Raw genomic sequence first — 144,179 nt, 5'->3', positions numbered from 1 at the left:
TCACACCTGTGGGACAGGTACAGGATGGCAACAACAACTGCCCGAGTTACATGTCTGTGGAACTTGTTCAGTTTATGTCTCAGTTGTTGAATCTTATTATGTTCATACAAATATTTACACATGTTAAGTTTGTTGAAAATTAACGCAGTTGACAGTGAGAGGACGTTTCTTTTTTTGCTGAGTTTATATATACACACATACATATACACTGAGTGTGCAAACCATTATGAAGACCTGCTCTTTCCATGACATAGACTGACCAGGTGAATCCAGGTGAAAGCTATGATCCCTTATTGATGTCACTTGTTCAATCCACTTCAGTCAGTGTAGATGAAGGGGGGAGACAGATTAAAGAAGGATTTGTAAGCCTTGAGACAACGATTGTGTATGTGTGCCATTCAGAGGGTGAATGGGCAAGACAACATTTTTCAGTGCCTTTTAACGGGGTATGGTAGTAGGTGCTGGGTTCACCAGTTTGCAGTGGTGGAAAGAGTACCCAATTGTCATACTTGAGTAAAGGTAAAGATACCTTAAACCTCTCTGGGCTATGTGGGACGATTTCGTCCCACCTACGTAACAGCCACTTCAATCCAGTGGCGCGATTTTTGAATCGTTAGAAATGCTATAACTTCAATTTCTCAAACATATGACTATTTCACAGCTATTTAAAGACAAGAATCTCGTTAATCTAACCCCACTGTCCGATTTCAAAAAGGCTTTACAACAAAAGCAAAACATTAGATTATGTCAGCAGAGTACCCAGCCAGAAATAATCACACAGCCATTTTTCAAGCTAGCATATCATGTCACATAAACCCAAACCATATCTAAATGCAGCACTAACCTTTGATGATCTTCATCAGATGACACACCTAGGACATTGTGTTATACAATACATGCATGTCTGTTCAATCAAGTTCATATTTATATCAAAAACCAGCTTTTTACATTAGCATGTGACGTTCAGAACTAGCATTCCCACCGAACACTTCCGGTGATTTTACTAAATTACTCACGATAAACGTTCACAAAAAGCATAACAATTATTTTAAGAATTATAGATACATTACCCCTCTATGCACTCGATATGTCCGATTTTAAAATAGCTTTTCGGATGAAGCACATTTTGCAATAATCTAAGTACATAGCCCGGCATTACAGGGCTAGCTATTTAGATACCCACCCAGTTCAGCCTCCACCAAAATCACATTTCCTATAAGAAAAATGTTCTTACCTTGCTTGTTCTTCATCAGAATACACTGCCAGGACTTCTACTTCAATAACAAATGTTGGTTTGGTCCCAAATAATCCATCGTTATGTTCCAACAGCGACGTTTTGTTCGTGAGTTCTAGAATGCTTCTTCGCGGTGTCGCGCATGGCGCATTGGCGTGTCAAAAATGTCTAAATATTCCATTACCGTACTTCGAAGCATGTCAACCGCTGTTTAAAACCAATTTTTATGCCATTTATGTCGTAGAGAAGTGTTAATATTCCGACCGGGAGTATGCATTGAGCCTAAACAGCCGAATAAAATTTCTCCTCAGAAGCGACTCATGCACGCGCATCATTGAAAGGTCCTCCGAGCATCCACTTACAAAAGGCGATAATATATTTCAACCTGAGGTTCCCTCGTAAACCTTCAGTTATTTCGCGGGCTCTGAGAGCCTATTGGAGCCCTGGGAATTGTCACGTTACAGCTAAGATCCTTACTTTTCAATAAAAAGAGGTAAGACGCACGACTCCTTGTCAGACAGGGTACTTCCTGCTTGAAGCCTTGTCAGGTTTTTGCCTGCCATAGGAGTTCTGTTATACTCACAGACACCATTCAAACAGTTTTAGAAAATTCAGAGTGTTTTCTATCCAAACCTGAACAATAATATGCATATTCTAGCTTCTGAGTTGGTGTAGGAGGCAGTTAAAAATGGGAACATATTTTTTCCAAAATTCTCAATACTGCCCCCTATACCAAACAGGTTAATAGAAAATTACTAATTTAAAAGAGAGTCACCCATTAAAATGCTACTTGAGTAAAAGTCTAAAAGTATTTGGTTTTAAATATACAGAATTTATCGAAAGTAAATGTATAAATCATTTCAAATTCTCTATATTAACAAAACCAGACGGCGCCATTTCCTTGTTTTTTATTGTCGGAGAGCCAGGAGCACACTCCAAAGCTCAGACATAATTTACAAACGAAGCATTTGTGTTTAGTGAGTCCACCAGATCAGATAAGGATGACCAGAGATGTTCTCTTGAGAACATGTGTGAATTGGACCATTTTCCTGTCCTGATAGCCATTCAAAATGGAACGAGTACTTTTGGGTGCAGGGGAAATGTTTTTGTGTCAAGAACTGGTTTGTTTCCACCAACCAGCCAACTTGACACAAGCATGGGAAGCATTGGAATCAAAAATGGGACAGCATCCCTGTGGAACGCATTCGACACCTTGCCCATGACCCGACGAATTGAGGTTGTTCTGATCACTGTGATCTGCAGAACACAGATCACAGTGAATAACACTGTACTGACAGGGAGGACCTGATCTTAGATCAGCACTCATACTTTGAAACCTTTTATAAATACAGGTCCTGGTTTCTGTGGTAAATCTTGAATCAACAGGACCCCGAACAGCTTCTACCCACAAACCATAAGATTGTTAAATAGTTAACCAAATAGCTACCCAGAATAGCTGCATTGACCCTTTTTGCACTAACTATTTTGACTTATCACATACTGTACGCTGCTGCTGCTGCTGTTTATTATCTATCCTGTTGCCTATAGTCACTTTATCCCTACCTACAATATATGTACTGTACAAATCTAACTCAATTATTTACATTTACATTTAAGTCATTTAGCAGACGCTCTTATCCAGAGCGACTTACAAATGGATGCATTCACCTTATGATATCCAGTGGAACAACCACTTTACAATAGTGCATCTAAATCTTTTAAGGGGGGGGGGGTTAGAAGGATTACTTTATCCTATCCCAGGTATTCCTTAAAGAGGTGGGGTTTCAGGTGTCTCCGGAAGGTGGTGATTGACTCCGCTGTCCTGGCGTCGTGAGGGAGCTTGTTCCACCATTGGGGTGCCAGAGCAGCGAACAGTTTTGACTGGGCTGAGCGGGAACTGTGCTTCCTCAGAGGTAGGGAGGCGAGCAGGCCAGAGGTGGATGAACGCAGTGCCCTTGTTTGGGTGAAGGGCCTGATCAGAGCCTGAAGGTACGGAGGTGCCGTTCCCCTCACAGCTCTGTAGGCAAGCACCATGGTCTTGTAGCGGCCCTGCACATAGACCCAGTACTGGTACCCCGTGTATATAGCCATGTTATCGTTACTCACTATGTATTTATTCCTTGTTATTATTTTATATATTTTTTTATTTTAGCAAAAAATGTCTCTCTGCATTGTTGGGAAGGGCCCATAAGTTAGCCTTTCACTGTTAGTCCAAACCTCTTATTTACAAGCATGTCGCAAATAACATTAGATTTTCTTTGAAAGTCAAACACCCTGTAACTGTTTCAACATTTTCTTTTCTCTCCTCGTGTGAAGGAAGTTGTTTGCATGCTTGAAGGACGTGGTTAAAAGACTGTTCTGATTTCATAGATGGCTAATGGTCTCTACGATTTCATTCTATTTACTTGTGCTCAACTGTGATTTCATGGGTAATGGTTCTTTGTTGAATTTTCTCTTACTTATGTTCTACTGTTATTTCAAGTAGGCCAGATTTGTATGAATGTCAGACATTCTGATCAGAATTTTAAAAGGAAATGAGCCCAGCATGCAATGTTTGTGTGCATGTGTTTGTGTGCATGTGTGCATGTGTGTGCATGCATACGTGTGCTTCCTTGTGCATGTGCGTTCTCCCTTGTGTATGTGTGTGCTTTCCTGAGTGTGTGTATCTATGTTTACGTCTGTGTGTGTGTGTCATCAAGAGTGTGTTTACAGCCGTACGTAGCCTAAGTGTGCGTGTGTATAGCTGACTGCCAAAGGAGCAACAGTCCGGATGGCCTAAAATAATGCTAAGATGCCGAGGAGAGATTGTCATCGTTCTGACATTTGATCACAGCACTATAATGTGATTACATTCATGTGAGCGGACCATCTATATTATTATTGAATTATAGGCTCAATGAGTCTCTTGTTGTCATCCTACCTTATTAGCTTTTAAATGCCCGTCTGCACATTCTTGAGCCAGTCCATGATAAGATACAGACCTATGATAATACATATAATGGAAGACTGTACTGTCTGCTGTGGCTCTTTCTTACATACTGTACTTCCTCCTTTAAGACGTAATATTTCAACCTGACTTTTTAGAGTTATTAGAGACAAATTGATCCAATTTGTTTGGCTCACTATGAGACAGAATGACGCTGCCTTTGCCTCTGCCCTTGCTGTGAACTCTTCCTTTATAAGCCTGGATATTGTACAGAAATACATAAGTTAGTTGGTGAGTTTCATATGGCACCCCATTCAACCGGGGCCCATAAGGGCTCTGGTCAAAAGTAGTGCACTATGTAGGGCATAAGGTGCCACTTGGGATCCACCAGGTTTGTGGCAACCCTCAGTGAGTGGTTGCAAATCCCAAGCATAGTTCTGATTAATTTCACTTGCTCCCCAGTGATGCACAAGTAAATGAATATATTTGAATGCAGCTGGTATAAGTATATACATGACCAGCTACCTGATAGTATCACGGTACAACTCAAGTGAAATGATAGGAGACAATCAATCTCTCTACATTGTACTGTTTCATGTGTGCTTGTTGTAAGCCTCTTGGGAAAATCAAAAACACATTATAGTTCACTGTGAGTAGAATCTGAACTTTTGAAAAGCACACAACTTTTTTTGCAAAGATAAACATAAGTGACGCTTGATTTCATCTCCGGTGCATTTCAGTTCAAACTAAAATCTATTTAACTAAAAATAGCCTTTTGCTCTTTTGCTATCCCGATGGTAAATAATAGAATGGTTTCATACTTGCTGTAGATTCAAATAATGAAGAAATTCCAAAATAAACTCAGCAAAAAAAGAAACGTCCTCTCACTATCAACTGCGTTTATTTTCAGCAAACTTAACATGTGTAAATATTTGTATGAACATAAGATTCAACAACTGAGACATAAACTGAACAAGTTCCACATGTGACTAACAGAAATGGAATAATGTGTCCCTGAACAAATGGGGGGTCAAAATCAAAAGTGACAGTCAGTATTTGGTGTGGCCACCAGCTGCATTAAGTACTGCAGTGCATCTCCTCCTCATGGACTGCACCAGATTTGCCAGTTCTTGCTGTGAGATGTTACCCCACTCTTCCACCAAGGCACCTGCAAGTTTCCAGAAATTTCTGGGGGGAATGGCCCTGGCCCTCACCTTCCGATCCAACAGGTCCCAGACGTGCTCAATGGGATTGAGATCCGGACTCTCCGCTGGCCATGGCAGAACACTGTCAGGATGAGCCTGCAGGAAGAGTACCACATGAGGGAGGAGGATGACTTCCCTGTAACGCACAGAGTTGAGATTGCCTGTAATGACAACAAGCTCAGTCCGATGATGCTGTGACACACCGCCCCAGACCATGACGGACCCTCCATCTCAAAATCGATCCCGCTCCAGAGTACAGGCCTCGGTGTAATGATCATTCCTTCGACGATAAACGCAAATCCGACCATCACCCCTGGTGAGACAAAACCGTGACTCGCCAGTGATGAGCACTTTTTGCTAGTCCTGTCTGGTCCAGCGACAGTGGGTTTGTGCCCATAGGCGACGTTGTTGCCGGTGATGTCTGGTGACGATCTGCCTTACAACAGGCCTACAAGCCCTCAGTCCAACCTCTCTCAGCCTATTGCAGACAGTCTGAGCACTGATGGAGGGATTATGCGTTCCTGGTGTAACTCGGACAGTTGTTGTTGCCATCCTATACCTGTCCTGAGTTTTCATAACTGTGACCTTAATTGCCTACCATCTGTAAGCTGTTGGTGTCTTAACGACCGTTCCCCAGGTGCATGTTCATTAATTGTTTATGGTTCAATGAAGATCTGTGAAGATTTTTGGATTTTTACAAATTATCTTTGAAAGACAGAGTCCTGAAAAAGGGACGTTTCTTTTTTTGCTGCGTTTATTTGTCAAAACATTACTTACTTTGCTGCATTGAGGTCATAAACATAGAGAAGGAAATACATTTGGATTTGTTTTATTTCAGGCATCACAATAAAGGATGATCTATTTAATTTCAAGTTATGTTCAATGACTTGAATTTCAAATTTTCTGCTTTAGTTTTTGATATTGCTTTGGAATCACAAGATATATGTTTTGACCCCTGGGTCACAGAAAATTTATGTAGATGTTTAAACATCATTTATCACATGATGTTTTCATCAATGTCTCAGGATATAATAGACGATGGTTTTGGCTTGAATGAGTGCAAGATATTTAACAATCTTTTCCCACCATTTTAACAATTTATTTTGAATGTAGATTTTGGTTTTGGATGTAGATGTTTTGCATTGAAAACTGAATATGTTTGGAAACAACGTTGATGTTGAGCTTTATCATGACATTTTATTTTCAGTAACAGAGTTCATTATAATGAGTTTCCATTGGGTCCCATCTATCAAAACAGCCACCCATTTCATGTCTGTAAACGTGCTTAGTCGGGCTTGGCATGAGTCTGCAGGTTCAACCGGTCTCTCAGTCTCACAGTTATAATGCAAATAGGCAACTTTTTTAAACTTTTTTTTTCTGGAGTTCTTCAATTAGAATAGAAAAAACTCAAGCCTTAGAACTCAAGCCTATTGCATTTTTATTAGCCTATTTGATTTGATTTTGTATGGATCGTTTGGCTCACAAAACCCATGACTCGTAAACAGAGTCCTTTTGGAACTATCAAAACAATAACAAAAGAGGTGTGGAGGAAGCTTAATGTTGCTGTGTTCTTGAATTAGAGCACTGTGTGCTGGCCATGGGCACTAATTCCCCCTTGTTGCATGGAAAAGGGTATATTTAGCCAAGTGGTCTCTGGCCTTGTTCAGTAAACAGAAAAATAAAAGTCCTTGGCAGCAGAACAATTGTGGGAATTCACGGTTCTTGAAGTCAGAGGCCTGCCCTTGGTTCAAGTGTTTAGTACACCGAATAAAGGCTGTGTCCCAAATGTCCCCCTATTGTCTATATAGTCCCCCTTTGGGCCGTGGTCAAAGGTAGTGCACTACATAGGGAATAGGGTGCCAACTGGGGCAGGCAAGTTATCTCAAAGGCTACTGGTTGAAATGCCCCATTTAGAACTGCTATAAGTCTTTGTATGTGTGACAACCACTGCTCTAGGCTAGGGCAATATTCAGCCCAAACGTTATGGTTAGAAACAAGATTTATGCTTGGCTTGGTCAAATGTGCAGTACTGAGACCCTCACTTGACACTGGAATGTTTCTCATAGGCTACTAACATCTGGAAGAGAAATTAGAGTGTACTGTAGTAATCCCCCAGGGTGTCTCTCGCTCTCACGCTCTCTCTCATTTTCCCTCTCTCCCTTTCTCTCTCTTGTGCTCAGTCTCTCTTTTTCTCTCATGCTTGCACACTGTAGACATGTCCTCACAAATCCCTTTTCCCTCCTCCCATTTCAACCTCTCCCTCTCAAACTCTGCCACTCCCTCCCTCTCTCCTTCCACACCCTTTCCCTCTTGCATGGATCAAACACAAGGTTGGTTTGCTTCCTCGGTCAAGTGGAACCCCACAGTGATGCTGCATGTGAACGTCAATAGGAAGCAACCCACCACTTGCTGTGATCAAATCTATGATTTTGCTCAAATCTCAATTGAGGACGACCCTTAACTGGGCTGCTGTTTGTCTGATCGGCCATGACCTAGAAAATTCCTCTTCCACTTTGATATCTTTTTCACGAACAATGGTTTCAAACATTGAAGCTCTTGGGAATGACGCGGGCCTGCCCTGAGCACTTAGTTCTGTGAGGAGTTCCAGTGATCATATGGGTGGCTGCTGTTTTTGTTGAAAATATTGGTGGCTGTTTTTTTAGGACATTGAGTTGAGGACAGGAAGTTTGTGAGGACACTAATAATATATATTTTTTTACATTTGTAAAGTGCTTTTCATTTTAAAAGAATAATCTCAAAGTGCATAAAATAAAAGATAAACAAGAAAATGTGTTTAATATACAGCCAAATATATTAGCACCCTTGCACTTTTCTTAAATAATTCCCTATTTCTCTTGTTATTGGATTTTCAACATTGCAGAACCAATTGTTATTGGCGAAACTTAAAAACAAAATTATTGGCAACACAGAGCTAGTACTTAGTACAATCTAAGGTCAAGATTGCTGCAGACAAATGCTTCTTCAAATCAAATTGTATTGGTCACATACACATGGTTAGCAGATGTTAATGCGAGTGTAGAGAAATGCTTGTGCTTCTAGTTCCGACTATGCAGTATCTAACAAGTAATCTAACAAATTCACAACAACTACCTTATACACACAAATACACACAAATGTAAAGGGATGAACAGAATATGTACATATAAATATATGGATGAGCGATGGCATGCAGAATAGGCAAGATGCAGTAGATGGTATAGAATACAGTACATACAGTCGTGGCCAAAAGTTTTGAGAATTACACAAATATTAATTTTCACAAAGTCTGCTGCCTCAGTGTCTTTAGATATTTTTTTCAGATGTTACTATGGAATACTGAAGTATAATTACAAGCATTTCAGAAGTGTCAAAGGCTTTTATTGACAATTACATGAAGTTGATGCAGAGTCAATATTTTCAGTGTTGACTCTTCTTTTTCAAGACTTGTGCAATCCGCCCTGGCATGCTGTCAATTAACTTCTGGGCCACATCCTGACTGATGGCAGCCCATTCTTGCATTATCAATGATTGGAGTTTGTCATAATTTGTGGGTTTTTGTTTGTCCACCCGCCTCTTGAGGATTGACCACAAGTTCTCAATGGGATTAAGGTCTGGGGAGTTTCCTGGCCATGGACCCAAAATATCGATGTTTTGTTCCCCGAGCCACTTAGGTATCACTTTTCCTTATGGCAAGGTGCTCCATCATGCTGGAAAAGGCATTGTTCGTCACCAAACTGTTCCTGGATGGTTGGGAGAAGTTGCACTCGGAGGACGTGTTGGGATTATTCTTTATTCATGGCTGTATTCTTAGGCAAAATTGTGAGTGAGCCCACTCCCTTGGCTGAGAAGCAACCGCACACATGAATGGCCTCAGGATGCTTTACTGTTGGCATGACACAGGACTGATGGAGGCGCTCACCTTGTCTTCTTCGGACAAGCTTTTTTCCGGAGAGATGATTTTCCTGGAGAGATGTGGCTTCTTTGCTGCCCTTCTTGACACCAGGCCATCCTCCAAAAGTCTTCGCCTCACTGTGCGTGCAGATGCACTCACACCTGCCTGCTGCCATTCCTGAGCAAGCTCTGTACTGGTGGTGCCCCGATCCTGCAGCTGAATCAACTTTAGGAGACGGTCCTGGCGCTTGCTGGACTTTCTTGGGCGCCCTGAAGCCTTCTTCACAACAATTGAACTGCTCTCCTTGAAGTTCTTGATGATCCGATAAATGGTTGATTTAGGTGTAATCTTACTGGCAGCAATATCCTTGCCTGTGAAGCCCTTTTTGTGCAAAGCAATGATGACGGCACGTGTTTCCTTGCAGGTAACCGCGGTTGACAGAAGAAGAACAATGCTTCCAAGCACCACCCTCATTTTGAAGCTTCCAGTCTGATAATTTAACTCAATCAGCATGACAGAGTGATCTCCAGCCTTGTCCTCATCAACACTCACACCTGTGTTAACGAGAGAGTCACTGACATGATGTCAACTGGTCCTTTTGTGGCAGGGCTGAAATGCAATGGAAATGTTTTTGGGGGATTCAGTTCATTGCATGACAAAGAGGGACTTTGCAATTAATTACAATTCATCTGATCACTCTTCATAACATTCTGGAGTATATGCAAATTGCCATCATACAAACTGAGGCAGCAGACTTTGTGAAAATGAATATTTGTGTCATTCTCAAAACCTTTGGCCACGACTGTACATATGAGATGAGTAATGTAGGATATGTAAACATTATTAAAGTGGAGTTATTTAAAGTGACTAGTGATACCTTTATTAAGTCCATTTATTTAAGTGGCCAGAGATTTGAGTCTGTATGTTGGCAGCAGCCTCTCTATGTTAGTGATGGCTGGTTAACAGTCTCATGGCCTTGAGATAGAAGCTGTAGCCATCAATGGGCATACTACACCTTTCTACTGGCAAGTTGGCCCACTCTTCAGCTGCAAACTGCTCCAATTCTTCAATGTTTGAGGGGTGCCTTTGTCCAACTGCTATTTTCAAATCTTGCCATAGGTTTTTGATGGGATTCAGATCTGTACATTGCTGGCCACTCCAGAACAGCCAGCATCTCTTCTTGAACCATTCCTGGGTGTTTTTTATGTGTGTTTGGAGTCGTTGTCCTTCTGCTGAAGAGTGGGCCAAGTTGCTAGTAAAACGGTGCAGCAAGCCTAGTGATGGCTACAGAAATAATTTGTCTGAAGTTATATTGGCCTAAGGCTGTTCAAGCAAGTAAAAGACTATCATAAACAACAACAAGCAAAGTCTAGGAGAAAAAGTAGCTCAGCTGATAGAGAAGTCTTAATGCCTGCAATAAAAGACCCAACAGTTTGAGCTGCCCTGAGATTGTCAGGAAGGGAGTTCCAAAGGTTCGGTGCGTGGCTAAGTTGAAGATAAAATGCTAAGACAAGACGATTATAATATCCCATAACTCGTTGCATAAGTAAGGAGGAATTCTAAACAAAGGGACCAGCTATGCTACTAAGCAACGGAGCTGGTCCCATGAATCTGTTTATTTTCAAAAGCTTGCACATGGAATTATTTGGTTGTCCTGACCTGGGTATCTTCAACCTAGGTGGGTGGGAGGAAAAGACCTCACCACACTTCCAGCCTGGCTGTAGGTTTTGCATTGTTGTGTAGATTGCATTCTAATTGACACCTGATGGACACAGTTAGCTAGAGAACTCTACAAGTTATTTAGGTCATAGATTGTTTCTTGCTTACCATATACCAATTTACAGACAATTCCAAAGTTGACCTTTTCCACCTAGTCATATTTTCACCATGCTTCTATATAAACATATGACGGTACACTGGTCAATGTTATGGGCAGATATGAGCTTGGATATTTCTTTGCAAAAAGTGACAGTACACTAGTCTATGTTATTGACAGCTATCAGCTGCAAGGTCCATTATCTTTGACCTGATTTCCACACACAGACACCAGTTTTCGTGGAGATACAGATCTAATCTAACCCCCATGGGGTTTATCTGCTTTAAGAGAGATTGGCACGGCACCACTGCATTATTAAAAGAGGGGGTTATGTCCATCTCTATCCTGTAACCCCTGCAAGCCAAATTACTGTCTTCCCTCACATCAAGAGCACCCTCTCCCAATCTGTTGCCCCTCTATCCACTAAGAAGATTTTAACATGTCAGAAAACGCAAACCCCTCAGATCAACCGCACCGAACCACACTCTCTGAATATTCTAGACTTATTAAGGCCAAACTAAAAAACTAGGTTCTGAGTAGCGGTAATTATGTGAAAGAAATATAATGAAGAATTCCCACAAGGGAATACAATTATAAGCAGATCCATTCTTGATAAAGATCTGTGGCTAAAAGGAAGAATCGTGTAAAGGAGGGGATTTGCAATGTAATAACAAAGATGATTATTCAAACTCTTAATTGAGCTGAAAATGTTACACTCAACTTACTCTTGAAGCACTGTGACAAAGTAAATAACCACACAATGTGGTTCATCACAAAATACACATCCCTGGTCCCAAGTGTCCCGCTATAGGGAATAGTGCTGATCCCACATAAGAGTTCTCTGTTGTGTATGTGGTCTTTATGAACTCTTAACTTTACACACTACAAGCCTTTTGTGTACTTAACGTTACACACTCACACTTTTAGCCAGTGTGTAGACTCTGGGCTCTAACTTTCCAGACTACACACTTGTGTAGGCTACTGTAACTTTAGAACACACCTCAACTCTAATGTGGGATATGGTAATTCTGATATCACGGGATGATAAATCTGTATAATTACATGCAACAAGATGTAAAATATGTGCTGTCCATAACAAGACAATGGTACTGGTAGAGTATATAAAAAATTAACACTATGCATTTTATAACCTTACTGAATCAGTCGTAACATTAATATGCTTTATGCTTGCTTGTGTAAATTGTGTTAAAGTCTTCCCATTTTTATGGTTTAATAAAGTTTAAGTCTCCTAACAGTTTTGAATGTGTTTGTTAATCTCTCCCACCCAGGGCGCTTAATTGCCATTTTTTTTACATCTGTTATAATGTAATTATTACTGCACTAACTGGCAAGCTGATGGTTTGGAGGCAAATGTACGCTATGCTGCTTCTTTTCTTCTCATTACAAATTTTACAGCTGCACCAATCAGGAGAAAAATAGTCTGAAAATGCTTATGTTTCCATATGTTAGATATAGGGTTACAGTAAGTTTATAAATCTGTTTAGCTGGATATCATTGCAAATTAAATGATTTGTGGGATTAACAGAAAATTGCGGATTTTGTATTGCTGCATGGTGCATTTTGCGACTGTAATCAAAGTGAAAAACAAAATCGTGGTGTATTACTCAGACATCTCCAGCTCAGAGCAGATTGGATACTCAGCAGGATTTATTCCTAATACATCTGTGACATCAATATGCCTAAATTCAGCGTGGCAGGTAGCCTAGTGGTTAGAGCGTTGGACTAGTAACCGAAAGGTTGCTAGATTGAATCCCCGAGCTGACAAGGTCAAAATCTGTTGTTTCTGCCCCTGAACAAGGCAGTTAACCTACTGTTCCTAGGCTGTCATTGAAAATAAGAATTTGTTCTTAACTGACTTACCTAGTTAAATAAAGGTTAAAAAATAAATAAATTCTAAAGTTAGAGAGTAGGAATCTTACCCTCTAAAAGTCCTCAAAGATAAAAAAGAAATACCAACAAATCATATATTTTACAGCCTTGTATCAGTGTAGAAATAGAGCGGTTTGATCAGTTAGGATCAGATGGTGTGGGACCAACAAATTACTTCAGATGAAACCTAATTTCAACGTTTTCCCTTAACAAAAAAAAGTATAAAGTCAGATGCCAGTTCAATATGTAACCCGGGGTTTCCCAAACTTCATCCTGAGCACTCTCACTACATAGCTGACAGGATAAGTTAATGGTACATGTTCTATGATATATTACAATACATGGATGGAACTGCATTTACCTTGAGTTGATGGGAGACTTAAGTCTTAAAAGATGTGGAGTATTGAAGGATGGGATGGGATGGGATGGAGAATGTCAAGGGAGAGGACAGAATAAGAGAGAGAATGAAAATGACATTCTCGGAGGGCCTTCCACACCGGTGTGTGTGACTGTGTGTGTGTGTGATTATTTTGACTTGCTTCCCCAGATGGCATAGTGTCAAAATTGACCACGAAGTGTAAATAGGATAATTTTGGTCAGTCTCGTCTAAAACAGAGTTTGGAACATCCTTGCGTCGCAATGGGTAATTGAAGGTTGGGTTTTGATGATGTCCATTTGCCCACTATCCAATTACATAGACAGTGAAACAGACCTGCCCAGCAGCTCCAACTTTGTTCACTCAAAACACATTTGCTTACACAAGACAACTCAATGCACATTTTCCTACTTGAGAAATACTGCACCAAACACCAAACACCATCATCCCAGAAACCCTAGACCCACTCCAATTTGCATACCACCCCAACAGATCCACAGATGATGCAGTTTCTATTGTAATAACAATAGTGGGGCTATATACAGGTGGCACCGGTACAGAGTCAATGTGCGGGGGCACCAGTTAGTTGAGGTAGTATGTACATGTAGGTAGAGTTTAATAAAGTGACTATGCATAGATGACAACAGAGAGTGACAGTGGTGTGGGGGGGGCAGCAATGTGAATAGTCTGGGTAGCCATTTGACTAGATGTTCAGGACTCTTATGGTACGGTACCGCTTGCCGTATGGTAGCAGAGAGAACAGTAGCATTCTCACACAGGTGTTCCTGTTGTCCAGGTGGGAAAGGGCAGTGTGGAGTGCAATAGAGATTGCATCATCTGTGGATCTGTTTGGGCGGTATGCAAATTGAAGTGGGTCTAGGGTTTCTGGGATAATGGTGTTGACAGGGACATGTTGAAAATGTCAGTGACGACACCTGCCAGTTGGTCAGCACATGCCCGGAGCACACATCCTGGTAATCTGTCTGGCCCCGCAGCCTTGTGTATGTTGACCTGTTTAAAGTTCTTACACGTCGGCTACGGGGAGCATGATCACACAGTCGTCCGGAACAGCTGATGCTCTCATGCATGCCTCAGTGTTGCTTGCCTCGAAGAAAACATAGAAGTGATTTAGCTCGTCTGGTAGGCTCGTGTCACTGGGCAGCTTGCGGCTGTGCTTCCCTTTGTAGTCTGTAATAGTTTGCAAGCCCTGCCACAGAAGACGAGCATCGGAGCCGATGTAGTACGATTCAATCTTAGCCCTGTATTGACGCTTTGCCTGTTTGATGGTTCGTCTCAGGGCATAGCAGGATTTCTTGTAAGCTTCCGGGTTAGAGTCCCACACCTTGAAAGTGGCAGCTCTACCCTTTAGCTCAGTGCGAATGTTGCCTTTAATCCATGGCTTCTGGTTGGGGTATTACGTACAGTCACTGTGGGGACAACGTCCTCGATGCACTTATTGATAAAGCCAGTGACTGATGTGGTGCACTCCTCAATGCCATCGGAAGAATCCTGGAACATATTCCAGTCTGTTATAGCAAAACAGTCCTGTAGTTTAGCATCTGCTTCATCTGACCACTTTTTTATAGACCGAGTCACTGATGCTTCCTGCTTTCATTTTTGCTTGTAAGCAGGAATCAGGAGGATAGAGTTGTGGTCGGATTTACCAAATGGAGGGCGAGGGAGAGCTTTGTACGCGTCTGTGTGTGGAGTACAGGTGATCTAGAATTTTTGTTCCCTCTGGTTGCACATTTAACATGTTGATGGAAATTTGGTAAAACTGATTTAAGTTTCCCTGCATTGAAGTCTCCGGCCACTAGGAGCACTACCTCTGGGTGACTGGTTTCCTGTTTGCTTATTTCCTTATACAGCTGACTGAGTGCGGTCTTAGTGCCAGCATCTGTCTGTGGTGGTAAGTAAACAGCCACGAAAAGTATAGCTGAAAACTCTCTAGACAAGTAGTGTGGCCTGCAATTTATCGCAATATACTCTGCTTCAGGCGAGCAAAATCTAGAGACTTCCTTAGATTTCGTGCACCAGTTGTTGTTTACAAATATGCACAGACCGCCCCCCCTCGTCTTACCGGAGTGTGCTGTTCTATCTTGCCGGTGCAGCGTGTATCCCGCTAGCGGAATATCCATGTCGTCATTCAGCCACGATTCCGTGAAACATAGAATATTACAGTTTTTGATGTCCTGTTGGTAGGATATTTGTGATCGTACCTTGTCTAGTTTATTGTCCAATGATTGCACATTGGCGAGTAGTACTGGCGGTAACGGCAGCTTTCCCACTCGCCTTTTCCGGGTCCTGACCAGGCATTCGGCTCTTAGCCACTTGTCACATGATCCTCACAAGGCACCCCGATCTCTTTCCGCAAAATCTCTGTTTCTTTCTCCAGTGAATGATGGGGATGAGGGCCTGTTTGTGTGTTTGGGGTATATCCTTTCTGTCCAATTCATTAAAGAAAAAATATTTGTCCAATTCGAGGTGAGTAATCACTGTTCTGATGAAGCTCTTTTTGGTCATAAGAGACAGTAGCAGCAACATTATGTACAAAATAAGTTACAAACTGTCATGTCCTGACCAGGTAAAGAGGTCATTTGCCATAGTAAAATGGTCAGGGCGTGGCAGGGGGTTGTTTTGTGTGGGTATTTGGGTTTTTTGTTTCTATGTGGGAGTGTTCTAGTTTTCTATTTCTATGTGTTGTTTTTCCATGTTTGGCCGGGTATGGTTTCCAATCAGAGGCAGCTGTCTTTCGTTGTCTCTGATTGGAAGCCATACTTAGGCAACCTGTTTTCCTTTGGGGTTTGTGGGTAGTTGTTTCCGTTTAGTCGAGTGGACCTGACTGGACAGTTATCGGTCATTTGTTGTTTTTTGTCAAAGTGTATTCATTAAAGGAAAAGAATGAGCACTACACACGCTGCACCTTGGTCTCCTTTCAATGACCCCTGTGACACAAACAAAATATCATGGTTGGTTAAGAGATAATAAATCGGCAGCCATTCCCTCCGGCGCCATCTTCAGAAGAATACTCTGATATTCTATATTAAGAGTAATCTATTCAAATATGCATCTTGTACATAAAACATCAAATATATATACATCTAAAATATTGTTGCAACAATAGATTCTCTGGACAAACTTATAATGAATGATCAAGGAAAACATAATCTTTATGCAAATATATAAGTTATTATTTGATTATAAACTGGGTGTTTCGAGCCCTGAATGCTGATTGTCTGATAGCCGTGATATATCGGACGTATACCACGAGTATGTCAAAACATTTATTTTTACTGCTCTAATTACGTTCGTAACCAGTTTATAAGTTCATTAAGGCACCTTTGGGGCTTGTGATATATGGACAATATACCACAGCTAAGGGCTGTGTCCAGGCACTCCGTGTTGCGTTGTGCATAAGAACAGCTCTTAGCTGTGGTATATTGTCCATATACCACACCCCCTCAGGCCTTATTGATTAATTATACCATGGAATTGTTGAATACTCGTTTCTGATTGGCTTGAAGGGCATTCTAGAGCATACATTATTTTCCTATAACGCATGGTATATCAGCACGACAGAATTCAATAGCTATACTTAATTCTTACATGTTCTATGTTTGAGCTGCTTTTGAAAGCAAAAGTCGAATTGAAAACAGTGGCATTATTGAATTTGATTTTCACAACAGCAAGCTAGGACTGATTGTTTGGTTAGCTAAACAAGCAAATTCTTAACTTAAAAAAGGGGTGGGTGCACAAAAGCATGGCTTAAAATCTAAACCTGACTAGTCAGAAACTTCTCAAAATAGATCTGTGGTGACGAGAGGGGTAAATTGTTCCTTGTTCATAAGGAATGTATCTATTATTTTTTAAACTTATTATCAATTTTATGAATTGACTGACCATTGAACAGCAGGAAATCTTAGACTGTGCTTAAAAAAAACGAAATTGTGGGTACACTGTAGTAAGTCTCATTTTCAGTAACTTGAACATATGATTTCAGTGGTCATACAATTTATTTTATTGTTCGTGTTCAATACACCTCAGAATTTACAAGATGTCCTGTTACAGGGTTTGGTTTTTCCATTTATGTTTTGAGGGTGGACTTTAGCTCGTTAGCATGTGGGGGCGCACAGATTGGTGTCCCCTCGTTAATCAGTATGTGTTACACCTGTGCTGGTTGCCGTCTCTTTAGTGGAAAGGTGTTTCACCTGTGCTGGCCCAATAGCTTTTTAAGAGTGGCTGGCCCAGTGCTCCAGTTTTTTTTTGAGAGATCTGGCGGGTTAACGTCTTTAGTTGATGCTCCCTATTTTGAGTTCTAGACAAACAATCCTTTATTTGATTTTCCCTGTTTTTGCTTCGCTCTGCCTTTTCGGTTTGCTTCCTGTCTAAGTTTGGTGTTGGTTTTTCTTGTGTTTTCTTTTCTTGAGCAAAGTTGCTCATCAACTTTTAGTGGACACCCCCATGACTGTCTTTCAGAATCCATCCTTAAACCCCACCTGTTTTGGTTGTTGTTAGTGACTCTTTGTTAGTTCCACCTTCTGTTTGAGCGACATTATTTGGTTTTCTTGCTGGAGACCATAACAAAACTGGGGCTCGTCTGGGATATTGTTTCCCATGCGTATGGTAGTCGCTCTAGTCATCTACTCTGAAGCTTTGTTGTGCCCAGATATAAATACACGTTTCAGTAGTTTGTCACTGACATCCACCTTGAGGGGTTATAAGATTGGTGGAATCGTTTTGAAAGTTGTATATGCACACAGGCTAATAAAATAAAGCCATGTACTTGTTGGAAGCATTTGTGGAAAACCCTACATGGGAGATGTTGTATAAATGTAGAAAGGCGAATCTGCTCGTCATTTCAAAGCATTATGACATCAAGGTGACATCTGGTGATGCAAAAGCAGTAGTCAGAGTTCATCGGTACTGCTTTGGTGGAGGAGGAAATCCTTCCCGGAGTGGGAGGTTGGTGAAAAGGGTGATACGGGTAGTAGAGTACATCTCGTAAACGTGCAACTAAGGGCAAAGTTGGAGCAACAAAAATGTGTGCTAGAACAACAGAAATTAGGGCTCAAGCACAAGGAAAGAGATCGTGAGGAGAGATGCGGGCAACATAAATTAGAGTTGGAGCACAGGGAAAGATAACATGAGCGTGCAGCCAAACAACAAGAACTTGCGCATGCCATTCAATAAAAAAATATGGAGCTGGAAGCGCTACAAAGGGAGATCTTTAAGCACTCCGAATCCAGTCAGGGCATCCTGCACACTGGATCTTGGTCGAAGCTGACTTGTACCGCCTTTCAACGAAAAGGAGGTGGATGTATATTTTACTCTGTTTGAGCGGATTGCCACATCCCTAAAATGGCCGCGAGATACTTTTGGTCATGTAGTGTATGTGGACACCTGCTCATCGAATATCTCACTCCAAAATCATGAGCATTAATATGGAGTTGGTTCCCCCTTAGCTGCTGTAAAAGCCTCAACTCTTCTGAGAAGGCTTTCTGCTAGATGTTGGAACATTGCTGCAGGGACTTGCATCCTTTCAGCCACGAGCATTTCGGTAGTGAGTGTTGCAACCGAGGACAGACGATTTTAGCGAGCTACGTGCTTCAGCACTTGGAGGTCCCTTTTTGTGAGCTTGTGTGGCCTACCACTTCGTGGCTGAGCCGTTGCTGCTTCCTAGACATTTCCACTTCACAATAACAGCACTTACAGTTGACTGGGACAGCTCTAGCAGAGCAGAAATTTGACAAACTGACTTGTTGGAAAGGTGGCATCCTATGATGGTGCCACATTGAAAGCTCTTCAGTTTATTTATTTTAATTTTTTTATTTTACCTTTATTTAACTAGGCAAGTCAGTTAAGAACAAATTCTTATTTCAATGATGGCCTAGATTTTTACCTTGTGGATTAACTGCCTTGTTCAGGGGCAGAACGACTGATTTTTACCTTGTCAGCTCAGGGATTCAATCTTACAACCTTTCGGTTACTAGTCCAATGCTCTAACCACTAGGCTACCTGCCACCCCAGTACAGGCCATTCTACTGCCAATGTTTGTCTATGGAGATTGCATGCCTGTGTACTCGATTTTATGTTGCTGAAATAGCAGAATCCACTAATTTGAAGGGATGTCCACATACTTTTGACCAAATTACTGTATTTGGTCAGTGTTCCTCCAAAGTGTTATTGTGGGAAACGCTCATAAAGTGTGCACCACTTTCGCTTGACCAGAGTTCAGATTATGATACTCTTAAGCTTCTATCCTTCAGGCTTATGAGTTGTTTCCAGAGGCATACAGACAACAGTTCCTTAAATTACAAAAGACCGAATCACAAAGCCATGTTGAGTTCGTAAGAGAACAAGCACCCAGTAGTTATCCCTATGCAAAAAACAATCCAGAGAAATCACCACCTCCTGCATAATTTCAGTCAATTTCTAAAGTGCCCAAAGAGATCTGCAGAAAACTGTTTTTTCATATCTGCCAGATTATCATTACTGCTGTGAGAAAGGACACGTTATCTCTGTGTCCTAAGTTGAAACAAAAAAATGAGAGATCGGTTTCTTCTTGTGGGAGCACTCCAGCCTGTCAAGTCTCCGGTTGAGATTGGGGTATTTCCTAAACAAGATTTTGGATCAGATGTGTATGAACCCTTTGTGTCAGACGGATTAATGTCTCTGCAGAGTGGCGATGTTGTTAAGCAGCCGGTGAACATACTGCGAGACACTGGGGCAGCCCAGTCCTTCATTTTGGAGGATTTATTTTGTCTGACACTTCAGCAACTGGTTACAGTGTGTCCGAACAAGGCATGGAGATGGGTGCATGGAAGTTCCTTTGCATAATGTGGAACTAGAGTCTGATCTTATTTCTGGTACCGTTGTTGTTGGAGTGAGGCCAAGTCTACAGGTAAAGGGGGTCTCATTCATTTTGGGAAAAAATTTGGCTAGGAACCCAGAGTAGAGGAACCTGATGGGTCATCAGAAAAGTACCCTAGAACGTTCCCAGTGTGTGCCGTTACACGTGCTATGTCTAAGAAAGTCGCTGGGAGCAAGTCTTGTGTTGAGGAGGATGAGAGTGATCCCACCATGGTCGATCTGTCCGAGATGTTTGTGGGCGATCCTGATTTCGCTAAACCTCCTGAGATGACCTCTCCTTTGAAAACCCCAAAGGTGAGCGATGTCTAGGAAGCAGCTAATTGCTGAAAAGTGTAAAGATGTTTCCCCCTCCCCTCTTTTTGCTGATATACATCCAGAGGAGTTTATGAAGTTTGTGTGGGTTTTATAAGAGATAGTGTTCTAATGAGGAAATGGTGTTCTCGCTCCCTTCTGGGAAAAACTATTGGTCCAGTGTATCTCAAATTGTCATTCCAGTTACACTTCGAAAAGAGATACTGAGGTTGGCTCACAATGGTTGTATGGCAGGCAATCTTGGAGTCAACAAAACGTATGACCGTATTTTGCGTAACTTCTTCTGGCCTGGTCTGAAACAGGATGATGTGGCTTACTGTAAATCCTGTCGCGTTTGCCATTGAAAGTGAATCAAGCTGTATCGGTTGCACCTTTGCAGCATATTCCTGCTTTTGACAAACCTTTCAGCAGGGTTCTGGTGGACTGTGTTTGTCCAAAGCCAAGAGTGGTAACCAGTTTCTCTTAACCATCATGTGTGTTGCCATTTGTTTCCCTGAGGCCATTCCACGGAGGAAAATCACAGCTCCGACTATTGTTAAGGCCCTGGTGAAATTATTTTCAACGTTTGGACTTCCGCAGGTGCAGTCAGTATAACCCATTGCCCCTCTAGCATCAACCACCCAGTGTCTCAAGGTGCCTTGAGAGATTTCATCAGACTTTGAAGTCTATGTTGAGAGCTTACTGCTTTGAGTTTGAGAAAAACTGGGATGAAGGGGTCCCTCTTGTGCTGTATGCAGCACGGACGGTTGTTCAGAAATCTCTCACTTTTAGTCCAAATGAACTTGTGTTTGGACATCATGTCAGAGGTCCTTTGAGGTTGCTGCATGGCGATATCTTAAAAGCAGGACCAAGTCTGTTGAAGCACGTTAGTCTTTTTCGATACACATTACCCCATGCCTGTGCGTTTGCCAGAGAGAATCTGGAGAGGGTGCAAACGAAAATGAAAGTTTGGTACGATAGGAAGGCCCAAAACTGCACTGGGGTCACCGTTACACTGGGGTCACCGTTGCACTGGGGTCACCGTTGCACTGGGGTCACTGTTGCACTGGGGTCACCGTTCAGGACCTTACATCATAATGAAAAAAAAATGGTAATCTGGATTATATCATCGCCAGACCGGAGCGCAGGGGAAAAAAACCTGGCTATATCATGTCAACATGTTGAAATCATACTTCACCTGCTAGGATCGGGTGCGACGAAATCAGTGGAAACCGGTAGTGATGTTGTGCTTGTGGCCACTGCTGTCTCTGCTGACTATAGTCTTCCTCAAGAGTACGAGGAAAGCCCAATACACCCTGTGCTGGTTAGACGTTTGAGTAACTCCGAGATTCTAGAAAACCTTGATGTCTTTTTGGCACACTTGTCTCTGTAGGAAAAAAGCGAGATTATTGCATTGCTTTTAGAATATCAGAGCTTCTTCTCAGATGTGCCAACTTAGACAAATGTACTAGAGCATGACATTGATGTTGGGGACTCATGAGAGGAAAGTTACTATGTATATTGCAAGAGTTTCCTCTTGAAATCTGACATGTCTGTGGTAAGGACAACTTGGTTGCTCATTGTCTCTCGGGTGGGCAATCAATACCTTTTGTTTTGCATTTAGCCAGTGTGTTGCTCTGACTTAATGTTTTTCCGTATTGGTGATGAGTTTTGTTTTGTTTGCGCTCATTCCAAGGGGACAAGAGTTTTTCGAAACTTGTGAGTTTTTTGGCAACTATAGAAAAAAAGTTTGTATATTGTCTTATATTTAATTGTTGACAGCCAATAGACGCCATGTTTATATTGGAGAAGGCGACACATAAGTAGCGACACATTTAAGTTGATTAAGTTGTAAAATTCAAGTTTTCTGTTGCAGGTGAGCAAACTTGTCCATCAAAAATATAAGATATTGTTGTCTTAAGGGGGAAGGTGTGACAGGCTTTGGTTTTTCTATTTATGTTTTGAGGTTGGACTTTAGCACGTATAGCTCATTAGCATGTTGTGCACACTGATTGGTGTCACCCTGTTAGTCAATTTGTGTTACACCTGTGCTGGTTGCCATCTCATTAGTGGGAAGGTGTTTCACATGTGCTGGCCCAGGTGTTATTTTAGAGTGGCTGGCCCATTACTCCAGTTGTCATCAAATCAAATGTGATTTGTCACATGCAATGAATACAACAGATGTAGACCAAACCGTGAAATGCTTACTTACAAGCCCTTCACCAACATGCAGTTTTAATAAAAATATTTACTAAATCAACTAAAGTAAACAATAAAATAACAATAACAAGGCTATATATGGGGGCACCGGTACCGAGTCAATGTGCAGGGGTACAGGTTAGTCAAGGTAATTGAGGTAATATGTAGGTAGGGGTAAAGTGACTATGCATAGATAAAACAGTGAGTAGCAGCAGCATAAAAAAAGGGGGGGGGTCAATGCAAATAGTCCGGGTAGCCATTTGATGAGCTGTTCAGCAGTCTTATGGCTTGGGGGTAGAAGCTGTTAAGAAGCCTTTTGGACATAGACTTGGCGCTCCGCTTGCCATGCGGTAGCATAGAGAACAGTCTATGACTAGGGTGGCGGGAGTGTCTGGTATAGAGGTCCTGGATGGCAGGAAGCTTGGCCCCAGTGATGTACTGGGCTGTACTCACTACCATCTGTAGCTGTCCAGGATCCAGTTGCAGAGGGAGGTGTTAAGTCCCAGGGTCCTTAGCTCAATCATCATGTTTGCAGACGACACAACGGTAGTGGGCATGATTACCAACAACAACGAGACAGCCTACAGGGAGGAGGTGAGGGCACTCTGAGTGTGGTGTCAGGAAAACAAAGGAGATGATTGTGGACTTCAGGAAACAGCAGAGGGAGCACCCCCCATCCACATTGATGGGACAGTAGTGGAGAAGGTGGAAAGTTTGAAGTTCCTCGGCATACACATCACAGACAAACTGAAATGGTCCACCCACACAGACAGTCTAGTGAAAAAGGTGCAACAGCGCCTTTTCAACCTCAGGAGGCTGAAGAAATTTGGCTTGTCACCTAAAACCCTCACAAACTTTTACAGATGCACCATTGAGAGCATCCTGTCGGCTGTATCATCGCCTGGTACGGCAACTCCACCGCCCTCAAACACAAGGCTCTCCAGAGGGTGGTGCGGTCTGCACAACGCATCACCGGGGGCAAACTACCTGCCCTCCAGGACACCTACACCACCCGATGTCACAGGAAGTCCAAAAAGATCATCAAGGACAACAACCACCCGAGCCACTGCCTGTTCACCCCGCTACCATCCAGAAGGTGAGGTCAGTACAGGTGCATCAAAGCCGGGTCCAAGAGACTGAAAAACAGCTTCTATCTCAATGCCGTCAGACTGTTAAACAGCCATCACTAACACAGTGAGGCTGCTGCCTATATACAGACTCAAATCATTGGCCACTTTAATAAATGGTTCACTAGTCACTTTAAATAATGCCACTTAGTAATGTTTACATATCTTACTTTACTCATCTCATATGTATATAATATATTTTATATCATTTGTTGCATCTTGCTTATGCCGCTCGGCCATCACTCATCCATATATTTATATTTACATTTTCCTATTCCTTCCCTTTACATTTGTGTGTAAGGTAGTTGTTGTGGAACTGTTAGATTGCTTGTTAGATATTACTGCACTGTCGGAACTAGAAGCAAAATCATTTTGCTACTCTCGCATTAACATCTGCTAACGATGTGTATGTGACCAATAAAATGTGATTTGATTTGAGCTTGGAAAGCCCTATGGTGTTGAACGCTGAGCTGTAGTCAATGAACAGCATTCTCAACTAGATGCTCTTTTTGTCCAGGTGGGAAAGGGCAGTGTTGAGTGCAATAGAGATAGTCATCTGTGGATCTGTTGGGGCGGAATGCAAATTGGATTAGGTCTAGGGTTTCTGGGATGATGTTGATGTGAGCCATGACCAGCCTTTCAAAGCACTTCATGGCTACAGATGTGAGTGCTATGGGTCAGTAGTCATTTAGGCAGGTTGACTTGCTGTTGTTGGGCACAGGTGGTCTCCTTGAAACATGTAGGTTTTACAGACTTGGCCAGGGAAAGGTTGAAAAGGTAATTGAAGACACTCGCCAGTTGGTCAGCACATGCTCGGAGTACACGTCCTGCTAATCCATGTGGAGGGTTAACACCTTTAGTTAGCTCTCCCTATTTTGATTTCCAGACAAACAGTTCTTTATCTAATCTTCCCTGTTTTGTTTTGCTCCACCTTTTTGGTTTTCTTCCTGTCTTTAAGTTTTGTGTGGGTTTTACTTTTGTTTGCCTCTTCTTGGGCAAATTTAGTTGGTGCTCATGGTGGGTGTTTTTTATGTTCCAGTTGTTGTTGGTAGTCAACTTTCAGTGGGCACCCCCATGACGGTCTTTCAGAACCCCTCCTAAAACCCCACCTATTTTGGTTCTTTTCGGTGACTCGTTGTTAGTTACCCCTTCTGTTTGAGCAACATTATTTGGTTCTCTTGCTGGGGAATGTAACAGTCCGCAGATAATTCCTTAAATTATCATCCACAGGGACCCTCTCATCTCGGCCAGATCACCAATCAGACACCAAGTAGTCAAAGGTGTTTACTGATATTCCACTGATTGACGTTTATAGCTTCTTCATGACTATTAACAGCCATTTGTATGTGCGGCCAAGACCAAAAGAGTGTGGAGGCAAAGAGAAGGAGGGTGGACTGGACAACATTCAGCTATCTCCCTTGACACTGCAGTGCATAGATCTTACGACTATGTCTTTGCATACGGTACATACATTAGCTCAGTATCTTTCCTGAAATTACAGTTCTACAGGAAAATACAATACTATTTGACTAAAGTAAATTACTTAAGTAAAAATACCCCAAAAAACTACTTAAAAGTATCTGTACTTTACTTTACTATTTTTATTTTTGACAACTTGTATTTTTACTCCACTACATTCCTGAAGAAAATAATCTACTTTTTACTCTTTACATTTTCCCTGACGAACAAAAGTACTCATTACATTTAGAATGCTTAAGCAGGACAGAATTATGGCACCTATCAATATAACCCTTTGTCATCCCTAATGCCTCTGATCTGGCGGACTCACAAAACACAACTACTGTGTTTGTAAATTATGTCTGAGTATTGGCGTGTGCCCCCTTTCTGTCCGTAATTAATAATAATACTTGAGTAAAGTATGACAATTTAGTACTTTTTCTACCACTGTACTTAAGTACATTTAAAACCAGATACTTTTAGACTTTTTCTTAAGTTGTATTTTACTGGGTAACTTTCACTTTTACTTGAGTCATTTTCTGTTAAGGTATCTTTACTTGACAATTGAGTACTTTTAACCTGTTTTATGTATATTAATTGTTGATGTATGCATGTATGCATTGTGCAGCAATAAGCCACCCAAGTGGGAATCTACAGTCAAGGAAGGAAACTGGGAAATGTATATGAGCGTTGTGCTCATGTTAGATAGATAAGCAGTCTGGTATATACAGTACAGTAAGAGCTGCATGCAGATTTGAGAGAGGGTGGGAGAAATGTAATCTAAATTTGTATAAAGAGTATCCGCCACTTCTAACAATTCGTCACTCTCATCTGTCTAAATACATTTTTCCCTCATCAATCTACACACAATAACCCACAATGACAAAGCAAAAACAGGTTTTTAGATTTGTTTTGCTAATTTATGAAAAAAAATAATAATTAAATAACACATTTACATAAGTATCCAGACCCTTTACTCAGTACTTTGTTGAAGCACCTTTCGCAGCGATTACAGCATCGAGTCTTCTTGGGTATGACACTTCAAGCTTGGCACACCTGTATTGGAAAGTTTCTCCCATTCTTCTCTGCAGATCCTCTCAAGTTCTGTCAGGTTAGATGGGCAGTGTTGCTGCACAGCTATTTTCAGGTCTGTTGTTCGATCGGTTTCAAGTCCGGGCTCTAGCTGGGCCAATCAAGGACATTCAGAGACTTGTCCTGGAGCCACTCCTGCGTTGTCTTGGCTGTGTGCTTAGGGTTGTTGTCCTGTTGGAAGGTGAAGCTTCACCCCAGTCTGAGATCCTGAGCGCTCTGGATCAGGTTTTCATCAAGAATCTCTCTGTACTTTGCTCCGTTCATCTTTCCCTTGATCCTGACTAGTCTCCCAGTCCCTGCCGCTGAAAAACATCCCCACAGCATGATGCTGCCACCCATGCTTCAATTTAGGGATGGTGTCAGGTTTCCTCCAGATATGACGTTTGGCATTCAGGCCAAAGAGTTCAATCTTGGTTTCATCAGACCAGAGAATCTTGTTTCTCATGGTCTGTGTCCTTTAGGTGGCTTTTGGCAAACTCCAAGCAGGCTGTCATGTGCCCTTTACTGAGGAGTGCCTTCCGTCTGGCCACTCTACCATAAAGGCCTGATTGGTGGAGTGCTGCAGATATGGTTGGCCTTTTGGAAGGTTCTCCCATCTCCACAGAGGAGCTCTGTCAGAGTGACCATTGGGTACTTGGTCACCTCCCTAACCAAGGTCCTTCTTCCCCGATTGCTCAGTTTGGCCGGGCGTCCAGCTCTAGAAAGAGTCTTGGTGGTTCCAAACTTCTTCCATTAAAGAATGATGGAGGTCACTGTGTTCTTGGCGATCTTCAATGCTGCAGAAATGTTTTAGTACCGTTCTCCAGATCTGTGCCTTGACACAATCTTGTCCCGGAACTCTATGGACAACTCCTTTGACCTCATGGCTTGGTTTTTGCTCTGACATGCACTTTCAACTGTGGGACCTTATATAGACAAGTTTGTGTTTTTCCAAATCATGTCCAATCAATTGAATTTATCACAGTTGGACTCCAAGTTGTAGAAACATCTCAAGGATGATCAATGGAAACAGGATGCACCTGAGCTCAATTTAGAGTCTGAATACTTATGTAAATAAGGTATTTCAGTTTTTTTTTTAGTTTTTTTGCAAAAATGTATAAAGACCTGTTTTCGCTTTGTCATTATTGTGTGTAGATTCCTGAGAAAAAAATAATGTTTAATACATTTTAGAGTAAGGCTGCAATGTAAAACAAAATATGGTTAAAGGCAAGGGGTCTGAATACTTTCTGAAAGCACTGTATAAAGCATGCAAGATCTGTCTCATTGGACCTTGTACCTCTAAAAATCAATAAAGATATGAAAGAAGGTAATTTGGTTCTCTGTTAACTTCACTAGGGTATGGGGCACTATTTTCACCTCCGGATGAAAAGCACGCCCAAAGTAAACTGCCTGCTACTCAGGCCCAGAAGCTAGGATATGCATTTACTAGATAGGTAGATTTGGATAGAAAACACTCCAAAGTTTCCAAAACTGTTAAAATAATGTCTGAGCATAACAGAACTGATATGGCAGATTTTTTTATGTTTCTAGTTTTCTATTGAATGCCATTACAGTATCCATTGACTTAGGACTCAAATTGCACTTCCTATGGCTTCCACTAGATGTCAACAGTCTTTAGAAATTGTTTCAGGCTTGTATTCTGAAAAATTAGGGAGTAAGACCACTCTGAATGAGTGGACACTGCAGTGTCCCAGAGGTTTTCCATGCGCACGACCGAGAGTGCGCCTTTCTTGTTTTCCTTTTATATTGACAAAGCTTTTGCCCGGTTGAAATGGCATTGATTATTATGACTAAAACAAACCTGAGGATTGATTATAAACATCATTTGACATGTTTCTATGAAATTTACTGATACTTTTCAGATTTTTTGTCTGCCTGTTGTGACTGCCTTTGAGCCTGTGGATTACTGAACAAATCGCGCAAACAAAACAGAGGTTTTTGGATATAAAGAGGGACTTTATCAAACAAAATGAACATTTATTGAGTAAATGGGAGTCTTGTGAGTGCAACCGTATGAAGATCATCAAAGGTAAGTGATTAATTTTATTGCTATTTCTGACTTTTGTAACTCCTTTACCTGGCTGGTAACTGTTTGTAATGATTTGTCTGCTGGGCACTGTTCTCAGATAATTGCATGGTATGCTTTTACCGTAAAGCCTTTTTGAAATCTGACGCCGTGGTTGGATTAACAAGAAGTTAATCTATAAACCGATGTGTAACACTTGTATGTTTTATGAATTTTTATAATGAGTATTTCTGTTTTTGAATTTGGCGCTCTGCAATTTCACTGAATGTTGGCCAAGTGGGAAGCTACCGTCCCACACCCCTTAGAGAGGATAAGATAAAGTATGAAGAGTGCACATTTTTACAAGGAGAAGCTGTTAAAACTGTAGCACTTATCACATGCTACAAGTTGATGTGGAATTATTTGTAACTATGATTCAATTTCAGAATTCAAGGTTGCGTTAGATTAACTGTCCAGTGAATATCTCACTTTTAAAAGACTATATTCTGTTAAATCATAAACAAATAATGTTATTGACTCATTCTATATACTGTAGTATTTGTTTCTAAAAGATTCATTGGAGAAAAAAACACTTAAAATCCCACCTCAAACTTGTATCTGAAACAGACCATTTAAAAAATGCTTGCTATTTCCTCAGAGGATGATGAGATGGCCAATCAGCTGTCTACTCGCATTCATATTTTTTTTATGACTGGTATACGCCCACACCTTTCTGTTGTTGGGGTACACCCACACCATTCCAACACAGAAAAGCTGCTTTTTAACATACTTAATTATCCTTTTTGGGAAATAACTGTTTCACTGGTATTGTAATTAATTATAGGTCATCTGTCATAGAAATCTGGAAACACTGGACAGTTACTTTTTAAATAACATCACATGAAGATTGATTCAAATTAGTTCCGCAAATGCATTTATCAGCACATCCTTATTTTTCCCTTTTCCACAGATTAAAAAAATAAATAACATCCCCATGCATGGCTCTTCCTCTCTGAAGTGGGTCTTGTGGGACTCCGCTGTCCTTGTGTGTCTCTTTTTACCCACAGTGTTCTGTGTTACAAAAATAAATACAAATCGAGAAACTCATCTTTTAATAATCTTTAATGAGCTCAACAGAATCTGCAATTAATTATGAATGCCTATAAAAATGGGCTGCAAGCAGACCCCTCATTTAGGGATTAATGAAAGTGATTCCTGCAGGTTATCTCGATTGGCCTGGATGACAAGTGGATACGTTCGGATTCCCTGCACCAAGCAAAAAATATAAACAAATCTGGTTAAGCTTAACCAAAAAAGTATTTAAAGAACCACTGAAAATGCCGATTGGCACGTTTGTTTTTCTGTTGCTCATTAAAAAAAACTAGATTTTAGTCTTGGAGGTGTGTTTCCTGACCAAATCCGCATTTGGTTAATGATGTTTGCCCCTCATGAGACACTGTAGCCTATTTCACGAGATAACTCAAGAAATTTGAAAATAATTTTGACCTTTTTGCTGAGGATGTTTTAGTTGTGCAATTTTACATTTAACGAAGATGTTTGGTACATACTTCTCAAATAAATAAATATGCGACGTGTTGTCTTATGTAAACAAATTCGGGCTGCTGGGCAGGTCTGTCTCACTGTCTATGCTATTGGATAGAGAGCAATCACAGCAGCTTTGTACATCGTTAAATCAAAACCCAACCTTCATTTACCTGTTGTGATGCATGGATTTTCCAAAATCTCTTTTAGAGTTTTTTTTTCACACATGGCCCGAGATATCATTTTGTAACGGTTGAAGAGTTGTTTACACCCATAGGTTTTAGGCCTGCAGTAGGTTATACAAATCCATGCCTTCTGGGAATGTTTAGAGGAGAAAGATTTAATGACTAAATTATCCTATTTACACTTTGTAGTCAATTTTGACACTAGAATAACTGTTCCTGACTCATATCGATGCCACAGGCTGTTTTCAAAGGGATTCGGTGCTTTTTAAAGGCAGTTGCTCTTTAAGGACCAACAAATTGAGAGCTGTGCCATATAGATTGCAAACTAGTTGGGAAGAGATTTTTGATGTACCGATTCCATGGCACATGGTTTATGAATTGACACGCAATTTTACCGTTCCTCCTGAAAGCCCTAATATTAAAAACAGTTAAATGCATTCTCTACGTCACCCACACATTTTAAACATTTGGATAATAAAGCATTTAAAAGCTGACATTGGTTGATTTTAATACTTCTGACAGAACTTTTGGACTTTTAAACATTCCCAGAAGGCATGGATTTTTATAACCTACTTTTTTTGCCTCCATCTAATCCTTGTTTAGTGTTACTGAATCACGCGCTGTCTGTCAGATGTATAATTTTGTGTTTTTTTTTGTAATAGAAACACTCAAATTAATTAAGATACATTTCTTAAAAACAGTCAAACGCTTCTCAAATATGTGACTCACCACCTAGATTCGGTCTTATGTAGCAAAATTAGAAATTGTGTTTTTTTACATTAGATAAAAGTAGAGAGCTACAAAATGGTATATCATACACTGCATTTGAGGAACAATGAGAAAGTAATTCTGCTTTGAAAGTTGATCAACTTGTAAACTCACTTTTGCGCACACTTGACGCACTCTTGCTGATGATTTGTTTACCTCTGGATAACATGAAAACAACCTAACCAGTTCTGATGGCAACAATTTCATTACGCTTTTTTGCAGACGTTTACTGACACACGTCACGTAACGTTAGCTAACGAGCCAGAGAGCCAACGTTATCTAGTTAAACAACAATGCCACAGTGCTGGGAGCTAACCAACCATGTTCAATGTTAGCTAGCTTACATTAGGCTCTAAGTAGAACAGCATACGGCTCTGGGAAACAAATAATAAAGTCTGCATGGGAGCCAGCCAGCTAACTTTAGCTAGCTAGCTAGCTAGCTAACAGTACACTTTAGCTTAAGACATATAGCTAGCTAGGTAAACAATGTACCTAGCTAGTATAAGAATATTTTGAAGATAAATACACAATGTAGAGTATGAGAGGACGAGACTACTAAAAACTAAATAGAGTACGAATGGTCAATAGGGAATTGTCAATGTAAATAGAAGTTGGTTTTCAGTTCAACAGCTGTTTAGAATCTGTGGAAAATCAGTCCTGAACTACGTGTGCTACTTTCTGTACATTGAGTCTGGAGCAGGATACTTCTTATTTGGCCATTGGCCCAGTTGTACTGCAAGGACTTCTGATTGGTCAACCCCAGGCTAGGGTGGGGTGGGGGGGTTATAAATGACATCCTGTTCCTTTATTCTGTGGAGAAAAGCTGAGGACAGGGGAGACTGAACATCTACCTCCCAGCTTAACACCTATGATTTGTCATTTTCAAATAAATACATTTTTCTCCCCCTGATTTGCATTGGGGTTTGTGTTATTAAAGATTAACATCAACTACTAACACCGTGATTGCATATAGGAGTTCTGTATCTATAATTCTTAAAATAATTATTATGTATTTTGTGAACGTTAATCGTGAGTAATTTAGTAAATTCACCGGAAGTTTGCGGTGGGTATGCTAGTTCTGATCACATGCTAATGTAAAAAGCTGTTTTTTGATATAAATATGAACTTGATTGAACAAGACATGCATGTATTGTATAACATAATGTCCTAGGAGTGTCATCTGATGAAGATCATCAAAGGTTAGTGCTGCATTTAGCTGTGGTTTTGGTTTTTGTGACATATATGCTTGCTTTGAAAATGGCTGTGTGATTATTTTTGGCAGGGTACTCTCCTGACATAATCTAATGTTTTGCTTTCGCTGTTAAGCCTTTTTGAAATCGGACAATGTGGTTAGATTAACGAGAGCCTTGTCTTTAAAATGGTGTAAAATAGTCATATGTTTGAGAAACTTAAGTTATAGCATTTTTGAGGTATTTGTATTTCGCGCCACGCAATTCCACTGGCTGTTGACTAGGGTGGGACGCAAGCGTCACTATTCCCATGCTTGTTCAATGATTAATGAACATGCACCTGTGGAACAGTCGTTAAGACACTAACAGCTTACAGAAGGTAGGCAATTAAGGTCACAGTTGTGAAAACTCAGGACCCTAAAGAGGCCTTTCCACTGACTCTGAAAAACATCAAAAGAACGATGCCCAGGGTCCCTGCTCATCTGTGTGAACGTGCCTTAGGCATGCTGCAAGGAGGCATGAGGACTGAAGATGAGGCAAGGGCAATAAATTGCAATGTCCGTACTGTGAGACCTAAGACAGCGCTACAGGGAGACAGGACGGACAGCTGATCGTCCTCGCAGTGGCAGACCACGTGTAACAACACCTGCACAGGATCGGTACATCCGAGCATCACACCTGCGGGACAGGTACAGCATGGCAACAACAACTGCCCGAGTTACACCAGGAACGCATAATCCCTCCATCAGTGCTCAGACTGTCTGCAATAGGCTGAGAGAGGCTGGACTGAGGGCTTGTAGGCCTGTTGTAAGGCAGGTCCTCACCAGACATCACCGGCAACAACGTCGCCTATGGGCACAAACACACTGTCACTGGACCAGACAGGACTAGCAAATAGAGCTCTTTACTGATGAGTCGCGGTTTTGTCTCACCAGGGGTGATGGTCGGATTCGCGTTTATCATCAACGGAATGAGCGTTACACTGAGGCCTGTACTCTGGAGCGGGATCGATTTGGAGGGTCCGTCATGGTCTGGGGTGGTGTGTCACAGCATCATCGGACTGAGCTTGTTGTCATTGCAGGCAATCTCAGTGCTGTGTGTTACAGGGAAGACATCCTCCTTCCTCATGTGGTACTCTTCCTGCAGGATCATCCTGACATGACCCTCCAGCATGACAATGCCACCACCCATACTGCTCGTTCTGTTTGTGATTTCCTGCAAGACAGGAATATCAGTGTTCTGCCATGGCCAGCGAAGTGCCCGGATCTCCATCCCATTGAGCATGTCTGGGACCTGTTGGATCGGAGTTTGAGGGCTAGGGCCATTCCCCCCAGAAATGTCCGGGAACTTGCAGGTGCCTTGGTGGAAGAGTGGGGTAACATCTCACAGCAAGAACTGCCAAATCTGGTGCAGTCCATGAGGAGGAGATGCACTGCAGTACTTAATGCAGCTGGTGGCCACACCAGATACTGACTTTTACTTTTGATTTTGACCCCGCTTTTGTTCAGGGAAACATTATTACATTTCTTTAAGTCACATGTCTGTGGAACTTGTTCAGTTTATGTCTCAGTTGTTGAATCTTATGTTCATACAAATATTTACACATGTTAAGTTTGCTGAAAATAAACTCAGTTGACATTGAGAGGATGTTTATTTCTTGGCTGAGTTAAATAAATATACAACTTTTGACGTTAATGTAATGTCATTGTTAAGTGAGAAAACCACTCTGGAAAAGGGCGGAACAGCTTTTCCGGATGTGAGAATGAAAGAGATTTTAAATGCACTGTTTATTGATATAAAGAATCACTTCAAAGTAGAGGAGGAGACACAGGTGAAAAAGTCAGACATGACCTCCACCTCTCTGTTCCCTCTATCTATCCTCACACTGAATTGTGAAAGGCAGATCAGGTTTCAAGCATCTGATCAGTACTGCCTGGCCTTGAGTCAACAGATTCTGACAGCAGTCACAAACATGTCTTAAAAGATAAACATGTCTTAAAAGATAAACTTCTAGTGACAGTAATCACACAAATCAGCATCTCCAAAACAGTTGGATGAATGATCAAAAACTTTTAAGCATCCACGAGACGTGGGTATCAGAGTTGAGCAGGTTCTGAGTGAAACCAACAACATTATTCATTCATCAAAAAAGAAACCATGTGTATGTCATTATTGCGGGATTTCTGGTCATTGGCAACGAGAATGTCGGAAAAGAAAACGTATTTAATGAGAAGTGGCCAGGAGAAGCAGGGTCCGTCTAAGGGGAAATGGAATCAAGACGACAGCCCCAACGACACAATGCTGATGCAGAAATTTAAGAAGCTCTCTCCGGCTCAGCCTCAGAGTTTGCTGGATGCTGTGGAGGTAAACTAAAAGACGCACCAAAGTACGTTCATCTCTAGGAGACAGAACGCGTCTCCTTCTTGAGTGGTATGACAGCTGTGTGGTCCCATGGTGTTTATACTTGCGTACTATTGTTTGTACAGATGAACGTGGTACCTTCAGGCATTTGGAAATTGCTCCCAAGGATGAAGCAGACTTGTGGAGGTCTACAATTTTTTTCTGAAGGCTTGGCTGATTTCTTTTGATTTTCCTATGATGTCAAGCAAAGAGGCACTGAGTTTGAAGGTAGGCCTTGAAATACATCCACATGTACACCTCCAATTGACTCAAATGATGTCAATTAGCCTATCAGAAGCTTCTAAAGCCATGATATCATTTTCTGTAATTTTCCAAGCTGTTTAAAGGCACAGTCAACTGTGCCTTTAAACTTCTGACCCACTGGAATTGTGATACAGTGAATTATAAGTGAAATAATCTGTCTGTAAACAATTACCTGTGTCATGCACAAAGTAGATGTCCTATCCGATTGTCAAAACTATAGTTTGTTAGCATTACATTTGTGGAGTGGTTGAAAAACAAGTTTTAATGACTCTAACCTAAGTGTATGTAAACTTCCGACTTCAACTGTAGGTGAAATGTACACCTTTTTACTGAAAATTGGGAGATGCTTACTTAGGGAAATCTATGTGAAATATCAATATCTCTTGAAACCAGGACATGTTACTTTCAATTGTTTGTTTCCTTCGTTACAGGTTATGAGAATCTATCGTCTGAGGTTGCAGCAATATCCCTTGACTGTACCTGAAACGAGACAAGATCACCGGTGAAGTGCAACCAGTGGAACAGAAGAAGAATTCCTCAATAACGTCAGACTGTCAGAATAGTTACCTATGTGGGACTGATACCAGTGTGGAAGAGCTGGTCACTTTTAAAGGACTTGGTTACCAAAGTTGTGACAAGGGTCGTGTTATTTGGGATATGTTGTACCCCATGTAAGATATTCTGTGAATTCTCCTTTTTCACACCGTGATAAACATGTGATTAAGGAAACTGAGATTCTTTGCGATTGCTTTTCCATCTTATGGTATTTCTAAAATAGCATGGGAAGTTATTAATAAGGCTAACTCTTTGGAAATCCTAGCTAATAGTACAGCTGAGAGTCTTGAGTTAATTAAAGCTGAGATGGTTGCCATTCGGACTGTGGCGATGCAAAATCGTTTGGCCCTTGACTATCTTCTGTCCGCAAGAGGGGTTACTGGTGTGCTGTTATTGGTGCTGAATGCTGTACTTACATTCCTGATAATTCTGATGAAATAACTGACCTAATCCAAAAGATCAGGACTGAGGGCGCTAAATATCAAGATTATGATATTCAGATGATCCAGATGATTTAGGTTTAGTCATGTGGTTGTCTTCCACATTCGGTACATGGGGAAGAGTTTTGGAGGGCATGATACTTCCAATAGTGGGAGTTGTGGTTATTTTTCTTATCCTCATCCAGGTTATCAAGTGTGCTATTGCCCGATGTTCATCTGCTAAAATCCGACTGTTACGTGATAGGGGATATAAGATTCATCAACCGTGTCCTTTTTGAGATGGGTGTCAGTGGTGTTCACAAGAATGTGGTTGGGATCATAAGGGTCTTCATCATCACACCAAGCCTCATGATTGTGGTCAATGTGCCCGTGGTAACTGTCTTTGGGGCTGTAACGAAACATGTTTTCTCAGGTGTGTTGTATCACCTGTTAAGACCCCTTTTCTCTAACTTTGTGTGAAATCTATTTCTTATTGCAACGGCAAGTAAAATATGCCGTTTGTGTTATAGAAATGCAAGGTGTTTAATGTGAATAATTTTATGCTTACTGCTAATGTTTTTTATTCTGTCTATTTTTTTTCATGTTTTCTAAAAATTCATTTTAAGTATATTTAAAGGGGCTAGGGAGGAGCATAAGAATATTTTGAAGATAAATACACAACACAGAGGATGAGAATACTAAAAACTAAATAGAGTATTAATGGTCAATGTAAATAGGAGTTGGTTTTCAGTTCAACAGCTGTTTAGAATCTGTGGAATGTCAGCATGAACTTCGTGTGCTATGTTGTGTATATTGAGTCTTGAGCAGGATACTTGTTTTTTGGTCATTGGCCCAGTTGTACTGCAAGGACTTCTGATTGGTCAACCCCAGGCTAGTGTGGGGGGTTATAAATGACATCCTGTTTCTTTATGTGGAGAAAAGTTGAGGACAGGGGAGACTGAACATCTACCTCCCAGCATAACATCTATGATTTGTCCTGTTCAGATAAATATATTTTTCTCCCCCTGATTTGCTTTGGGGTTTGTGTTATTAAAGAATAACATCAACTGCTAACACTAGGTAAACAAAGTGTAAGTTCACACACGTCACGTTAGCTAACGAGCCAACCAGCTATCGTTAGCTACTTAAACAACAATGAACAGTTCCAACAATGCCACAGTGCTGGGAGCTAACCAACCATGTTCAATGTTAGCTAGCTAACATTAGGCTCTAACTGGAACAGCAAATGGCTCTGGGAAACAAATAATAACATCAGCTTGGGAGCCAGACAGCTAACATTAGCTAGCTAGCTAAAAGTACACTTTTGCTTGAAATGAAACCACTTTCTGTCAAAATTAGACGTGTAATATCTGAAAATGTAACTAGCTAATGCTAGACTATCTCACCTGTATACATCATCGTGCACGGACGTGTCTCCCTGTCAGGAATGCCATACCATGGTGTCCCTTAGTTTGAAGATGTAATCCGGAGACAGTTGTTTCCTCCATCTCTTTAGCTATCATACTCTAATTCCACAGATTTCAAAACTTGATCCTCCAGAAAGTGGAGAGCCACACTTATGCAGCTCTAATACACAATACATTTTTTTTTAAATCTGCGTTTGACAGGATTACCAACACAGACTAACGAGCTTCTATGGCAGACCAATCCGAACTCCTCTCTCAGCATGTCCAGCCCACTCATTATCTCAGCAAATCATGGCTAGTGGGAAGGTTTGCTAGCTTTTTCTGTGGATTAACCAACAAGGCTCGTAATTTAACCATTTTAATCGTATTTACAGATGGCATACAATTCTGTTATTAAGGCACATGAAAGTTCACATGTTTTGGTGGAAGATTGGTGATGATGTGGGGGTGCTTCAACAAGGCTGGATTCAGGCAGATTTGTCTTTGCGAAGGACGCATGAATCAAGCCACTTACAAGGTTGTCCTGGTAGAAAACTTGCTTACTTCTGCTCTGACAATGTTCCCAAACTCTGAGGATTGGTTTTTCCAGCAGGACAATGCCCCATGCCACACAGCCAGGTCAAACAAGATGTGAATGAAGGACCACCAGATCAAGACCCTGTCATGACCAGCCCAATGCTGACCTCTTGCTCAGGAAAGAGCGGGGGCTGATAACCCATCGAACACGCAAAAGGCGCGAAACCATTGGCTGAGCAGGGGAGGGTGTTGCAGGCACATTCCACCCACACAAGTTGCTGGCTCCAGGTGGTGGGGTTGGCGGAGACGAGGCAATGAAGAGTTGTCTCAGGTCCTGATTGGCTCGCTCTGACTGGCTGTTAGACTTGGGGTGAAACCCGGATGACAGGCTGGCCGACGACCCAATGAGCGTACAGAACACCTTCCATAATGGGGATGAAAACTGAGGACCAAGGTCGGAGACCATGTCCACTGGAAGTCCATGGATCTGGAAGATGTGCTGCAGCATGAGCTGGGCCATCTGCTTGGCTGAGAGTAGCTTGGGGAGGGGAATGAAATGGGCGGCTTTGGAAAACCTGTCCACCACCGTAAGGATAGTGGTGTTGGGAGACCAGTGACGAAGTCCAGGGATATATGTGACCAGGGACGGTGAGGGACAGGAAGTGGTTGAAGGAGGCCAGCCAGAGCTTGCTGAGGAGTTTTATTCTGGGTAAACACGGTGCAGGTGGCGACGAACGTGGACATGTCAGGAACCAAGGTGGGCCACCAAAAATGTTGTTGTACAAAGGCCAGGGTCCGATGGAAGCCAGGATGGCAGGCCAGTCGAGAGGAATGAGCCCCTTCCAGAACCAGGGAACTGGCAGAGTCTGGGACAAACATCCGGTTAGCCGAGCCCCCGTCTAGGAAGGAGGGTCTTGCGGTCCGATGGTGTAGCAGAGGTGCTATAGAGGCATGACGGCACATCCGGCTTCACATTCTTGGATCCCGGTGGTAAGAGATGGTGAAGTTGAATCAAGTGAATAGCAGAGCCCATTGAGCTTGCTTGGAGTTGAGGCGCTTGGCGGTGCGGAGATATTCCAGGTTCTTGTGATCTGTCCATACTATGAATGGGTGTTCCGCCCCCTCTAACCAGTGCCTCCACTTCTCCAACATCATCTTCACCACGAGTAGTTCTCAGTTATCCATGTCGTAAGTCCTTCCAGATTTTTTTGGACACGTTGGGAGAGGAAAATGCAGGGATGCAGCTTTTGGTCTTGGGCCGGAAGCCGGGACAGTACAGATCCCACTCCGACGTCCGAAGCGTCGACCTCCACCATGAACTGCCGGGTCAGATCCGGATTGATTAGGATGGGGGCGGTAGTGAACTGGTGCTTGAGGTCCAAGAACGCCCGGTCTGCAGCTGGAGACCACGTGAACAGGACCTTGGAGAGGTGAGTGCTGAAAAGGGGGAAGCCAGGGTGCTGTAACCCCAGATGAACCGGCGGTTAAAATTGGCAAACCCCAAGAAGCATTGCAGCTGCACTCTGGAGGTAGGTTGTGGCCAGTCCAACACCGATCTCCCCTTTCCAGGATCCACTTGCCTGCAGCTACGAGGTATCCAAGGAAGGAGATGGTGGAGCGATGGAATCAGAATTATTCTGGTTTGACAAACATCTGGTTCTCCAGAAGACACTGGAGGACTTGCCGGACATGTTCTTGAGCTGAGCGGGAAAAAACTAGGATGTCATCAAGGTAAACAAACACGAACCGGTTCAACATGTCATTGAGAATGTCGTTAACCAGGGCCTGGAACACAGCAGGAGCGTTGGTTAGTCCAAATGGCATCACCAGGTATTTGTAGTGCCCACTAGCCGTGTTAAAGGCGGTCTTCCACTCGTCCTTTTCCGATAATAGGCATTCCGGAGGTCCAACTTGGAGAAGATGGTAGCCCCCTGGTGAGGCTCGAAAGCCGAGGTGATGACTGGAAGCGGGTAACGTTTTTTTAACCTCTCTGGGCAAGGTGGGACACTTGCGTCCCACCCTAGTCAACAGCCAGTGGAATCGCATCGCGCGAAATACAAAACCTCATAAATGCTATAACTTAAATTTCTCAAACATATGACCCTTTTATAGATACACCTCTCCTGAATCGAACCACGTTGTCCGATTTCAAAAAGGCTTTACAACAAAAGCAAAACATTAGATTATGTTAGGAGAGTAACCAGCCAGAAACAATCACACAGCCATTTTCAAAGCAACTAGATGCATCACAAATACCCAAAACACAGCTAAATGCAGCACTAACCTTTGACAATCTTCATCAGATGACACTCCTAGGACATCATGTTACACAATACATGCATTTTTCGTTCGATAAAGTTCATATTTATATATAAAAACAGCATTTTACATCGGCGCGTGACGTTCAGAAAATCTTTTCCCTCAAATACTTCCGGTGAATCAGCGCTACAATTTACAAAATTACTATTCGAAAACATTGTTAAAATGTAATATTGTCATTCAAAGAATTATAGATTAACATCTCGTGAATGCCACCGTTTTGCCAGATTTAAAAATAACTTTACTGGGAAATCACACTTTGCAATAAGCGACGTGGTATGCTCAGAAAAATAGGCTAGGCGATTCATGTTAGCGCCATCTTGGAACCATCAACCATCAAAAATACTATTGTAAATATTCCCTTACCTTTGATTATCTTCATCAGAAGTCACTTCCAGGAATCCCAGGTCCACAACAAATGTAGTTCAAAAAAGTTAATAATTTATGTCCCAATAGTTCCTTCTTGTTAGCGCGTTCCGAAGGCTACTCAAAATGTACCGTAGTGCGCGAGACTTGTCGTCACGAATGTGCAAAAAAATAGATATTTAAGTTCGTTCAAACATGTCAAACGTTGTATAACATAAATCTTTAGGGCCTTTTTCAACCAGAGCTTCAATAATATTCAAGACGGACGATTGCATTGTCTTACTAAACGTTTCGAAAGGGGAGGGTAGCCATGGGCGGCCGCTTCATAGTAGTAAATGGCCCTCCCCTGTGAACAAGTTCCACAGCCTCAATTTGGGTCAGTTTGTACCATAGAAGACTCAAACCACTTTGTAAAGACTGTCGACATCTAGTGGAAGCCTTAGGAAGTGCTAAATGATTAACCTCTTACAACTAGACGTTCCGCTAGCGGAACACCGCTCCAATATCCAATGATTGGGCGTGGCGCGAAATACAAACTCCTCGAAAATCCGAAAACTTCAATTTTTCTAAAATATGACTATTTTACAGCATTTTAAAGACAAGACTCTCCTTTATCTAACCACACTGTTAGATTTCAAAAAGGCTTTACAAAGAAAGCAAAACATTAGATTATGTCAGGAGAGTACCCAGCCAGAAATAATCAGACACCCATTTTTCAAGCTAGCATATAATGTCACAAAAAACAAAACCACAGCTAAATGCAGCACTAACCTTTGATGATCTTCATCAGATGACACTCCTAGGACATTATGTTATACAATACATGCATGTTTTGTTCAATCAAGTTCATATTTATATCAAAAACCAGCTTTTTACATTAGCATGTGATGTTCAGAACTAGCATTCCCACCGAACACTTCCGGTGAATTTACTAAATGACTCACTATAAACGTTCACAAAAACATAACAATTATTTTAAGAATTATAGATACAGAACTCCTTTATGCAATCGCGGTGTCCGATTTTAAAATAGCTTTTCGGTGAAAGCACATTTTGCAATATTCTGAGTAGATAGCTCGCCATCACGGGCCACGGGATTCAACTGGCTGTTGAGTAGGTAGCCCAGAGAGGTTAAAATCAATTTTTATGCAATTTTTCTCATAAAATAGCGATAATATTCTGACTGGGAGTCGTTGTTTTCGTTCAAAGACTGATAATCTAAAATGGACTCTTCACGTGCACACGCGCACCAGTCTCATTGTTCTCAGATCGACCACTATCCAAATGCGCTACTGTTTTTCAGCCATGGGCTGCAAAGTCATCATTCAACGTTCTGGCGCCTTCTGAGAGCCTATGGGAGCCTTAGAAAATGTCACGTTACAGCAGAGATCCTTTGTTTTGGATAGAGATGACAAAGAAGGCCAAGAAATGGTAAGACAGGGTACTTCCTGTTTGGAATCTTCTCAGGTTTTGGCCTGCCATTTGAGTTCTGTTAAACTCACAGACACCATTCAAACAGTTTAAGAAACTTTGGAGTGTTTTCTATCCAAAGCACCTAATTATATGCATATTCTAGTTTCTGGGCAGGAGTAATAACCAGATTAAATCGGGTACGTTTTTTTATCCGGCCGCGCAAATACTGCCCCCTATCTCCAACAGGTTTTAACCGTGATGTCATTCAGGCCCTGGTAGTCAATACACGGCCGCAGGGTTTTGTCCTTCTTCTCCACAAAGAAGAACCCTGCACCGGCAGGGGAGGCAGAAGGGTGGATACCCCCTGCAGCCAGGGAGTCCTCAATGTACGTCTCCATCACCTTGGTCTCCGGACCTGACAGGGAATAAAGCTGCCCCTGAGGCGGTGTAGCGCCCGGGAGAAGGTTGATGGCGTAGCCATAATGGCTGATGCAGAGGAAGCGAGGTGGCACGGGCCTTGGCTGAAACCTCCCAGAGGTCCTGGTATTCCGCTGGAACTGTGGTGAGGTCCGGGGCTTTTCCCAAGCCCACAGGAAGACGTCCCAGGGCAGGCTGCGCCGACTTCAAGCAATGAGCATGGCAGAACGGGCTTCAACCCTTGATCAAACCCACAAAGGGGATTGTGTCTCTGGAGCCATGAAAACCCCAACACCATGGATACCTGAGAGGATTTGAAGTAGAAACTGGATTGACTCGATATGGTTGCCTGACACTCGCAGGTTGATAGGAACCGCGTAGTGGGGTTGAGTGGGGATTCCCAGCTCAGACACCAGGGTAGCGTCCAAAAAACTCTTGTCGGCCCCAGAGTCAATGAGTACCCGGAGAGATTTGGACCGGTTACCCCACAGCAGGATGGCATGGAGAGGAGTGTGAGTAAGGGGAGACTGGACATTCTCCGTAATGCCCACCAACATACTTACCTCCTGATGAGCCGTGTCTTTTTACAGGACAGGTAGAAATGTAATGTCCTGTAGTCCCACAATACAGACAGCTCTTGGTGTTCAGTCTGTGTAACCGTTCGGCAGGAGACAATCTAGCTCTGCCAAGTTGCATAGATTCCGGAGGAGGCGAGCTGCCATACCTCAGTGATTCCCGAGGGAACTCGTGTAACCTCGGATTCTCTCGGCAATGTAGATGTCGAAGACTTCCGGGATTCCTCGGAGGCGAAGTGGAATCTATGGACGAGCGAGGGGGAGTGCTAACAGACCTCCACTCCCTCCTACGTTCCCGTAGTCGCCCATCGATCCAGATGGTTAAGGCAATGAGAGGGAGGAGATCGATGGGCAGCTTCTGGGCTGCGAGTTCATCTTTCACCTCCTCTGTGAAGGAATGTGTCGAACAGGGCTTCTGGGTTCCTGGCACTCTCGGCGGCCAACGTGTGGAAATCGATTGCATAGTCTGCCACACTACGGGAGTCTTGGCATAGCTTCTGAGCAGCTCATCTCTGACAACAGAGAATCAAAACCTTTCTTCACCTATACCATGAACTCATCTAGACTGTAGCCCTGGTAAGAGCCCTCCTGGACATTAGTGTTATAAGACACGCTACCTTCGAGCAGTCCGTGGGAAAAGAAGAGGGCTATAGCTCAAAGATGAGGGAGCACTGGGAGAGAAACGCCTGGAAGGTCCCTGAATCTCCAGCGATGCGTTCTGGATGAGGTAAGCTGGGTTCTCGGGAAGCCGGGAGGCCTCAGGGGGACGTGTTGCTGACAGTAGGGTTACTGAGAGGCTGGGAGGTTACGGTAGTGGCTGGCTGTCTAATACACAATCCACGGACTTGCTCCAGCAATGTATGGAAAGCACGGTCGTGGCGTTCTGCCAAGGTCTGGAATCCTTCCAAAAGACCTAAAAGTAACTCCTGGCATCTCCCAATGGTGGCTCCTTGGGAGGAGACGGCGTTGAAGAGCTGGTTCGAGTCTGCTGGGTCAGTCATGGCCAGTTTGTACTATCACGACTTAGGATAAGACCCAGATGCAGACAGTTCGAATCACAGATGTTTATTGACAAAACAGGAGGCAGGCAAACGACAGGTTAGGGGCAGGCAGAGGTCAGTAATCCAGAGCAGAGTCAGTAAGGTACAGAACAGCAGGCAGGGTCAGGGCAGGCAGAGGTTAGTAATCCAGGGCAGAGTCAGAAAGTTAGCGAATGGCAGGCAGGCTCAGGGCATGCAGAATGGTCAAAACTAGACGAACTAGAAAACAGGCACTGGACAGAACAGGAGTATGGGGAAAAACATGCCGGTAGGCTTGATGAGACAAGACGAACTGGAAACAGACAAACAGAAAACACAGGTATAAATGCACAGGGGATAATGGGGAAAATGGGTGACACCTGGAGGGGGTGGAGACAAGCACAACAGATCCGAGTGTGACAATGTTTGCTGAATCCAAGTTATAACCAACTGACTGCAGCATTACTGTGAAAATGGAGTAGGCAAGTGGAAGGGGGTGAAGGTAGGAAACTTGTTTGTCTGCTATATAATAAAGACCAAAATTGCCTGAAAAGATTGGCATTACTAGACAAATTTACCAGTTTCATTTGAGGACAAAAATGTTTGCAGCTGTGCCATGCAGGTTGCAAAATAGCTTGGAAGAAATGTTTGATGTACAAATTCAAATTCCATGGCACATGGTGTATGAACTGATACATAAAAAACAGCGCTTGATTCAACACTGAGTTTTCAATTTAAATTATTAAACAAAATTCTTACCACCAACATAATATTATATGGGTCATACAACAATCTCAGCCTTAGAGCATTAGATCATTTATTCTGATAAATAGCTTGTTTTTGGTCACAGGTTCAGGAATGGCAAAAAAATCACAACATTAATTTAAAATGAACCCTTCAAATAGCAATGTTGGGCGATTTGGAAAGCCATCAATCAACAATATAATAATTATCTTGTATCTTTAACGTACAATCTGTGGCTAGTCTGTGATTAGAGAAATTCAAAGTTCATGTGAGACATCACAGCACAGTTGAAAAATGTATGGCACGTGAAAATCAAAGGGTGTATATGGAGATAGGTGGGGATGGGCCGAGAGTAGCAGACTGTTGGGTTTAAAAAGTTCATGATCGGTACTAGTTATTACTGAAAACACTATAGATGTCCAAATACTAACTATCCACAATGTTGTGTGTGTGTGAATATAAATAAATATGCCTATGCTCAAAATGAAAAAATAAATAGCTACAAAAGCATTTGGTATGTAATGAATTTTGAGAAATTAATTATATTTTGAACACCTACCCCCTGAAAGGTCTGTGCACGGCCCTGTTACCCACACATGCCTGAGTCATATATGCTTCATAGCAGTAGCTAAAGCTACAAGGATGTACTGTACATATCCTGCTTATATCTACAAGGTACACAAAAGGCCTAACACAATGTTGGTTTTGTGGTCGTAGCCGTTTCGTAGCATGGACTGACATGGGCTAATAAATAACTACAGTGCTTTCAGAAAGTATTCACAACCCTTGACGTTTCCCACTTTTTTGTGTTACAAAGTGAGATTCAAATGGATTTCATTTTCATTTTTTTTGTCAACGATCTACACAAAATATTCATCTGATATGGATGAAAATATGCTCAAATTACTTTGAGTATAGAGCCAAAAGAATGAAAAAATGCTTCACTGTCCCAATAATTACAGAGGGCACTCTATGACATATTGTGTATTCACAGCCATATCAAATATTGTGGTGTGACAAAAAGCATGCAGGACATATGGATCTCAGAGGATGAAGAATTAGCCATTAGTCAGCCACCTGACCCATGACCATACCCTTGGGTTTACCTTAGTTGAGGTCGATAAGTCACTGCAGTTTAGGTCAGTCCTTTCTTTGATAGTCATTGTCAGAAATGTTACAGTTCTGTACTGTGTGTATATTCACAACAACACAATGCTGTATTCACACTGACATATTCAACATGTTTTTTGGCTCTTTATTTACTCATGACGAAAACAATGATATGAGATCAGATGCTGTTATTTAGATGATGGCGCCACCCCTGAAATGAGTAGTTGTTTATTTGAACACATCTTTAGAAGGAGTGAAGTCAGGGGAGATGTGTTATTTCATAGTTTTGATGTCTTGACTATTATTCTACAATGTAGAAAATAGTAAAAATAAAGAAAAACCCTTGAATGAGTAGGTGTGTCCAAACTTTTGACTGGTACTATATATATATATATTTCCTTTGCTCTACAAGGTATACTGTATTTCTTTCTATCAACTTTTATATAATGATCAGCAAATACAACTCAGCAACACTGCATATTTGGATAAGTGTACTTTATTCATATCATCATATATATATGTCTGTTTTCATTTATACAATAATACAGTAAACAGTAGAGTGTTGCCCAGCTTTTGCCTGGGTCACAATTCCGTTTTCTTTTGGCACCCAGACTTACTTCCTGGAACACATAAACACAGAATTCACCAATTCAAATTCTAACATTAGAAATATGGAATTCTATTTCAATGTTGGGAGACTAAGCTAAACACCACTGTTCAGGGCACAGCTACTTTCAACCAAAATAAGCTAAAGAACATATCAGAACTGATACCATAACATATGTAGGGCTCTTTTATTTAACCGTTATTTTAGAGAACACATTCTCATTTAGAGCAACGACCTGGAGAATGGTTACAAGGGAGAGGAATGAGCCAATTGGAAGCTGGGGATGATGGTATGAGGACCAGATTGGGAATTTAGCCAGGACACCGGGATTAACACCTCTACTCTTACGATAAGTGCCATGGGATCTTTAGTGACCAGAGTCAGGACACTCATTTAACATCCCATCCGAAAGACAGCACCCTACACAGGGCAATGTTGCCAATCACTGCCCCCCTGGGGCATTGAGACATTTTTTTTTAGACCAGAGGAAAGAGTCCCTTTACTTACCTACTGTTTACCTAACACCTTTTTTGCACTATTGGTTAGAGCCTGTAAGTAAGCATGTCACTTGTATTCGGCGCAAGTGACAAATAAACTTTGATTTGATCTCCTACTAGCCTCTCCACCACCACTTCCAGCAGCATCTGGTCTCACACCCAGGACCAACTCTGCTTAGTTTAAGAGGCAAGCCAGCAGTGGGATGCATGGAGGTATGCTGCTCACTCTTGCTCTCTTCTCTATGGACTGCAGGGCTGTTGAGGCTCCATGGAAAGACATCCAAAATAGCATCCTATTCCCTATATAGTGAACTACAGTGTATTCAGACCCCTTGACTTTGACATTTTGTTACATTACAGTCTTACTCTAAAATGGCAGATTTTTTTCTCCCACCAACAATCTACACACAATACCCCATAATGACAAAGCAAAAACAGCATTTAAGAAATGTTAGCAAATGTATAAACATTTTCTTTTATATTTGCTATGAGACTTGAAATTGAGTTCAGGTGAATCCTGTTTCCATTGACCATCCATGAGATGCTTCTACAACTTGATGAGAGTCCACCTGTGGTAAATTCAATTGATTGGACATGTTTGGAAAGGCACACACCTGTCTATATAAGGTCTCACAGTTGACAGTGCATGTCAGAGCAAAAGAAAAGCAATCGGGTCGAAGGAATTGTCCGTAGAGCTCCGAGATAGGATTGTGTCAAGATCTGGGGAAGGGTACCAAAACATTTCTGCAGCATTGAAGGTCCCCAAAAACACAGTGGCCTCCATCATTTTTAAATGGAAGAAGCTTGGAACCACCAAGACTCTTCCTAGAGCCAAACTGAGCAATCGGGGGAGAAAGGCCTTGGTCAGGGAGGTGACCAAGAACCCGATGGTCACTCTGACAGAGCTCCAGAGTTCATCTGTGTAGATGGGTGAACCTTCCAGAAGGACAACCATCTCTACAGCACTCCACCAATCAAGCCTTTATGGTAGAGTGGCCAGATGGAAGCCACTTCTCAGTTAAAGGCACATGACAGGCTGCTTGGAGTTTTCTGAAAGGCACCTAAAGGACTCTGACCATGAGAAACAAGATTATCTGGTCTGATGAAAGCAAGATTGAACTCTTTGGCCTTAATGCCAAGGGTCACGTCTGGAAGAAGAAGCCTGGCACCATCTCTACATGCTGTGGGGATGTTTTTCAGCGGCAGGGACTGGGAGCCTAGTCAGGAAAACCTGCTCCAGATTGCTCAGGACTTCAGACTGGGGTGCAAGTTCACCTTCCAACAGGACAATGACCCTAAGCACACAGCCAAGACAACACAGGAGTGGCTTCGGGACAAGTCTCTGAATGACCTTGAGTGGCCCAGCCGGAACCCGGACTTGAACCCGATCGAAGATCTCTGGAGAGACCTGAAAAAACCTGTGCAGCGAAGCTCCCCATCCACCCTGACAGAGCTTGAGAGGATCTGCAGAGAAGAATATGAGAAACTCGCCAAATACAGGTGTGCCAAGCTTGAAGAGTCATACCCAAGAAGACTCAAGGCTGTAATCGCTGCCAAAGGTGCTTCAACAAAGTACTGAGTAAAGGGTCAATACTTATGTAAATGTTATGTCCGTTTTTTTGTTTTGTATGCATTTTGTATAAAAATGTGTTTTTGCTTAGTCATTATGGGGTATTGTGTGTCGATTGATAAGGGGAAAAATCTATTTAATAAATTTTAAAATAAGGTTGTAATGTAACAAAATGTGGAAAAGTCAAGGGGTCTGAATACATTCCGAATGCACTGTACATAGGGAATAGGGTGCTATTTGGGTGCTATATCTCTGTGTTCATAGGCTCTAAGACGGACAAGAACATGGGTGATGCCACCAGATTTCTGTTCACAGCTTAAACCATTATTTCAACTCATCGCAATATTCATACAATATGTAAAGTTAACTCTTTAAAAGCTTACATGATTGTTTTGTTGTGGCAATTTTTTACGTTTTTCATTGTATCGAGGGGGATGAAAAAGAATACTCTTGTATCTTTAACAAAACAACACTTACTCACACCAAGCATTTTCAGCTTCTCATGCTGAAACTGTCACTTTTGCTGAGAACTATAACACCAATGTTTTTTTATTTTTACCTACACTCCATTTTGCATGATAAAAACACTCTTCTAACAGAAAGGTCCAAGAGGAAAATTTCCCAAATACACAGGTTTTACCATTTCAACCGTTTCCGTTAAAGAGTACAACAGCTAAAACATTACATGCAGACAGGATTGTCTAAATTAATGCAAACTGGATGTCACGCCCTGACCATAGAGACCCCTTGGTTCTCTATGGTGTAGTAGGTCAGGGCGTGACTAGGGGGTGACCTAGTATGTCTATTTCTATGTTGGTGCTAATATGGTTCCCAATTTGAGGCAGCTGTTTATCGTTGCCTCTGATTGGGGATCATATTTAGGTAGCTATTTTCCCACCTGTGTTTTGTGGGAAATTGATTGATTGTTAGTGTGTTTGGGCAGTACGTCCTCACGGTCTTTGTAAGGTTTGTTATTTTGTTTTGTTAGTTTCACTTAAATAAATATGTGGAACTATACTCACGCTGCACCTTGGTCCGATCATTTTCAAGAACGTGACACTGGAGTTTAATGCATTTTTCTGTCATGTTATTTAGTGTAGAATTGTGTTATAAGAGCTTGGTGTTGTGGAGTATAAGTGTTCAAATGAAGAGGGTTATTGCTCTGACTGTGTCCTGATATTTAATATGGCTTCCACTTAGGCTTAGGGTCCATTTGTTTGGATGAGTATCAAAATTGTGTATTGAAATGAGGGAAATGGGTGAACATATAAGGGCCACAATGACAACACAAGTAACAAGTTGTTTCTATTGGTGTGAGATCATTACAACCAGTTGGGCAATGATTCAACACTCTCTAGGTATTGTCCACAACACTTTCTAGCACTTTCTATACCATTGGTTCATGGTCACTGAGAGACAACCAACACCTATCAATGAGATGGGTTCTTGGTCTCAGGTCCTCCATGTTGCTGTTTTTTTCAACGGTTTGCCTCAATTCTTAGTAGTCTCCTGATGAGTTGGTGAAATGTCATACACAACATTTTGGGTATAATAGAATGATGGCCATGACTGCGGACCCAACTTTTATCAGACTAATCTTCATAATTATGCTGCAATATCGTAGCCTGAGTTGCTGAGTACAACAAGAGTACCACACGATTTGATAGACAGTGGATAAACTGATAGACACTGTCCACACAGATCATATCACTTTACTGAATAATGGTGAATTTTAGAGTCTGGTCCTCTCCAAACTTTGCTATATTCTGGCTTTTGACGTGCGTGTTAAGAACATTTTCTAATATTGTTACCTCAGAAATAAACGTTTTAGCTCACTTTCTGTATAGGTTACTGAAGGTTATTTGGAACACAATTCATTAGGGTACTTGGTTACTGGAGTGACAAGTGTATTGTTCAAGTAAAAACGTTTTTTTTGGCTCAATTTCAATAAATAGCTTTGAACCACTTTAACACATTGTTAAACTGTACAGCTGTGTACATGCAACATACATAATATACCTTATGGGTGGTTAGGCTGCAATATACCAGAGCGGAGTTATAATGCAGAATCTGATGCAAAACTGGTTTACTTGAGGCTAGACCACCTCTTTCTTGTGCATTGAGGGCATAGAAAAACCTTGCGTTATCAGATCCTCAATGTCTGATCTAAATCAATATGGATATGTAAGATTTACCCTTGATCTACTATTGATTGCTATATGGACAATCATTTTTACTGTATATAATGGGAAAATGAAAGTTAGTCAAAGTAGCAATTCTTTTTACATTTACAACTCCAACAAAAGCCTTTCATACAATCCATTCATAAGCAATTAACAACACCATCATACATACGTAAGTACATCACTCTATGGCTGTCTTAATATAGATAACGCATGTGTTTATAGATTCCAGTGTGCTGTTTAAGTAGGCTTTATGCATTGCAGAATAATGGGTTATGTAGTCTTTATAAACCACCCTCGTAGACCTTTTCCTGCTCATTTAGTATTTCTATAGATGAGCTGAATCACTGACAGTTTTTTTTCTCCAACTGCAGCAATATTATGCTGTCAGCATTCCGAGTAAATAAATAAATACATCACACAACCTCATCCCTTCCGTACGTACATGGCCAAAAACATCAAATAAAACAGATGGTTAAATTTGAGAATATTTCTAGCTAACTCATTTCAAAATAGATTCTCAGGGAATGTCCAATGGAAACCAAGATGGAGAAGGAAGTGGAGTGGAATGCTGCTGAGAAGAAGTTGAGGAAAGTGAGGGCGACTAGAGGTAGTCATTTATGCTTCAGTCCTAATGAAAGAAAGCCATTTATAGGCGTTTGTTCTATGCTGCGTTCTTGAGTAGAACCAGTGTCCACGCTCCAGCCAAACCCACAAAAAGTGCAAACGGGGGGGTGCTTGTGAAACCAACTTTGTCCCGTGAAGTTCACTGTGTTTTCAACAGTTATTGATGTCTCCAGATGTTTCCATGAGAATCCCACTCTCCTTTTCAGTTTCATATGATGAAATTTGATGATAGATGACAGGTTAATATATTCTCGCAAGAACAACTCCCAGTTTATTGCAGGAGTGATAAGTTGTGTGCCATTTTCTGGTTCTGGTATGAGAAGACTGTCTTTCACCGTAAGAAATGCAGTTTTATGTTTACTTTTGTTTGCTCGCTCTTTCTTAGATGACTCCTCTGTACACCTAAGAGAGAGAAAGAAGTGGATGTATAGTAAATTAGTGTTAATCTTTACATACAGCGAGCTAAGAGTAATTATCCTGGTTCCATACTCTTTGTTGTCAAGCCATAAATGTCAGGAGTTGGCTAAGATGGTTTTCCATCTCTGAGGTCACATATTGATATGAAACATCTCACCAATTTCCAAGGATTGAACAATTACACTGTCTCAATGCTGTTCAATCTGTTCCTGTAATGGACAAAAAATGTACCATAAATCTATTGAGATATGTAGATACAAATTCACCTCACCACAAAACTACAAAATTATTTTGGCACACGAAAACCTGTCAGATATTAAGATTAGTGAATTGATAGATTAAACAGATGAGTGAATGTCTTTACTTTTCAGAAATGTCATCTAGTGGAGGTGCCAAACTCTCTTCTGTTCCTGTGAAGAGGCCTCCTTCCACTGATTTCAGTTCATCTGATTGATGTTGGTTGCTCCTTGATTTCACCTGTTAGATAAGAGTAACACTTTGTTAAAGGCCCAGTGCATTCAAAAACTTTATTTTTCTGTGTTGTATATGTTTTTCCACACTGAGGTTGGAATAATACTGTGCAATTGTGAAAATTATGATAGTTGTTTGAAAAGACCACCTGAAATGTCTACTTGTTATGGTGGGATGTAGTTTTGGCCTGCCGGGTGACATCGTCATGATTTAAATTAGTTAATAAACTGATAAGAAAGAGATCCAAACCTCTCTGCCAACAACAGATAGTTTTCAGTTTTCCCATCCCCACTCAGACCACTCCCAGACAGTCCTAGCTAAATTCTTGCTTGAGAAATTACTCTTTGCTAAAAATAAATTTTTGTTCCTTTTTTACAATTTTCATTTAAAACAATCACAGTAACGTACTTAATTGTTACCCAGAAATGATTTCATATTTCAAAAAGGCTGCGTTGGACCTTAAAACACCAAGGAAACCCATGTTAACCCAGAAACAAAGTAAAATTCCCTAACAAAAATTCAAAAGAGAAGTCAAAGTAGCAGTTACTGGGAAAGAAACACCCAGACAGTCACAGACAAAATAACCATCAAAGACCAAAAAATGTACTTGCAATCAAAGAAATTGACAATTGCTAACAGTCAGGTTTTAAGTTACAGGTCTTTAGGCTCAAAGAACAGCTCACCTTCCACACAAAGAGAAACACGATGGCTGCAATGGGAATTACAAGTAGTGACAGGAGGCTTCTCTCCACTACTTCTGGCAGGAACCTCAGAGACTCTTTCCCTGTAGGGACAGAAATGTTTCTAGTCTGTAAGATTATCGAAAAGGTGCAAGCAAAGAAATCATACAAAATCGGACCATTCAAACCATATGTATTTGAAAGCAGGCAAATAATTGTAATATTTTGTTTGTATTATTTCACCTTTATTTAATCAGGTAGGCCAGTTGAGAACAAGTTCTCATTTACAACTGCGACCTGACCAAGATAAAGTAAAGCAGTGCGACAAAAACAACAGCAGAGTTACACACGAGATAAACAAACGTACAGTCAATAACACAATAGAAAAATCTGTATACAGTGTGTGCAAATGAAGTAAGGAGGTAAGGCAATAAATAGGCCATAGTGGCGAAGTAATTACAATTTAGCAATTAACACTGGAGTGATAGATGTGCAGATGAGGATGTGTAAGTAGAAATACTGGTGTGCAAAAGAGCAGAAAAACAAAAACAAATATGGGGATAAGGTAGGTAGTAGGATGGGCTATTTACAGATGGGCTGTGTACAGCTGCAGCAATCGGTAAGCTGCTCTGACAGCTGACACTTAGAGTTGGTGAGGGAGATATAAGTCTCCAACTTCAGTGATTTCGGCAATTTGTTCCAGTCATTGGCAGCAGAGAACTGGAAGGAAAGGCGACCAAAGGGGGTGTTGGCTTTGGGGATGACCAGTGAAATATACCTGCTGGAGCGCGTGCTACAGGTGGGTGTTGCTATGGTGACCAGTGAGCTGAGATAAGGCGGGGCTTTACCTAGCAAAGACTTATAGATGACCTGGAGCGAGTGGGTTTGGTGACGACTATGTAGCGAGGGCCAGCCAACGAGAGCATACAGGTCACAGTGGTGGGTAGTATATGGGTCTTTGGTGACAAAATGGATGGCACTGTGATAGACTTCATCCAATTTGCTGAGTAGAGTGTTGGAGGCTATTTTGTAAATGACATCGCCAAAGTCAAGGATCGGTAGGATGGTCAGTTTTGAGGGTATGTTTGGCAGCATGAGTGAAGGAGGCTTTGTTGTGAAATAGGAAGCTGATCGCGATCGGTTGAAGAGCATGCATTTAGTTTTACTAGCGTTTAAGAGCAGTTGGAGGCCACGGAAGGAGTGTTGTATGGTATTGAAGCTCGTTTGGAGGTTTGTTAACACAGTGTCCAAAGAAGGGCCAGATGTATACAGAATGGTGTTGTCTGCGTAGAGGGGGGATCAAAGAATCACCTGCAGCAAGAGCGACATCATTGATATATAGAGAGAAAAGAGTCAGCTCGAGAATTGAACCCTGTGGCACCCCCTTAGAGACTGCCGGAGGTCCGGACAACAGGCCCTTCGAATTGACACACTGAACTCTATCTGAGAAGTAGTTAGTTAACCAGGTGAGGCAGTCATTAGAGAAACCAAAGCTGTTGAGTCTGCCGATAAGAATACGGTGGTTGACAGAGTAGAAAGCCTTGGCCAGGTCGACGAAGACGGCTGCACTGTACTGTCTTTTATCGATGGTGGTTATGATATCGTTTAGGACCTTGAGCGTGGCTGAGGTGCACCCGCGACCAGCTCGGAAACCAGATTGCATAGTGGACAAGGTACGGTGGGATTGGAAATGGTTGGTGATCTGTTTGTTAACTTGGCTTTCGAAGACATTAGATGGATATAGGTCTGTAACAGTTTGGGTCTAGAGTGTCTCACCCTTTGAATAGGGGAATGACCGCGGCCACTTTCCAATCTTTAGGAATCTCAGACGATACGAAAGAGAGGTTGAACAGACTAGTAATAGGGGTTGCAACAATGGTGGAGGGTAATTCTAGGAAGCGAGGGTCCAGATTGTCTAGCCCAGCTAATTTGCAGGGATCCAGATTTTGCAGCTCTTTCAGAACATCCGCTGTTGGGATTTGGGTGAAGGAGAAGCGTGGGGGTGCAGAGCTGTTGACTGAGGTTGGGGTAGCCAGGTGGAAAGCACGGCCAGCCGTAGAGATATTATTTCTGAAATTCTCGATTATCGTGGATTTATCGGTGGTGACAGTGTTTCCGAGCCACAGTGCAGTGGACAGCTGGGAGGACATGCTCTTATTCTCCATGGACTTTACAGTGTCCCAACACCTTTTGGAATTAGTGCTGCAGGATGCAAATTTCTGTTTGAAAAAACTAGCCTTTGCTTTCCTATCTGACTGTGTGTGTATTGGTTCCTGACTTCCCTGAAAAGTTGCATATCGCGGGGACTATTCGATGCTAGTGCAGTACGCCACAGGATGTTTTTGTGTTGGTCAAGGGCAGTCAAATCTGGAGTGAACCAAGGGCTATATCTGTTCTTAGATCTCCATTTTTTGAAAGGGGCATGCTTATTTAAGACCGTGAGGAAAGCACTTTTAAAGAACAACCAGGCATCCTGTACTGACGGGATGAGGTCACTATCCTTCCAGGATACCTGGGCCAGGTCGATTAAAAAGGCCTGCTTGCAGAAGTGTTTTAGGGAGTGTTTGGCAGTGATGATGGGGTGGTCGTTTGACCGCGGACCCATAACGGACGCAGGCAATGAGGCAGTGATAGCTGAGGTCTATTTAGAGTGTAAATTGGTCAGGATGATATCTATGAGGATGCCCATGTTTACGGATTTTGGGTTGTACCTGGTAGGTTCCTTGATAATTTGTGTGAGATTGAGGGCATCTATCTTAGATTGTAACCTCCTCAACTTCTTACTGACTAGAGTGCTCTACCTGTGCAGAGCACATGTCCTTTTGCATTTCCTGTCTCAAAAGTGCCCTTTTTATTTATTATAATATATTATTATAATATAATATATATAATATATATATAATATTACATAATATATATAATATAATATGATTATAATTTGTCATTGTTGTTCGAAACCCACTGCCCGCAAGTCGTCGCCACCCTCCATCCCATCCGTTGGTTGCGCCTGATTGGTTGCGCCTGATTGATGTAAATCAATGATAGCCCACCCTCCTTTCCTGATGTCAATCATGTGCTTATGAGGCACAGTAACTAGTGAAGCTGTGTTCGAAATACTCATACTAACCGCACTAACAATATTATTTGTGATGTAAATTGAGTATGTAGTCATGCTGGAAACCCTATACCCACTCCAATAGATCCACAGGTGACGCAATCTCAATCACACTCCACACTGCCCTCCATCGAGTTCCTGCACGACTCCAGGGCGAGGAAGCGTGCAGAAAGATCTTCGTCGACCCCTTCCACTCTGGTCACACACTATTTCAAAGAGTCAACTCTGGCAAACTGTTCAAGTAAATCACGAACAAAACCTTGCATCACCTGAACAGCTTCTTCCCCCACACCTTGGCCCTTACCGTGGCCACCTGGTACAAAATGATCTTCTCACTCATGGACTTTCCACTCTGCAATTTAATCCACGGACTATCCACCCTGTACTTTTATCCTACAACTGCACATTGCACTTTCTTCTGCGCTCTGCCACTGGTTACATATATATTTCCCCCATTGCACATCATCCTGTAATTTTTTTAAATTCATACATCTCTACATGCATCCGTTATAATGTTGTTTATAGTGTTTAGTGTATTCTGTAGTTTTTAGCTTCAGTTTTATAGTGTACATACTGTATGTGGATTGTGTAAGTTCTGTGTCTATATACACTACTGGTCAAAAGTTTTAGAACACCTACTCATTGAAGGGTTCTTCTTTATTTTGACCATTTTCTACATTGTAGAATAATAGTGAAGACATCAAAACTATGAAATAACACATGGAATCATGTAGTAACCAAAAAAGTGTTAAACAAATCAAAATACATTTTATATTTGAGATTCTTCAAATAGCTACCCTTTGCCTTGATGACAGCTTTGCACTCTTGGCATTCTCTCAACCAGATTCACCTGGAATGCTTTCAAACATTCTTGAAGGAGTTCCCACATATGCTGAGCACTTGTTGGCTGCTTTTCCTTCACTTTGTGGTCCGACTCATCCCAAACCATCTCAATTTGGTTGAGGTCTGGGGATTGTTGAGGCCAGGTCATCTAATGCAGCACTCCATCACTCTCCTTCTTGGTAAAATAGCCCTTACACAGCCTGGAGGTGTGTTGGGTCATTGTCCTGTACACATGCTGAGATCATCTGTTCATCCACACCGCGTCTCACGAAGACACGGCGGTTGGAACCAAAAATCTCCAATTTGGACTCATCACATCACAGGACTAATTTCCACTGATGTAATGTCCATTGCTCATGTTTCTTGGCCCAAGCAAGTCTCTTCTTATTATTTGTGTCCTTTGGTAGTGGTTTCTTTGCAGCAATTCGACCAAGAAGGCCTGATTTACAGTCTCCTCTGAACAGTTGATGTTGAGATGTGTCTGTTACTTGAACTCTGTGAAGCATTTATTTGGGCTGCATTTCCTGCGGCTGGTAACTCTAATGAACTTATTCTCTGCAGCAGTGGTAACTCTTCCATTCCCGTGGCTGTCCTCATGAGACACAGTTTCATAATAGGGCTTGATGGTTTTTGCGACTGCACTTAATTTTTTAAAATGTAACCTTTCTTTAACTAGGCAAGTCAGTTAAGAGCAAATTCTTATTTATAATGACGGCCTACACAGACAAAACCCGGATGACACTGGGCCAATTGTGCGCTGCCCTAATCTTCCTCTGGTTCTGTGACTCAGCTGAAGGGGCGGCAGATAGCCTAGTGGTTAGAGCGTTGGGCCAGTAAACGAAAGGTTGCTGGATCGAATCCCTGAGCTGACAGGGTACAAATCTGTCGTTCTGCATCTAAACAAGGCAGTTTGCCCACTGTTCTCCGGTAGGCCTTCATTGTAAATAAAAATTTGTTCTTAATTGACTTGCCTAGTTAAATAAAAAAAAAATATTAGCACTAATGTCACAATGGACCTTCCAAGCACTTGGTACGTTTCATGTTTTGTCATGTGAAGAAGAGATCTAACGCAAAAAAAGTATTCAATTCATTTAACCCTCCTGTTGTGTTCTTTTCATGTTAATTAATTCTGTTCCCAATCCAAAATGACCGCCCCATTATAGCTGATTATAAATCCGTAATAATACATATATTATCACCTAATGTTGTGTTAGATCTTTTTTATCAACTTAAGTTCTTGTGAACATTAAACATTTTGAACTTCTATTTGCTATTTATGACCTGTAGGCCTCAATGACCTGAGCTCATACAACTCATTTATGAGTTAAAAAAGCAGAATGTATGGATTATTTTGACAATAACAAATACTCAGATGAAACATATTGTGCTATTTATCACAGACTACTTTGTGTCAAAGTTTAACAAGGACTCTCCCCTCCTCACCAGTGTCATGATCAAAGATATTATCAAGAGCCTCACATACAGTATATCGTTTGGTCATTGTGCTGCCACAGAATGAATTGTGAGCAAGGCCTAAAAAAAATGTATATACCATTTTTCAGAGAGAGAACTTGTAAATCGGTCAAATCGACAGGAACACAGCAGGAGGGTTATTGGAGAGGTATTGGTGCCCATCCACCAAAGAAGAGAAATAGTATTTTTTAATTCCGGTATATGATTACCACCACATTATATCTTAGACGACTTAACAAGATCGAAACTGAGAGCTGACTCCTATGACCGTATCAGCATTGACCACTATCTGAATATTATCGAATGCAACAATGATGTAAGATAATATTTACACTTAAACAAAAACACTTCAACATTTACCTGATGTGGGGTATTTTGTTGCTATTGTAGTTGCTGGTGCCTTTGTTGTTGTTGGACAGGGAGGTGGATCGCATTCTTCTGGCGAATCTCTATTCGAACGGGCCGTTTTTAGAAAATCTTCAACAAACTGAAAATAGTGTCCTGTCTGCCATTTCTCGTCTCTGTAGTGGCACTCAAAATCAGACGTGATCACCTCCTAAGGATACAAAAGGGAAATAATAATCTCAACGATGTGAAATTCAAAACATAAACATGTTAGCTTTAACTTATTCCACCCAATGGCGTTCTCATTTAGCGATGCATCAAATAGTTCAAAGAACACAACTGGACAGAGATGTTTGAGCCCAAAATTAAGACATATAGGACAAGGGGGACTTAATTATCCATATTAGATTATGAGCAAAGTTAATATGAGTAATATGTTTCAACAATTTATTACATCTGCATTATCAACATATTTCTTCACTCTCATGAGACTACAAGAGATCCCCAGGTCCCTTTGTGAATACCTGATCTACCTGACAGATGATCCAGTCCTCACAATACATTATTGCTGACTACTGACAAGATATTTGTGCTAAGAACTTTTGTAAACCTGTTTATTAATTTATTCTAGTCTCTTGTATTTCTCTATTTCATGTCAATGGGCCAGAAAGAATTGCATGAATGTATGTGTTATTGGCCAGCTCCACTAAAAGCAGCTAGGTAGTCATCCCAGTCAAAGCCTCTATCCAACAAGTCCTTTGCCAATTCAGTCTTCAATGTTTTGAAGCAGTTGACACGTTCAACTAACCCATTGCACTATGGGTGGTATGCTTATTGCGATAATTGTAATTGGTAATGACATATTGGTATCATAAATATTATATGTATGGTAATGCACTTCAAAGGTGCATTTTTGAATAGCCTTAAACATGTGTCCTCATCTGTCATAGTAGCTATCGCAGTTACAGTATTAGTATTAGAACCAAAGCTCCAAACGTACCAAGTTCTTCATGTGATATCGCGTCTCTTTCAGCATTTCGATCAATATGCTGATATTATATTTGTTGGACGAAATGTTTCCAAACTTGTCTGCTAATCCTCGTAAACTGAGTTCCAAGTGGAAAACATTTAGCGTGACCCAACACATCCCACCCTGAAAAAGAAAACAATAATCAGGACATAATAATCATGGCTACTGGACAGTTTTGACATTTAAAAATTATAGTCCACCCTCTAAAAAGGTGAGGCATCACAGTCATTCGATTATATTTTCTAAGAAATACAAACATTTGAAGTTATAATAATAGTGTAATAATGCTATTGCGAAGAAAACAATCTTACCACTTCTTTTGGAATGTATGTCACAGGAATCTTGTAATCTTTAGGTATATTTTGTTTCTGTTCAAAAACAGACAATATCAAAACATTTTACCAAAAATGTTTGTTACCAAACTACAGATTTACATTAATGCTAATTAGTGTTGCACAGTATATCAAAACATCTGTACTTTTTTGATACTAGAACATGAAAAACTGTTGTTGTTACTGTCATCACTTTTCTCAAATGTGTCTTATGTCGTATACTGATTGAGAGGATCAAGTCTGCCTATCAGTGCAGCCGATGTCCCCTTAGCACGAGCGCACCGTTCATGCAACATGTTGGCTCCCCACTCATGCTGCACAGAAGTTAACACACTTGAATAATGCAACAAGGCATGTTGAAATGTTGATATTGTTAATTACTTATTGTAAAACAATGTTCATACAGGCTAGAAAACTTTACAATACAAGATGATACCGGCAGCTTCCAGCTTTGTAGGCTAACTTTCCTTGCTAGCTTACAGATGACGCTGACATCAATTCAATATCCTAGTACTTTGTTTGTGATGCAAAATATGATGATTTCAAAGCTAATTGTCTCCAAAAACGTCATTAATTCACTTAATCATCTCCATCCAAAGATACTTTCTCCCTTCACCGGTCACGTCTCTTTCTCACCGAACTAAACTGACTGTGTGGGCGTGTGACTCATCATGAATGACGTCATTACTGGGTTTAAAGAGACAGCGGGCACTTTATAAAAGAAGAGATTGCTACTTCTATGAACATTTTGTTGATCAGTACAATAAAATAAGTCCCAAATGGAAGGTAAACAGATTGTCTTATCTGTAGCCATATGAAAGCAGCGAAAACAAGCTCAAAACTCAATGCATGTACACACTCCTATTGAATATGCATCCACCTGTATTGTGGATAGACCGCCTAGTACATCTTGATTTCCCAGTTTATCAATAGAGATTTACTATTCAAATAATTGATTACCATTATTTTGTTATTTAGTTAGATTGGTAAAAACAAAGCCAAATTAATTGTATGATTTTATAATTGATTCATTAATGCAAACATAGCTGTCCCTGAAACATGTCGACATCAAATTTCAAATGTAATGATATTGAACTCAAAAGATTTCCAACTATTGAAGAGAGCAGTATTGGAGTTTATCTGTCTGGATCAAGTGCCATTCTGTGACTTTGGCTAATACGCCTGTTTTGCTGTGGTATCGTTTTGGTATTGAGTATCATGATGGTATCGAGTATTGCGATATTAAACCTGGTATCAGTATCGAAGTAAAAATTCCGGTATCGTGACAATGCTAATGCAGGAAGTCCTACTGCATTACAATACTCATTCGGATAATAAGTGGTATTAGGAAACAATGACTGAATCTAAATGGATCAATGTATCAAAGTATAAAGTTTACAAATGAATTGTGTGCATCTGGCATTGCAACAATGTTACGACTAAGCCAAAAGGTTGATTTCGAAAGGATCCCTGGTTGAGAATAAGACTACATGCTGCCAGTAACTGGATCGAGACAGCTAAATACAATAAGAGCATTAGCCGAAGAGGTTTCATTTGCAGTTTTGGTGGCTTGAAGAAGTAAGTACGTCCGAGGACCTTACCAATAGTGAAATGCTTGTGATGTCATCTGTTACAGCATCTCCAAATTCACTTGAGTGAACTCCAAATGTGGTGCACAGCAATAAATGGACACAGATGCGTATCCAAATCTGAAAACCAAGAAAAACAAACACACAACATCATGAGAAATGTCTACAGATAAATATGCTATTAGCGTAACTAGCTGTTGCCTACAATTGAAGAGTTTCTTTTCAGAAATGTTGGTATATTAACTTTTATTGTTTTAAAGACATTCTTAAATAGATTGGTGTGCTTTTTCACTATCTAATTATGGCATGAGGTTGTTCAATGACAGATGTACTGTATTTGTTTAAAATCTGTCACTTGGTTTCATTTCAGAGAGACAATCGTATTTTTTGGGGGCAAAATGCTACTTTTCCACCTCACTCTCTGATAATTGTTTTATAAAGAACAGTACAAATGATACATTTGTGACAAATATTATACTTCTTTATAATTCAATACAGTAATACGAGATTTGTATGTAAAACATTTTACATTTGAGTAATTTAGCAGATGTTCTTATCCAGAGCAACTTACAGTAAGTGCATTCATCTTTAGATAATTGGGTAAGACAACCACATATCACAGTAAAATATACAGATACCAACATTTAATTCCAGCTAAACAATGAATATATAGCGTTTTGCAAAAAAACACATTCTCATACACATCTACAATCTATGAATAAAATATCTGATAAACAAGAATTTCGATAGAAAAAAATGTGGATATAGCATTTTGGAAATAAATAATTTAATTGGACATAATCCACTAAAGTTAACCCTTGGCCGATCTTAGTTGATCAAAGGTAGCAACCTGACACTTACAAAACATCCTAGGCATGAGAAGAGAAGAGCACATATCCACGCAACTTTATTTTCACCATAGTGATGATAATGTTCCCTTAGAAGTCGGTCTTCAAACACTAGGCTCTGTAAAATAGACGGTGACAGACCATTAACGCTCTAGTCCTTTCTAGACACAGCTTGCCATTATGTGGCTGTCTTCAGCTAATTGGCCCACTTCAATCTTCTGAATTGCAGCCTTGGTATCCAGACCAGGCCTTTCACTGTCTAATGACTAATGCCTATAGTGTTTCAGTGTGACAGTCTGCCTACACCTTGCCCCTGGGGCATTCCCTCGCCCCTGTCACCACTTCCACCCTTTTCCCCATGACAGTCTGAGCATGTTATGGGCAATTCCACAGTAACGGAATTACACTTTGACCCAGTATTTTCACTTTTAAATGTATGCCAAAAAAAAACATTGATTTTAAAGTTTAACAAACCATAAAATTCTGAACAAGGACTACTTTTAACAATCTCCACTGAAAAATGTACAAAAACGAATTTAGTGATATAAAGTTGCAGATGCAAACTTTGGTAATGGAATTATGGTCAAATTTCCCTCAGGTGATTATCTGTTAAATATCTGCTCCGAATTAAGATTCAACGATGTCTGCAGAAAGAATGGGGTGTCAGCTGTGACATGGCACCTTGAGTTTGAAATAATCTCAGTAACACTTCATTAAGGGGTCCATATTACAGTGCAGTTACATATGTGTAAATACACTGTAACAAGTATTGTAATGAAGTTTAATACTTCAGAGTTACACTGTAATAACATGTAACTGGTGGTAATTGCAGTCTGTAATTACAGGGGTGTAACAACGAATGCTTGTTAAATGTAAAAGTTTCCAATACCATCCCAACGCAGCATATTTCAGCCTGCACAAACCATGTTATAAGTGTTAGCCAATTGAAAACCGACCACCTCATTGAGACAACTCTGCAATAAAGGTCTGGAAAAAATGGGTTCAAATGGTTGACATAAAAAAATACTATAAATTGTTAAATCATTTAATGTTCATTTGAAAATGGGTCAGTTATTTTAACCATCAATTACATTTTTTTTAGACACATTAATAAACAGTTATGGTCAAATTGTGAGAGAGTCATTCGTGCTTGCCAAATTGTAACCCTATGAAGCTTGGTTGAATAATGGTTAATAAATGCACTTAAAAATGTCATTAGACAAACTGTCGATCATGTAACCTTGCAAGGGTTTTCACTGTTGGAACATTCTCACTTTTGGATGGGATACATTGGTGCAATTATTTATTTATCCAAGGAATCATGTCAAGGTCTGCCCATCTGTGCAACATGTTCGAAATAACGGCAACCTCGAACATGCCCAAGTGTTGACACTGACTTCATGTAACAGTGTGTAAAGAACGGGATCGAGAAGGTCATTGTGCAAATTCCACAAATGAAAGATTGCTTTAAAAAAAGGTGTTGTATTTCAAAAATGTCAACACGTGAGACAGAAAGTACATTTTTCATGCAATTTGTTTAGCTTTTTTGGATACATGAATTCTTCCTTGATGAATTAGCATAGGTAGTAAGCTAGAGTTTGCTAGTTAACTGCCGCTAGATAGCTAGCAAATGTTAGCTAGTTTTTGTTGGGCCTACCAACTAGGCTAGCTAGTTAGTTAAAGAATAGACTTTCCATGCAATCTGTTGTTTTTTTGGATAAGCTAGCATGCTAGCTAGCTACCTAAAGTTGGCAAATATGTTATGGTTGCTAGTCACTAGCTAGCTAGCTAACGTTAGCTGGGCTCTTCCCTGAACCTTTTTCTAAGGGGATCTGTTAGCTAGTTACTTGTGTCAACACAAACACTATTGTTGCTAGCTGGATAACGTGAGAACTAGCTAAGATGCTAGTTAGGCCTAGCTAGCTATATGCATAAAGTACAGAAATCATGATGATGATAACTAGGGGTAATGAATAGTGTCTATGTCTTCTCTACCACAGATTCCCACAAGGTCTCAGACTCCAGGATGGGAAAATGCCAACAAGAAAGAAGCAGATGAGGTCAGAGACAGAGTTGTCCATTGTTACTTGTAATGTTAAAAAGGGAAGAAAAAGAAAATCCCATATTTCAAAATTAGCTAGCTATCTAGGCTACTCAGCATAATTTAGGCTAAAGATTTGAGTCACCACTAGAATAGTTGTTTTTATGTTATAGGCCTATATCAATTTTAACAAGCTAAATCCGGTGTAACACATTAATTGCATTGTACTTATACAGATATTACATGTACTATGTGGTGTACTAGTGTGTTTATCCTCCCACTTGGATGGCGCTTCCGGAAGCCTTAAACTAAGGGCCAGGTTTTCAGGATATATAAGTACACATTAATTACAAGTAAGTACCATTCAAGATGCACTTCATTTTAAGTAGCTGAATCCTGTGTAACACCTTGTAATTGCATTGTACTTATGCAGATATTACTGTACTCTGTGGTGTAATTGTGGGTTTATCCCCTCACTTGGATGGAGGTTAAGGTTGTCACAACAGGTAACGTACACATTAATTACAAGTTATCTTTTTATTCTAAACTGGGATGACAACCGTATGGTAGACCCCAGTCAGTGAGGTAGACCTATATCTGATCTGGTTTTGTAAACTCAACCAAGTTAACCCAGATGTTACACTCTTTTGGGGTAAGTGCTAGCAACAACGAGTGGATATTTTGAATAGTGCGTATTCACGGGTAGGTAATTAGAGTTTATTGATCCTCTAACCTTTGTAATCTCTGACACCCAGCACATCTGTCCACAAGCGATTACAACCTTGTGACAGGTATTACTGAATCAGATGCAGCTGAGAAGAAACTAAAGACTAAATTGGTGAATTTAGTGAATTTAGTGGAAACTTGCCCATTTGTAACAAGCATTAGTTACACCTCTGTAATAACATTACCACCAGTTACATGTTGTTATTATAATTAACTGCATGTTACAGTGAAATGACATGTGTAATTACACTGTAATAAGGACCCATTCAAATTATGTGCTACCAAAAATCTATTTTGGTTAATGAACTACAGTAAGTGAAGTGGATTTACACCCGGTAATGGAATTAAGGTAATGGAATTACATCATGGTTCCCTGATCTGTTCTACACAGTAATGTATAATTATGGATATTAACGTCATATTCTTCGTTTTTGATATCGATTTTTGGGTAATTCCGTTACCAAATTGGTAACATATTTCTGAGATTTAATCACTTAATAATTCACTAACAAAATTGTTATCATTAAAAACACTATAACTAACTGGTAGGTCTACCTTTACTTGTTACTTCAGTGAACTTTCATCATCCTCCCTCCTCATGAGGGAGAGAAATTAGAAAATATATGTAGGTTTTTGGTCACGAAATTACAAGACAGTATTTCTTAAACTTACAGAAGGTAGACAATTTCTCCAAAGCTAAATATAACTGTTTACATTGGTTGGTAAGGGTCTTTACATCAACATTGTGATGTATTTATGATACCTTTTTTCTGGTAGATGTTTTCTAAAATGTATGCACGCATGACTGTAATTGCTTTGGATTAAGGCACCTGCTAAATGGCATTTATTATTATTATATATTCAGACCCCTTTTCCATCTGTTTATCCAGAAATAAAAGTCTTAACTTAGGCCACTTTTTTACATGGAAAATGTATCTATGCCATTTCCCCAAATTATAGACTCTTAGCTTTCATTTGACACCCAATTTGATATGCTCCTATGAACTTCAGATGTTGGTGCTCATGGGTCCTTTTTGATGGAAATTCCCTTATGCAACAGACTGACCTGACCCACACCTTACCCCCTCATAGCCCAGATAGGAACTCAATATTAGGAAGGCGTTCTGAATGTTTTGAGCACTGTGTATATTATCAAGGGCCGGTTGCACCAGTTGGTTTTAAGTGGTTCATATCTCTACAGCCAACGTAAAATGCGCTCTATGCTGGACCTAAAAATTTGATGTGTGGCAACACCGTAAGCCCTTCTAGAGGTATGCCTGGGCGTAGATTATACGCCTAGTAGAGAGCAGGCGTAGGTTTTTAAATTGGGACTATTGTCATCATGATATGCACAGAAAATAATAGAAATCTATATTTTCAAAAGGATGTGAGTCTCGTGTTCATATTTCACAACCTCCACATAGTTTTTGAGTTGCCTATCAGTCAAAAGCAAAAAAATACACCTGATTTATTCTACATTATAGCATCCTACCTTTTTATGATCAGTGATAGATTAGCAAATAGATTAGCTACCACCACTATTTATTAGTCCAGCCAGAGATAAATAACCGAATATATGCTACAGACGGAGATTAAGTAAAACAAAATCAAATTCATTGATTATCCGACAAGTCAAGGGCTTTTGGTTGGGATATAGGCTACTACGCGTGTGAAGAGCAAAATAATCAACTTGTAGCAAAGTTTTCTGACCAGTGCTAAACAAGGTAGACTAAAGATTATGATCATGAGCGCTCACCTCAATATAGCTAATTGTAACCAAATATCCAAGCAGAGATTCAGTGAAAAACATTTGACGTTGATTGATTTATTAAGATGAGTCCCCACACTTGTCTCAAACAATCAAAAATGGTGGTGAAATGATACACTACATGACCAAAAGTATGTGGAAACCTGCTCGTCAAACATCTCATTCCAAAATCATGGCATTGATATGGAGTTGGTCTCCCCTTTTATGCTATAACAGCCTCCATACTTCTGGGAAGGCTTTCACACTAGATGTTGGAACATTGCTGTGGGGACTTGCTTCCATTCAGCCACAAGAGCATTGGTGAAGTCGGGCACTGATGTTGGGCGATTAGGCCTGGCTCGCAGTCGGCATTCCAATTCATCCAAAAGGTGTTAGATGGGGTTGAGGTCAGGGATCTGTGGGGACAAGTCAAGTTCTTCCACACCGATCTCAACAAACCATTTTTGTATGGACCTCGCTTTGTGCACGGGGGCATTGTTATGCTGAAACAGAAAAGGGCCTTCCCCAAATTGTTGCCATAAAGTTGGATGCACAGAACCGTCTAGAATGTCATAGTATGCTGTAGCATTAAGATCTCCTTCACTGGAATTAAGGGGCTTAGCCCGAAACATGAAAAACCTCCCCAGACCATTATTCCTCCTCCACAAACTTTACAGTTGGCACTATGCATTGGAGCAGGTAGCGTTCTCCTGGCATCTGCCAAACCCAGATTTGTCCGTTGAACCGCCAGATGGTGAAGCATGATTCATCATTCCAGAGAATGTGTTTCCACTGCCCCAGAGTCCAATGGCAGCGAGCTGTACACCACTCCAGACGAATCTTGTCATTGCGCATGCTGATCTTAGGCATGTGTGCTGCTGCCTGGCCATGGAAACCCATTTCATGAAGCTCTTGACGAACAGTTGTGCTGACGTTGCTTCCAGAAGCAGTTTGGAACTTGGTAGTGAGTGTTGCAACCAAAAACAGCAGATTTTAACGTGCTACGTGCTTCATCACTCGGTAGTCCCGTTCTATGAGCTTGCGTGGCCTACCACTTCTCAGCTGAGCCGTTGTTGCTCCTAGACGTTTCCACTTCACAATAACAGCACTTACAGTTGACCGGGGGAGTTCTAGTAGGGAAGAAAATGTATGAACTGAGTTCTTGGAAAGGTAGCATCCTATGACGGTGCCACGTTGAATGTCACTGAGCTCTTCAGTAAGGCCATTCTGCTGCCAATGTTTGTCTATGGAGATTGCATGGTTGTGTGCTCGATTTAATACACCTGTCAGCAATGGGTGTGGCTGAAATAGCCGAATCCACTAATTTCAAGGGTTGTCCACATACTTTTGTATATAGTGTAGTTGACCACACACGGCTATTGTTTTAAATTATTTAAAACAGTTGGATGACTTTGGGAGTTTCGGTAAGCAACAATTTGATACATGCCTTCAATTGCATTAACCTACTTTATTACAATTTTTTCGACATTCAGTGATAATCGTTCCCCCTATAATTAATTGATCCATCCAGTTGTGGTTAAGCAAACGTGCATGCATAGTGGTGGGCTTTGCGAAGTACCATGCATCGCAAAGTTTAGAAATGCCACAAGGATGGTATGAATGTGCAGTGCTTATGCCGGACTTAGCAACAATTAGTCTCATTTTGATTGTTGCAACAGGTGTAAATTCTGATCCCGAAGTCGGACATAGCTACGCCCGACCTAGCATTTAAGACCAACTTATTTACGCAGATGTGCTATTAGTAAAACGCATTATCACCTGTAACCCAACCCTATAAAATGTAGACAGGCAAAAGCATGGGGTTTATACATCTGCATTTACCCCATTGGACACAAAATCCTGATTGTTATTATTCATCATTTTATCATACAGATGAATATATAAATAAGAAAAAAAATGTTTGTTGTTTCTATTACAAAGTATGTTATTGCCCTTTTAAGGACATTGCCCCTTTACGAGCTCCGTTAGTAGCTACACCTAAGCCATGCTTGAAACTCCATGCTACACGCAGATGAAGGAGTAGAGAAATAAACGTGGTAGCAATGCAAAACTGTGATCCCTCTCTTTATTTTTAACAAAGGCCAAAACTGTTTTCAAAAGTGTTTTTCCCGCAACTGCATTGACTGCTTGTCAGAATACGTTTCCCTCCTATGGCTCTCACAACTTTAATACCTCTCGAGAATAATATTTATCTCACACCCAACAAGCCGACTAGGTAAGTAGGTAAAGTATTCTACAATGGGGTTGTCTTCAAAAAAAATGTTAGAACAACATTACAATCGCAAATATAGTAGCACTGGAAAGTTACATCCTGAATGATAAAGTATAGGCTTTAAATTACTTTGCCAGCAGTTACAATAGGCTACACACGGTTGTCTGAGTTGAGTTCTGCTGTGGTGAGCATTATCGACGATTTAATTCCATTCATCGGGGTTTAATCCACAATCAGGCATGTCAGTTCAGTGCACACAGGGTAACAGAGAAAATAAAATATTAGAGAATACATATTTCGTAGAGAAGACATGCTTCTGTCTGGAGATTTTATTGTGAATCTACAATGATCTCAAAAACGATCTCTCCAGAATCCATATGAGGAAAATATGTTGCAGTGACGGAGAACTTTACCCCTGTCTATGCTTCAAACAAAGGAAATAAAACCCAGGTGTTGTGGTCATTATTTTACAATTAGCTATACGACAATTGAGCAAAAGTTCAAACTACTTTGGTGTAGCACTTGGTCTTAATAAAGTGTCAAGTGAGGCAGGAAAATGCCAGGCCCTGGTGGAACAGCCATTGTTTCACAGTGGCACGTTTGGACAGTGGTAAACTGTCACTGGTAACCCACTTCAAGATTAGGAAATGGATATAATAGCATCATACAGTGGCTTTGACATCTGGCTTTGGTTAAACTGAGAGAACACAATGGTGTCAGGGTCTTGTGAGGGATGTTATGAGGGCTACTTCAGAGACGCATGAATTGAGATTCTGTTTGTATCCAAGAAAATCAGATTGGAATGAAAAATGATCAAGACAATAGTTCAGGGAACAATATGTATGACTTATGTCTTGCAAAAAAGGCCCTTAGGGCAAATCAAGTTTGACATATTAAAGTGTTAATTATAAACTTTAGAAGCATTTTTATAAACCTTGAATACACTACAAGTTCACATTTCCAGCTGTGCATTTACTGCAACAACAGTGTTATCAAATTAAGATCCACCATTTGAATATGATTGGAATTTGTTTACGGTAACTGCTGGGTTGAAGTGATCTTGGGCACATCGTTTGCAGGTGATCTTATCTATAATTTGCATATTCTGGAGGACATTCCTGAAATAAGATCAATCAGTAGTTTACAGACGGTAAAGTGTCTAGATGACTGTGCATCTTTATCACATGCTGACTAGCCACAACGGGAAAACAAACACACGTCCATATACACACGCAGATGCACAAATGTGCATTTTCACATGCACTCACACCACACTCGCACTCACACCATTTTATATATGGGGGCGGCAGGGTAGCCTAGTGGTTAGAGCGTTGGACTAGTAACCGAAAGGTTGCAGGTTTGAATCCCCGAGCTGACAAGGTACAAATCTGTCGTTCTGCCCCTGAACAAGGCAGTTAACCCACTGTTCCTAGGCTGTCGTTGAAAATAAGAATGTTCTTAACTGACTTGCCTAGTTAAATAAAAATAAACACACGGACTCTCTCTCTCCCTTACATGCACACACGCACGAACACACACCAACCCACCCACCACAGGGTTGGGTCCAAAAACAAAGATTCAAACTATGCACTTGGCGACATCGACAGATGCAGTACAATTACAGTGTAGGAATAGCACATTTGAACTACATTTACATGGAAGACCGTTCAGGTCTTTACGTGTAAAAATTAGCATGTCAAATAACTAAATTCTATTATAGTGTGTGTGTGCTGAATTTACATACACAAGCCACCAGTACGGTCAGTGGCACTGTCAAAGCTGTCTGCAAATCGACAAGATAAAAAAATGTAGCTACTGGTAGTCAACATTTTCCCCGAAATTCCACCATCCCAGAGGCAGGGGATAAAGGATAGTGGTCCTGATGCTGCTCCTGCAAGCCAACCAGCCACATCCCAAGAAGTTGCACCTGATTTATCTTTGTCAAAATACAGAATAATAATCAAGCATTTTGTCAACATCGATGACAGTTTGGAAACTGGAGGTATGCTGTCTCACTACTAACGTTACGTTGACTTCGGTTTGTAGTATGACAAAGTCACTCAAAAATATCTTTGATACAAATGTTAATAGCAACTTCTGGGGTAGCTACCTAGCTTGATAACGTTACCTAGCTAGCAACGATGCAACCAACCTGAAAACAATGATCAAAAACTACAGTCATTCTCCATATTCTTAGCAATGATTTAGGAATCCATGTGACTATTGGGCAGCCACTTAATGTTCTCCTATTGAAATCTAACTTCAGTTCATAACTTGCTAGCTAGTGAACTAAACAAGCTAGCCAGTTACCTGTTGCACCAAGCCATAGTAGCTAGCTTTCTTCATACTCTAACTAATGGCTTGACCAGAATGTTGATGTTCTTCCCTCAAAAACTGCAAAAACATAGCAAAACGACATCTGTATTAGTAGTTACTGTATCTAGTTAGTTAGCTAACAATCTACATGTCATCATCTGAATACCATCAATCAAATACTGTTTTATATATTCGGGGTATTCAGATGATGACATGTAGATTGTTAGCTAACTAACTAGATACAGTAACTACTAATAAAGATGTTGTTTTGCTATGTTTTTGCAGTTTTTTGGGGAAAAGAACATAACTTCCATCAGATAACTAGTTTTTTTCTGACTAGCAGTCCCAGAGCTTGGGGAAACGTGTAGTTCGTGCGGCAGGTGTGTGAGACAACTTTACCAGCATAATAGCATATTTACCAGTGAATCACTGTAACATATGAAATACAAGTGATAGTTTAATCACTATGTAAACATTTTATGTATGTGTTAATCCAGATTGGTCAATAAGTTTTTTTGAAATTTCAAATAGTCTTATTTGATGTGACAAATAGTGCTATTTGACGGGTCAAATAACCAAGACAGCTGCGAGCTGAACGGCGTTCCATACATTTACCACATTCCTTGCACTTAACAGTAAAACCTGTAATGCATTTGTAATGAGACCTTGCATACAATTCTGCAAACACCTCTCTAGATGTATTGTCTAAGATGCTAATTGACTCACTTGTGTGCAAGCCACAAACCGGTGCAATAGGAAGTACTGCAAAAACAGGGTAAAACATATTTCACTTCCCACCTTAAGTGGGATCCAATTCTCTTAAAATAATTGACTCATTTCAGACTCAAATTAAATTCTTATTTAATAATTCATTTTTTAACATTAATTCTTGTAAAATGTTTTTTTAGAACTATTCTAATTCCCTCAACTCTAGAGTGAGCATCAAGTCAACAAAAACACTGCCTATTTATCCTTTGAAATAAATATTAGCTAATTTGAATCCGGTGCGCACACACAAACACGCAAAACACTGCCTTTGAATTTACGCCAGATTTGTGAAAGTGATTACAGCCACAAACAGGGTCAGACTGACCAATTTAATAAGCACGGCAGGAGAGGAATAATGGTCTGGGGCTGTTTTTCATGGTTCGGGCTAGGCCCCTTAGTTCCAGTGAAGGGAAATCTTAACGTTACAGCATACAATGACAATCTAGATGATTCTGTGCATCCAACTTTGTAGCAACCATTTGGAGAAGGCCCTTTCATGTTTCAGTATGACAATGCCGCCTTTTACAAAGCGAGGTCCCTACAGAAATGGTTTGTCAAGATCATTGTGTAAGAACTTGACTGGCCTGCACAGAGCCCTGACCCATCAAACACCTTTGGGATGAATTGGAACGCTGTCTGCGAGCCAGGCCTAGTCGCTCAACATCTGTGCCCGATCTCACATATGCTCTTGTGGCTGAATGGAAGCAAGTCCCAACATCTAGTGGAAAGTCTTCCCAGAAGAGTGGAGGCTGTTATAGCAGCAAAGGGGGGACCAAATCCATAATTATGCCGATGATTTTGGAATGAGATGTTTGAAGAGCAGGTGTCCACAAACTTTTAGTCCTGTAGTGTATGTCCAATCTATGACCTTTAAGAAATACCTTGTTATTAACAAGTATGGTTAGAAGTGGATGTTGTGCTGTCAGACTACAGACTAAAAGTAAGATCAGTTCACTGGGACAGTTCCCCTGGTGATGTCACCGCTGGGATAGTTTACCAATCGCTACAGGAGTCTGGCAAATAGTAGTGTAGTCCTGTCCACAGTAAAGCGAAAACAAAGCAGGACCATAAGCACTTTCCTGAGCTGTTTATGTATTTTAAGTCAAAACAGACAGTATGGTTCCAAAAAGAACATAAGATACAATGTGTTCTAACATGGATGGGTATCCATAGATCATAAACAATATTTTTGATATCTTTGATTGTTCTGGAAATGTTCAATTAGAAACTTCATTTTTAGAAAATCATGATGAAAGTGGAGATTTTAGGCCCTTTTTAGACCTATACATGCCTCATGTAAAACCCTATGATCCATGAACCATACATAATACAGACAACATCTTGGTGTCATTATACTCCTTAGAATTAGTTAGGTTTAGTCTGACCTGTTCAAACTTTGAAATAGGTGATATCTGACAAACATACATCTTAACTGCCATTGGTAATATGTCACGCGGTGGGTGTAGCCGGTGCATGGAAGTCAGGCGCAGGAGAGCAGAGATGAGTGAACAAAGAAGCATTTTACTGAGGCAATTGTAAGAACAGAACGCAACCGTGTCACAAAAACAAATGCCCAAAGAACAAGTGAGGCAGCACAAAGTACAACAACCAAGTACAAAGTACCGGCTGCCACAAATCACGGGTACAAATAAAACCCGGCGCAAACCAGCCGGAAGCGTGCCAACCTAGACAATAAACAATACCCCACACAGACATGGAGGGAACAGAGGGCTAAATACACATAGTAATCATGAGGAGATGTAAACCAGGTGTGCGGAAAACAAGACAAAACAAATGGAAAATGAAAGGTGGAGCGGCGATGGCTAGAAGACTGGTGACGTCGACTGCCGAATGCCGCCCGAACAAGGAGAGGGACCAACTTCGGCGGAAGTCATGACATAATAGAAGAGAGACTGTGTATGTGTTCACACATGCATCTATGGAGCCAGCAGACTTGCAAGATGATGTAATGGAGTCCTGACCGACAAGCAGGCTTGATACTGACATCTCTGAATGGAGATAGACCTGGCACTCAACACATCCACAATGTGGGACTGAAGGTGATTTCTTATATAATACAGTAGAGCAGAAATATCCAGAATTTGCAACACCCTTTTCATTCCATGTGTCACTGATGAACTCTGCCTCAACTCTACCTATTTTGTACAGGTGGAGAGGACTGCAGATGCTTTTGCCAGACGTCAGCCTCGGTCGTTTGATGGGGAGACCATCATTTGGTAGGTTTTATCTGACCTGTTCAACTTAGATATTACCTAACTGCCATTGGTAATAGCACAGTCAGTGACTATGTGTACACAGAAATGTATGGAGCTAGCACATGGAGACATGCAAGATGTGATGAAGTCCAGACTGACAGACGGGCTTGATACTGATGTCTCTAAATGGAGAGAGACCTGGCACTCAGCATTAAAATTTAGCTAGAAACAACTTTTACTTGTATTGTCTTTTTTTATTATTGGATGGTGCTGTATCAGTCAATACGGGGAGGGAGAAACCCTGTGTATTCTCAAGCAGAATCAGAGAACTCCTGACATGTTTGCCAAGGTACCCCCATTACCTCCAGATAAAATGCCGATAGGCACAGTATCTGTATCGTCTGGGAATGACAATGAAAGGTGAAAGGTGGACATTGTTATATTAGCAGATCACTGATTCGATGGTATTATGTAAAGGGTTTTTTATTCTACATGGACCTGTTACTACATGTGGAAGCTATCAAAACAGTTAGTTTAGAATATCTACATAAATTCAGCAATTGCAAAGTATTTTGTAACAAGATACTTTCGAGAGCTGTAATTTGTATTTTCGAAATACATTTCTATAAAAAAAAAATTATAGTGGTTCACCATTTTGTGGCCCCCTTTTATGGAGTGATTTCAGTGCCAACATAAATTGTATTAGAATTTTATAATTTGTTTTAGGATAATGAATTTTAATATAATATTTATGAATGTTTAATGCACAATTTGAATCATTGAATTCATAAATTGAACTTGTATTTTATGATTTCAAACTGAATCAAAAATTGACTGTGTCAAATTAACACATCTTCAGGTCTCAGGCAAGGTTCTCATCACATAAGCATGGATCACCAAATCACACGATTAACCTTGCTGGATCATGAGGAATTGTATTAGTGTAGCAGATGGCGACTCCTCAGCCTGAAGTGTCGCCCCTTGCACAATTGTAGAAGGCCTTTTTTAATAGCACAATGGGTTGGAATGTTTCAGGAGGGCAGTCACGTGCATTTTCGAGCTGAATCAGGGGGAAGTGGTACTCGCTAAGCAGGCAGTGTGACGTCATTTACAATGGTGCAACTGGACTCGGATCTATAGTTGAGCTGGTTCAACTGCTGGGGTTGCTGTGTAGTGAGTTAAAGCGGTGAATGTGGCAGATGGGGTGCTGTGAAACTCACTCATCAGCCTGAAGTTTGGTTATGTGTGTTTGCGAGGCAGAGGTCCTGAGTTCGAGTCTTGGTATGAGCTGAATTAGGAGGATGTGGTACTTGTTAAGTAAGCAGTGTGTCATCCTTTACACTTAGATAAAGCCCATAGGGATTAGTTCAGGAAGCTAGCACAAGTCTTCAAGTCTCCAGCAAGGTTCATCAAACAATCTTGGTTACATTCCACCCCCCTTTGACCTCATACTCAAAGGTCACGGCTTTAACTAAGTGTGCTAACACAGTTTTGTGACATGCAGGAGACCTGGTTAGAACACAGTCAGTCACAAGAGCAAGATTAAATAGGGAGTGGAAAGCTATCCTTTGAAGGGCTATGACACGGCATTTCATTTTTCTTCTAACGCAGCCTGATCACCATAGAGGGGAAGAGAAGGCATGTCCATGCTCCAGAGAGTCTTAGCTTTGAGGAATGGGGTCATAATAGCTAGAGCCAAATTCATTGGAAGAAAATTAATTCAACATGCCACATTGGCTTCAGAAACTGCCAGAAGTTTCTGTTTACCATAGTGAGCGTTTGCGAAATGAACTAAATATAAATGTGTATGTAAAAATTGACAATTGCAAAGCGTGCTGAGTATTATTCTAATGAGCTCCACCCCAAAACAAGGTTTTGTTTAGAAGGGATATAGCTTTTGTCAAAATTGACTTTTCGTAGCAGGTTTAGGACAACTTACACAGCAGGTTAGGAGAATTAGGTAAAGCTGTATCCCATTTAGACATGACCCCGAAACAAGGCCAATAATAATACCCAGTGTGCTTTGCAGTTCATTTTGGTATTTTCATTTTCTCACCATACGTCTGCCTGTAGTTATTGAACTCAACTTGCAGGAGGCTTGTTTGTTTGGATTGAGTGGGGTGAAAACAGCTGCAGGCAAGGTTCTGACAGATGGGTGTGTCTTGGTGGTGGAAAGGACACACCCAGGAAACACCCACATCAAACCACACCCCCAAGCCAACTCATGTTTTGCTTCTGTCATGGCAAGTCAAAAATCGAAGGTCAAATATGTGGGTGCAGTTCCCCTTTAACATCTTGAACCAAAATATGACTTTGTTGCAGTGCCTTCAGGAAGTCTTCACAACCATTTGTTGTGTTACAGCCTGCATTTTTTAAATGTCTAAAAACATATTTTCACTATGTCATTGTGGGGTAGTGTGTGTAAATGGGTGAGAAAAAAAAAATGTAATCCATTTTTAATTCAGGCTGTAAAACAACAAAATGTGGAATAAGTCAAGAGGTATAAATACTTTCTGAAGGCACTGCACATGTAATTACAATGTGCCACAACCATCGAATCCACATTTAATACCAGGGTTTATAATTTCAATTATTTTATGTTACCACGATTCAAGTGTAATGTAAAAACAAGGTAGTTACATATGATATACTTGTTATTAACCTAGCAACTTAATCCAGTAGTGTATAACCTTTATAATTACTATGTAGTTACAATGTAACAACTTTTTCAGACACTACCCTAACCAGGTCAAATTAGGAGACAGGAGAGCACTAGGTATAACCATTTTAGTTACATTGTACTTACAATGTTAATCTTTAACAACCCACTCTGTAATTACAATGTTGTTACAAGTGATACACTGCTCAAAAAAAAAAGGGAACACTAAAATAACACATCCTAGATCTGAATGAAATGATCTTATTAAATACTTTCTTCTTTACATAGTTGAACGTGCTGACAACAAAATCACACAAAAATAATCAATGGAAATCCAATTTATCAACCCATGGAGGTCTGGATTTGGAGTCACACTCACAATTAAAGTGGAAAACCAGACTACACGCTGATCCAACTTTGATGTAATGTCCTTAAAACAAGTCAAAATGAGGCTCAGTAGTGTGTGTGGCCTCCACGTGCCTGTATGACCTCCCTACAACGCCTGGGCATGCTCCTGATGAGGTGGCGGATGGTCTCCTGAGGGATCTCCTCCCAGACCTGGACTAAAGCATCCACCAACTCCTGGACAGTGTGGTGCAACGTGGCGTTGGTTGATGGAGCGAGACATGATGTCCCAGATGTCATCGATTGGATTCAGGTCTGGGGAATGGGTGGGCCAGTCCATAGCATCAATGCCTTCCTCTTGCAGGTGACTGCTGACACACTCCAGCCACATGAAGTCTAGCATTGTCTTGCATTAGGAGGAACCCAGGGCCAACCGCACCAGCATATGGTCTCACAAGGGGTCTGAGGATCTCATCTCGGTACCTAATGGCAGTCAGGCTACCTCTGGCGAGCACATGGAGGGCTGTGCGGCCCCCCAAAGAAATGCCACCCCACACCATGACTGACCCACCGCCAAACCGGTCATGCTGGAGGATGTTGCAGGCAGCAGAACGTTCTCCACGGCGTCTCCAGACTCTGTCATATCTGTCACATGTGCTCAGTGTGAACCTGCTTTCATCTGTGAAGAGCACAGGGCGCCAGTGGCGAATTTGCCAATCTTGGTGTTCTCTGGCAAATGCCAAACATCCTGCACGGTGTTGGGCTGTAAGCACAACCCCCACCTGTGGACGTCGGGCCCTCATACCACCCTCATGGAGTCTGTTTCTGACCGTTTGAGCAAACACATGCACATTTGTGGCCTGCTGGAGGTCATTTTGCAGGGCTCTGGCAGTGCTCCTCCTGCTCCTCCTTGCACAAAGGTGGAGGTAGCGGTCCTGCTGCTGGGTTGTTGCCCTCCTACGGCCTCCTCCACGTCTCCTGATGTACTGGCCTGTCTCCTGGTAGCGCCTCCATGCTCTGGACACTACGCTGACCGACACAGCAAACCTTCTTGCCACAGCTCGCATTGATGTGCCATCCTGGATGAGCTGCACTACCTGAGCCACATGTGTGGGTTGTAGACTCCGTCTCATGCTACCACTAGAGTGAAAGCACCGCCAGCATTCAAAAGTGACCAAAACATCAGCCAGGAAGCATAGGAACTGAGAAGTGGTCTGTGGTCCCCACCTGCAGAACCACTCCTTTATTGGGGGTGTCTTGCTAATTGCCTATAATTTCCACCTGTTGTCTATTCCATTTGCACAACAGCATGTAACATTTATTGTCAATCCGTGTTGCTTCCTAAGTGGACAGTTTGATTTCACAGAAGTGTGATTGACTTGGAGTTACATTGTGTTGTTTAAGTGTTCCCTTTATTTTTTTGAGCAGTGTACATATATTGACAATGTACTTACCCAGGAGCAAGCAACTTAAAGTGAAGTTTCATTTTTTATTACTTGTGAAACAATGTAACAACATTTGCAGGCAACAGGCTAACCAGGAGAAAAATAAACATTTTCCGTTTGACGTTTCTCATATGGATTTGAAAAATATTAATATTCAAACTATTCAAATTCAATTTCCATGTCAGACTCAAAGCAATAACTATTATTAAAATGTAATAACTAGTTAGTAAAACGTATGCACACAGGGTTGTAAAGCTAGCTATCATTTCCCCTCTTTTCACTAATAGTAGGTAGCAGCTAGAAAAGCACTGGCACAATGTGACAATTAGAACATATCCAAACCAAAGAATGTGGATGAATGGCAGCATGCACGCAAAACTGAAAGCGTGAACCACCGCATTTAACCACAGTAAGGTGACTGGGAACATGGACAAGTACAAACAGACCATCCATGACCTCTTTAACCTGTTTAGGATAGGGGGCAGTATTTTCACGGCCGGATAAAAAATTTACACGATTTAATCTGGTTATTACCCCTGCCCAGAAACTAGAACATGCATATAATTATTTGATTTGGATAGAAAACACCCTAAAGTTTCTAAAATTGTTTGAATGTTCTCTGTGAGTATAACAGAGCTCATACGGCAGGCCAAAACCTGAGAAGATTCTATTTGGGAAGTGCCCTGTCTGACCATTTCTTGGCCTTCTGTAGCCTCTATCAAAAATAGAGGATCTCTGCTGTAACGTGACATTTTCTAAGGCTCCCATAGGCTCTCAGAAGGCGCCAGAACGTTGAATGATAACTCTGCAGTCCCTGGGCGAAAAACAGTAGGGGTTTTGGAAAGTGGTTGTTCTGAGAACAATGACACTGGCATGCGCATGCATGTGAAGACTCCATTTTCTATTTTCAGTGTTTGAACGAAAACAAGGTCTCCCGGTTGGAATATTATCGCTATTTTACGAGAAAAAACGCATAAAAATTGATTTTAAACAGCATTTGACATGCTTCGAAGTACAGTAATGGAATATTTAAAAAATTTTGTCACAGTACGCGCCGGTGCGTCACCCTTCGGATAGTGTCTTGAACGCAAGAACAAAACGCAGCTATTTGGATATAACTATGGATTATTTGGAACCAAAACAACATTGGGTGTTGAAGTAGAAGTCCTGGGAGTGCATTCTGACGAAGAACAGCAAAGGTAGTCCAATTTTTCTCATAATAAATCTGAGTTTGGTGAGTGCCAAACTTGGTGGGTGTCAAAATAGCTAGCCATGATGGCCGGGCTATCTACTCGGACACCGCGATTGCATAAAGGAGTTCTGTATCTATAATTCTTAAAATAATTGTTATGTTTTTTGTGAACGTTTTGTTATGTTTTTGTGAACGTGAGTAATTTAGTAAATTACCCGGAAGTTTTCGGTGGGCATGCTAGTTCTGAACGTCACATGCTTATGTAAAAAGCTGGTTTTTGATATAAATATGAACTTGATTGAACAAAACATGCATGTATTGTATAACACAATGTCCTAGGAGTGTCATCTGATGAAGATCATCAAAGGTTAGTGCTGCATTTAGCTGTGGTTTTGGTTTTTGTGACATTATATGCTAGCTTGAAAAATGGGTGTGTGATTATTTCTGGCTGGGTACTCTCCTGACATAATCTAATGTTTTGCTTTCGTTGTAAAGCCTTTTTGAAATCGGACAATGTGATTAGATAAAGGAGAGTCTTGTCTTTAAAATGGTGTAAAATAGTCATATGTTTGAAAAATTGAAGTTTTTGGGATTTTTGAGGTGTTTGTAATTCGCGCCACGCTCTATTATTGGATATTGGCGAGGCGTTCCGCTAGCAGAACATCTAGAGATGTAAGAGGATAAATCAATCAGAGACAAAAATACATCATAGGGAAAAATTCAATGGCTCAGACACAAGACGCATGTGGCAGGGATTCCAGACAATCAAGGATTATCAAGGGAAAACCAGCCACGTGACAGACAGACATCGACGCCTCACTCTCAGACTAACTTAACACATTCTTTGCCCGCTTTGAGGAAAACACACCGTTGTCTTGGCTGTAGCCAACATGAGTTGAACTTTCAAGTCTGTTAGCCCTCGCAAGGCTGCCAGGCCGGACGGCATTCCAAGCCGCATCCTCAGTGCATGCGCAGACTAACTTGGCTGGAGTGTTTACGGACATATTCAACCTCACCCTATCCCTGTCTGTTGTCCCCACTTGCTTCTAGATGTCCACCATTGATTGTTCATGTAACCAAGCAAGCTAAGGTAACTGAACTAAGTGACTATCGACCCGTAGCACTCACCTCTGTCATGATGAAGTGCTTTGAGAGGCTGGTCAAGGACCATATCCCCTCCACCTTGCCCGACACACTAGACCAGGGGTATTCAACTTATCCTATGAGGTCCAGAGCCTGCTGGTTTTCTGTTCTACCTGATAATTAATTGCACCCACCAGGTCTAAATCAGTCCCTGATTAGAGGGGAACAATGAAAAACGCAGAGGAACTGTCTTTGTGGTCCAGAGTTGAGTTTGAGGACCCTAGACCCACTACAGTTTGCATACCGCCCCAACAGCTCCACAAACAACGTAATTGCTGTTGCACTGCACACCACCCTATCCCACCTGGACATGAGAAATACCTATGTGAGAATGCTGTTCATCGACTACAGCTCTGCTTTGAACACCATAGTGCCCCCAAGCTTGTCACTAAGCTCAGGGCCCTGGGTCTGAACCCCTCCCTCTGCAACTGGGTCTTAGACTACCTGACGGGCCGACTCCAGGTGGTGAGGGTAGCCAACGACACCTCCGCCACGCTTATCCTCAACGAGGAGGACCTGAAATGGTCCCACCACACTGACACCATGGTGAAGGTGCAACAGCGCCTCTACAACCTCAGATGCCTGAACAAAAAAGCCACTAAAACCATCAAAGTTCTATAGATGCACCATTGAGAGCATTCTGTTGGGCTGCATCCCTGCCCGATACGGAATCTACACCGCCGTCAACTGAATGGCTCTCCACAGGGTGGTGCGGTCAGCCCAACACATCACCGGGGGCAGGCTTCCTGCCCTCCAGGACACTTACCGAACTTGGTGTCAAAGGAACCTCAGACACCAAAGTCACGGTCTGTTCACTCTGCTACCATCTAGCGTAAAGAGACACTACAGGTGCATCAAAGCCAAAAGACTGAAAAACTACTTCTATCTCCAGGCCATCAGACTGTTGCACAGCCACCACGTCATCTCCTGTAATAAGTGAGAGTAGTAAGTAGAGGCAAAGATGAAGGGGAGGAAACAGGTTAAATAAGGCTGTTTAAGCCTCGAGACAATTGAGATATGGATTGTGTATGTGTGCCATTCAGAGGGTGAATGGGTAAGACAAAAGATTTAAGTGCCTTTGAACGGGGTATGGTAGTAGGTACCTGGCGAACCGGTTGAGTGTGTCAAGAACTGCAACGCTGTTGGGTTTTTCAATCTCAACATTTTCCCGTGTGTATCAAGCATTGGAATCAATCTACAACTTGTAGAGTCCATGCCTGGAAGAATTGGGTCTGTTCCGAGGGCAAAAGGGGCTGCAAATCAATATCAGGAACGTATTCAGACCCCTTGACTTTTTCCACATTTTTTTTACGTTGCAGCCTTTTTCTAAAATGGATTAAATAATTTTCTCCCTCATCAATCTACACACAATACCCCATAATGACAAAGCAAAAACAGGTTTGTATAATTTCTTTACAAATGTATCAACAAACCCCCCCCCCAGAAATGTACATAAGTATTCAGACCCTTTACTAAGTACTTTGTTGAAGCACATTTGTCAGTGATTACAGCCTCAAGTCTTCTTGGGTATGACGCTACAAGCTTGGCACACCTATATTTGGGGAGTTTCCCTCATTCTGCTCTGCAGATCTCTCAAGCTCTGTCAGTTTGGATGGGGAATGTCGCTGCACAGCTATTTTCAGGTCTCTTAAGAGATGTTCAAGTCTGGGATCTGGCTGGGCCACTCAAGGACATTCAGAGACTTGTCCCGAAGCCACTTCTGCGTTGTCTTGGCTGTGTGCTTAGGGTTGTTGTCTTGATGGAAGGTGAACTTTTGCCCCAGTCTGAGGCCCTGAGTGCTCTCGAGCAAGTTTTCATCAAGGATCTCTATACTTTGCTCCCTTTCCCTCGATCCTGACTAATCTCCCAGTCCCAGACGCTGAAAAACATCCCCATAGCATGATGCTTCTACCATCATGCTTCACAGTAGGGATGGTGCCAGGTTTCCTCCAGACTTGACGCTTGGTATTCAGGCCAAATAGTTAGATCTTGGTTTCATAGATGAGAGAATCTTGTTTCTCATGGTCTGAGAGTCTTTAAGTGCCTTTTGGAAAACTCATGTTCATGAGAGTCATCTTTCCATAGAGGGGTCAAAGCATTCGGACGCTAAAGACATTTTCGTGAGAAGACCGATTTTCTGGATGTCTCATGGTCTAACAAACACCGCTCTAGCTCTGTCAACTTTAACCTCCAATGCAAAAAAGACATATCTCTAGCTTAAACTGACAGATTTTGAAGGGGATTTTTGCATTGTGATACTTAGATTGACACACCAGTGCTTCAAAATGAAAACAAGGTAAATTGGGAAGTAATAGTAATAGTATTTGGAGATTAAATTACATTTTTTAACAAATTGAACACACATTTTCATAAAGAACTTCAATGAATGCCTCCTTATTTGCTTCAGTAAGTCATAGCACATTTTAGTAGAAAAAGAACAAAGCCAGGTTTCTGCAGTGCAGGTTTGATTGAAATCCAGACTAACATTAAAATAGAGGCACACTTTTCTAGTTCTTAAAAGGCCTGTATTCACGCTTTGTTGGGTGCATTACTGCTCAAGGTATGTTGTGTTGGCTGCACTGCACTGCCTGATGACAAGGCCAGCTACAGGCATAAGTGACATAAGCGGTCTTTTTTTGTTGTTGCTCAGTTAGGGACTCGAAATTTGGTTGCGCATCAGCAGTTTCTCTCATTATGTCATTCACTGACATTTATTAAATTAGCCATGTCAGAAAACCCTTTTTTGATTGGTAAATTAGTCTAGCCAACTATCTAAACTTGTAGTAATCATGGCCGAATACCGATGCAGGGCATGTGCCTATGGGCCCTAACCTCCTGGGGGCCCCCATGGATTTTGTTAGTCACTCTTCCTCAGATTTCATTAACATGGCATAAGTATTGGCAAAATGTGTAGAATTGCAGGAAATTAGCTTTAAAACTGCAAAAATATCTCCACCCCATGGGAAAATGGGCAGAATTGCAGGAAATTAGCTGTAAAACAGCCCATTTTTATCTCTGCAACATAGCAAAATGAGTAGAATTGTATGAAATTTGTTATAAAATGTCTAAACCTCTCTCTGCCCCATGGCAAAATGTGTAGAATTGCAGAAAGCTTGCTTTAAAACTGCAACATCTACTCTACTCCCAATGGCAAAATGTGTAGAATTGCAGGAAATGTACTATAAACAAAAACAAATATCTGCCATCAAGAGGGGGGGGCCACAAAAATGTTTGGCCCGCGAGGTGGAGTGGCCCCCAACAAAATGTTGCTTCGGGCCCCCAAAATTTTAGGGCCGGCCCTGCCTGATGATGATTACCCATGTCCTCATTGTCTACAACCTACTTTGATTCTACAGCCACTTTGATCCTGCGGTATCATTAACCAAATAGACTCAACAGGCCCTCCAGATACCCAGGCCTGTGCCTTCCTCTCCAGCCCTCTCCAACAACATACAGTAATCTCATTGTACAAAAACACAGGGCCATGCATATCATTAGTGCCACATGGCATCTTTTAATTTAGGCCATCAATTTTTCACAGGCAAGACCCTGTTCCTAATCTCATCTAAATGATTTTGGTCTAACAACAATACAACATCTCTGCCAGTGCGCTAAAACATTTGCAGATAAAATCTGTTTTCAAAGCCTAGATGCTGTCTCATATGAGATGGAAGAAATTACAGAAGGAACAAACTATTGTTTTTCAGTGGACTTGAGGTCTATGACCAAGGCTTTATTGTCCAGTGCATTGTTTACTGACTGGAATGGAACAATGACACAGTCTTGGTAGGCTTCTGGGTTCTACTGTGTCTTGTTCATCTCAATAACAAACAAAAACATTTCTGCAGTTTTCCCAGGTATTGCTAAAATCATATGTAATGGAAATCTGAAACATTTCTAATTTTGGTCTAAGAATGACAGTGTAAACAGATGATTTAGAACATTGGCATTTGTGTAAAATAATGGTTTCATGATATATGAGGGTAACCCAAAATAGAAGGCCTACAAGAGTGGGTAAAAGTGAAAAGCATCAGGAAAAGTAAAGTCTATGATACAAAACAGGAAATGCGATTGATCTATTCCCACAGCGATTCAGAAAGCGGACCAGCGCCCACACAAAACGTGTATAAATCAAATCTGCATCTACAAATTGCATTCTGCCTGCCTCTGTCCACTCAGGTGCACTTAAAGGCCCATGTTAACTAAATAAACACAAATGGATACGATGCCATGGGGATTATACTGTCTAAAATGTAGAGGCTCACTCAATGCCATGTGGTCAACTGAAGAGATTGAGTACTGGAAGTACATTGCGTTGGCAACTAAAGAGCACATTGAGTAGTATATCTTCAGATCAATAAAGTACTTCTACTACTACTACTGGGTCATTCCAAGAAATGAGTGCCTTTTGGCGTCCCTTTGATATTTGAAGTAGTAATTGTGCACAAATATTGCATTTTAAAGCCTGTTATATTAAATGAAGTAGCCTTTAACATAGACCACATAGAAAACTTAAATCAGATTTTCTTATACGAATAAAAATTCAGCATTTTGACTTCCTAGATGTCACATCCTCTGAAATAAGCCTTCATTCTTCATTTCAATGGAGAAAGCTCAAAACTGCCGAGGACAGCAGAGAGAGCGATGGTGAGATTTGTGTGAAGCATAAACAGAGGTTCAAGCACTCTCCATAATCATCAGGTTAGGAAGAGTACACAACCGTTCAAGGAGGCACTCTGCCACAAATGTGCAGATTTGATCTTTTCCAGCTCCAAACAGCGTGGTGGCGAGTCAATCTGCAAGTCTAATCTAGGCAAGCAGTGAGGAGAGCACATAACAATACAGGCTTCAGACATCACAAGCCAGCAAAAAGAAACCCATGAAACAAACAAGTTACACACACTCATAAACACACAACCTCGTGTGATGGATAGCTGTCGGCTATATTAGCCATGACTTACCATTCTTTGTGCAGCTTCAAATGTCGAACAAAGTTGGAAATTGTTGTGCCTCTGTCTGTAATTTTCTTCCCGCATGTTTTGCAAGTTGCAATCCGTTTTTTGTTGATACAGCGTCGTCTTTATATCCGAAAATAATAATTTTGGATATCATCTTTCCAAGGGCTCCATCTGAATTCACCCGCCGACGTTCCTCTGCACTGCCACGCACAATTTGATTGGCTGCTGTCCGATTCAAACTGTAATCCGTTAAATGAAGAGTTGATGCCCTGCACACTTTTTTTAATAGCATCATTTTTTATATTTGGGCTTGGGGAGCGTGTCAGGTCGAGTCATAAGGCTCAAGTCCAAGTCAAATCAGGAGTCATTGGTGTTAAAGTCAAAGTCGAGTTGCAAGTCATCATATTTGTGACTCGAGTCTGACTTGAGTCCAAGTCATGTGACTCGAGTCCACACCTTTGGTAAATAGTACCCGCAAAACACCAGTCTCAAAGTCAACAGTGAAGAGGTGACTCCGGGATGCTGGCCTTCTAGGCAGAGTTCCTCTGTCCAGTGTCTGTGTTCTTTTGCCCATCTTAATCTTTTCTTTTTATTGTCCAGTCTGAGATATGGCTTTTTCTTTGCAATTCTGCCTAGAAGTCCAGCATGCCAGAGTCGCCACAGTTTTCAACTGTGCTAACATAATTGCAAAGGGGTTTTCTAATGATCAATTAGCCTTTTAAAATTATGAACTTGGATAAGCTAACACAACGTGCCATTGGAACACAGGAATGATGGTTGCTGATAATGGGCCTCTGTACGCCTATGTAGGTATTCCATTAAAAATCTGCCGTTTCCAGCTACAATAGTCGTTTACAACATTAACAATGTCTACACTGTATTTCTGATCAATTTTATGTTATTTTAATAGACAAAAAATTAGCTTTTCTTTAAAAAACAAGGACATTTCTAAGTGACTCATTTCTAAGTGAAATCCAACACGCGGCACCCCCTCCAACATTTCCTTGAAAATCAAATTTCATGAATTACAGTAGCAGTGTCATAGACAGTGGGGGATTTATCCACAGCCACATGGGAAAAGTAAACATAATTAACTATACATCAACGACTTGTTCTCTGCCTCGTACATATGTATAATCACACCCTAACTTTAGATGTGCCTACTTCTATTGCAAATCTACTGTTGACATCAATGCATGTCTAATGTGAAAACGCAATCATCTGAGTTTGGATTCGGCTCATAATTTGCATTGATGGTCACACGCCTACAAATGGAAATGAGGCGGAAGACAGACATTACTACTTCACTGGAAATCACGAAGCTGCTTAGCCATGGAGAAAGTACAGAATATTTCCTAGCCATGATTGGTTGAGATAATGAGGGGGCTGGTACATTCACGAGAGTATTTAATTACAAATATATTGCACATCCCCCTCCCCCATATTACAATTTGTGCCACCTATAAGTGAGAAACCTACATGCGAAGTATAGACCATATATTGTGTTCCCTACAGGTTATAGAAAATAACTATCCATCAGACCCCAGTTCTACCTACAGGTTATGAAAAATATGCTATTTTTGTATTTTTGCTTTAGGTTTCCTAAAGGAGAAAGCCTCCACTTCTATGTCAAAGAAAATAAAACAAAACCACTCTAGCAAATACTACAGTGATGTCTGCCAACACACAACAGTAAATACTACAGTATACAACAGTCTGCATAAACACAACAGTAAATACTACAGTATACTACAAAATGCAAAAACACTACATGAATTACTATAGTATATACTACAGCTTTATTTGATTAAAGTATTTATATTGGATCAAATCCAACACATCACTGAGTAACTGCCTCCTTATTTTCAAGTATGGTGGTGGCTGAATCATGGTATGGGCATTCTTGACATTGGCAAAGACTGGGGAGTTTTTCAGGATGAAAAAATGTGGGATAGAGCTAAGCACAGACAAAATTCTAGAGGAAAACCTGCTTCTGTTTGCTTTACACCATACACTGGGAGAGGAATTCACCTTTCAGCAGGACAATAACACAACTTACAACACAAAGCCACATCTACACTGAAGTTGCTTACCAAGAAGACAGTGAAAGTTCCTGATTGGACAAGTAACAGTTTTGACTTAAATCTGATTGAAAATCTATGGCAAGACTGGAAAATTGTACTTAAGCCATGATCATCAACACCTTGACAGAGCTTGAATCATTTTTTAAATAATTAAATGTGCAAAGCTCTTATGAGACTTACAGCTGTAATCGCTGTCAAATGTGTTTCTAACATGTATTATAAACTGGGTGGTTCGAGCCCTGAATGCTGATTGGAAGAAAGTCGTGGTATCTCAGACAGTATACCATGGGTACGACAAAACATATTTATTTTTACTGCTCAAATTACATTGGTAACCCGTTTATAATAGCAACAAGGCACCTCGGGGGTATGTGGTATATGGCCAATATACCACGGCTAAGGGCTGTATCCAGGCACTCCGCTTTGCATCGTGCATAAGAACAGCCCTTAGCTGTACCCCATTGATAGGACATAAATCTAACAACTTCTTTAATTTCTCTGAACAGGGGAAAAATACATCACCAAATTCACTGAGAATACATTACAAAGGATGAAGAAACAATACTCAGAGCCGCAGCTCCATACTAGTCAGACAGAGTACTGATACTGTCTACTCGTTGTTCAGGTGGGTTTGACGTGGCGTGTGGGGGGGTCCGTGGTTGGCTTTTGACCATATCTTACTCATAGTTAGCAAAAAGTTGGTTCCAAATCGGATGTTGGGTACTATATTTATCCAATATTATATGAATCGTATAAATTAAAAATGGCCAATTTGGGTGCAATCAATTAACTTAATATCTCAGTGATCAAATTATATTTCAACAAAATAATGTTGCAGGAATGCTAATGTTATCTGTTTCTAACTACATAAATGATTTCCGAGCAATCTGTAATGGTGGGTGCAATCTGAGAAGGAGGCCTACCCACCTGGCTCAGTTACACCAGCTCTGTCAGGATGAATGGGCCAAAATTCACCCAACTTCTTGTGGGAAGCTTATGGAAGGCTACCCGAAACGTTTGATCCAAGTTAAACAATTTAAAGGCAATGCTACCAATACTAATTGAGTGTATGTAAACTTCTGACCCACTGGGAATGTGATGAAAAAATGAAAAATGAAATAAATCTATTATTGTGACATTTCACATTCTTAAAATAAAGTGGTGATCCTAACTGACCTAAGACAGGGATTTTTAAAACGTCAGGAATTGTGAAAAACTGAGTTTAAATGTATTTGACTAAGGTGTGTGTAAACTTCCGACTTCAACTGTATAGCCCTACAGGTGATTGTTAGAGCCTATCCCCTGTATTTGGCAGAGCATTACAGGCTCCTACAAGCATGCTGCTGGTCAGTCAGGCTTTTGTTTTGCTTTAGGCCAAAGGGACAACAAAGATTCCACTTGGTGCTTCACAAGTATTTCAAGTCTGGTCGAAGAGTTCCTCGATCGTGATATGCCTCTCTAATACCAGTCTGTGGGTAGAATGTATGGTCAAAAGTCATGACTGACAATAATGCTGTTAGTCTCAGCAGGGACACTTGTTGATTTAGCATACCTGAGCTGCTTACAGATCATCCAGTCTGACCCATTTTACTAGAATTCTCAGGCATGTAGAGTCTAGAGTTCAGGAGACATTGCACCCTATTCCCTTTATAGTGCACTACTGTCCTCCTATGGGGAATATGGTGTAATTTGGGATGCAGACAGCCTCAGCAGCATTCCATTTCACTGGCAATCATGCAAAAATCACCTGGACTGTTTAGTTTAACCACTTTCTTTCACTCAGGCCATGTTTTGTGGCTTGCCCCTAACACTTTCCAGACGCTTAGCCCTCTGAATTGTTGCCTGGTAAATTATGACATTGACCAACAACAACAAAAAGCATCCCCTTGAAGGTTGACCTAATTGCGGCATGGGGGTAGTGTCATCTTCCGCAGTCTCTACCTCACCGAAAGGTTGTATATCTGAGGGGAAAAGGGTATCTGAGGGGAAAATCTCACTCAATTCATAGCCTCGTTGACCCCCTCCGCTAGATCTTTAACTCTTCCTAAATGTGCTCGGCTCTCCACAGGGGGCACATCGTAAAGCAGAGATACAAACAGGGCTGTTGGCGTGTGACCCCTCTCTGCACCCCCCGGTGTCTCCACAGGTGCCCTGGGACCCTCACTTCTAAGGAGACCTTGGAGCCCCCTACGGTCTGCTGTCAAGACTGTGAATGGGGGTTAAGAGCATTAAAGTAAACTGATATACCCAGCCTTATTGTCTTGGAAACCTTGACTACTGAGGGACCTTCGAGGAAGGTGGTCATGGATATGTTTAATAGCAGACATAAAAAACAACCTAGGAGGTACAGTATGTGTAGCTTATATCTGTCGATGTGCATTGCTTTTTAGAAATGCTCAAAGTTACGCACCTCACACATTATTTTCTTGATAGCCAAACATTTCACACATCCTGTGTCGTATTATACTTTTCTAGCTATATTCATTTTTCAGCAGCAGCTGCAGACTATTGCACAATGGGATTTTTTTTTAAAAATATGTTATTACTGTAGCTGACTTGATAAAAAACAAGAAAGAGGGAAATGAAAGAGGGGAATGTTCCCTCTTTTCTGTGAGGTACCATACATAATGTCAAAACTATGAGTGGCTCATTGGAGTCAATAAAGTTTTGTTCCAAACGATAGCGATAGAGTACTCTAGATTGATATAACCCGTTTTAGCAGGACATTGCCAATAAGGGCTTCCACACATGGAACAGGCAGAACATTTGTGTTACTATGAATTATCAGGATTTATATAATACTTTAATTTAACCAGAGAGCACTGGATAGACTGTCCATCATAGGCCTACCAAAGGGTGCAAAGTTTCACAGCGGGCATAATGTATTTGTCAGTTTCTGTGCTGAAGTTGCTGTGTGAATAAGAAACATGAATGCAAGTCTAGATGTGAGAAGTTCAATTATACTAACTGAATCAGAGAGAAAAGGTTTTACTGACTAAAGGATTAGGCTACAGTAAAGTTCATGCTGTAGGCTATGGTGAAAGTGAGAAACACCTGATTTCAGTTAGGCTCATTTTCCAAGTCTGGATACAAGGAATGTTAGGATAAGGACTCTGGGTCTGCAGCTAGATCCTGGACGTTGACATGCTGACCCTTAACACAAGTACCCAACAGGGGTGTTGGCCCAGTTCCCTGTTCACTCACGACTGTGGCCACGCACGGCTCCAACACCATTATCAAGTTTGCTGATGACACCACGAATCCAGGACCTCTAACAGGTGTTGTGAAAAGAATGCCTGGAAAATGGTCAAAGACCCCAATCACCCAAGCCATAGACTATTTTCTGTGCTGCCGCATGGCAAGAGGTACCGGTGCATCAAGTCTGACACCAACAGGCTCTTGAACAGCTTCTATTCCCAAGCAATACAACTGATAAATAGCTAACAAAATAGCTACATGGACCAAATTTACCTGGTATCTTTGACCTTTTATTTAAGTATTTACACACGTCACTCCATAATTTGCTCACTCACACATTTATACTGACTCTACACACCCACTCACATGCAAGCTGCTGCTACTCTGTTTATCTTATATCCTGTTGCTTAGTCATCCTACCCCTATACATATCTACATCACTCCAGTTCCAATAGCATATTTACATGTGCATGGATACTGACTAATATTTCCTGTATTTAGTATGCTTACTTAATTGTGCATTTCATATTTCTCATGTTTTTTTGTAATACATTGAATATTGCATTGTTGGGTTTTGAGTTTGGAAAAAAAGGTATTTCACTGTACTTGTGCATGTGACATTAAAACTTGATATGGTAGGATCAACTTTAATGTCCCAGAGCAGAAAATTGTCTTAGAAACACACTATAAAAACTCTGTAAAGCTACTGCATTATCCTGGCACCAGAGTTGCCTGCTTAATACTGTAGTATATTTCACAGTACTATTTTCCTTACTGTAAAAACATACAGCATCCCTGCTGTAAATTTACATGGATGCTGTAATGTTTTACAGTAAGGAAAATAGTACTGTGAAATATATTATAGCATCTCTGCTGTGAAGCAAAATTACAGTATTAATCTGGCAACTCTAATGCTAGGATAATGCTGTAAATTTACAGTTCCATTTTCCCTAAAATCAAAAAGTAAGAAAAACAATACATTTGAACATAAAATACATTTATTGATACTGGTAACATTAACAAATGAACATAATTGACAATAGAAGTTACAGTTAACGCATGTAACCAAATAAGAGCATCACTAATCTAAAAACGATATTGTGTGCCTGTGGGGGAGAGAGAGACAAAGAGGGAAAGGGAGTAGGAGTTAACAATTGGGATTTGGTACAATCCTAGATCTATAATCAGGGGCAACTACTATGGGTAAGGGGTTTCCGAGGAGGTGAAACACACAACGGGACAGTTTGGGCAGGAGAGCATCCAGGAGAGAAGTCAGCGCAGCATCAGGTGTTCCTCATGGGACTCTAACAATCATCCTCAGTTCTGATTTGTTAGTTCTTCTCACCCTTAATTAGGATAAGTATAGAAAAATGAAAGAATATAATGAGAGGCAGAGCACCAGGGCAGTTAATCCGTGGGCAAAAAACACAGGTGACAAGGGACATATCAAACTGGTGTTGTGTGTGTGCGTGTGTACTTACCTCGCTAAAGTTCTTCATTCAAACTCGGTAAACTCTTGGAACAATGGAGCAATGTAGGGGTTGAGAAAAAGCCTGCTGTTCTGGGCCACCTTTTCATGAACTTTGTCCCATCTTCAGGGTTCATCATCTTGGGTTGATTCGAACCTACAGCATATATCCAATATAGTTTATGAAATCAATGGAGTCATTGAACAAAATCAAGAGCTAGATACACATACTTCAAACCCTTGCTAACTAATAAAACATTCCTGTAGCCTACACAATCACACAGATTATTTACCAGACTCACATTTTCCCTTCTTTTCCACCAAATGTTTACATACTACTGACAAAGTGAATATGTTTACTAATACTGTAACATTACATGGAATTTTGGAGTCCATGTTACTAGCTACCGCCGGCGACACTATGACAGGCTACAGCTGGTCATTAGCGGCGGCTTTAGAGTACAGCCCACGGTTTATGTGCAAAATGTGGCCCGTCAAGCCCCCCAAAAAACGTTGCGCCAGTAATATGGGTCACATCTTTTGAACTGCTAGAAACATACCATTTCTCTGTAGTAATGGTGAAAACATACCAGTTCATTGTCATTTAGGAGGTGATGCTTTTCTAGGTCACACAGCAAGATATTTATGAGCAATTTAGAGCAGACCAAAATGGCATGTGTCAACTTGAGCTAGCTAGCTAAGCTAAGAAAACATGCAGTAATTCAATTCAATAAAGATACTTATAAACAAGTTAAGGTACCTACCCAGCAGCTGCTGAAAATATTCTTCCACCACAGACGCTTCAAGAAGATATTTACTAAAATAGTCTGAGCTTTATGTGTCTCACTCGACAGCATGAGGTTGGCACCTGAAACGGATCATTTTAATCTACAGTAGGCATAAGCTATTACTGTAAAGAAAGTGTTTGAGTAATTGTTACAGCTGGCTTCCAACTAAAGTTTATAACAGTATTTTTCCTGAATATTTACTCTATTGCAGTGCAATCTACATTAATAACAGTATTTTACTCTATTGTTTCACTGTTGAAATTACCAAAAAAAAGAGAATGTACATTACAGACATGATACATCCATTGCCATGCATAAGCCAACACCCTGTGGGGTCCGAAATGATTGACACCATTGATAAAGATGAGCAATAATGACTGTATAAAATAATTCAAATACTGAGCTGTGTTGTATGCAAATAAAAAGGGTAAATGATATTATTTTAAACAATTGCTCAGAGAAAGAGATGTTGTTTCACTAATGTAGATGTGTTTAGAAACAAATTGTATCCTTAATTCTAATAAAAATAGTGACTCCAAAATGACAATACATTATTTACCATTAATTTCTATTGGGCACAAAATAATCTGAAACACATCCAAAATGAACTGGAAATGCATCCAACAAGTCTATATAGTCACAAGTTTGATTTAGTCATTGTGTGCTAGGAATATGGGACCAAATACTAAACTTCAATATTTCATTGATAATTTATCTTCAGGGGTGTCAATTTTGACCCCTACCTTTGAGAATTTTTTATTATTTGTTAAACAAAATCCCTCTGGCGCAATTGTATTAGTATAAAATTATTTCCCAATTTGAGCATACAATACAGCTCAGGATTTGAATTATTTATTTTATATGATCACCTCTATCAAGGGTGTCAATAATTTCAGACCCCACTGTAGACCTACATAAATAAACAACCTGAATATTGTTAGGCTATTCACAAACAGGATGTTGAGAGGCTGTGTAGAATACTGAAGTACAACAATTTTCCCCATCATTGATGTAAAAATGACAAACATTGCTAAAATTGGCATTTGGAAAGTATTCAGAACCCTTGACCTTTTCCCCATAACAGCCTTAATTTAACATTAATTAAATCGTTTTTCTTTTTCTTCCCATCAATATACACATAATACCCCATAATGACTAAACAAAAACTTTAGCAAATGTGTATATATAACAGAAATATCACATTTACATAAGTATTCAGACCCTTTACTGTGTTGAAGCACCTTTGGCAGGGATTACAGCCTCGATTCTTCTTGGGTTTGACGCTACAAGCTTGGCACACCTGTATTTGGGGAGTTTCTCCCATTCTTCTGTGCAGATCCTCTCAAGCTCTGCCAGGTTGGATGGGGTGCATTGGGTTCAAGCTTGGCCAAAGAGTTCAATCTTGCTTTCATCAGACCAGATAATCTTGTTTCTCATGGTCAGAGTCCTTTAGGTGCCTTTCAGAAAACTCCAAGCGGCCTGTCATGTGCCTTTTACTGAGAAGTGGCTTCCATCTGGCCACTCTACCATAAAGGCCTGATTGGTGGAGTGCTGCAGAGATGGGAGAACCTTCCAGAAGGACAACCATCTCCACAGAGGAACTCTGGATCTCTGTCAGAGTAACCATTGGGTTCTTGGTCACCTCCCTGACCAAGGCCCTTCCTACCCAATTGCTCAGTTTGGCCGGGCAGCCCACTCTAGGAAGAGTCTTGGTGGTTTAAAACTTAATCCATTTAAGAATGATGGAGGCCACTGTGTTCTTGAGGGACCTTCAATGCGGCAGAAATGTTACGGTACCCTACAGACCATTCCTTTTTTGCTCTGACATGCATTGTCAACTGTGGGACCTTATATAGACAGGTGTGTGCCTTTCCAAATCATGTCCAGTCAATTGAATTTACCACAGGTGGACTCCAATCAAGATGCAGAAAGATCTCAAGGATGATCAATGGAAACAGAATTGACCTGAGCTGAATTTCGAGTCTCATAGCAAAGGGCCTGAATGCTTATGTAAATAAAGTAATTTATTCTATTTTTTTGTTTTAGAAATTTGCTAAAAATTCAAAACACCTGTTTTCAATTTGTCATTATTGGGTATTGTGTGTAGATTGAGGAAAACGAGTAATTTAATCAATGTTAGAATTAAGGCTGTAACGTAACAAAATGTGGAAAAAGTCAAGGGGTCTGAATACTTTCCTAATGCAGTGTATATATAGTGTGCAAAAACCAATAGCCTGTATTACACTTTCATTTCATGTACCCCCAAACCAAAAACCAATAGGCATAGCACATCAAAATACTGTACATGTACTGACATGAACTTATAGTATGTTTATTATTTAAGGTTATAACCTTAAACCACAAACTACAGTGATTTCATGAAAGGAAAACGATTAGGCCCTACACGCGAAAAGATTGTATATCATTGCACACAATTCAACAGGGGCGCACTCATTGCACACATCATGTGATATGTGCAGGAAAATAGGCCACTAAATGTCATTTGTGTGTTACTGTGATACGATATATGAGAAAATCTAGGATGATTAGGTGCCTGATCGGTTCGGACACCCACACATAATTACTTTTGGCATATTCTGTTTGGCCGGATTGGAAAAATGGGGAGTGAGGTGGTTAACTTAACAAACGTTTCCAAAGACGCTGACCACTAAAGGAACGGGATTCATGCCAATGATATTGATGTACACTTCTCAAAATCTATGGACAGAAATAGGCCAATTCACACCTTTCGTTTTCTCACCTGCCACTCGAATACGCGCACCGAACCAGGCGTAAAAGGACATGAAAATAAGACAGCCTATAACAAGAAAGTGAGTAAGAAAATGTTCAATTCCGATGTTAACTTACTTTTGACTTCTTCATATGGAACGAGAGGAGTAAATCCAATGTATTCGAAACCCTATTTTATCTTACTTCTGCGGGGAGGAAAGGGGTTTTCATCATCCCGCGTGCACATATCCAATGCCAAAGTCAGTAGTATCCAAACAGGGAAAAAAATATCAAACCGCATAAAACTGCTGCAATAAGCTCTGTTGTATGGTATCCAAATGCACACATCATAGCGTGCGCATGAAAGTTCACTGCGAGACCATTGTGAGTTGATGGCTTTTTTTTTACAGAGCAACATCTTTTATGCGCGCTTCAAGTGCCGCCCACAGGAACCGTTCCCGCCCGTCTGCTGCTCTACTATATGGAAAGCCAAAAGGTTCAAATCGTCTTACCAGGAACATGCATTAACACTTGTAATTTTCATTTTTCACTTGCTTTCTTCAAATGCTTGTTATGGTCTTTTTTGACCCCCACCTGCGTCCACCAGGAGGCGCTAAATCATCCAGCCAGCTCCCTGTCCCAAGGAGATGAGGGGAGAGGGCCCAGTGACGGGGAGGCAACCCCCGGAGGGGTCCTAACTCTCGCCCATGGCCACCAGGGGGCGCCACGCATTCAGCCAGCTCCCTGCATGGGCTGGGGCAACCCAAGGAAGGGTGTGGGTAAGGGGGCGACCCCCACCCTCAGTCAATGCCACCAGGGGGCGCCACTACATCCAGACAGTTCCCTGTCTCAGCTATAAAGAGAAAGAGTAATGCCGTCTTTTTGTAAGCTTAACTCCGCCATGGTTCGTTCAACAGCCTATGGGATAATAAATAGCATTTTTGTAGTTTTTTAAATAATTACTGGAAACAACTTATTTGGTAAATTTTATACGTTTTGTTCAATGAGATCATCTTCATCAGCTAACGTCACATTTTGTGAATTGTTATGCATTTATGTATTTAAAAAAAGCACAAAGGCTTCACAATTCATGAAGGTCATGTTAAATGACTGATATTATCTCATAAAACAAAACGTATACGATCTCCTAAGCCCGTCTTAACCTCATACCTTACTACCATCATTAGATTTTAGTAATTTAGCTAAATACGTATAACTCACATCTCTGCGCCATCTTTTAGTATTTTCCCCCACAGTAACACACATTTTCAGCCTGTTGGCCTTATTACACCAACATTTATTGCATTGAAAAATCAATTCAGTTCCTCCACACTGAAATTAATGGAGGCCAACTGGAAAATAGGCTGCTGTGACTGATTTTACACTAAATCTATGATGACTCAATGAACCTTTTCTAATGGGTCGCCTTGTTCTGTGGGAAAGTTGGTGTAGTTATCATCTAGGGTACCATGTCATAATAAAGCAAAGGTCCTATGTGGCTCAGTTGGTAAAGCATGGTGCTTGCCAAGGTTGTGGGTTTGATTCCCAGAGGGGACCACTATCAAAATGTATGCACTCACTACTACAAGTTGCTGTGGATAAGAGCATCTGCTAAAATGTAAATAATAAAGCACTGCCCATTGTGTAGTCCATATTTTGCTCTAAGTGTGTTCTATATACATTTTTCTGCTGTTAATTCAGAATCCATTCGGTGTCTGTATAATGTGAGCAATACAATCAGTCTGTCATTGATATCATAAAAGTGTCCTAGTTGTTAGCTGACTAATGAATGACTGACTGAAAAACAGCTCTACACAGACTCCCGGTGATGACAATGCAATTCTAATGCTCCATGCTAAGATTATAGTTGATCTTTTTTAATTTTAATTAGCTATCCATAATTTTTCCTTGTCTTAAGTATCAAGCTGTTCATCCATATGAAAACACATTTTAATGACATTTTCCATCCACCAGATGGAGTTGTTTTGAGAAAAGTACCTACCAAAACCCCTTTTGTTTGATAGATAAATTAAAGCAATAATAGATACTATACTTTCCAAATCACAAAGGCTGGATTAAAATATGTTTTGTAGAAACAATTTCATAAACTGTTAAGGCAGCAGAGGACGGATCAGGGTAATTCCACATCCCATTTATTCTAGACTGACATTGTGGAGGAACTCTACACAGACCATGTATAGGTACTCTGTTAACAGCAAACAGCTCGCCCACATGACGCTATATATGTGGTCGTCATGGTTGGTTGGAAGTGCTGCCAAATTCTCTACAATGACATTGTATGGCTTATGGTACAGAAATTAACATTAAATTACCTTGAAAACAGCTCTGGTGGACATTCCTTTAGACAGTATGGCAACTGCACACTACAACAAAACTTGAGACATCTGTGGCATTGTTGTTTGACATTTTAGAGTAGCCTTTTATGGTACCCGAGCCCAAGGTGCACCTGTGTAATGATCATGCTGTTTAATCAGCTTGTTGATATGCCACACCTTTCAGGTGGATGGATTGCCTTGGCAAAGGAGAAATACTCACTAACAGGGCTGTGAAGAAATTTGTCTGCGATCTTTTATTTCAGCTCATGAAACATGGGACCAACACTTCACATGTTGCGTTTATATATATATTTTTCAGTGTATATATACACAGTAGGAATCAAAAATTTGGGCACACCTACTCATTTAAGGGTTTTTCTTTATTTGAACTATTTTCTACATTGTAGGATAATAGTGAAGACATCAAAACTATGAAAGAACACACACGGAATCATGTAGAAACCATACAACTGTTAAAACTTCGTAAGGCTAGGGGGCAGTATTCGGAAGTTCGGATGACTGACGTGCCCAAAGTAAACAGCCTGTTTCTCAGGCCCCAAAGCTAGGATATGCATTTAATTGGTAGCATTGGATAGAAAACACTCTGAACTTTCAAAACTGTTAAAATAATGTCTGTGAGTATAACAGAACTGATATGGTAGGCGAAAAGCCAAGGAGAATTCATCCGGAAATCTTTTTTATTTAGGTCACAGGCCATTCAAATGCTTGTCGATGGGATATTCAAAGGAATTCCTCCCAGATTGTAGTTCCTATGGCGTCCAATAGATGTCAACAGTCTTTAGAAAGGGTTTCAGGCTTGTTTTTTGAAAAATGACTTAGTAGTTGAAGGTTTTCAAGGTGGCTCTCATTTGGACTGTAGTCTTGTGGAGTGCGTGGATGAGGGCGCGCACTTCGTCATTGAACATACTATATACCGTCTTAAATTGTATTGTTTATTTACATATTAGGGTACCTGAGGATTGATTATAAAGGTTGTTTGACTTGTTTGGAGAAAGTTTATTGGTAACTTTTGGAATTCCTTTGTCTGCATGTTGAACGGGTGGATTACTGAATCAAACGCACCAACTAAACTGACTTTTTGGGGATATAAAGAAGGACTTTATCGAACAAAACAACCATTTGTTGTTTAGCTGGGACCCTTGGGATTGCAAACAGAGGAAGATCTTCATTGTTAAGGGATTTATATGTTTGAATGTAATGATTAAATAATTCTTCCCTGAAACTTAACTAGTAGGGATATGGTCTATATAGCATGTAGAATGAGTAACTAAAGGGTTAACCTGTTTGGGATAGAGGGCAGTATTTTCACGGCCGGATAAAAAAACGTACCCGATTTAATCTGGTTACTACTCCTGCCCAGAAACTAGAATATGTACATAATTAGTAGATTTGGATAGAAAACACTCTAAAGTTTCTAAAACTGTTTGAATGGTGTCTGTGAGTATAACAGAACTCATATGGCAGGCCAAAACCTGAGAAGATTCTATACAGGAAGTGCCCTGTCTGACAATTTGTTCTCCTTCTAGGGCATCTCTATCAAAAATACAGCATCTCTGCTGTAACGTGACCTTTTCTAAGGCTTTCATTGGCTCTCAGAAGGCGCCATGAGAGCTCTCCAGTCTCTGGGCGAAAAACAGCAGGAGTTTTTGTGAGTGGTCCTTCTGAGAACAATGACACTGGAGCGCGCGTGCAAGAGACGACTCCATTTTTTTCATTCAGTGTTTGAACAAATACAACGTCGCCCGGTTGGAATATTATCGCTATTTTACGAGAAAAATAGTATAAAAATGTATTTTAAACAGCGTTTGACATGCTTCGAAGTACGGTAATGGAATATTTGGAATTTTTTTGTCACGAAATGCGCCAGAGCGTCACCCTTCGGATAGTGACTTGAACGCATGAACAAAACGGAGCTATTTGGATATAACTATGGATTATTTGGAACCAAAACAACATTGGGTGTTGAAGTAGAAGCCCTGGGAGTGCATTCTGACGAAGAACAGCAAAGGTAATCACATTTTTCTTATAGTAAATCTGAGTTTGGTGAGGGCCAAACTTGGTGGGTGTCAAATTAGCTAGCCGTGATGGCCGGGCTATCTACTCAGAATATTGCAAAATGTACTTTCACCGAAAAGCTATTTTAAAATCGGACATATCGATTGCATAAAGGAGTTCTGTATCTATAATTCTTAAAATAATTTATGTTTTTTGTCAACGTTTATCGTGTGTAATTTAGTAAATTCACCGGAAGTTTGCGGTGTTCTGAACAACACATGCTATTGTCCGATTTCAAAAAGGCTTTACAGCGAAAACAAAACATTAGATTATGTTAGGAGAGTACACAGCCAAAAATAATCACACAGCCATTTTCAAAGCAAGCATATATGTCACAAAAACCCAAAACACAGCTAAATGCAGCACTAACCTTTGATGATCTTCATCAGATGACACTCCTAGGACATTATGTTATACAATACATGCATGTTTTGTTCAATCAAGTTCATATTTATATCAAAAAACAGCTTTTTACATTAGCATGTGTTGTTCAGAACTAGCATTCCCACCCAAAACTTCCGGTGAATTTACTAAATTACTCATCATAAACGTTGACAAAATACATAAATTATTTTTAAAATTATAGATACAGAACTCCTTCATGCAATCGCTATGTCAGATTTCAAAATAGCTTTTGGCGAAAGCACATTTTGGAATATTCTGAGTACATAGCTCAGCCATCACAGGCTAGCTATTCAGACATCCGCCAACTTCGGGGCTCACTAAACTCAGAATTACTATTAGAAAAATTGTATTACCTTTGTTCTTCTTCGTCAGAATGCACTCCCAGGACTGCTACTTCCACAACAAATGTTGTTTTTGTTCGAAATAATCCATAATTATGTCCAAATACCCCCGTTTTGTTTGTGCGTTCAGGTCACTATCCAAAGGGTAACGTGCGAGCACATTTCCAGACAAAAATAATCAAAATGTTCCATTACCGTACTTAGAAGCATGTCAAACGCTGTTTAAAATCAATTTTTATGCTATTTTTCTCGTAAAACAGCGATAATATTCCAAACGGACAATGCTGTATTCATTCAAAAAGGAAGAAAAAAAATGACGAGGTCTCGTGAATGCGCATCTCCAATCTCTCTGTCACCAGGCAGTCCACTGACAAACTGTGCTCCTGTTATCTGCCCAGAGACTGGAGACGCCTCAATCCGGTTTCTGAAGGCTTTAGAGTGCCAATGGAAGCCTTAGAAAGTGTCACGTAACAGCTCAGATACTGTAGTTTCGATAGAGAAGCAACAGAAGGACTGCAAATTTGCAGAAAGGCCACTTCCTGCTTGGAATCTTCTCAGGTTTTTGCCTGCCATATGAGTTCTGTTATACTCATAGACACCATTCAAACAGTTTTAGAAACTTTAGAGTGTTTTCTATCCATATTCTCATTTCTGGGCAAGAGTAGTAACCAGTTTAAATCGGTACGTTTTTTATCCGGCCGTGAAAATACTGCCCCGTATCCCAGACAGGTTAACAATGATTAAAACATTTTAAAGGTCTTGGATAAAAAGAAAAAGAACAGGATAGAAAAATCACATTTCTCCACACAGCTAGGCTGCCCATAACAGCTAAAATGAGCAGTACTTCACCAGTTGCTTTGCTCTACTCTTAGAGAGGCCTGCAATCTGAGGGCCACATAATGTAAGCCTATGTACGTGGCGAGGATGGCAAAATATAGTGCCATCAACCTACACCTATATCCAAGGCTGTCTGAGCGTGATACAAGGTTAAGTTATTTCAGATGCTTGTCAGCAAAGGCCTGATCCATTTAACAGTGAAATGAGCTGCACACTCCCCGCAAATAACAATATTTGTTGTATTTGGTAGAGAGGAAACCACATAATCGTCATCATCAAACCACCTTCCGCTTACACAAGAATGTTTATGGAGGAGTGTTTGCTGTTGCTGAGGCTACATTTCTGACTTCAATGGCTATCTGGTCATTGAGGTGATCATGTCTAGCTACAGTGCATTCGGAAAGTATTCATTCCCCTTTACTTTTCCACAATTTGTTACATTTCAGCCGTTTTCTACAATTGATTCAATTATTTTCCCACTCATTTTCCCCTCATAAATTGTTTTCCACTCATTTTGGGGCTCCCGAGTGGCACAGCAGTCTAAGGTACAGCACCTCAGTGCTAGAGGCATCACTACAGATCCTGGTTCGATTCCAGGCTGTATCACAACTGACCGTGATGAGGAGTCCCATGGGGAGGTGCACAATCGGCCAAGCGTCGTCCGGCTTAGGGTTTGGCTGGGGTAGGCCGTCACTGTAAACAAGAATTTGTTTGTATAAACAGTTGAAATCGGAAGTTTACATACACTTAGGTTGGAGTCATGAAAACTCGTTTTTCAACCACTCTTGTTTTCCACTCATTTTGGGGCTCCCGAGTGGCACAGCGGTCTAAGGTACAAGTGCTGTCACTGTGGCAAGTCGGTTAGAACATCTACTTTGTGCATGACGCAAGTAATTTTTCCAACAATTGTTTACAGACAGATTATTTAACTTATAATTCACTGTATCACAAATCCAGTGGGTCAGAGGCTTACATACACTAAGTTGACTGTGCCTTTAAACAGCTTGAAAAATTCCAGAAAATGATGTTATGGCTTTAGAAGCTTCTGATAGGCTAATTGACATAATTTGAGTCAATTGGAGGTGTACCTGTGAATGTCTTTCAAGGCCTAACTTCAAACTCAGTGCCTCTTTGCTTGACATCATGGTAAAATCAAAGAAATCAGTCAAGACCTCAGAAAAAAATTGCAGACCTCGACAAGTCAGGTTCATCCTTGGGAGTAATTTCCAAACGCCTGAAGGTACCATGTTCATCTGTTCAAACAATAGTACGCAAGTATAAACACCATGGGACCACGCAGCCGTCATACTGCTCAGAAAGGAGACGCATTCTGTCTCCTAGAGATGAATGTACTTGGTGCGAAAAGTGCAAATCAATCCCAGAACAACAGCAAAGGACCTTGTGAAGATGCTGGAGGAAACAGGTACAAAAGTATCTATACCCACAGTAAAACAAGTCCTATATCGACATAACCTGAAAGGCCGCTCAGCAAGGAAGAAGCCACTGCTCCAAAATGGCCATAAAAAAAGCCAGCCTACGGTTTGCAACTGCACATGTGGACAAAGATCGTACTTTTTGAAGAAATGACCTCTGGTCTGACGAAACAAGAATAGAACTGTTTGGCCATAATGACAATCATTATGTTTGGAGGAAAAAGGGGGACGCTGGCAAGCCGAAGAACACCATCCCAACCGTGAAGCATGGGGGTGGCAGCATCATGTTGTGGGGGTGCTTTGCTGCAGGAGGGACTGGTGCACTTCACAAAATAGATGGCATCATGAGGAAGTCAAATTATGTGGATATATTGAAGCAACATTTCAAGACATCAGTCAGGAAGGTAAAGCTGGGTCGCAAATGTGTCTTCCAAATGGACAATGACCCCAAGCGTACTTCCAATGTTGTGGCAAAATGGCTTAAGGACGACAAAGTCAAGGCAGTGGAGTGGCCATCACAAAGGCCTGACCTCAATTCTATAGAGAATTTGTGGGCAGAACTGAAAAAGCATGTGCGAGCAAGGAGGCCTGAAAACCTGACTCAGTTACACCAGCTCTGTCAGGAGAAGTTGGCCAAAATTCAACCAACTTATTATGGGAAGCTTGTGCAAGGCTACCTGAAACGTTTGACCCAAGTTAAACAATTTAAAGGCAATGCTACCAAATACTAATTGAGTGTAGGTAAACTTCTGACCCACTGGGAATGTGATAAAATACATAAAATCATTCTCTCTACTATTATTCTGACATTTCACATTCTTAAAAAAAGTGCTGATCCTAACTGACCTAAGACAGGGTATTTTTACTCTTATTAAATGTCAGGAATTGTGAAAAAACTGAGTTTAACCTCTATGGGCTAGGTGGGACGCAAGCGTTTTGTTTTGTTCAATCAAGTTCAAAACCAGCTTTTTACATTAGCATGTGACTAGCATGTGACTAGCATTCCCACCGAACACTTCCGGTGAATTTACTAAATTACTCACGATAAACGTTCACAAAAAACATAACAATTATTTTAAGAATTATAGATACAGAACTCCTTTATGCACTCGCTATGTCCGATTTTTAAAATAGCTTTTCGGTGAAAGCACATTTTGCAATATTCTAAGTAGATAGCCCAGCCATCACAGGCTAGCTATTTTGACACCAACCAAGTGTGGTACTCACCAAACTCCGATTTACTATTAGAAAAGTTTGATTACCTTTGGTGTTCTTCGTCAGAATGCACTCCCAGGACTTCTACTTCAATAACAAATGTTGGTTTGGTCCCAAATAATCTATAGTTATATCCAAATAGCGGCGTTTTGTTCGTGCGTTCAAGACACTATCCGAAGGGTAAATAAGGGTCATGCGCCCGACCTGTTTCGTGACAAAAAAACTCTAAATATTCCATTACCATACTTCGAAGCATGTCAACCGCTGTTTAAATCAATTTTTACGCCATTTTTCTTGTAAAAAAGCGATAATATTCCGACTGGGAGTGGTGGTTTTCGTTCAAAGAGAGAGAAAGTAAACATGGAGTAGCCTCGGGCACGCACGCCCCATCCCATTGTCCTCAGATCGACCACTATCAAAATGCGCTAATGTTTTTCAGCCATGGGCTGCAAAGCCACGATTCAGCTTTCTGGCACCTTCTGAGAGCCTATGGGAGCGTTAGAAAATGTCACGTCATGCCAGAGATCCCCTGTTTTTGTTAGTGATGATCAAAAAGGCCATGAAATGGTCAGAGAGCGCTTCCTGTTTGGAATCTTCTCAGGTTGTGGCCTGCCAAATGAGTTCTGTTATACTCACAGACACCATTCAAACAGTTTTAGAAACTTTAGAGTGTTTTCTATCCAAATCAAACAATTATATGCATATTCTATTTACTGGGCAGGAGTAGTAACCAGATTAAATCGGGTAGGTTTTTTATCCGGCCGTGCAAATACTGCCCCCTAGCCCTAACAGGTTAAATGTAGTTGGCTGAGGTGTATGTACAGTGAGGGAAAAAAGTATTTGATCCCCTGCTGATTTTGTACGTTTGCCCACTGACAAAGAAATGATCAGTCTATAATTTTAATTGTAGGTTTATTTGAACAGTGAGAGGCAGAATAACAACAAAAAAATCCAGAAAAACACATGTCAAAAAAAATTATAAATTGATTTGCATTTTAATGAGGGAAATAAGTATTTGACCCCTCAGCAAAACATGACTTAGTACTTGGTGGCAAAACCTTTGTTGGCAATCACAGAGGTCAGACGTTTCTTGTAGTTTGCCACCAGGTTTGCACACATCTCAGGAGGGATTTTGTCCCACTCCTCTTTGCAGATCTTCTCCAAGTCATTAAGGTTTCCAGGCTGACGTTTGGCAACTCGAACCTTCAGCTCCCTCCAGATTTTCTATGGTATTAAGGTCTTGAGACTGGCTAGGCCACTCCAGGACCTTAATGTGCTTCTTCTTGAGCCACTCCTTTGTTGCCTTGGCCGTGTGTTTTGGGTCATTGTTATGCTGGTATACCCATCCACGACCCATTTTCAATGCCCTGGCTGAGGGAAGGAGGTTCTCACCCAAGATTTGACGGTACATGGCCCCGTCCATCGTCCCTTTGATGCGGTGAAGTTGTCCTGTAGGTCTACAATGTTGTCCCTGACATCCTTGGAAAGCTCTTTGGTCTTGGCCATGTTTCAGAGTTTGGAATCTGATTGATTGATTGCTTCTGTGGACAGGTGTCTTTTTTACAGGTCACAAGCTGCTCGTTACCTGTATAAAAGACACCTGGGAGCCAGAATTCTTTCTGATTGAGAGGGGGTCAAATACTTATTTCCCTCATTAAAATGCAAATCAATTTATAACATTTTTGATATGCGTTTCTGGATTTTTTTGTTATTATTCTGTCTCTCATTGTTCAAATAAACCTACCGTTAAAATTATAGACTGATCATTTCTTTGTCAGTGGGCAAATGTACAAAATCAGCAGGGGATCAAATACTTTTTTCCCTCACTGTACACTTCCGACTTCAACTGTACATTTCAAATATTGTATAAAATACATTGCCTTCGGAAAGTATTCATACTGTCACAGGCCGGCTCATAGCCTGTGGCAAAAATGAGGGGACATCAACAACAGGTATATGCCAATTCAAAACGTTCTTTATTGTAAAACAAAACTATTAACTCTAAACAAAGAAAAAGGAATAAGGTGTGGAAATGTCATAATGTAAGGTGTATGTAAGGTGCATGAATGCGTGAACATGACTGAGTGGAAACTAAATAAACCTACAAAGGAACAAACAAAACAGGATCATACCTGGAGGAGCAGGGGGGGGGGGGAGGAGAGGGAGAGAGAGAGAGAGAGAGAGAGAGAGAGAGAGAGAGAGAGAGAGAGAGAGAGAGAGAGAGAGAGAGAGAGAGAGAGAGAGAGAGAGAGAGAGAGAGAGAGAGAGAGAGAGAGAGAGAGAGAGAGAGAGAGAGAGAGAGAGAGAGAGAGAGAGAGAGAGAGAGAGAGAGAGAGAGAGAGAGAGAGAGAGAGAGAGAGAGAGAGAGAGAGAGAGAGAGAGAGAGAGAGGTTAGTGGAGCAGTTTTATACCCTGAGCCCAGGTGGCTCCAATCACGCCAGCTCCAATCACTAATGACCCTCCTCTGCATGCAGCAGGAACCGCCCCTGCACTGCAGAGGAGGAGCCGTGACAATACCCTTTGACTTATTCAACATGTTGTTGTGTTACAGCCTGAATTCAAAATCCCATAATGACAAGGTGAAAACATGTTTTTGAAATTTTAGCAAATTATTATTGTAATTATTTATAGATTTTTTTTACTGCCTTTTTCACCCCAATTTAGTGATATCCAATTACGATATTGTCTCATCGCTGCAACGGGCTCGAGAGAGGTGAAGGTCGAGTCAAGCGTCCTCCGAAAAACATAACCTGCAAAACCATGCTCCTTTACACCCGCCCGCATCAATGTGTCTTTAGAAACACTGTTCAACTGACGACCAAAGTCAGCCTGCAGGCGCCTGGTCCGCCGCAAGGAGTCGCTAGAGCACGACGAGCAAAGTAAAGCTCCCCCGGCCAAACCATCCACTTACCCAGACGATGTTGGGCCGGTTGTGCTCCGCCCTTTTGGACTCCCAGTCACGGCCGGTTGTAACACAGCCTGGGATTGAACCCATGGCTGTAGTGACGCCTCAAGCACTGCGATGCATTGCCTTAGACTGCTGCGCCACTCAGAAGGCCCACATTTTTGCTAATTTATTGAAAATGAAATACAGAAATATCTCATTTATATAAATATTGTCACCCTTGAGTCAATACTTGACTTTATTCAGGACAAAAAGTGAATTGCTTTTTCACATTTTTTCACAGTATTACTTTAGTGCCTTGTTGCAAACAGGATGCATGTTTTGGTATATTAACATTTTGTACAGGCATCCTACTTTCACTCTGTCAATTAGCTTAGAATTGTGCAGTAACTACAATGTTGTTGATCCATCCTCAGTTTTCTCCTATAACAGCCATTCAAGTCTGTAACTGTTTTAAAGTCACCATTGGCCTAGTGGTGAAATCCCTGAGTGGTTTCTTTCCTGTCCGGCAACTGAGTTAGGAGTTACGCCTGTATCTTTGTAGTGACTGGGTGCATTGATACAGTACACCATCCAAAGTGTAATTCATAACTTCACCATGCTCAAAAGGATATTCAATGTCTGCTTTTTGTATTTACACCCATCTACCAATAGGTGCCCTTTGCGAGCCATTGGGAAAAACCTCCCTGGTCTTTGTGTTTGAATCTCATGTTTGAAGTTCTCTGCTTGACTTACAGAAAGTCATTCAAAAATCTTGTCAAACACTATTATTGCCCACCGAGTGAATCAATGCAACTTATTTTACTCCTGAACTTATTTAGGCTTGCCATAGCAAAGGGGTTGAATACTTATTGACTCAAGACATTTGAGCATAGAACTTTTTATTAATTTGTAAAAAAATTCAGAAAATAATCATTCTACTTTGACATTATGGGGTATTGTGTGTAGGCCAGTCACCAAAAAAAATCTCAATTTAATACATTTTAAAGTCAGGCTGTAACACAACAAAATGTGGAAAAGTCAAGGGGTGTGAATACTTTCTGTAGGTATTGTATGTCATGGTCTAGCCTACTGCTTGGGCTTTGTCATCGCAGACGAATAATAAAAAATTCCTATTCCCTATTTTTATTTTGTGAAATGGCTTGAATATTTTGTTCAGGACAAAAATCCTGTTAATATGTCATTGTTTCCACAGTCCAACCATTGTTATGCTACTGTCACGCCCTGATCTGTTTCACTTGTCCCTGTGCTTGTCCCCACCCCCCTCCAGGTGTCGCCCATCTTCCCAATTATCCCCTGTGTATTTATACCTGTTTTCTCTGTCTGTTGCCAGTTCCTCTTGTTTGTTCAAGCTTACCACTGTTTTTCCTTTCAGCTCATATCTTTCACAGCCTCTCTTTTCTCGTCCTCCTGGTTTTTTACCTTTGCCTGTCCTGACCCTGTACCCACCCGCCTGACCTCTCTGCCTGTCCCTTAGCCTGCCTGCCGTCCTGTACCGTTGCTCCACCTCTGGATTACTGTACTCTGCCTGTCCCTGACCCTGAGTCTACCTGCCATCCTGTACCTTTGCCTTACCCTGGATTATCGATCCCTAACTGCCTTGACCTGTTTTTGCCTGCCCCTGTTGCTACAATAAACATTGTTACTTTGACAGTCTGCGTCTGGGTCTTACGTTGATTCCTGATAGCTACTTCATTGATAAAGTAACACACACAGTATTTAAATACTTGGATGGCTCACAACTTCCTCCAGCTAAATCAAGTTAAGACCAAGGTACTTATCATTGGAGCAAAAGCACAGTGAGAGAATCTGGCCAGACATGGTCACCTCCCTGACCAAAGCCCTTCTCCCCCGATTTGACTGGTCGGCCAGCTCTTGTAAGAGTCTTGGTGGTTCCAAACTTCTTCCATTAAAGAATGATGGAGGCCACTGTGTTCTTGAATTCTTCAATGTTGCAGAAATGTTTTGGTACCATTCCCCAGGTCTGTGCCTCGACACAATCCTGTCTTGGAGCTCTACGGATAATTCCTTCAACCTCATGGCATGGTTTTTGCTCTGACATGCACTGTCAACTGTGGGACATTATATAGACAGGTGTGTGCCTTTCCAAATGATAACAGACACATCTCAACATCAACTGTTCAGAGGAGACTGTGTGAATCAGGCCTTCATGGTCGAATCGCTGCAAAGAAACCAATACTAAAGGACACGAATAAGAAGACTTGCTTCGGCCAAGAAACACGAGCAATGGACATTAGACCGGTGGAAATGTGTCCTTTGCTGTGGAGTCCAAATTTGAGATTTTTGGTTCCAACCACCGTGTCTTTGTGAGACGCGGTGTGGGTGAACAGATGATCTCTGCATGTGTATTTCTTACTGTAAAGCGTGTGTTATGATGTGAGGGTGCTTTGCTGGTGACACTGTCTGTGATTTATTTAGAATTCTAGGTGACCTTAACCAGGACGGCTACCACAGCATTCTGCAGCAATATGCCATCACATCTGGTTTTGGCTTAGTGGGACTATCATTTGTTTTTCAACAGTACAAGGACCCAACACACCTCCAGGCTGTGTAAGGGCTATTTTACCAAGGAGAGTGATGGAGTGCTGCATCAGATGACCTGGCCTCCACAATCCCCTGACCTCAACCCAATTGAGATGGTCTGGGATGAGTCGGGCCACAGAGTGAAGGAAAAGCAGACAAGTGCTCAGCATATGTGGGAACTCCTTCAAGACTGTTGGAAAAGCATTCCAGGTGAAGCTGGTTGAGAAAATGCCAAGCGTGTGCATAGCTGTCATCAAGGCAAAGGGTGGCTATTTGAAGAATCTCAAATACAAAGTATTTTTTGTTTTGTTTAACACTTTTTTGGTTACGACATGATTCCATATGTGTTATTTTATAGTTTTGATGTCTTCACTATTATCCTACAATGTAGAAAATAGTAAAAATAAAGAAGAACCCTTGAATAAGTAAGGGTTCTAAAACCTTTGACCGGTAGTGTAAATGCTTAGCTGATGAAGATTATCTCATTGAACAAAACGTTTCCTAAGCCTGTATTTACCAAATAAGTTATTTTCGGTAATCATAAAAAAAACATAGGCTGTTGAACAAACTATGGCAGAGATAGTGCTCGCAAAAATTTGCCATTACTATTTCTCTCTATAGCTGAGACATTGAGTTGGCTGGATGTAGTGGCGTCCCCCAGGAGGCCTTGGGCGGGAGTTAGGACCCCCCGGTGTTCCCCCCCACCTCTCCCACCATCTTCTTGGGGCAGGGAGCTGGCTGGATGAAGTACCACCTCCTGGTAGCTGTGGGCCCGGGGTCGCCCCCCCCCCCTCTGTCTGGGGATCGGCTCCTGCTCCCTGGGTCGGCCCCAGCCCTCTTTGGGTGTATTTAGTGGCGCTCTTCACAGAGTCTCTGGGTTAGAGCATTAACATCACTTGTAAATGCACACTGGACAGGTGTGAAACGTACATTTAAAAATGACCAAAACAAGCGTTTTAATCACCTGTAAATGCACACTGGACAGGTGTAATGGACACCTATAAAAATTACCATAACACGCGTTCTAATCACCTGTAAATGCACACTAGACAGGTGTAAAGAACACGTGTAAAAGTGACTTTTGACGGTTGAAAAAGCAAGTGAAAAATGATCATTACAAGCATTTTAATCACCTGTAAATGTGCACTAGACAGGTGTAAGGAACACATGTAAAATTACTTTTGACACTTGAAAAAAGCATGTGAAAAATGATAACTAGAAGTGTTAAGATGTGTTCCAGGTAAGACAATTTGAACCTTTTGGCTTTCCATACTCCAACGTCCATCATAGCCTACAGTCCTCATCAGTAGGGTGAACATTATTGAGGTAAACTCCACTTTATGGTGTGAGACAAACCGATATTCCTATCTGTAGCCTATAACTCCAGGTAGCCCCACAGAAGCCTTATTATGATAACTAACATTTCGCACAAAATACCTGCCCATGCACTGGCATGCTTTAATAGCATAGATAATCAGAGGAAAGCCAGAATATCAAGTGTCACACAATAGTGGTAGATGAATCGTTTGTCCAGATCTGCAATGTGCTAACTAGCAATCATACCACACAAAATCATTCAAAGCTGCACCAATTTTCAATATAAGTGGAGAGGCCAGGTGCGTCATTGCACATGAAAGAACAGTGAAAACATCCCTAAAGCTCCCCTATTGATCTTGTTTAGAGACAATACGATTATCCTACTGTATCTAGCCTACTGTACAACACCACATTGCAATGAATAATTGCTTTATTGTTTTCAAGTGAATACACATTTGATTAGGCTACTTCAAAAGTCTCCTCTTGGCTACCTGCCCACATATGTGCAACTGACAGATATAATATTTGAGGGAAACGTTTGAGTTGGCTATCTTCAAGAGATAAGGCCTAGTTAGTGAGCATTTTGCCTGTGATGAATACATTATACAAATGTATTGATGATAAATGTAATGTCAGGTTACACCAAAGTCTTTCACACTGCCCACTACAAGGGACATGGGTTGTCAATAGGAACCGAGACCAAAGGCAATGCGAGACATGGGCTCACAAACCAACCACAAGACTCAGAGGGGAAGAAGAACAGTTGACACTCAGCTTTCCATGGTAACTCTACAGCAGAATAGAATAACTCGATGTGGGTTACCGCTAAAATACTATTTCTGCATTTTCACAATGTAAGGATAGTATAATTATGTTTAAAATATTGTAGTCATTTAAAATCTCCTCTGTACCACTTCCCAGGAAACCAAGTCCACAAAAAATGTGGCAGTTGGCACCACCATGCCAGTAGATGCCTAGCTAGCATGACTCCTGTGAAAGACAGATCATCCAAACATTCACCAGCTAAGCGGTCACGGAGTGTTGATGACTGTAACAACATTACCCAATCCAGATGATCCCTCATACCATCCCAGTGAAAAAGCTTTGGATGACTGTACAATTCAACAGTAAGTCACTAGATTATTGCTCTACCATTGTCCTGACGAGAGAATTTTTAACAACCTCGTTCTGTGTCAGTACTAGGAAATATTACTACCCCCTAATCTATCAATGTACATCTTTAAATCAAAATACGTTGAATAGGTAGCCTTTAAGTATAGTAGTGGTGGAGCTTAAACTTAATTGCTCAACTTACATATAAGCACTGACTGAAGAGTTAAGGCTAGAGGGAAGGGTGGCTTGGGACTGGGAAGAGTGAATTGGGACTGGGAAGGGTTGTGACACTGCTATGAGAGCTTTCCATCCCAGAACCGCTGTGTGCCCAGTACGAGACCTGACAAGGAGGAAGCCATCGATGGATTTGTGTCCCACTTCAGCGATGAAGGGGGAAAGTGAAGACTCTGGTCTCTATAGACTCTGCCACCAAAGGCACCAGAAGTATGTCAGTTTCTAATGCACATTCAATGTTTCAACGTCTGTTCATGATGAAGATGATTAAGTAAGAAGTGGTACACACACACGCACCGCTCACACACAAACAAACACAAACCTCACACTAAACTAACCTCTCTCTTTTCTCTTTGTCTCTGTAAGTACAGTTGAAGTCAGAAGTTTACATACACCTTAGCCAACTACATTTAAACTCAGTTTTTCACAATTCCTGGCATTTAATCCTCGTAAAAATTCCCTGTTTAGGTCAGTTAGGATTACCACTTTATTTTAAGAATCTGAAATGTCAGAATAATAGGAGAGAATGATTTATTTCAGGTTTTCATCACATTCCCAGTGGGTCAGAAGTTTACATACACTCAATTAGTATTTGGTAGCATTGCCTTTAAATTGTTTAACTTGGGTCAAACGTTTCGGGTAGCCTTCCACAAGCTTCCCACAATAAGAATTTTGGCCCATTCCTCCTGACATAGCTGGTGTAACTGAGTCAGGTTTGTAGGTGGTACATGCTTTTTCAGTTCTGCCCACAAATTTTCTATGGGATTGAGGTCAGGGCTTTGTGATGGCCACTCCAATAGTTTGACTTTGTTGTCCTTAAGCCATTTTGCCACAACTTTGGAAGTATGCTTGGTGTCATTGTCCATTTGGAAGACCCATTTGCGACCAAGCTTTAACTTCCTGACTGGTGTCTTGAGATGTTGCTTCAATATATCCACATAATTTGCGTGGTCCCATGGTGTTAATACTTGCGTACTTTTGTTTGTACAGATGAACGTGGTACCTTCAGGCATTTGGAAACTGCTCCCAAGGAAGAACCATACTTGTGGAGGTCTACAATTATTTTTCTGAGGTCTTGGTTGATTTCTATTGATTTTCCCATGATGTCAAGCAACTAGGCACTGAGTTTGAAGGTAGGCCTTGAAATACATCCACATGTACACCTCCAATTGACTCAAATGATGTCATTTAGCCTATCAGAAGCTTCTAAAACTATGACATAATTTTCTGGAATTGTCTAAGCTGTTTAAAGGCACAGTCAACTTAGTGTCTGTAAACGTCTGACCCACTGGAATTGTGATACAGTGAATTATAAGTGAAACAATCTGTCTGTAAACAATTGTTGGAAGAATTACTTGTGTCATGCACAAAGTAGATGTCCTAACCAACTTGCCAAAACTATAGTTCGTTCACAAGAAATTTGTGGAGTGGTTAAAAAACAAGTTTTAATGACTCCAACCTATGTGTATGTAAACTTCCAACTTCAACTGTATCTCCAAGCCCATTCCCATACTAGGCCAAGGTGTTCAAAGATGGCAGCTGCCTGCTGACAGACAACGGTTTTGTCCTGCTGGGCTCCTTCATGGCCTTCTTCATCTCCCTCACCATCATGGTGGTCACCTACTTCCTTACCATTAGTGCCCTGCAGACTGAAGCTACCCTCTATCTGAACCAGTTGGTTCCCCGGCCTTTTCAGGCGTTCACTCAGCCGCGACACAGGATGGGAAGGAGGAGAGGTCGTCGTGACCTGGGTGGACTCGCGGTAAAGAGGTTGCACTATGCAGTCGATCAGCAATGAGCATAAGGCCTCCAAGGACCTGGGAGGGGTTTTCTTCCTGTTTGTGGTCATGTGGTGTTAATTTTTCTTTACCAACGTGGTGTGCGACCCCGTGAACTGTGACCCGGGGCTGATGGGAGGGCTGCTGACTGTGTTTGTGTGGGTGGGATACCTGTCTTCAGCCGTCAACCATATGGTATACACTTAACAAGACCTATCCGCAGCCTTCTCCCGCTACAAACGCTGCCAGTACAGCCCAGAGAGGAAGTCTATGCAGCTCATACTGGTCAACACCATCCCTCCACTGGCATACAACTTCACTCACCTGGCCCTAGAGGAAGTGGGGTCCCTCAGGTATGGAGCCCACAGCGGTGGAGGACCCAGGGATTCATAGCTTTATGGTGAGACTCATGGGCCAATTCTCAACTGCATAATCCTCAAATCCTCATCTCCTTCTCAAAATCCATTGGGTAAGAAAGCCAGAGGTTCCTCCCTCTGACCTTCTCCTCCAATGGGTTTGAGGAGGTGAGGAGAGACGACTCGAGGTTTATGCAATTGAGAGAAGGCCATGCTGCCAGGAGCAGTCAGGAACAAGAAATATTAAACAGGAAGTACAGAGAGAGGAAAGACAAAATCTGCCTCACAAACTCTTAAACTAGGAGACCCGGCCTACAGACTGTACTTTACAAAGGCCAAGAAGGGGTGTATTCAGCATAACCCTTCAAGACAAAGCCAACACACCACAAGTAAATAAATTATGAAGTAGTAAACATTTACTTTGAATGTCTTGCACTGCTACTTCCTAGATTAACTGACCTTGTCCCATCCCCTTTTTGACCTCAGGTGTGATCTCTCCCCTCTCAACACTGAGCATGTCTTGCACTACTAGATTCCACTGTTCCTCTTCATCATCATGAAGGAGTGTCAATTTGAATTTGTCTATCTGTACAGGACTGAGTACCTATCGCTCTCCCAGCACTCGGACTGGTCAGACACCAAAGGATATCCTGTACCTACAGCAGCTTCCATGATCAACTTGGACAGCCTGATCCCCCCCCCCCTAACATCTGTCACTACAGAAACACCTGCTAACTTGCGAAAAATAAAGACTCATTATGTCTTGTTTTCTGTATTTCTATGAATATGATACACTCATCATGAGAAAAACCTGTTCATTACTGTTTGGTTAGATGAGGATGCAACAAACAAACTAAATTGATTACTTTTATCATAACATGAACCTTTTATTCCATTCAATACGTTCACTACGTATTTAGTCCTGTTTATTACTGTTTGTAAATGATACGTTACCATAAAATCTATATTTTACACAGATGTAACACATTCACTATACTTGCTTATTCAGTCTTCTCTGACACAGTTATGTGAAGAGCCTGTTAATTTAGTTACATGAGGTTCATGCATGCAACATAAAAACTACAAATTATTACTTTTACCATTCATTCCATTAAGTACATTCATTATACTTACTTATTCAGTCCTCTCAGACTCAGTTATCCATAATCTGCCCTGTATATGTTCATGGCATGTTGTAATGCATACACAGATTGTCGCAAGACCAGGGTGACCTGCCATGCAATGGCATGGTTCTTCTGGAGGCACATGCCTACATCTTCTGATAACATATTGAAATAAGTTATGATGCAATATTGCATGGTAAGGCTGATAAAGTGTCTCTTACGATGAACTACAATGTATCCTACATAAACCTGTGGAATTTCCCGGCAGAATATGTTCTCTATTCTGACAATGCCCACAGGTACACCATATAGAAAATTAAGATCAGACGAAAGACAGCATTTCTGTTGCTCACTGTCCACAATCTCCAGTAAGGACCCTAAAACTCCAGGCAATATTGTCCTATAATACTAATGTCCACTGGGATCAAGCTAAAATAATTCCAATCTACCTATAGCCAGATTAACATGAAAGGTTGCAACGATTTCCAAATAGACTTACAACTGTGTTATGTCCTGCATATCTCTTGGGTTTTGCACTGTCTCATTATCTTCCTCATTAATTTCAGGGTTAGACTCTGGCTCATGCATGTAAGGCTGCATGCTACCTTGCGCCATTGCTGTGCTAACATTACAGTTGAATTTCCGATTAAGTAGCCACGTGAGTTTGTTTTGGTTTGCATCAGCCAATCAGAACTAAGAAACATTCATATTTATAATGTGATTCCCACGCCCATACCTTTCTTCCAGCTGTTTCCAGGAGAGATTCTGACTTCAGTTAAAGCTGTTTTTAAAATACTTATTGACGAGTATGACACGTAACAGCGTTTATTGAAATCAAGAAAAAATAAAAAGGGTGGCATGAACCTTTAACAATAATTTGATTTCCCCACAGATGTATTATGTAATAACTATGGAGTATGGTATTGCATCCAGGTAGGGATACTACACCATGTCTCTCAAACAAAGAAAGTCTAAATACCGGAATGAAAAGTGATGGAAAGACACAAGAGAAAGTTATCACTGGCAGCCTTGTCAAGTCACTCCACAGTAGGATTGCCTATATGTGTGTGTGTGTAAGAGAAAGAAACAATGTTTCTTTACTGTTTTTAAACAGAACATTGTACAAGTGGCAGCAACATGCTGAATTTTGACTACGAATTAAATTTGAATATTAAAACCAAATAAAACAACAAATGGAAATCGAAAAAGAACGATCATCCTCATCTGTTAAACAGGCGAACCATGGCTGGGATGGTGCTGCAACAAAAATGCTCAGTCCTGCAGTGGATCAATCAATAGCATTTACTTGATTAATTCCATTTTACAACAGCGGTTGTCACAAAGTGATATAATCAGTTCCAGTTTAGTTGGGGGTCTGGTGTAGATTGTTGGGGTGGGAGCATATGGCGGTAGGGATCGGATTATAGAAGATTAACTTTCGTTGTACGTGCAGAATGATGGGGCCCGCTGCTTTACGGGTTTTCACTTTCTGTAGAATTCCCAAGGTTGGACTGTTGGAGCAGGGCGTGCTGGTAAAAAGGAAAGCAGCAGTGCTGGGTTGATGGGTGGTAGGGACTGTGTTACATTTAAAAGTGATTTATTCATTTAATTTGCAATACCATGTCTATCGTCAGGTCTAAGATCCTCTATGTCAAAGGTTGTCTCAAATTGGGAGAGGTTGGTTAAGTCTTGATGTTCTTATGCCACTGGACAGGATCTTGCTTCTTGAGAGCTTGGATCATATTTTTTATTTCACCTTTATTTAACCAGGTAGGTCAGTTGAGAACAAGTTCTCATTTACAACTGCAACCTGGCCCAGATAAAGCAAAGCAGTGCGACAAAAACAACAGAGTTACACATAAACACATGTACAGTCAATAACACAATAGAAACATCTATGTACAGTGTTTGTAAATGTAGAAGAGTAGGGAGGTAAGGCAATAAATAGGCAAAATAATTACAATTTAGCATTATCACTGGAGTGATAGATGTGCAGTTGATGATGTGCAAGTAGATATACTGGGGTGCAAAAGAGCAAGAGGATAAATAACAATATGGAGATGATGTAATTGGGTGTGCTATTTACACATTGGCTGTGTACAGGTACAGTGATTGGTAAGCTGCTCTGACAGCTGATGCTTAAAGTTAGAGAGGGAGATAAGACTCCAGCGATTTTTGCAATTCATTCCAGTCATTGGCAGCAGACGGCCAAAAGCTTTGGGGATGACCAGTGAAATATACCTGCTGGAGCACATGCTATGGTGACCAGTGAGCCGAGATAAGGCAGGGCTTTACCTAGCAAATAATTATAGATGACCTGGAGCCAGTGGGTTTGGCGATGAATATGTAGTGAGAGCATACAGGTCGCAGTAGTGTGTAGTAAATAGGGCTTTGGTGACAAAATGGTTGGCACTGTGATAAACTACATCCAGTTTGCTGAGTAGAGCGTTGGAGGCGATTTTGTAAATGACATCGCCAATGTCAAGGATTTGTAGGATACCCTCGTAAAACTGAGTATGTTTGGCAGCATGAGTGAAGGACGCTTTGTTGCGAAATAGGAAGCCGATTCTAGATTTAATTTTGGAGATAAATAAAGATAAAATAAATAGGTTTAACTAGGCAAGTCAGTTAAGAACAAATTCTGATTGTCAATGATGGCCTAGGAACAGTGGGTGAACTGCCTTGTTCAGGGGCAGAACGACAGATTTTGACCTTGTCAGCTCAGGGATTCGATCTTGCAACCTTTCAGTTACTAGTCCAACACTAACCACTAGGCTACGCTGCCGCCCCAAGGTATTTAGGTATTTGTAGTTGTCCACATATTCTAATTCAGTACCGTCCAGAGTAGTGATGCTAGTCGGGCGGGTGGTTGCCGGCAACAATCTGATGAAGAGCATGCATTTAGTTATACTATCATTTAAAAGCAGTTGGAGGCCACGGAAGGAGTGTTGTATGGCATTGAAGCTCATTTGGAGGTTTGTTAACAGTGTCCAAAGAAGGGCCAGATGTATACAGAATGGTGTTGTCTGCGTAGAGGTGGATCAGAGAATCACCAGCAGCAAAGCAACATCATTGATATATACAGAGAAAAGAGTCGGCCCGAGAATTTAACTCTTTGGCCATAGAGACTGCCAGAGGTCCGGACAACAGGCCTTCCGATTTGAAACACTGAACTCTGAGAAGTAGTTGGTTGGCGCCCCCCCTTGGGTTGTGCCGTGGCGGAGATCTTTGTGGGCTATACTCGGCCTTGTCTCAGGATGGTAAGTTGGTGGTTGAAGGTATCCCTCTAGTGGTGTGGGGGCTGTGCTTTGTCAAAGTGGATGGGGTTATATCCTGCCTGTTGGCCCTGTCCGGGGGCGTCATCTGATGGGGCCACAGTGTTTCCCGACCCCTCCTGTCTCAGCCTCCAGTTTTTATGCTGCAGTAGTTTGTGTCGGGAGGCTAGGGTCAGTCTGTTATATCTGGAGTATTTCTCCTGTCTTATCCGGTGCCCTGTGTGAATTTAAGTATGCTCTCTCTAATTCTCTCGCGGAGGACCTGAGCCCTAGGACCATGCCTCAGGACTACCTGGCATGACTCCTTGCTGTCCCCAGTCCACCTGGCTGTGCTGCTGCTCCAGTTTCAACTGTTCTGCCTATGGAACCCTGACCTGTTCACCGGACGTGCTACCTGTCCCAGACCTACTGTTTTCAACTCTAGAGACAGCAGGAGCGGTAGAGATACTCTCAATGATCGGCTATGAAAAGCCAACTGACATTTACTCTTGAGGTGCTGACATGTTTCACCCTCGACAACTACTGTGATTATTATTATTTGACCATGCTGGTCATTTATAAACATTTTAACATCTTGGCCATGTTCTGTTATAATCTCCAGCCAGAAGACTGGCCACCCCTCATAGCCTGGTTCCTCTCTAGGTTTTGGCCTTTCTAGGGAGTTTTTTTTCTAGCCACCGTGCTTCTACACCTGCATTACTTGCTGTTTGGGGTTTTAGGCTGGGTTTCTGTACAGCACTTTGAGATATCAGCTGATGTAAGAAGGGCTATATAAATACATTTGATTTGGTGAACCATACGAGACAGTCATTTGAGAAACCAAGGCTAATGAGTCAGCCGATAAGAATGCGGTGATTGACAGAGTCGAAAGCCTTGTCCAGGTTGTTGAAGACGGCTACACAGTACTGTCTTTTATCGATGGCGGTTATGATATCGTTTAGGACCTTGAGTGTTGCTGAGGTGCACCCATGATCAGATTGCTTAGTGGAGAAGGTACGGTGGGATTTGAAATGGTCGGTGATCTGTTTGTTAACTTGGCTTTCAAACATTTTAGAAAGGCAGGGCAGGATTGTCATAGGCGTCATAAGGATTGGACCAAGGCACAACGGGTAAAGTGCTCATCTTCTTAATTTATTGACGAAAACAGTTCCATATGGCAACACAAGCTATACAGAAAATAACCACCCACAAAACACAAGTGAAAACAAACCCAACTAAATATGGCCTCCAATTAGAGACAAACAACCAGCTGCCTCTAATTGGAGGTCATTACCAAAAACCCAACATAGAAATAGAAAACTAGATATACACATAGAACCTAAAACAAAAACACACAAAACAAACACCCCCTGCCACGCCCTGACCAAACTACAATGACAAATAACCCCTTTCACTGGTCAGGACGTGACAGTACCCCCCCCCCCCCCACCAAAAGGTGCAGACCCCGAATGCACCTCAAAAACAAAAAACCCACAAAAACAACCCCAAACTTGAGGGAAGGGAGGGTGGCCACCGTCAACAACGGTCCCTGTGCTACACCCCCCCTTCCCAATACGGAGGTGGCTCTGGGCGTAGCTCCTGTTCAGAAGAGTCTGGACTGGGGAGTGTCGCTGGGGCCTCCTGGCTGAGGAGCGTCGCTGGAGGCCGAGTGCTCACAGCAGGCACTGGCTGTACCGGGTTATGGAGGCGCACTGGAAGCCTGGTGCGTGGGGCTGGCTTTGGAGGCACCAGACTAGTAACACGCACCTCAGGGCTAGTGCGGGGAGCATGAACAGGGTAAACTGGACCGGGGAGATGCACTGGTGGCCAGATGCACTGTGCCGGCGCACTTCTCCCTGGCTGCCGGCCAACTCTCGCCCGGCAACGTTGCAGAACCCTTATTGACCGCACCGGACTGTGCGTGCGTATGGGTGACACAGTGCGTATCTCCGCATAACAAGGTGCTTGCTCTATCCGTCGCTCCCCATAATAAGCACGGGGAGTTGGCTCAGGTCTCCATCCTGACTCTGCAAAACTCCCCGGGGGATGCCTCTCGGCCTCATGTAACTCCCTTAATTCCCTCTCCCAGAAACGTCGTTCTGCCCTTGCTGCCTCCACTTCTTCCCATGGACGGCGATTCAATCCCTTCTGGATCTCCTCCCATGTCCAGGATCCATTGCCGTCCAATATTTGCTCCCATGTCCATTCTTGCTGCTCCTTCCGCTGCTTGGTCCTCTTTTGGTGGGTGGTCCTGTCATAGGCGTCGAAAGGATTGGACCAAGGCGCAGCGAGTAAAGTGCTCATCTTCTTAATGTATTAAAGTAAACACTTAAAACCTCTTGGGGCCACCCCTTCTGATCCCTGTGACGGGATTGCTTGACAAGATACATGGCACGAAATTCAAAACAGCAAAAATCTAATAATTTAAATTTCTCAAACAATCAACTATTTTACACCATTTGAAAGATAAGCATCTCCTTAATCCAACCACGTTGTCCAATTTCAAAGAGGCTTGACGGCGAAAGCATAAAGTTAGATTATGTTAGACAAAACATTACACAGCCATTTTCAAAGCAAGCATATATGTCACAAAAACCAAAACCACAGCTAAATGCAGCACTAACCTTTGATGATCTTCAGATGACAATCCTTGGACAATACATGCATGTTTTGTTCAATCAAGTTCATATTTATATCAAAAACCAGCTTTTTACATTAGCATGTGACTAGCATGTGACTAGCATTCCCACCGAACACTTCCGGTGAATTTACTAAATTACTCATGATAAACGTTCACAAAAGACATAACAAATATTTTAAGAATTATAGATAAAGAACTCCTTTATGCAATCGCGGTGTCCGATTTTAAAATAGCTTTTCGGTGAAAGCACATTTTGCAATATTCTGAGTAGATAGCCCGGCCATCACAGGCTAGCTATTTTGACACCCACCGAGTGTGTCACTCACCAAACTAAGATTTACTATAAGAAAAATTGGATTACCTTTGCTGTTCTTCGTCAGAATGCACTCCCAGGACTTCTACTTCAATAACAAATGTTGGTTTGGTTCCAAATAATCCATAGTAATATCCAAATAGTGGCGTTTTGTTCGTGCGTTCAAGACACTATCCGAAGTGTAAATAAGGGTCACGCGCATGACACATTTCGTGACAAAAAAAAATCTAAATATTACATTACCGTACTTCGAAGCATGTCAACCGCTGTTTAAAATCAATTTTTTCGTAAAAAAGCGATAATATTCTAACCGGGAGTCGTTGAATCCGTTCAGAGACGATAGAATAAAAACATGGTGTCGTCTCGTGCACGAGCATGAGTCCCTTTGTCCGCTGATAGACCACTTAGCAAAAGCGCTCGTGTGTTTCAGCCAGGGCTTGGAATTACGTCATTCAGCTTTTTGCCACCTTCTGAGAGCCCATGGGAGCCGTAGGAAGTGTCACGTAACAGCAGAGATCCTCTGTAATGGATAGAGATAATCAAGAAGGGCAAGAAATGGTCAGACAGGGTACTTCCTGAACAGAATCTTCTCATGTTTTGGCCTACCAAATGAGTTCTGTTATACTCAGACACCATTCAAACAGTTTTAGAAACTTGAGTGTTTTCTATCCAAAGCTAATAATTATATGCATATTCTAGTTTCTGGGCAGGAGTAATAATCAGATTAAAATCGGGTACGTTTTTTATCCGGCCGTGAAAATACTGCCCCCTATCCATAACAGGTTAAGGTCATACCACACTTAGCTTTAGGTATTAGCATGTGCAAACAAGCAAGGTGTGATGAGGTAGACCTACATTTTAAGATAAATTCAGCAAGATGTTAAGGCCTTAACTTTACTCTTCTTATAGTCACCACAGACAGACCCCATTTGAAGTATTTTATTAGGCCTGTGGTCTAAAAAGGAAGGAAAATACAATCATGAGGATACAATATACCGACGCACAGATAGTGCTTTGTGCAAACCAAACAACCCTCGCAATATCAACTGGAATTACACAGGTCTATTACTGAACCTTTTGTTTAAAACATTTTTTTAAATGGGAAGAGACTGTCATTGGCAAACCTGGTTACAGACCAATAACATTATATAGGCTAGTATCCACTCCTCATGAAGAAAAAAAAAAAATCACGAGCTAATTATAACACAAAACAATTAAATAATTCCAGCATTCCCTAAAACAATTAATTGCCAATGACCTTGAGCCTTCCTGGATGCACTTCTAATGTGAATCTATGGCAGCACCCAAGGGGGCTTGAACTGCCTAGCTCTCCTAGTAGAGTCTGCGTTGAGGTAGTGTCCCCATGAGTTGCACCATGAGCCAATCACAGTGCAACTCGAGAAGATTAACGCCCATGCTCTGCATGTTCGCTGGCTGCCCCTCCACCACAGAAAGCACTGAACTAGGCTTAAACACCTGCATTTTGGAGCTGCTTTACTCAAGAAAGAGGCCATGTTTGTATGCGGCTTTATTTACTCAAGGAATACATTTTTTATTCGACATTGTTTGAAAACTGACATGTGACAAGAATTAATGGCAAAATAACATGCAAAACAGGCCCATTTTTTTTAACAAAATAAATGCCCTAAATGACGGGTTGCCACTATACCTTGGGTATCTGCGGTAGTTGAGCTGCTGCTGCCAGTTGAGAATGGTCTCCAGCCTACAGACCCAGATGTTGATGTTACCCACCCCAGGTCAGGATGCACAGGATGGAGCTCAGGTCCTGCAGCAGCTCCTTGATAAAGCAAGGGTTATGGTGTTCCTCCAGAACTGGACACGGAGAACAAAGACCTTTAAACAAGTGTAAAAAATATAATATATATATATATATATATATATATATATATATATATATATATATATATATATATATGCCAAACATGTATTAAGAAAAACCTATAACAACGTCAACATTCACTGTGCTTCATACTAAAAGTCTCTCTTAAGTTTCTTCCATTAGAAATAGAATAACATTTAGTTGGAAAAAAACTGAACTGGAAAATATTGATCAGAGGTCAAAGCACTTTTATATTACAAAACCACCATCTGATGAGAATATTGTACTTTGAAAGGCACGTGTTCAAATACTAACCACACTATTTGTGATGTGAATTGAGTTTTTAGTATGGATATAGTTAGTATGCCAAAAGTTCCCGGATGTCATACTAAATTCACCAAAATATGAAGTATAAAACGCAGAGAACACCATTTCCGTACTTTAGGGCCCATAATGCAGTTCTTCAGGAAATGGGCATGGCTTCACGTCTTTTTCAGATTTGAAGAACATTTTGGAAAATATGCAGCCGAAGTACAACGAGAGTGAATACAAATTCATTGCTTTAACTAAAATGTTGAGCAATGTAATAAAGTAATGACTTTTCAAATAAGTTACCTTACACGTTATGTTGGCTGACAATTTGTTAGCTACACTGTTCTTACAAACCACATAGCAAATCATTACAGAAGTATGTACTGGTATGTTAGCTAGCTACTTAACGTAAGTTGGCTACTTATATATCAAACTTGGTAGTATATTAACAATAGGCCATGTAACTAGCTACCCAACTAACTAACCACTCAATGTGTATATATATATATATATATATATTATATAAATAAATAAGCTTAGCTGAATGGTATAGTTGTTGTGTGTTCACAATGGACATTCGGGTGCTTTCGTAAATTCTCTCTGGCTATCTACACCAATTTCAGAGCACTCTTTTGAGTGTACCAGAACGCAGAATAATGAATTTACGAGCACTCAACACCCGTTTAATATGGCCGGTGTCAGTAAATAACAAACTGCCTAACCAGCTCTGCTAGGCCGAGTAAAATGGTCAGAGTGGTCTCATTTGTGTCTGGAAGTAGCTAGCCAACATTAGCTTGGGTGCTTGATTGCAGTTGTAAGGTCAGAACGCTCAAATCAACGCTCTGAATTTACAAACTGACAATCTGACAACGCTTTGAATTTACGAGTGCACTCTTGCACTCCAGATTGAATTTAAGAACACACCCGAAGTCGTCCTTTTTTCTGAATTTCCGCCTGACTGACGTGCCCAAAGTAAACTGCTTGTTACTCAGGCCCAGAAGCCAGCCATATGCATATAATTGGTACCATTGGATAGAAAACACTTTGAAGTTTTTAGAAGTGTTAAAATAATGTATGAGACTATAACAAAATTGATATGGTAGCCAAAAATCCAAAGAAAAACCAACCAGAATTTCTTGTTGTTGTTGAGAACCCATGCTCTTTCAATGGAAAGCTATGAGTCCTATGCAATTCCAGCTACCGGATTGCAATTCCTATGGCTTCCATTAGATGTTAACAGTCTGTTCAAGGTTTCAGGCTTGTTTCTTCCAAAACGAGGAAGAATTTTGAGTTTTGGTTCAAAGAGTGGGCGCGTGACGAAGACGACGCGCACTTGCTAATTTTACTTTTCTATTGAACATACTTCTTTCCTATGAAATATTATAGTTTAATAACATTTTAGGGTACCTGAGGATTAAATAGAAACGTAGTTTGACTTGTTTTAACAAAGTTTACCGGTAGCTTTTTGGATTCCTTTGTCTGCATGTTGAACGAGTGGATTACTGAAATCGATGGCGCCAACTAAACTGACTTTTTGGGATATAAAAAAGGATTTTCTCTAACAACCATGCATGTTGTAGCTGGGACCCTTGGGATTGCAAACAGAGGAAGATTTTCAAAAAGTGATTATTTAATCGCTATTTGTGATTTTATGAAGCCTGTGCTGGTTGAAAAATATGTTGTGGGGCGCCGTTCTCAAACAATCGCATGGTGTGCTTTCGCTGTAAAGCCTATTGTAAATATGACAATGCAGTTAGATTAACAAGAATTTAAGCTTTTGACCGATATAAGATACTTGTATGTTCATAAATGTTTAATATTACAATAATTTATTTGAATTGCGCGCCCTCCAATTTCACCGGATGTTGCTGATGGGACGCCTAGCCCCAGCTAACGAGCTAGCAAGAAGTTGCATAGCAACAGCATCAACTTCCGGTAGACAGGCGAAGAGCTTGTTTGCTCAACTGAAGGAGCAGTATACTAAAATGTAGTATATACACTCATTAAGTATGTAGTATACAGTATGTTAGGATGGGTATTCGAACACAGCTTATGTCTTTATATACTTCAGCTAATTATGTTTTCCTACCCAAGTGTGACCTAAGGCCTAGATCTGGCAACAGCAGCCCAGTCATGACGTGGCACTACAGCCGTGTGGTTTAGTGGCTGTGAAATCACTGACACAGCAATGTGACTGGTGCTAATGCCGCACCGAGACCAAAAAGTACATTTTTACAATTACATTTTAGTCATTTAGCAGACGCTCTTATCCAGAGCGACTTACAGTAGTGAATGCATACATTTCATAAAAATAAACATCCATACTGGTCTCGTGGGAATCGAACCCACAACCCTGGCGTTGCAAACACCATGCTCTACCAACTGAGCCACAAGTACCAAGAAATCCAGTATGACCGTCTAAGTTCATTGAAATGAGGGCAGAGATAAGTGTTGTTCTCAGAGAAAATGTGATGCTGCATTTCACTTGTCCAACCAGGGAGCAGTGCAAACACTAGGTATGGCTCAGTGGTAAAACTAGGGGTTGTGCCATTAGGAAAAATGCTATAGTTACTGTGTGATATTCTGACAGACCACTGAGTACACAGACCAGGCTCTTAAAGCATGATGAGGATATATCGCTCTCTTTCTCTCACCCTTCTGTACGATCTTTTCCAGCATGTTGAAGTAGTTCTTCTGAGCTACCACTCGTAGGCAGCAGCTGAAACTGAGCTGGAGGGAGAGAGAGGGGGGGGGGGGGGGGGGACTAGCTTCAACACACAAAAACATGTCAAAAAAATAACCACAAGGGGATGACAAGTACTTTGCAAAGGCAGAGCTGTCTTGGGCTGGCTCTGAGGTTTCCAACCTTTCAGCTGACACCCATATGTAGTGCAAGCTACCCAGCTAGCTACACCTGAAGAGATTGTTATGGCCAATTTGTTAGATGGAAACATGTTTTGTATAATAATGTGCTCTCATCTTATTCATGACAAGTGACACTACTAAGCTAGTTAACACTTCTTTGCTGCTGGCTTACTGTTGACTTACGTTAGATGCTTCAACCAATGGCTGGCTAGCCAGTTAGCTAACGTTACTCCCGTTGCAGAATTTTTTGGCAAGCCGCAGCAGTGTCAAACATTTCAACAGCAAATAATTAGATTGGGTGGTTACTGTGACACATCATAGGCACATGACACCTGTTCCTAGGACGTGACTAGAGGGAGTACAGCTACGACCGGAAGTGACTTGTCATAACAGTTTAGAAGAGTATTTTAGCCAACACCAACTCTTTTCCTAACCTTAACCTAAATCTCCTAACCTGACACATTCATTACCCTAACCTGCTGCGTAAATTCTCCTAACCTGCTACAAAAAAGTAACTTCCGGTCATAGCTGTACTCCCTCTAGTGAGAACCCTGTTCGAAACCTAGACTATGGCCACTACATATGCACTTTCCAAAATATATACTATAGCATAATCTAATAAAGATAATATGATGTGAGAAAACAAAGACTGCTTTGTATATCAATGAGTCCAATGTTTGTCAGATGATCAAACTCAATATTAATATGAACACATTAGATAAAGTAAATACTTTAGGTAACATTTTAAGAAAATACAATTGCTGCAAGTTAAGACTTTTACAGTGTCTTCAGTCATCCTACTGCCCTCCAGGTCAAGTTGCTTGGCATGAGTACCGAGGAGAGAATTATTGAATAGTGAGACCATAACCAATGTGATTTAATTATGTAATTTGGGAAAACCATTTGCACATTTTAAAAACAGTAAAGGGACTCCTGATACAATCTTTTCACCTTGTGTATCAGTAAGTACCAAGGATAGAGTTTTCTGGGTTCAGTGACTGGGTATATTCACCTTTAACCAAAGCATTGTCTTACATTGATGACTGTTCCTAAGTCTTAAAAAGCATTAGCATATTGTTAAAATGTCAACCCAGCCACTAAATATAGATCAGTGTTAACAGTTTACCGTACAGACTCCAAACATGACTTACCTACCTGTATTTTTTTAATATTATTCAATTGTGTAGAATGAATTTTCTTATCACCAGTGCCATCAGATAGCCAGTTGTCTGCCTACACCACTATCAAGGTGTAACGGGCGTCGTAAGGATTAGACCAAGGTGCAGCGGGAACGTGTATACTCATCTTCTTTATTAAATCAAAAGAAGGAAAAACAAACAAATCACATATCCAAAACAACGACCCCCACTAAGCAATCCTGTCAGGTGCACAGACACAAAACAGGAGACAACTACCCACAAATCCCTTTACAAAAACACCCCTATACATAGGACCTTCAATCAGAGGCAACGAGGAACAGCTGCCTCCAATTGAAGGTCAAGCCAATGAACTGAACATAGAAATACACTAACATAGATCATAGACCAAAACCCCGGAACACTCTAAACAAACACCCCTCTTACATAAGCACATAGACCAACAAACCCCAAGACACTCTAAACAAACACCCCCTGCCACGTCCTGACCAAACTTCAATAACAAAATACCCCTTTCTGATCAGGACGTGACACAAGGTGAGATTCTCTCGTTAACCATAATTTGAAATTCACTAATGTTAAATGTTTTGATGATTAATGCACATCAGATGCGCACATCAGTTAACTGGTGACGATTAAAACAGATTATTTATAGGGACTCAGGATTTTTGGACGGTTCAGTGCATTGATTCAAGATAGTCCCGACAAATCCATTAAATATAGTCGACTATATTTAATTTTCTAATTTATTTTACTTGTTGGAAAGAGGAGACTACCACTACTGTGCTGGTGGTCGAAGGAGTGTGTGTAAACAATGTTGGAGTTGTGAAATTGTCAGTGGAGGGTGGTGAACACAAAGTAAAGTTTTTTTTATTTTTTATGTTAGACAACCATGACCGCAAATGAAAGAGGGACCACTGAAGTCTGAAACATCGTCGACCAAGTTGGGAGTTCACCTCTTCCTCAACCTGCCTAGCGTCGACGTCTTCAGATGCAAAGAGGAAAGTGTGTAACATACACCAGACACAGAGACTATTACTAGTGATGGAAAGTGGCCCTGAAGAAAAGGGAAAACCAGCCACGTCGAGGACACCGCTCCCTGACAAGCTAAACACCTTCTTCTCCCGCTTTGAGAATAACACAGTGCCACCGACTTGGCATGCTCCCAAGGACTGTGGGCTCTCGTTCTCCGTGGCCGACGTGAGTAAGAAATGTAAGCGTGTTAACCCTCGCAAGGCTGCCAGCCCAGATGGCATCACTAGCCGTGTCCTCAGAGCATGCGCAGACCAGCTGGCTAGAGTGTTTACGGACATATTCAATCTCTCCCTATCCCAGTCTGCTGTCCCCACTTGCTTCAAGATGTTCCTGATGTTACTTGCTTCAAGATGTTACCCAAGAAAGCAAAGGTAAAGGTAAGGGAACTGAACTAAATGACTATCGCCACGTAGCACTCACTTCTCTCATCATGAAGTGCTTTGAGAAGCTAGTTAAGTATCATATCACCTCTACCTTACCTGACACCCTAGACCCACTTCAATTTGCTTACCACCCCAATAGATCCACAGACAATGCAATCGCCATTGCATCTGGACAAGAGGAATACCTTAGTAAGAATGCTGTTCATTGACTATAGCTCAGCCTTCAACACCATAGTACCCTCCAAGCTCATTATTAATCTCGGGGCCCTGGGTCTTAGCCCTGCCATGTGCAACTGGGTCCTGGACTTCCTGAAGGGCCGTCCGCAGGTGGTGAAGGTATGAAGCTACACTAATCCTCCACACAGGGGCCCAACAAGTGTACATTCTCAGCCCCCTCCTGTACTCCCTGTTCACCCATGACTGTGTGGCCAAGCACACCTCTAACTCAATCATCAAGTTTGCAGATGACACAACAGTAGTAGGCCTGATTACAAATAATGATGAGACAGCCTACAGGGAGGAGGTGAGGGTCCTGGGAGTGTGGTGCATCAAAGCTGGGACTGAAAAACAGCTTCTAACTCAAGGCCATCAGACTGTTAAATAGCCATCGCTAGCTGGCTACCACCTGGTTACTCAACCCTGCACCTTATATGCTGCTGCCCTCTATACATAGACATGGAATCACTGTCCACTTTAATAATGTTTACAAACTGCTTTACTCATCTCATGTAAATACTGTACTCTATTCTACTGTATTTTAGTCAATGTCACTCTGACATTGCTCGTCCTGATATTTATATATTTGTTAATTCCATTATTTTACTTAGATTTCTTTATTGTTGTGAATTGTTAGATACTACTTCACTGTTGGAGCTAGGAACACAAGCATTTTTCTACACCCACAAGAACATCTGCACATTTTTTACTTACCTGTTCCTCAACCTGTCTGTCTTTGATGTCTACAGATGCTAGGAGGACAGTGTGTAAGTAAAAGGCTTGTTCAAACTGCAGGCCAAATAAATCAGATTTGATCATTCAGACACAAGTCCCATCGCCAGGAATCAGATTTGTATCTGGTTTGAAATGTGGCTTGGAATATCCCATTCTATTTGGCTTTTGGCTGTTCAGACTGTTCAAAACAGATTCTAATCGGAAATACAAAAACAGGATTAGAGTCACTTCAAACTGTCAACGTGAACAAGGCTTAACATACACCAAAGCCTATAGCAGGCTGCGTCTCTCGGTGAACACAAGCGGGCATCTTCTATTCCATCTCACCCACCAACCTTCACCAACAAGCCACTTACAATAGTGGAATCTTTGAAATACCTAGGCAGGGAGCGACGAAGAAGAAGGCACCTCAAGAGACAAAGCCAGGAATGCACTACATCGGAGACTTCACATGCCCTGTCTAAAACATGTTTGAGGTAAAATTGGGTCAAGTTCAATGTGATGAGGACAGGTCATACATATCCACTCTAAAAATGTCTGATGTTTTGAAGGTTCTTGTCATAGCTGGCAGTGATGTGACAACCATCCGGGCCAAGGAGTATGCAGAGTCCGAAGATCCAACCCACTACTACAACCGCTGCTTCAGACTGGCGTGTCTCTTTGAGGACGCCAACATCCTGGTCAGTCTCCGGCGAATCACTACCTTCAACATCAATGTGCCACACAACCACATTCATGAGGAACCTTTCTGGGAATGGGAGGTCGAAGTAGACAACTACCCAATGGCTTGGGTGAAAGCGTAATGTTTATGCAACCCCCTTGTCGTCAGCTGAGAACAGCAACTTCCCTGTGCTGGATTTTTACCTCTAACATCTTCCCTCATGCACGCACTACATTGGATCTTGGACATGGCAAAAGTCTGTGGACATCTAGGAGAATGCTTGTATTTAAGCTTCTGTTGTGTTTATGCAAAAAGTATAACTATAACTACAGGCAAATACTTCAAGACAAAATAAACCAGCTCAATATATAACTACTAAGAGAACGAGTAGTGGTGTTGAACTTTGAGTGTGCTTTGGTTGGTGACATACATATGGTGCTTATTTTTTCAATCAGGCTTTCGTAAAAAACCTGCAGTAACACCACATTGAACAGATTGTGATCCAAAATGAAGGCCAGGGGATGGGTCATAACCTACCTAGGTCATAATACATGATGCTGTGATATGATGAAGGTCAGATGTAACGATTGCGTGTAGAGGGAACATCTGATGCAGCTCCTTTGAGGGGGAAACAGAGAAAGAACATCCACATCAAGGATTAACTTCAACACATGGCTTTTCACACCACACACTCACACATCATAACTGAAACCTTTAAATAGAATGTTTTAACTTTTGACTGTCGTGGAATGTTTCTGAATCAAAAGAGAGAGACTTTTAGATTTCTTCAAACAATCAATCTTTATTATCGATTAAGAATTGAATTAATGAAGCTGGTCAACGACCACCCAAAGGTAATCGTTGAGAACGCAACGAGCAGAACTGAGCCACAGCATTTTATAGCAAAGTACATCCTCCTGATTGTTCATGACAAACAACTGGAGTGGAATTATACAAAGGTACGTTGTGCTATCAAGCAAAAGACAGCAATATTTACACTGCACCAGGTTTCTGTCTCCTGGTCATTTACTGCTTGTTTATACAGAAGTACTAATGTAACATAGGACACTAGGTCCTTCCCTCAAATAATGAAGTCCAGTGTTCATCTGCAATGTGGGAGAAATAAACTGGAGGGTGGGTTTGCCTGGCACTGGCAGATAGGCCAACATTTCACACAGACACTAATCATGGAATGGAATGCAGTCTTTAGGTTTTATCACCAAGGCATCGTAAATCAACTGTCAGCATGAAGCCTCAGAGGCTCCTCTTAGAAGAACAGACAGTATGAAAGTTCTAATATAAAAATACATTCTAATTTAAAGTAATGTGAATAACATATTGTTGTAATTTCCACACACACACTTCATAACTGAAACTTATAAATAGAATGTTGTAACTTTGGACCCAGCATTCACTCCTTTTTCAAATTATTCACAAACTTTGCATTAGTTGACATGCAGTATGGAGACAGACCTATGAGTCCAGTCAAGTTTAAAACTTCTAATCAATAAACTGCTAGTCTGAGTATGATGTTCATCTGGTCCATAGCCTTTAGTATTACCATGACAACATGGCATGGGCCGTTGTTCTCTTAACCTGTTATTAGCAAGACAATATATATTGGTCATATTGGTCATGGCTCCCGAGTGGCGCACAATGGGATTGCCTTGCAGTTCTCCAGCTGTATCCACTGAAAGTGCACGAGGTTCAAAACACGAGGGCAGGGGGCACGGGATTTGCCGCAGAGCCGCGCACAGAAGACCGACCTAGCCCATGGGGAAGGGAGGAGGAGGAAGGGGGAGGGGGGTGGACCCCCACCCCGCCAAACTGGCAACACTTTAAGGGGCATCGCACTAATAATGGCGTTGACTAGGGAAACGTTCCTGCTGTTCTGTTCTTAGTGCCAGTCTGCACGTTGAAACTAAAACAATGTAACTAATAATGGCATCTTTATGCTTTCGTTAATAAAATGATGATAAAAATACTCTTTCAAAATGCCAGTGTTTATTTAGTTATGGATCCATAACGAATCACTATGGGAATAAATATCACTGAATTACAGAAATATCCTCCAATCCTCTATGTAATTATTGGCGGAGAGTCACGTCATAGTTTTTCAATTCACTGTAGGCCTGCCGTAGGCGACTTGAGTGTCGCCTACAGCAGGACTTCTACTTCAACAACAAATGTTGTTTTGGTTCGAAATAATCCATAGTTATATCCAAATAGCTCCGTTTTGTTCATGCGTTCAAGTCACTATCCGAAGGGTGACGTGTCGGCGCATTTCAGGACAAAAAAATTACAAATATTCCATTACAGTACTTCGAAGGATGTCAAACGCTGTTTAAAATAAATTTTTATGCTATTTTTCTCATAAAATAGCAATAATATTCCAACCGGGCGACGTTATATTCATTCATAGACTGAAAGAAAAACATGGAGTCCTCTCGTGGACGCGCATCTCCAGTGTCATTGTTCCCTGCCTGACCACTCACAAAAACTCCTGCTGTTTTTCGCCCAGAGGCTGCAGAGACGTCACTCCACTTTCTGGCGCCTTTTGAGAGCCAATGGAAGCCGTACAAAAAGTCACGTTACAGCAGAGATGCTGTATTTTTGATAGAGATGCCCTAGAATGAGAACAAACTGTCAGACATGGCACTTCCTGTATGGAATCTTCTCAGGTTTGGGCCTGCCATATGAGTTCTGTTATACTCACAGACACCATTCAAACAGTTTTAGAATACTTTAGAGTGTTTTCTATCCAAATCTACTAATTATATGCATATTCTAGTTTCTAGGCAGGAGTAGTAACTAGATTAAATCGCGGACGTTTTTTATCCGGCCGTGAAAATACTGCCCCCTATCTCAAACAGGTAACATCATTACATAGCATCCCATCATCTCACAAATAGCTTCATCCTTATTCATTAATTTTATGCAACAATTAGATGTAAGCCTCATAACTGAGGCTATTATATAAACATCGTTATGGTAAAGTGGCCGTATTGTCTCTCATGAGTTTCACAAAATTGTATCAAACGGACCAGTTCGTAGCTGGATTCTTCACCGATCTTTTATACATTCTCCAGAACATAAATATTGTTCGGACCTCCAGTTCTGTGAGGTGGAAGAAATTCCTTTGTTCTCTCTATGAAAACTCACTCTCTCTCTATACTTTGGCCATGAGGAGATAGTCTTCTCCAGTTAATTTACGACCTCTGACCACAGCAGCCTGGGTGTAGGAGACAGAGGGAGATGGTGCAGCGGTATGGGGATGGTGCTCGCTGTGTCCAAAGAGGGCAACGTCATGACAACGTGGTCTGTGGTTGTGAGGCCGGTTGCCAAATTCTCTAAAATGACATTGACAGATAGAGAAATTAACATTCAATTATCTGGCAACAGCTCTGGTGGACATTCCTGCAGTCAGCATGCCAGTTGCACGCTCTGTGGCATTGTGTTGTGTGACAAAACTGCACATTTTATAATTACCTTTTATTGTCCCCAGCACAAGGTGTAAAGATCATGCTGTTTAAGAAGTATTTTGATATGCCACACCTGTCAGGTGGGTGTATTAAAATTGAGACAACCTTTTTGAAGCAGTTACTAAAACAGCTGTGTTAGATCTGTACAAGATATTTCTGTTCCGATTCCAAGATGTCATACCCTCTAACTTTTTGTCTAACTTGTTGGGAAAGTGTTTAAAAGTAGCTGATTTGTGTCAAAAGTTACATTGTTTACAGTGAATGTTAGAAGTCATGATGTCACAATGGGGAACTTTAGAATGTCCCATTGAAGTGAATGAGAAGTAAAAGAAAGACAAAAAATGATTGTTTAAAATCTATGAAATAGTTAAATGTAAGCACATTATTCCAGAACGTTCTTTAAAGTCGTGGCTTTTGCTTCGCAATACCACCTATAAAGTCAGAAGTATTACGAAGATTGCAACTGGGACGTTTGCTGTTGCATGTCCCATTAATAACTAGATTGTAACTTTACATTAAGTAAAGTTGTGTGGCTTGCTTTAGCTCTTTAAAATTATTTTTGTGGTAGTGGAAGACGTTTAACCTCTACGGGCCACGGGGGCAGTATTGAGAATTTTGAAAAAAATATGTGCCCATTTTTAACTGCCTCCTACACCAACTCAGAAGCTAGGATATGCATATTATTAACACATTCGGATAGAAAACACTCTGAATTTTCTAAAACAGTTTGAATGGTGTCTGTAAGTATAACAAAACTCATATTGCAGGCAGAAACCTGAGAAAAATAGATTAAAAAAAATGAGAATTTTGTGGCTGTACTATTTAGTGTCATTGTTTTAAAGATACCACAGTGAGAAAGGATTCAGTTCGCAACTCCTACTGCTTCCACTAGATGTCAACGATCTTTAGAAAGTTGTTTGAAGCATCTGTGATAAATACACACCGAATTAGAAAGCTTACAAGTTGACACGTCATCACTTCATTTTTTGCGCCTGCGCATGAATCTGAGAAGAGTGCCTTTGTCATTATCGTTTATTCTAGACACTTGATAGGTTGTGTGAAAATATTACTGATGTTTACTGATGTTTCACGTTAAAAATGGAACAAAAGATTAGTGCTAAACAACGTTTGACATGTTTAAACAAACGTAAATAGATTATTTACTAGGTTTTCTTTAGTTTTTCGACGTGACTTTACACTGCCCACCTCATTTTGTGGGAGCCTACTGAACGCTAACTATTTGGACATAAATTATGAACTTTGTCAAAAGAAACCATATTTGTTCTGGACCTGGGATCTCTGGCAGCGCCTTCTGATGGAGATAATCAAAGGTAAGGGGATATTTAGAATGTTATTATCGATATTAGATGATGCTAATGCTAACGGTATAGCTTAGCTTAGCTTAGCATATAGCTTATTGTTGTTAGCATAGTACCCAGTTTATACAAAATGTGATTTCCCAGTAAAGTTATTTTGAGATCTGGCCCTTCGGTAGCAATTACGAGATGATAATATATTATTCTTTGAATGACAATATTATAATTTACCAATGTTTTCGAATAGTAATTCCGTGATTTGTAATGCTGGATTCACTGGGTGCATTCGAGCCGAAAAAAATTCTGAATTTCACCGCGACTGTAAATGCTGTTTTTGGATATAAATATGAACTTGATGGAACTAAAAATGCATGTATTGTATAACATAATGTCCTATGAGTGTCATCTGATGCAGATTGTCAAAGGTAAGTGCATAATTCTAGCTAGTTTTCTGTCTGTTGATGCCCTTCTTTGAATTGGCTAAACATTACACGCAGCTATTGTCAATGTACTCTCCTCACATAACCTAACTTTATGCATTCTCCGTAATGCCTCTGAAAATCGGACAGCGTGGTTAGATTTAGGAGATATATCTTTCAAATGGAGGAAAATAGTTGATTATTTGATTTTTTGAAATGATTACTCTTGCAGTTTTGAATTCCCCGCCATGGTCACATGACAATGAATCCCAATACCGGGATAAGATCGGGATAAGATCCTCAACAGGTTTTAAGACATTATACTGTACTATTTAAAGCAAAGCAGTTACATATAGTCAAAGTAAAATTTAGTAAGATAATTGGTCTGATTTCTTTGATATACTACTATATCAACCTTTTTACTTTGGAGAGTGGGGCAGTTAGAGCACACATTTCATCAGAAATATCTACACTCACTACGACACTTTTATACACTCTCCTACTAGAATACCATGGTATATGTAAACTATAATAATAGAGCACAGAAGACAATGAGGCATTGTTGAAGTTTTAAATGAATAAACAACAATTTTTTAACACCGTATTTGGACAACAATGGGATATTCATTAAGTTTTCTCTGAGTAGGCATAGGCTTCTTTGTAGTAAAAATGTAATTGATAAGGTTTTTGGGAAAGCCTTTCCGTCTCTACAAGAAGAAGGTTATTATTAGCAGCACCGCTAACGGCTACACAACGTGTAGACATACAGACAAGGGCATTCATGTGCCGTTTCAGAAAGTTGCAGGAAAATACGAATCACTAATGCTGACTGACTGACCTGAATAGGCTATTCAACTCTCATTCAAATTAAAATGTCAAGTTAGCCGTCACTCAGTCAGAACGCGCATGAGCGTTTCTTTTTATTTACCTACTTTTGCTTCACTTGTTAGATATTATGCACATTGATAGCTTGCTAGCAAATGTCCTCGCCTATTGATTTATCATAGTAAAAATGTATAAATCAATTGGAATCTTAGCTGTGTAGACACGTGAAGTTGTGCTCCTTTCAGTGCAACCCATTTGTCACTGGGGTGTATTTACTATGTACTGTATATTCACCAGCAACCAAATGCAACCAAATGCAAGGACTCACCTTGCCTTGTTGCCGTTATGCAGTATAATGTTAGTCAGATGCAAAAGTACCCGTGACATTTTCCTTCATTCATTCAAGCTTTGTTAACACCCTGTTTCTGGTTGTTGTGGTCTGTCAAAAATTACACTGTGTTGAAACGAGAGAAAATAAATGATGGTTCTGCAAATGAGTATAGCAACGGACATTAGAGAGCTGTTAGCTGGCCTTGACTAGCTACTTTTTAGCACATTAAATGATAAATAGCTGTAACTTTTGATCGAAGATATTTCTGTTCTGATTTCAGATTTAAAGCCCAGTTTATACCTGGTTCTAACTTGCATCCTTTGTCCTGAACTTCTCCATATTCTGATTGTGACCACATTTTTAAACAGGTGTAGACAATCAAAAGACATTGATCTGATTGTGATCATCCTGCTCACCTCCAGAGGTAGTCAAGCATACATGGTGTCTGGATATCTTCTTACAAGTGTAGACAGATCTGGACCGAGAGACAATTTAATATAATAATAATATAATTTGCATAAATGAAGGGAACAGGAAATCTGGTCACAATGCAGACACATTGGATGGATAACAGACACATTTTAATACCATGTGTAGACATGTTTTTTGGAAATGTGGGCACAATCAGAATATAGAAAAGATCAGGATAAAGGACCCATGTTAGCACCAGGTATAAACAGGGCTTAAATAGCAGAAGACAAAGATTTCATATGTGACCCACCACCTGGATTCAGTCCTATGTAACAACATTTGAAATTGTGTTTTTTAGATTGGATAAAAGTTGAGACTCAGAGCTACAAAATGGTACTGTGTATCATACAGTGCAGTTGAGGAACAATGGGAAAGTAATTCTGCTTTGAAAGTTGATAAACTTGTAACCCCACTTTTGATAAAATGGCCTGTGAATGTTTTGGTACACCTACTGGAGAGCTTTTATTTGTCACACCCATTCAGCATAGTTCACACACGCTTAAGGTTTAGCCCCACCCATCTCTTTAAGGATTCACATGTGGGGCCATGTGCAAAACAGAGTAAGGTAGTGTAGTAAACAACCAAAGATTTAAAGACTAAAAGTGGTGAAAGTAGTAGTAAAAATACACTTTATCTAGTCCTTGGCCTGTATTCTAATCTAACTTTGGTGCAGGTCATGTTGTTCTTCACATTACCATCTATCAAATACAATCTAAGTTTATTTGTCAGATGCAAGGGTTACAGAAGGTGGAAACAGCACACTGAAACTGTTAATTGCATAGTGGAGTCTTTTGTTTAGACATGTAGCTAGCTAAACAATTAACCATAATCCCAACTCATGTTACTACCCTGCATGAATCTATAGGTAGCTAAAGCTAACCAACTTGGTTCAATGTTAGCTAGGTAGCTAACATTAGGCTATAACTAGCAATGCAAATGGATCTGAGATATTAATAATATTACTACGCAGCTCATACACGTAATGTTAGCAAGCGAGCCAGCAAGCGAGCCAACCTTAGCTAGCTAGCTAACAGTATGCTTTAACTTGCAATGAAAATTATTTTCTGATAAAATTAGAAACATATAATATTTGAAATGTAGCCAGCTAGACTCTCTTACCCTTATACATGGATGAACGCTTCTCCCTCTCTGTCACGGATGCCCTTAGTATGAAAATCTACTTCGGAGAAAGGTTTTTTATACAACAGCCTTTGTGTGTTCTCGTTTTTTAACTCTCTCTGCATTTTTGCAATCAAATGCCTGAATCTCCTTAGCTATCATACTCTGCTTCCACCGGGCATTCCACTGATTTCCAAACTCGGGTCCTCCAGAACGTGGAGTGGAGAGCATTAGCAACATTATCACAGTTCTTCGCGATGTCTGTTTTTTTAAGCTGCGTTAGAACAGATTACCTACACATACTAAACAGTTTGTTATAAACAGTTCTACATGGTAGAACAATCCGAAATCATCTCTCGGCAAGTCCAGCCCATCCATTAACTCAGCCAACCATAGCTAGCGGGAATGTTCCTGTCTTTTTCTGTGTCTAAACCAACTAGAATCATATTCGTATTTACAGATGGCATACAAGTTTGTTATTAAGGCACTTACACCCAAAAACGCATTTTTCAATTTTTAAAAAAGTTGACATTCCGATGCCGGTCCTGTGAAGTTGTGACGCACGAAATACGTCTAGTTTCCTGAAACTATTCGCATTTTGCTAATGTTTTGCCTCGCTACCCAAACGCTTTGCTCTAGCCAAACGCTACCTCACGCCCACAGAGATTAGTTCTGAGTACTTCCCCGACAATTTCTATGGAAATCCATTCTAGACTGCTTGATTGATCCTAGAAACCGATGGGTTGGGCCAGAGCGTGGGTAAAGCAGAATTTTGAAAATGAGTAATTGGCTTTGATACTGATTGGATAGAGATTATCCAATTGCTGATAACTTTGTTTTATACAACTAGGGCTGTTGCAGTGACCATATTGCCGTCACACCGGTGGACACGCGTCATGAAGGAAGTCAAATTCCATGAGAACGTTTAGTCACAGTAATTAGGCTTCTCCAAGCTCTGATGCTGCTGATGGTCATTAGCAGCCTACCAAACTTGCTAACTGCCTGGTACTCAGCACTCTATTTTCCCTCTAATCACTCTGACATAAATGCAAATGTAATCAAAAATCTAATCGAACACTTCATGAGAGCTCATGTTGCGCAACATTTCTATAGCCTATACAATAGCAAGAGAAAACAGTGATGGCCTCTATTAAGGGTGATGGCCTCTATTAAAAAGAGGAAGTTCCCATCAGCTTTCTATAGGCTAGGCATACTGTATTTATTTCTCAACTTTCCTAATATTAAGCACATTACTTATCTTTACAACAGGAGTAAAGCCTGTGCAAAAACCAAGGCAATGTATTACAATGTATTAAAAATCAAAACATATTGCCCAACCTTTTGTTATAACAACTAAAGTTACATTAAAAACTCTAAATTAAGCCTATAGGAGTACCTATTTATGTGTTAAAACCTCTTACATCTACACGTTCCGCTAGCGGAACGTCTGCTCCAATATCCAATGATGGGCGGGGCGCGAAATTCAAACTCCTCTAAATCCGAAAACTTACACTTTTCAAACATATGACTATTTTACAGCTATTTAAAGACAAGACTCTCCTTTATCTAACCAAACTGTCCGATTTCAAAAAGGCTTTACAGCGAAAGCAAAACATTAGATTATGTCAGCAGAGTACCCAGCCAGGAATAATCACACAGCCATTTTTCAAGCTAGCATATCATGTCACATAAACCCAAACCATATCTAAATGCAGCACTAACCTTTGATGATCTTCATCAGATGACACACCTAGGACATTGTGTTATACAATACATGCATGTCTGTTCAATCAAGTTCATATTTATATCAAAAACCAGCTTTTTACATTAGCATGTGACGTTCAGAACTAGCATTCCCACCGAACACTTCCGGTGATTTTACTAAATTACTCACGATAAACGTTCACAAAAAGCATAACAATTATTTTAAGAATTATAGATACAGAACTCCTCTATGCACTCGATATGTCCGATTTTAAAATAGCTTTTCGGATGAAGCACATTTTGCAATAATGTAAGTACATAGCCCGGCGTTACAGGGCTAGCTATTTAGACACCCTGCAAGTTTAGCCTTCACCAAAATCACATTTCCTATAAGAAAAATGTTCTTACCTTGCTTGTTCTTCATCAGAATACACTGCCAGGACTTCTACTTCAATAACAAATGTAGGTTTGGTCCCAAATAATCCATCGTTATATCCAAACAGCGACGTTTTGTTCGTGCGTTCTAGACACTATCCCAACGCTAAATCTCGGCCACGAGCATGACGCAAAATATGACAAAAAATTTCTAAATATTCCATTACCGTACTTCGAAGCATGTCAACCGCTGTTTAAAACCAATATTTATGCAATTTATCTCGTAGAGAAGCGATAATATTCCGACCGGGAATCTGCCTGTCTGTAAACTGAGGAAAAAACCGAAAGCCGGGGGCGGGGCGTGTCACGCGCCTAAGGCTTAGTCCATTGACTGACCACTCAGCTTTTGCTCTCGTGTGCTTCAGCCAGGGCTTTGAATTACATCATTCCTGTTTTTCCCGGGCTGTGAGACTCCATTGTTGACGTGAGAAGTGTCACGTAAGAGCAGAGATCCTTTGTAAACGATAGAGATAATCAAGAAGGGCAAGAAATGTTCAGACAGGGTACTTCCTGAACAGAAGCATCTCAGGTTTTTGCCTGCCATAGGAGTTCTGTTATACTCACAGACACCATTCAAACAGTTTCAGAAACTTTGGAGTGTTTTCTCTCCAAAGCTAATAATTATATGCATATTCCAGTTTCTGGGCAGGACTAATAATCAGATTAAATCGGGTACGTTTTTTATCCAGCCGTGAAATTACTGCCCCCTAGATGTAAGAGGTTAACTGCTCAACACCGAATAGCCGCATGTGAGCACAATAATGCCACGGAAATCAAACCAAATCTTGTCTGCTAAATGAGCTAGTGTAGGCCACAGTCATGTGGCATACACAGATCAGGACCTTGCATAAGGACATCTCAGAGTATGCTATTCTGTTCTTCTGAAATAGACTACATTTTCTTCATATAATGTTTCTTTAGATCTGTCTAAAATAAAAAAGAAAGGATTCATTGTGATGGTGTAGGCTATATTACTTTTAAAGTGTAGATTTTCCAATTCTGAATACTTATGTAAATAAGGTATTTCTGTTTTTTTATTGTTTACACAGTGCCCCAATCCATTTAAGAATAAGTCTGTAACGTAACAAACTGTGGAAAAGTCAAGGGTCTGAATACTTTCCGCATGCACTGTACTTCCATTCCTTTTTTAAACTGCTACCGGGGGGACATTCAGACGAGTCTTGTGAGGCCTGTGGGCATGTGTGTGTTTGTGAGAGTCTCATCTTTCCACAGAGAGTTCATTTTAGTGTGTAGCCCAAACTGTTCGTACGCTACAGACAGAAGTTGGCAGATTGGCTGTACCGACTTCAGACGAGTCCCAAGACACTTGTGGGGGTTGTAGAGCAAAATGGAGAACACCATCGTGTTCGTGAGAGTTTTGTCTGTGCATAGGGGGGTAATAGTTTGTAGGCAAAACCTTTCAGACGCTACAGATGATTTTGTGAGAAGACACATTTTTGGCATGTCTCATGGTCTGACAAACACCGTTCTAGCTCTGTCACCTTGCAAAAAAAACAGATACAGTGCTTCCTCCTTTAAAAGTTGCGAGCTTATGCCACGGGACTTAGAGGTACCCAGCATCACAGCTTCATTGCTCCAGACCACCGCAAGGGGGAGTTAGAGCACTCATTATGCATTTGGGTCCAAAGATTTTTATATGACCAATCATATCGAGTGGTTCCAATGATGATTTTGACGTGAGGCACCCATCCCTGGTGACTTTCTTCAGCAAAGATGGCTGACAAAACATTATGGTGGAAGCAAATGTAAGTAATTATAACGTCATAACGAGTCAAGCAAAAAATGTACAATTGAGAGGAATGTGTTAGTTAATGTAGAGACAAACTATTTTTTTTGTCATAAAGTTAATTTACGAAAATCGCTATTTAGCAAGTTAGCTGACTAGCTAACATTAGCCAGCTTGCTAGCTAGTGTTATGACATGAGTATGAAATTGTAATTCGTGTTGTTTAATGTTTTAGGGACTCCTGAGAAAACCAACAAACCAGGCTGTCGTCTTGTGAAATAGTGGATGTAAAGAATCTAGCTAGCTAAAGCATTTACTGCTAATTGAATGTACAATTGTGTAAGCTTGCCTTGCTTATATTTGCCATGCAGCTGCAGTAACATAGCTAGCTAACTATTTATTTGCTTATTGTGTAGTGGAGGATAAAAATAACTGTATGCGTATGGATGTGTAGCTAGCTGCAGTATGTAGCCAATCTGTGTATGAACCCTAAAACTTTTGGTATGAATATTAGTTCAGAACCTATCTATGAACCTCAGCTATCACAGTTGTTGTATCGACTTCAAGTCAGAATGTCATTAATGAAGCCTATGGATTGAGTAGAATATAGT

At 41.0% G+C, this 144,179-nt stretch overlaps 1 protein-coding gene across 1 annotated transcript; it reads right to left on the bottom strand.

The window, feature by feature from the left end:
- Window positions 1-50,161: 50,161 nt before the first annotated feature.
- LOC115152333 (kit ligand) lies at window positions 50,162-96,702 on the bottom strand. The gene is made up of 9 exons (XM_029697102.1): window positions 96,433-96,702; window positions 61,402-61,509; window positions 59,780-59,836; window positions 59,439-59,591; window positions 58,454-58,649; window positions 52,666-52,766; window positions 51,876-51,988; window positions 51,669-51,720; window positions 50,162-51,496 (listed from the first exon to the last, which is right to left on the bottom strand). Exons 1-8 carry the CDS (start codon window positions 96,445-96,447, stop codon window positions 51,690-51,692), a joined length of 774 nt encoding a protein of 257 aa, XP_029552962.1. The 5' UTR covers window positions 96,448-96,702; the 3' UTR covers window positions 50,162-51,496; window positions 51,669-51,689.
- Between the last annotated feature and the right edge of the window lie 47,477 nt (window positions 96,703-144,179).

This window comes from Salmo trutta, chromosome 17 (genome assembly GCF_901001165.1).
Source record: "Salmo trutta chromosome 17, fSalTru1.1, whole genome shotgun sequence".
Classification (NCBI taxonomy): domain Eukaryota; kingdom Metazoa; phylum Chordata; class Actinopteri; order Salmoniformes; family Salmonidae; genus Salmo; species Salmo trutta.
Note: the sequence above shows the minus strand (reverse complement) of the source record. Positions and strands in the feature narration are given on the sequence as shown.

Excerpts from the sequence above, each read along its gene's own strand:
- LOC115152333 (XM_029697102.1), bottom strand. Across the intron at positions 51,989-52,665 it reads TGTTTCTCTTTGTGTGGAAG|GTGAAATCAAGGAGCAACCA; the intron begins GTGAGCTGTTCT and ends CTTATCTAACAG. Across the intron at positions 51,721-51,875 it reads CTAGATGACATTTCTGAAAA|GAACAGATTGAACAGCATTG; the intron begins GTAAAGACATTC and ends TGTCCATTACAG.